The 144,179-nt window shown below is 39.9% G+C and overlaps 5 protein-coding genes across 10 annotated transcripts; 2 read left to right on the top strand and 3 right to left on the bottom strand.

Annotated features, from left to right (window-relative positions):
• Positions 1-20,483: 20,483 nt before the first annotated feature.
• On the bottom strand, positions 20,484-29,266 carry psmb7.2.S (proteasome subunit beta 7 S homeolog; the record flags this gene model as incomplete). The annotated part of the gene is made up of 6 exons (XM_018233843.2): positions 20,484-20,736; positions 21,243-21,394; positions 23,547-23,605; positions 24,357-24,472; positions 27,304-27,444; positions 29,223-29,266. Coding segments are annotated over 6 exons (627 nt in total), but the record flags the coding sequence as incomplete, so codon positions are not given.
• Positions 29,267-55,501: 26,235 nt separating this feature from the next.
• On the top strand, positions 55,502-66,455 carry egfl8.S (EGF like domain multiple 8 S homeolog). The gene is made up of 9 exons (XM_018233238.2): positions 55,502-55,601; positions 56,102-56,304; positions 58,762-58,881; positions 59,937-60,049; positions 61,447-61,542; positions 63,645-63,809; positions 64,925-64,989; positions 65,906-66,068; positions 66,276-66,455. The coding sequence occupies exons 2-9, from the start codon at positions 56,234-56,236 to the stop codon at positions 66,323-66,325; spliced, it is 843 nt and encodes a 280-aa protein (XP_018088727.2). The 5' UTR covers positions 55,502-55,601; positions 56,102-56,233; the 3' UTR covers positions 66,326-66,455.
• A 15,896-nt stretch (positions 66,456-82,351) lies between these two features.
• agpat1.S (1-acylglycerol-3-phosphate O-acyltransferase 1 S homeolog) lies at positions 82,352-116,283 on the bottom strand. 6 transcript variants are annotated; one of them, XM_041575232.1, is made up of 10 exons: positions 111,811-112,344; positions 111,396-111,605; positions 110,718-110,765; positions 92,870-92,934; positions 91,163-91,352; positions 88,833-88,966; positions 87,046-87,221; positions 86,422-86,517; positions 85,397-85,469; positions 82,352-85,222 (listed from the first exon to the last, which is right to left on the bottom strand). In XM_041575232.1, the coding sequence occupies exons 4-10, from the start codon at positions 92,919-92,921 to the stop codon at positions 85,065-85,067; spliced, it is 879 nt and encodes a 292-aa protein (XP_041431166.1). In that variant the 5' UTR covers positions 92,922-92,934; positions 110,718-110,765; positions 111,396-111,605; positions 111,811-112,344; the 3' UTR covers positions 82,352-85,064. The 6 variants fall into 6 exon arrangements, with proteins under 6 accessions (XP_041431166.1, XP_018088723.1, XP_018088721.1 ...); XM_018233234.2 differs by lacking the exons at positions 111,396-111,605; positions 111,811-112,344 and adding an exon at positions 116,260-116,283; XM_018233232.2 differs by lacking the exons at positions 111,396-111,605; positions 111,811-112,344 and adding an exon at positions 115,564-115,664.
• On the top strand, positions 115,865-129,333 carry rnf5.S (ring finger protein 5 S homeolog). Its single transcript, XM_018233237.2, has 6 exons — positions 115,865-116,118; positions 119,951-119,969; positions 121,770-121,882; positions 123,650-123,710; positions 127,244-127,361; positions 128,650-129,333. The coding sequence occupies exons 1-6, from the start codon at positions 115,937-115,939 to the stop codon at positions 128,742-128,744; spliced, it is 588 nt and encodes a 195-aa protein (XP_018088726.1). The 5' UTR covers positions 115,865-115,936; the 3' UTR covers positions 128,745-129,333.
• Positions 129,334-137,027: 7,694 nt separating this feature from the next.
• On the bottom strand, positions 137,028-138,965 carry LOC121397630. Its single transcript, XM_041574684.1, has 2 exons — positions 138,487-138,965; positions 137,028-138,344 (listed from the first exon to the last, which is right to left on the bottom strand). Exon 2 carries the CDS (start codon positions 137,946-137,948, stop codon positions 137,028-137,030), a length of 921 nt encoding a protein of 306 aa, XP_041430618.1. The 5' UTR covers positions 137,949-138,344; positions 138,487-138,965.
• Positions 138,966-144,179: the final 5,214 nt, after the last annotated feature.

Here is a 144,179-nt window from a genome sequence, read left to right as displayed (position 1 = left end):
ATAACATATTCCAGAATCCTTCACAGTTTATCCTGCAAAGTGGTTGAGTTCAAAAAGGTTACATGTGCAGTATTACAGTGCTCTGCTGTTTGGGTTTTGAGGTTTCTTTTTACTTTTTAACCACCTTGTTTCATTGGAACCATATTTCTGTTCAACAAAGAAAGATTAGTTAGATAGAGCTCGGAATTGCTATTTCTGCAGGTGAAAAGGAAACCTGAGATTGTAACCTTTCTCTAACGAATACGTAATGGAAAATTGAAGTAGACCCTGTGAGCAAATGTTTCACTAGGTTTCACCAGTGTGGTACAACAGAAATAGTTATATTGTACATAAACTGGTTGTATATACTGGTTGTCACTACTCCATTTCCTAAATTGCCTAAATTGCAGAGTATCACTTACTAATAGTGAGTGATTGTACAAATGTATTTGCAATGAAAGCTGTATATTGCAATTAATGTAATAGAAAGTGACTGTATCATATAATAAACATGTTAAAACAATATTTTATTCAATATTTCAATTATTTGCCATGTAAAATGTGTAATTTAGAAATAAAAACTGCACCATAAAAATCATGACAGAATCCCTTTAAATGTTTAATTTTCATTGGACTGCAATGGACTGATCTTTTCCTTTTATTATGTAAGTTGACAGACTTTTGTGCAAGACATTGTTTTGTCAATTCTCATCGTACTGTTTACTTTAAAATACCAATAAACATCATTGGAAAAGAAAGAAAATATTAATTGCACGATTAGGGACAAAATGTATGTACACAGCTGCATTAATTTTGGCAAATGTGTTACAATTGCAGTGTGCGCGGTGCAGTGTATCACCCACTTGCGACCACTTGCCATTCTGGGAAAGAAAATGCTGCATTAGGCGGGAAATTGCATCAGTTGCGACCGCATACATGTTCTTATGTATATTCGGTCAAAATCACTTATATTAAAGTAAAATATATATTGAGGCTATAACAATGTTTTAAAGGAAAACTATACCCCCCAAACAATGTAGGTCTCTATAAAAATATATTACATAAAACAGCTCATATGTAAACCCCTGCTTCATGTAAATAAACCATTTTCATAATAATATACTTTTTAGTAGTATTTGCTATTGGGTAATCCTAAATAAAAAAATTGCCATTTTAAGAATTAAGGGCCTCCCCCTGGGATCTTACAGTTCACACAAACAAACCAAACAAACCATACATGTTAGGTCACATGAGCCAATTAATGGACAATTAATGGACAAAACCCGGTGGGCCCCCGGCTCTTGTGGGCCCCGCTGGCCCAGATCCTTACCCAGTTCCCACATCCAAATGCTTTTTCCTGCTGCGACCTCCCTTTTTTGGGTGGTCACGGCAAATACATAGTGCGTGTGTGCACACACAAGGTGCGGCACCGGCTGAAGGCGGAGAGGGGCCCTGGGACAGCAGCCCCAACCCTGGATAGACCACTTATATATATATTATCTGTTGGTTATGTATTCATTCTGGGGGTATTAACAAAGCCCAAAATGTTTTCACTTTAATTTCCCTTACGCCCACAGATCTATGTGTGCAAGTAATCTAAAGGTGCCGACAGACAGAGTTGGCAGCTTATTGGCCCATGTATGGGGCCCCGCGTCGGCCTTCCCTGATCAGGCAGGACTAAAATTCCCGTTGGATTGCAGACTGCATCTGTTCATTGATGCGATCTGACCACCTGTACTCCTGCATTAGGATCCAATCATTGGGCCCTAGGGCCCACGATCTGATCAGTCCAATATCACCCACCTCAAGTTGGGCATATCGGGGAGAAATCCTCTCGTTTGGCAAAATCGCCAAACGAGCAGATCTCTCTGTGTATGGCCACCTTAAGGCTAATATGAGATGAGTCTGTTTCTCTGAAATGCAGGCTGAGAAATAGGCAATGAGATCTGAACCCTTCTACTCTTTGTGTGTAATGAAAGGCATTGCGCCAGCCTCTATACATACACACAAAGCAGATTTCAGCACAAAAATGCATACAATTGTGTTTCTGAACCAAAATCCAATCAACAGAACATGACTGAATTAATTAGGTACCAACACAAATTGTGCAAAGCACAGAGTTTTTATATGAATACAGGAACAAAGGACGTGTAATATTGTGAGATATTTTAACTACACATCTGGGACCCTTCTGCTATTCTTTAACTACTTGGATTGCTCTGACAGTTGAAGGTCCCCCTCCTTTTTAATTCCTCTATAGAATGCCAGCACTCCTATTCATAAACAAATTCTGCTGCTGGGATCACACATCTTAAGGTGGCCATACACGAGAGATCCGCTCGTTTGGCGATATCGCCAAACGAGCGGATCTCTCCCCGATATGCCCACCTTGAGGTGGGCAATATCGGGCTTATCTGATCGTGGGCCCCAGGGCCCAATGATCGGATCCTAACGAATAGTAATGGGCGGTCGGATCGCGGAACTGCATCAACTAATGGATGCGGCCGCGATCCGACGGGATTTTTGGCCATATCTCGATCGGTAAAGCCCGTCGGAGGGCCCCACGCACGGGCCAATAAGCTGCCGACACGGTCTGTCGGCAGCTTTTATCGGCCCATGTATGGCCATCTTTACCCTCTGCTTGTCCTCCTCTCCTGCACTCCCAACACTGGCTTCTGCTTCCACTCAGAATCAAACTAAATTCACTGTCAAATACTGTAGTTTTTTTTTAGAAAATGAGCTCTAAAGTCCAGGACCTTCTTTACATCTGTACAGTCTGTATGTTTTTACAAATATGACATGATATACACTCTTTCATATATTGTATAAATATGGCTCAATGTGAGCTCTATGTTCTAATACTCCATGGCCATATGGTTTGAGTAAAATTGATGTTTGCCCCTATGGTCATAGGTTCTATTAATTTAATTGAACTAATAGAACTCCAAATAAATTAGCTTTGCTTGGATAAATTAGAATGTTTTGAGACAGATTGGAAGGTTGTCCAATAATTCTATTTCCATATATAAAGAAAATACAAATTCCTTAAAATGAATTAAAAGACATAAAAAGAGAGACATTTAATAAATGAAGTATTATAAAAGCAAACAAAAAGAGCAAGAATATACCATGTCCACATGCTAAGGGGCAGATTTACAAAGCTCGAGTGAAGGATTCGAATTAAAAATACTTCGAATTTCGAAGTGTTTTTTTGGCTACTTCGACCATCGAATGGGCTACTTCGACCTTCAACTACTACTTCGACTTCGAATCGAACGATTCGAACTAAAAATCGTTCGACTATTCGACCATTCGATAGTCGAAGTACTGTCTCTTTAAGAAAAACTTCGACCCCCTACTTCGGCAGCTAAAAGCTACCGTAGTCAATGTTAGCCTATGGGGAAGGTCCCCATAGGCTTGCCTGTGATTTTTTTGATCGAAGGATATTCGTTCGATCGTTGGATTAAAATCCTTCGAATCATTCGATTCGAAGGATTTAATCGTTCGATCGCAGGATTTGCGCTAAATCGTTCGACTTCGATATTCGAAGTCGAACGATTTTAGTTCCTAGTCGAATTCCTAGTTAATTAACCCTCAATATTCGACCCTTAGTAAATCTGCCCCTAAGTGTGCTCTTACTATGGTGCCAAATGTCAATTCTGCTATTATCCTGCGGGTTTGAAGAGAGAATGATCTAGATATATCCACTGGTTTTGGCAATCCTATGGATAAAGTAGTAATTAACACTTATTATCGTTTCTCTCTCTCAGAAAATCTCTCAAAACTCTCTATATATAGGCCTATTATTTTGTCTCATGTGTAGCACTTTCATTCTACCCTGTGCTCTTCCAGAATTCCTTTCAAAAGCATTAATATTATAAAAAATATAAAGCCTCAAAACATATTACTCTAAAATTGCTCATAGCAGTCTCCTAAGCACTCTTGCAATCTACATAATTTTTTTTCTCTAGTTTTCAAGATATCAGATTTAAGGTGCTCATGTATTAATGTTGTAACAACAGCACCACCTGCTGGCAATTTTGGCATAAGGACTAAAACAATTAAGTCTGAGAAACGAAACTATGATGTTGAATGTATTGTTCTGCTTAGAACTGACCAGAGAACATCACATGACTATTCTTACTTTCACTGTGCAAACAGAAAGCAGTTTTGTGGTTGAAATCCCCTTTAATCCTGTATCGGTACAGAATGTTTTACAAAAGACCTTATTAGTACAAAAGACATGGTCTATTCATTAGTAAGCATCGGAGAGGTGTATATGGCTTTTCACAATTATTAACAATTGAAAATACAAAAACCCCACTTCGAAATCTCGATTTAAAGGAGAAGGAAAGCTACCGAAGCAGTTTATTGCCAATATATTAGCCACAATGGAGCAAGATATAACACTATATTTATTCTGCACAATGCTTTACCATACCTGAGTAAACAGCCCTCTCTGTTTGTTTAGGATAGCAGCTGCCATATTAGCGTGTTGTGACATCACTTCCTGCCTGAGTCTCTCCCTGCTCACTCATAGCTCTGGGCTCAGATTACAGCAGGGAGGGGAGAGGGGAGTAAACTGAGCATGCTCAAGCCCTAGCCCTGGAGGTTTATGCTGAAACAGGAAGACTGATACAGAAGCCCATGTGTACACAATAGAAGGAAAGAAACGCAGTGTTTCTTTTGACAGAGGAGCATTACTTTGAAGGTTTACTGCTGCATTTATATAGACCTTTCTGATAAAGCTTACTTAATTTTAGCCTTTCCTTCTCCTTTATTTTATATAAGGCAGGACATCCCCACCTGGGGATATCAGATCACCTGTGTAAGGAAATAAATTACATTGTTAGTGCTTATATCGCCACAGTTAACCATACGATCACCCCTATATCCCTGATTTTACATCCCTGACTGTATATCCTTGCCTGTTTGTATTTGAATGTCTTTACCTTTCATCTGGTAAAAAAGACGCATGCAAAGAAAACTAAAAATACATGGGGGCATACAAGTGTTAGGACTTCAATTCAACTACACTTGATATATCTGTGTTAATTCCACATTTGCAATTAAACTCTGTTTTTTTATACTAATGAATAGTGATGGGCGAATTTGCGCCGTTTAGATTCGCCGAAAAATTTGCGAATTTTGGGCGAAATTCGCAAAATGGCGAAAAATTTGCGAAACAGCGCCGGCATCTCGTTTTTTACGCCGAATTTTCGCGGGAGTTTCGTTAATTTATTCGCTGGCGGCGAATCGCGCAAATTCGCTGTGAATTCGCGCCTGGCGAATAAATTCGCCCATCACTACTAATGAAATTAATCCTATCTCCTATGGCGCCACCATAAGGTTGACTAGGGAGAGCAGAGAGAGATATAGTATGCTTTGTACCATGTGGTAATTCAGCATATGCTTTTAGTAAGCTATTTTTTTTTTCATTCTAAATGTGTAAAGTAAACGCCAGTTGTGATCAGTTGAAGAATACCATTGTTTACATGAAATAAAGGTTGATGAAGATGAACTGTGCCCTTAAAATAGTTATAATCCATCATGTTATTAAGTGCAAACATCATTCTTTCATTCAAAGGTGCCACATTTGTGCACATTCCTTACCCATTAGATGTTTAGGATAAGACATTATTGTCAGTTCAGCTGCACTCAAAATATATATGTTAATATATAGACAGGGTCTTTTATTTTACTTGTCTTATCATGCAGAATGCATAGGCCCTGGTATGTCTGAGTATGGAAAATGTATGTAAGCCTCTGTGCTGCTCTCAAAGGTGAATGGGAACCACTGGGTGACTGATCTACCTGTCCTGCTATGTAGATATCTGAATAATATGCACCAGGAATGAGGCCCTAGGCGTGTTGAAGCATAGTTTGAATAAACTTGTAGCAGGTTATGCATTTATCACATTTATCATGTACATTTGGTGAGAACTGAGGCCAGATTTGGGATTCATCGCTATAACAGCGCACTCCGGGACCTCTTTGAAGAATCGCACGCTTCCAGATTAATGTAATAGAAATAGGAAACTGACTAATAAAATAATTGGAAATTCAGAAGATCCATGGAAATGAATAATGAGTATGAAATTCAGCACACAGTTTAATTTAAATCAAAGACATTATTAATAAACATTTACTGGTACTATATGGGGACAAAATCTTGAAACAATTACTTGAACCTGGTATCCAAGTAGTAGCAAGGAAGGCCCCTGGGAATGAAGTTAGCAGCCAGCATGCTTAATAAAGAAGATCTTAAATGTGGTTACATAGACTTGGAATGTTTAGATGTGGATCCACAAGGTGTGTCACATGTAAGGCAGTCCAAGTATCAAGTACATTTGTATGTAGTGTGACGCAGGAGAGATATTAGGAGTTACATAAATTGTAACACAAAATCTATGACATACTGCTTGAAATGTTATAAACAGTATGTTGGGTGCACCATTAGAAATCTAAAAAATAGAATAAGGGAACATCTCAATATTATTAAGTCTGTTAGTGAAAGTAGCCCAGTGTCGAGACATTTCAAGGAATGTAATGATGGAGACGTGAAAGGGGTATTATTACAAGGCATAGATAGAGTGTCCTTAGGCCCAGAGAGGAGGGGATCTACAATCAAAATTATTAAGAGCAGAAGTGAAATAGATTTACAAGTCACATACTAGACAACCCGAAGGACTAAATTCAGTGTTTGACATTAGTTGTTACTTTTAGATTGCATACACAGTTCTGTTTGAATCGCTACATTGTTTAACTGCTTGTAAGTAACTTTTGTTTTGTTACAGTATCAAATTAGTTACCAGAAGGGAATTATGGCATTTGATTGAATTGTGAACAATGTGTATATATTTATGAGGCATGATATAAAATATATTTTTAACTCATCAATTGATATGAAATCGAATCGCTATTTAAACTGAATGCTTATAATGGATCTGATTAACTTGATTGTTTTTAACCAATTCATTTTGAAAATGCTTTTTAGATAATGAATTTGAATAGTTAATACATTAATTAGCAGGGTGGGTTTAAATAACGTGTGTGCTAATGAGAATTGAGGTCTCTGAGGAAGTGCGTAGCCATGAAACGCATCAGACCTCAGACGTTATCGATTGTAAATCGGATGTTAAATAAAGATTGCTATTTATTACCCATAATATGGAAGCGTACGATTCTTCAAAGAGGTCCCGGAGTGGGCTGCTATAACGATTGATGTGCTGATTATGTTTTTCGGGGCAGCAGCATCCAGGTCATAAAGTTGATGGGGTAAGAGTCATATTATACTGATTGAAATATACTGTACGTCCTGTGTGGGGAGTTGGGGTGGATTATACCAACTCTAGAATCCAAGTGTGGGGTCCAGAGCGGGAGGCACCCGGACCAAAGGGCAAATTTACTCCAAAATTGCGCCAGCGACGGCTTCGCTGACATTGCAACACTTCGCCAGGCTTAGATTCGCCAGGACAACGATAATTCACTAAAATACGAAGGTGCCACCAGGGCACCGAACGCTGGCGAAGTTGCGATAGCGTTACTGCGGCAAGCAAAGCGAAGTTGCGCTAGCATTGCCTAATTTGCATACGGCCGCAGAGCTTTACGGATCAAGTTGGAACTATTTAACACAACAAAATCTGCAGAACAGAAGAAGGAAAATCATAAATAAATGAGAGCAGTGTAATGAGCCTGTCCCAGCAGCCTAGGTCAGTTTGGAAGAGTTATTTTTTGGATTTAACATTGCTGTCGGCTGTCCGATAATTCCAGGAACAGTCCACCCCCCCCCCCCCTCCTTTGTCCCAGGGAATTAAGTGCATTTGCAAATGTCCAAGGTTTTAAAATGTGTTTAACCTTTCCTATACCCAGAAAGCAGTTCTACACATCTGCTCAGACTATGTACATCTACACAGTAAAAAATATAAATGAAAAGGATGATGCTGAGGATAAAGAGAGTGATCTCCCATTTAACAGAATGATTCACAGACACTAAGGCAGCAAAATATTTAGAAAATGTGTTTAACCCATGGCAGCTGCACATTGGATTTGACATTAGTACAATCAGATTTTAAAATATTTTTTTAAAAGGTATTAAGATTATTTCAAAACTCAGCTGTGCTGTGTTGTTTATAGCAGTTATCATAAAATCTACTGAGCTACAATGAAAAAAGGTCAGGGATAGGAATACATGTACATCAGAGCTGTTTGGCATTGCATTTCCATTAGAGGAGGGTTCTGGGTAGTGATGGGTGAATAAATTCAGTGTGGCCTTCCACTTGTTACTGAACTGCGGCTTCCAACCATAGGTTGTAGTTCAGATTTGCTGGGGTGAGTTTGGGCACTCCAGGTTTAGAAGGCTTATCGGCGATGGCAGGAATCTGTAGCAATACAGTGAGAGGGCATTATACCTTTCTGAAGATAGTAGGGAATCCTAAAGATTTCATTTGGTGTCAATTGGTTCAGTTACTTAATCCAATGGCCTTGTCCTGTGTGAGATTTCTCCAGATTCCTTGGACCTATTAATGATATCATGTACTGTAAATGATGAAATTTCCAAATTCTTTGCAATTATATATATATATTGAGGAATGTTATTCTTCAATCATTACAATATTTGCCCCCCATGCAGTGCTTCTCGGTGTAGTGTTCCCCTTCCCACAGCGCCGATTCTAATGAAGACGCCACCTGAGGTGGCTCCTTCAATGCTGCCCCTCCCTTCGCAGGAAAACTAGTGCGGAGAGCGCAACTGCACTCTCTCGCACTAGTAAAAGTGACAGGAGCGGCTTTATGCCGCCCCTGGAAACTTATCTGGCGCTGCCGCATGAGGCGAGCGCCTCAGCTCACCTCATTGGCGGAGCGCACCTGCCTTCCCACCTTTACTTCTGCAGTCATAGCTTCAGGGTCTTTCCTAACCCTACACCGGTGAATTGTCCTTATTTGTTTCATCCTTACTCTTCTAAAATCCTTTCCCATCTGCCTGCAGGCTCCTGTAAATTCTGGGGAAGTCAAACTAGGGATGCACCGAATCCAGGATTCGGTTTGGGATTCGGCCAGGATTCGGCCTTTTTCAGCAGGATTCGGATTCAGCCTAATCCTTCTGCCTGGCTGAACCGCATCCTAATTTGTATATGCAAATTAGGGGTGGGGAGGGAAATCGCGTGACTTTTTGTCACAAAACAAGGAAGTCAAATTTTTTACCCTTTCCCCTTAAGGATTCGGTTCGGTATTTGGCCGAATCTTTCACAAAGGATTCTGGGGTTCGGCCGAATCCAAAATAGTGGATTCGGTGCATCCCTAAGTAACATCCCTAAACAGAATAAACGAGTGCAATTTGCAACCATAACTATAGTTTAGAACTTACTGCCTGGTCAGTGTTAGGTGTAAAGCACAGAGCTTTGTCTGATGCACATTAAAGGATACACTGTCACGAGCTGCATTGGAGCTTTTAGGGATACTGACTCATGGGGAAAAAAATGTTCAAAATGAATCAGTTAATAGTGCTGCTCTAGCAGAATTCTGCACTGAAATCCATTTCTCAAAAGAGCAAACTGATTTTTTTTTATCTATGTGTCCATAGCCTAAGAACAGCACTCCATAGTAAAATCCAGGTCTCACTGTGACACATTGAGTTCCATTGAGTCCATCCTAAAGTGCTGGCTCTTTCTGAAAGCACATGACCTGGCAAAATGACCTGAGATGGTGCCTACACACCAATATCACAGCTAAACAAAAATACACTTGCTGGGTCAGAAATTACATTTTATATTGTACAGTGAATTTGCAGTGTAAACAGTGTAATTTAGAAATAAAAACTACATCATAAAGATCATGACAGAATCCCTTTAATGTATAGCATCTAGCATAGTGCATCTATTAGTTAATGAGGCTCATTGAATCCCCTTATTGTTAAATATGAGTCCTCCAAACTCCTTAATGACTTCAGATGCTTTTTCTGCAAAATCCGTGTGGACATAAATCAAGACAGAAATAAACATATTTAGAAAATAGGGATGCATCGAATCCACTATTTTGGATTCGGCCGAATCCCCGAATCCATCTTGGAAGATTCAGCCGAATACTGAACCGACTCTGAATCCTAATTTATATATGCAAATTAGGGGCGGGAAAGGAAAAAGTGGAAAAAAATTGGTTTCCTTCCTTGTTTTGTAACAAAAAGTCATCTGAGTCATGTGAAATCCCGCCCTCCCCACAATTTACATATGCAAATTCGGATTCGGTTCGGCCAGGCACAAGGATTCGGCTGAACCCTGCTGAAATAGGCCGAATCCCGAACCGAATCCTGGATTCGGTGCATCCCTATTAGAAAATGATAAACACATCTTCATAGGTTGAAACATGACTGCTACCAGTTTATTGCCCCAGGCACACAAGCCAGTGATTCTGCTTTATCTTATTTACCAGAAATCTGCAGCCTATGATGGAATTAATGTAGTTGGCTTCGTTAGGTTTGAATTCAAAGAATGGCTTTATAATAAACTATCCAATATGTCTCAGCTTGTGATGTTGCTGCTTGAGTTTTCTTTCTTATTATCTTACCCAGTGATCCCCAACCCGTAGCTCGTGAGCAACATGTTTCTCTCCTACGCTTTGGATGTTGCTCCCAGTGGCCTCAAGGCAGATGCTTATTTTTGAATTCCTGGTTTTTGGGCAAGTTTTGGTTGCATAGAAAACAGATTTATGGCCAAACATAGCCTACTGTAGGCTCCCAGTCCACATAGGGGTTACCAAATAGCCAATCACAGCCCTTTGTGTCATCTACAGGAACTTTTTCATGCTTGTGTTGCTCCCCAACTCTTTTTGCATTTGAATGTGGCTCACGGGTAAAAAAGGCTGGGGATCCCTGATCTTACCCCACAGCAAAGCAGTAGCTACCTGTATATCCCACTAACCATAGTCAAAGAATGAACATAGTGACACCAGCTGAAGAACGTTGAATGCAGTATGACGCCCATTTTTCACAGCCACAATTTCATAACTGCATTTAACCAGTAAATGATGCCCAGTGTAGGATGTGCCCTATGCAGCTTCTCAGTCTATTGTGCAGCTGGTATGCTATGGTATGCTCAGATGATGGATCTGAGGAACCAAACTAAGGTCAAGGAAACCGAGGTCATGTCAGGCAGCGCAAAATCAGTTCAGGCAGCAAAGAGTCGTAAACAGGAGACAAGCCAGGGTCAGGTCAGGCAACAGAGAATTGAGAGTCAGAACAGGCAGAAGTCAAACCAGGTAATCAAACAGGAACAATAGGGAGCAGGATCTGCAGGAGCAAAGATCACTTAGCAATCTGTCAAGGTCGCTGGCGTCTTTAAATAGGCAAGGAGCATGCGCTGAATTGATGCAGGCGACGAACCAACACACGCCTGTCACGGCATTGGTGCCAAATTGATGCAGGCGAAGAAAAAATATACAACTGCGAAAGTCTTGACACCGATACGTCATGACACCTGAGTCCGCCGCTAGTCACGGGCCTAGGGTGGCAGAATTTTAGGGAGCGGCATGAAGCCCAACCACACTCACATTGGTTCAGAAGCTCTGGGGAATTGCAGGAGATACAATAGTTTTTCAAAGTTCCTGTGCACCAATCCCCGGTACTCTGAACCTGATGCTGAAAATGTGTGCATTTACACAAAGGGACAGGGGTGATGAACGGCAGTGGTCCTAGGGACTTCTGCTATGTAAATCCAGCCCTGTCACCGCTGACATCGAACCAGACATTCACAGGACATCGGATTGTCGCAGGAGAGAATGATCTGACAGGTAAGTGTCTTTACATCTATATTACCCAGGTGCCTCTTTCCTATATCTCCCCACCTTGTACAATATTTCTCCTCATTTCAATGTCAGCTCTGTAGGTTCCCAAACACTTACTTTCTCCTGCCCCCGGTTGTACCTAACAGGATCAACTGGGCACTTATCCTACAACATTATCCTTCTTGATGGGGCCACAGTCACCCTTGCTAACCAACCTAGCTGCCTCTTACATCTGAAAATCAGCTAGTTAAGGTCTGCCCTATCTAGAGCTGGTCTGATCAACCCAGGCTTGGGGAACCACCTGCTTCAAGGGTTTTTTATGTCCACTTGGTGTTAAGGCCAACAATGTAATAAAGGTTATGGGACACAGAACCTCCCCTGCTCTAGAAATGTTCCAGAAGATTCATGAACATGGCAAACCTAAAGAGTTGCTGCCATCTACTGACCAAATTAAACACAACACTTTACTACTAAGTACAAACTATTTCAGAAAATGATGCTCAATGCCAAAGCATGTTTAAAAATATAGGAAGGCCAGTATTTTTTATTTTCACATATGGTGGCGACAATATCCTCAGTGGAAGAATTAGATAATGTCTATGCTAGACTGTGAAAGTTCTGTGACAACAAGGTCATGACATTATCTATTGTTATTAACATCTGAGCAAAACCTGTGCACAGGCCCACGGCTTAATGGATACATCTGCAATAGTGATATAATGCATGGTCTGGCATTCATAAAGAAAATATACCCTACTTAGAAATGAATGTTTGGTTTCCAAATATTTCCCTTAAAGAAACGGTAACAAAAAAAAATGAAAGTGTTTTAAAGGAGTGACAATCTTATGTACTGTTGCCCTGTTACTGTTACTGGTACACCTAGTGTGTTTACTTCATATGCACAACTATAGTTTATATAAACAAGCTGCTGTGTAGCCATGGGGGCAGCCATTCAAGCACAGGATACACAGTTCTCAAGAATCCAATTGTATACTAAAGAGCTTATCTATTATCTGCTGTGTATCCTGTGCCTTTTCTCCTATTTCAACTTTGATTGGCTGCCCAATGGCTACACAGCAGCTTGTGTCAATAATCTATTCTGAAGCAAACACTCTGGTTTTACCAGTGCAGCACAACAGCAAATGACATTTTCATTACTTTAAAACACTTTAATTTTTTGGAGTTACTGTTCCTTTAACTAACCAGTAAAGAATCATTCTGTAGGTCATTGCTGTGATTCCTAACAATTTGTAACAATTGGAAGTTTTGTCAATTCAGGATGCTTCAGACAAGGCACACAAAAAGGCAGAGCTTTCTCTCTCTCTATATATCTTTGTCTGTGTGTAAGTAAGAGCATGTGTGATAATGTGTGCATGTGTATGATTTATGTATGTATGATGTGTGTGCGTTTGTATGATATATGTGTAATATAAGTATACACTGAATCAATGTTTGGTGCACACACTAAGGTAGGTAAGCAGATGAAATAAAGAGTTGTTCTGTAGGCTAGATTTTCACTTTAACATGTTAAAGCCTAAAAATGAATATGGCTGAAAATGCCATATTTATATACTGAACTTGTTGCACCAGCCAAAAGTTTCAGCTTGTCAATAGCAGCAATGATCCAGGACTTCAAACTTGTCACAGGGGGTCACCATCTTGGAAAGTGTCTGCGACTCTCACATGCTCAGTGGGCTCAGCAGAAAATGAGGTTGGTCTGTAATATAAGCTGATGCTACAGGGCTGATTATTAAATTCTGATGCTAGTTGCACTGGTTTCTGTGCTGCCATGTAGTAATTATCTGCATTAATTACTAATCAGCCTTATATTGTGACATTTCTATTCTATGTGTACTGTATATTGTGAGTGGGCCCCTAAGCTCAGTAAGTGACAGCAGCACAGAGCATGTGCAGTGAATCAGCAGAAAAGAAGATGAGGAGCTACTGGGGCATCTTTGGAGACACAGATCTTTACTGCTAAAGGGCTGTGGTTGCCTTGGTCTGGTGCAGAAGCACAAAACACAATATACAACAGTTCTAGCTACTTCTTTCGTTAGGCTTTAGTTCTCGGCTTTAGTTCTCCTTTAATATGAGAATTTCCAGCTTCAGATACATAAAGCAAGTGGTGCCAGATTAAAAAAAACTGTATATCATATTTATTAAAATTGCATTTGTAAAGATCCATGACATTTATTAAAATTCATTCATTTAAGGCCCATGAGGCTTCAAACTGCATTCTAATGGTATAAAGGCACTTTGAATTGTTGTAAGTGAATACTGCAGACAAAATACACTTTTTATGATATACACCATGCAGAATTATCAGTATGCATATGCTTACTTTGTAGAAATTCATGTTACATGGTATTAAAAGGGATGAATAACCCCCTCCCCCCAGAAAATTCCCAAAAAGTGGTTGAAATTACCCCAAACCCACATTAAATCCACGAATCCTCCTGGCTAACTGGATGTCCTGCACATAAATTGTCATACGCTGGGCATGTAAACTGCAGAGGTAAGAGTCTTCAAATAAGAGTACAGGAATGCTTCTGAAGCCTGAGAAATACGTATTTGAGAAATAGAAGGAACAAAATAGGGTGAGAATGAAATGAGGGTGGAAGATATTTGAAAGAAATAGAATACAAATAAAACAATTAAAATGCAGAGGGTCTGAATGGAAGAAACAGTGTAAAGTTATCAAGCAAACAAAGACTAACAGCAAACCGTATAAGATAAAAAAAAACAAGGCATGGTACAGGTATGGAATCGGCTATCTGGAAACCAGTTATCCAGAAGGTTCCAAATTACAGGAAGGGCATCTCTGATAGATATTGTAATCAAATAATTCAATTTTTTTTAAAATGATTTCCTTTTTCTTGTAGTATGTTATAATAGAACAGTTCCTTGTACTTGATCCCAACTAAGATATAATTAAACCTTAATGATGGCAAAACATTCCTATCATGTTTAATGAATGTATACATTTTTAATACTTAAGGTATAGAGATCAAAATTAAGGAAATTCCCTGTATTCAGAAAACCAAGCAGTACCAGTTAAGTACTTGGCAAATTTATGTAGCCAACTTGCCATATACAGAAATTATACATCATCATAAAGCACTGCGTATCTTGTCGGCGATATATAAATAAATGATTTTGATCATAATCGGGAAAGTATTAAAGGCACAGTTTACCCCATTTTTCAACATAGTGCATTTTTAGTGCCCTTATTGTAACAGGAGAATGTGAGAGATCACCCCACATCTTTATGGAGCTAGAAAAAAAATATCACATTTTCTTTGCTTCAGGAATAACTATTACTATCTCCAAAGCTACTTTTTCTTGTGAGACGATAGTGACTCTTGTCATACAGGTCCCAACAAGAAGCCTTAACCAATGATTTCAATCACTCATGCCCAGCATCCTTATAAATGACCTTAACTAGCAGCAGCATCTATCTCAATTTATTTGGTACCCCTTATTTACTCAAGACATCTTTATTTTGACTTTTACCATTTGGCTATGAGATAGAGATTTCACTCTGCTAACCTGAAATGAACTCATATTGCATTATGTGAACATAAATTTAGAAATAAATCAGTGAAAGAGAGTGGGAGGCAATGGAACGTGCTTCTGCAGGCAGTTCTTAAGCCTTCAATTCCCTTACTTCCAGTAAGCTGCAGATGCAGACTCTGAAAGGCCAGTTTTCCATAAAAACACAACAACAACAAAACCTATAATATTGCACAAGCTTTAACCACTTCCCATCCACCACTACTACATCTTTCACAGTTATTGTGATGCTAGTTTTGCCACTGAAGGTTTAGTCCCAGTAGAGACGCATAGGGACTGGATAGGCTGGGGAGGGAGAAAGTTCAAACTAGCCTATCCAATCCCTGCAGGCACCCTAAATCTTGACCTCCATCAATAAAAACGGGTTGGCTGGGCGGCTAATATAAATAAGTGCTAGGCTCCCTGGTCTCAACTCTTGCTTCTGCCGCCTTTCACTTCGGGAGAAGCCCTCGGCTAATTGGATGCCACCAAGTCTTAATAAGAGAGGAGCCAAGCAAAGGGTTTTGGACGAGCAAAGGGGCATGGTCGTTATCAAGGTTTTTTGGACGGAAGGCACAGTTCTAGAATAGACAAATCATAGTCAGACAGGCCGGGTCAGTGCGGGCAGAGTTCAAGCGAGGTCAGACAGGCAAGGATCAATACTGGTAGAATAGTCAGGCAGGCAGGAATCAGGATTAACAGAGTTCAGAATAGTCAGGCAGGCAAGGGTCAATATTGGCAGAGTTCAGAGTAATCAGACAGACAGGGGTCAAAACCAGTAAATAACACACCCAAGATACTTGCAAATAGAAATTAACAATGGGCAATGAGTTTATGTCAGAAGCCCCTTTAAATATTTGAGTTTCGCACCACTTGGCGTGAAGATGTCACGCGGGTGGCACGTAAACCCGGAATTACGCGTGCACCATAGTGAACCCGGCACAGAGGTGAGAGGACTAGGGCTGCGGGCGTCCCCGCCGGGTCCTAGTCCCCACTAAACCACCAGGGTAATCCCTTATGGTAGGCAGCGATCTCAGGTCATTTTGCCTGGTCATGTGCTTTTCAGAAAGAGCCTATGGAACAGCTTTCAGCAATTGTTTCTCCTACTCACTGTAACTGAAGGAGTCAAAAGAGACATAGATTCTTACTATTGAGTGCTGTTCTTATATCTACCAGGGAGCTGTTATCTGGTTAACTTCCCATTGTTCTGCTGATGGGCTGTTGGTGGGGGGTGGGGGTGATATCACTCCAACTTGCAGTGCAGCAGTAAAGAGTAACTGAAGTTTATCAGAGCACAAGTCACATGACTGGGGGCAGCTGGGAAACTGACAATATGTCTAGCCCCATGTCAGATTTCAAAATTAAATATAAAAAAATCTGTTTGCTCTTTTGAAAAACTACTAGACAGCAGTAGAAATCTACCCTTTAAGAGTAGAAGTATGAAGAACCTTAACAATATTAACTTCATTCAAATTATCAAGGCAAACTTGTTTAGCAGAAATCCACCTCAAATAATTCCCCAGGTTTAGAATGCTTAAAAATAAATATATAGGAAGGCCGTTATTTTTTCCCAGAAGAGGCGGCAACCCTAGCTATGATTTGGAGCTAACAAATGTATTATGAAAAGGAGACAAACAACACACACTGCTAGCGAAAATGAAGAGAAAGTTTATATGCGAATAACTTCAATTAAATCTTCCACTGGTCAACTAATCTATAATCCAGACCAATAAGGACAATTATTTTATGACTTTTACCATAAACTTTGTAATCTGAACCTACACCTACCCACACACACAGGGCCAGAACCAGCCCTTCTTACTAAATTTCTTACTGAAGCAAATCTACAAAAAATTTCAGAATCTGATCTCCAGGCTCTTAATCCATCTATAACCTTAGAAGAAATAACAGCCACACTCAAAACAATGCTTAATGGTAAAACCCCATGGCCTCATGGGCTCACTTACAAATACTATAAAACTTATTTGCATATACATTCACCCTACCTTACTGATATTTTCAATGATTTCCTTCAGGGTACACCCAGTAACGTTACTAGAGGGGGGTGGGCCCTGGCGCGGGACGCGCAGCCGGGCCCCCCGCCCCCCTCCGTACACCCTGAACCAGGCCAGAACTGCCCGGAATTCATGCCGCGCGAGCTGCCGGGGGGCTCTGAGGGGATGCAGGCCCTGGCCCAATTGCACCCCCTGCTCCCCCGGTAGTTATGCCACTGGGTACACCTACTTCTTACTTGTCTCTAATTCCAAAAGGAAATACACAACACTATGCACCAATTATAGGCCTATTACCTTATTAAAATTCCAATTGGAAACTCCACGAAGATTTGGGCTAACCATCTGTCCCTCTTGCGTCCACAGTTAATTCATAGAGACCAAGTGGGTTTTATCCATGGTCTGCAATCTGGGGACAACACCAGTAATTGACTTTTTAGAAATTGCTCATAGACATAATCAACCTATGGTTCTCCTAAGCCTGGATGCTGAAAAAGTGTTGGAAGTTGGTCCTATCTATTCACTCTTCCACAACACTTAAATTTATCCAGCTCCGGGGGTTTATCGGCCTAGGGCGCCCAGTTGGCTTGGCCCGGCACTGCTGAGTAAAAATACTGCTTGTATTTGCATTTTTTGCCTAAAATAGTTTTTTTCTGTCCCTACACACATCTGATGTGGAACAGATTGGTTTTTTTCTGCTAGTTTAGTGTATTTTCCTGGCAGATCAAACACACACTGAACCATAAGCCCAAAGAATAAGAGCAGAAAGGGGAATTTAAAGAGCTCATATTATAAATAAAAATATATATTTGAGCTAATTTTCCCCATTTAAAAATAAGCATATCTGCAATAGGAATCATTAATTATGTTACCAGTTTGTAACAGCGTTCAAAAACTCTGCTAGTCCCACCAATCTGGCACTGAGTACATTGCACTGTAGGACAAGAACCAATCAGCAGCTAGGTTAACCTGATAGGGTCTTTGCTTGTGCTATTGCAGGGTGTCCTCCTCCTACTGTGCTTCTGTCAGGGACCACTAGGACACATCTATCCCTTATTTGAAATGCTGGCATGGATCTATGGGAACCCTTCATCAAAAATAGTGATTATTAGCCCAGAGTGTATTTATTAATCACAGTAGTCTGAGTAGAGTTTAGAATCTAAGGTCTATATCACAGATTTTAAGATTATTTTCATCAAACTCCAGTAAACCTGCCGGTAAGTTTTTGTGGTTTGTGAGGAAGCCGGAGTGCCAGATACAGGGACAATTTACGAACTCGTTGCTGAGGCTCGACCCCCAATGCTGCAAGGCACAAAGACTAAACACTGAGCCAATGTAGACTGGAACTACTGCTTGTTACTTTTTTAAATACAATTAATAATAACATTAATTTAGGAAAAACCCTTGTACTGGTTATATTTAATTGAAGGAAAAAATGACAACATGTAACATTTAGAAATGACAATAAGGAAAAATATGCAAGTCTGGGGAAAGTTTTTCTTTATTGCTCCAAGCAGGTTTGGCATGAAAATTTTAATTTGTCTGCAAGAATCGAGTTCATGTATGTATTCAAGAGTTCTTGAATAAACAGTGATTCGTTTCAATCTAAAAAATCTGAATTCAATCCATAAAGAACAAACTGAGGAAGAGTTGAAGTAGTCCTAATGAGCGCATGAAGACTTTGTATGTGATTGTTTTATTAAACGTCTATTTTAACTAAAATTTGTGCTTCTGTGTATTTTCCCAGTTAAAAGTTGGTTATTGTATATTTGTTACTGAACTCATATCCTCATTTTATTTCAGGATGGATTCCAGACCATTTTGTTTGTTAAAATGTTGGTAATCATATGTCTATAATTTGTGTGAAGTGAACAGATACTGTATAAATTTCCCATGCTAAGCAGCTGTTTAGTATTCAGATTAAAACATTTTTTTACCCAACTCCATAGAATCCACTGCAGTCTACAGCATGTGTATTTTACGTGTTCAATGATTTCTATGATCAATTTGAAATGTATTTCTGTAGCATGCATTAGCCTTTTATCTTTTATAAATCATTTCAACTTTACAGGTGGTGTCAATGTTTTATCCACACCCCCAGTAAATATAACCACTTATCTTAGACCCCCAGGCAGGTTCTCCTATTCACTAAAAAGTGCTCTAGCTGAGGTACAATACATTGAGCACCATGCTGACGACTCTCCCTGTGATCCTTGTCCTGAATAACCTCCTGCTAGGGTTGCCACCTTTTAAAAAAAAATTCTACCGGCCAGTGGTGGGGGCGGGAACATAATGGGTGGGCTGGGATGTAAAAGGGGCGTGTCTTGACATGGAAGGGGTGGAGCTACACCATGCGATGGCCAGAAGGCAGATTGAGGAGACATCCTGGCAGAGTAAAGTTACGTTTCGAGCGGATTGGGGCTTTCGTTAAAGGAGAAGTAAACCCCTTATTACTTATCCCTCTGTGCAGATTCACAGCATTAGAGATCACGGGCGCCATCTTCTTCATCTTCAGTCTTCATCAGGTTTTCTTCTGGCGCTTCAGCAATTTTCGTGACTTTCAGTGCAGTTAACAAAAACCTGGAGCTGCTCCAACTGCGCATGCCCAATACGGAACTTGCTTCCCGCTGAAGACCGAAGAGAAGAAGATGGCTGCCGTGAACTCTGATGCTACAAAAAATTCAGCCATAGAATTTAACGCGTTTTGCAAATGTTTCAGCAGCAGAATTTTTCTACGAATTGAAATGGGACAGATTCGCTCATCACTACTTTTAAGCTGATCAATAGTGGAAAATTCTAAATTAAATAGCGTGTTATGCTCACCCTGGTTCCACCCCGGGACTCACGCTCTTGGGTTTGCAGAAGCTTCAAAAGGATTTGTGGGTAATATAAGGGAAAGGCACTCACCAGATAAAATGAGCGGCTCGGGTGCGTTGCCCCCAACCGTAGCTGAAAGTGAGGTGCAAGTAGAAGAGAAGTCGGCAAGCACTCCGCTCATAAATTAAAAATGATGAACTTTATATCAACATGTTAAAAACATCTAGCATCCTGGTGCTTTTGGCATCCTATGACGACGTATCGTGGATATGAAATGCGTCGGATGCTTGATGTTTTTAACAACCTGAAATAAAGTTCACCGTTTTTTATTTACGAGTGGACACGGAGTGCTTGCCGACTTTCTCTTCTACTTTTAAGCTGACCCAAGGTCTAAGTTATGTAATTATATTCACTGGAGGGTGCTTAACACATTGATACCCCCATTCAGTTCAAATTAACTTGACCTATACCATGATTCAATTATTTCTAGCATGTTTCATCAGTTTCCATTATGTGAACAGATTCTTCTACCAACTCCAGTCGTGTGATGGTTTCTCCCAGTACAGGGGTTGTCCCACGAGCATAACGATAAGAAGCCAATCTGAACAACAAGGGAAGTGGTCATTAAATGCGTGAATATGTACATATTGTATAAATAACACCAGATCAAATAATACATAGCTAGACACTTAAGTTTATATAACACTAACATATGTACTAAAAATGATGCACCTAAGCACAAATAGCTATAACATATACAGCGGGCATGTGCCTACATCAACAGATAAGCATCCATCAGTATTTATATATTTATAATTTGTATATTAAGTATGTACTACAGGGACACCAAACTTGTCTGCTTATATGGCTGTTTTATATACAAAAAAAACAAAAAAAAAAATATATATATATATATATATATATATATATATATATATATATATATATATATAAAAAATGTCTCCCTTTAAGTTGGCCCAAAATGATTGTTTAGAAAAGCTAAAAAATTTCCAAATTCAAACCGAAACAGAACTAATTATTCTAGTCAATGATACAAGTGTAGTATTTTTGCCTTGCATAACCAGGTACCCAGATGTGGGCACTTACCTCTTTCCCCGGGTTTCAGTGATTGTGTGGCCTCTTAGGACACGGGCCTCTTCTTTGGTAATTATACATAGATCCACTCCACTCCCCGAACCCAGGTCACACATAATTCCTGCAGTGATAGCCTCAGTGACAAGACGCTTCCCATCTTCCAGCTGTAAAGTCAGACCACGAGAATAAGAGATGGCACATATAAATCATATTTTTTACAAGTGATTTAGAGCTTTAGAGGGATATGGTGAAAGGGGACTGAATAGGGATCAAAGAGGAAATAATGGAGAGTAGGAAATTGCAGAGAGATGACTTGTAATGTTACGTCAAGTAGTGACTACAAGATGTACCTATATGTATTTTTAGGTCCCATCCTGGTCCCAGTAAATGCATGGGAAGGAGTTCCAATGTCAGTCTGAGCTATAGGGGCAGATTCACTAAAGGACGAAGTGGCTAATGCTAGCGATCGATTCACCAGCATTACCATCCGTAGGCGTCAATTCCCTAGCGAAAGAGACCGTCGCTAGTGTTCATTCGCACTCTATGACTTTTCGCTCTGGCAAAAGGTCGTTACTCCACAAATTCAGTAAAGAGTTGATTTTACTCAACCATACCTCTTTCGCCAGATTTGACTTTGCAACCACAAACCAAGCGAAGTGCTTAAAATAAGCTAGATCGTCCTCAATGCATTAAAGTTCAAAAAACACTGGCGACTTTTCCTTTTTTTAAGCGGGATTGCCTGCAAAAGTCCTAACTTGAACTTTTTTTTGGGTAACCGGTTTTCTCCACACATTTTATAAAATATGGAACATTCATTTTACAGTGGGCTCATGTATTATATTAACTCACTTGTCTTTGGACATTTGTAAGAAAAAGTGGTAACTTCAAGCATTTGCAAAAACATTTATAATAAGGGGACCCCATGGCCTGAATAGGGGCAACAGGGTCTTGACGGGGCCTTAGGAGGGCAGCTATCCCCGCCCCTCCCCCTTTTTTCTGTTACAGGTGTGCTGATTGGCTGGTGGGTCCCGGGCGAAGGGGCAGAGGAAGGAACAGCGATAATACTTACCATTCGGCGCCGGGACGTGGAGGAAGAAGGACGCAGCATCCCACCCTCCCTCCCTGTAATTTGTGTGTTAGTCGCAGTTGCGGAGGGTACCTTTGCAAGGACCCCCAGGGGAAGTTAAAAGGGGGTATTTTCATAGTGACTGGAAGTAGCCTGGTAGGCCTGGGTCCTCATAGTATGGTATGCAGCCCGGTTTAGGGTTAGGAGAATGGAACAGGAACCTACTGTATGTTGGCAGTTTGGGTATAGACACCCCATTCCCTCTTCCCCGGGTGGGGGAATAATATGTTAAAGGTTAAAAAGTTTGTTATACAAACGGTTGTTAAAAGGTTTAAATGTTATACATGACTATTATTTTATTATTGTGTTAAAATAAACAACTGCGGCCATCTCTTTCCAAACCAGTGGTGTGTATGTATTATTTGGGGTAGGTGAATGGTGGTGTGGGGGGAGGTAGAGGGATAGGTGCGGAATCGACGCTGCACCCATCAAGACCACCATACAACTTTAAATTTCCCACCCTATGCAAATTGGCTTAAGCGCAAGATCACTAGTGAATTTTCGCTAGACATAACCGAACGCTAGCGCATATTGGCTATGAAATGCTCGCACTGCCTAAGTAATGATAGCGAAAAGTCACCAGCATTCAGTGCCCAGGAGGAAACTTCACATACTCATGAATTAGCATAGTCGTAGCGCATTTGACGAAGTGGTGCGAGGTGTGCGAAGCTGACGCTGGCGAAAAATTCTCCTATTAGTGAATCTACCCCATAGTGTTTGGTATTTATTTTCATTATAGTATTTTACACATGAGGAATATCATGTATGCATACAAGACATTTTAATGTAAATATTGTTGTTCAGTTTGCCATCTCAGGAAGCAATATAATGAAGCAATAGTTGTCCCACTATAATTGTTTCAGATCTGTAGTGAAGTGGTAAAGCCCAAAGTGTTTGAGGGGAATACAGTGCACAGTCTTTTAATATAAAGAAATAAGTTCATTGGGCTTGCCTTGCCCTTTAAAATACTGAAATGGGTGAAATTTCTTGTCTTTGTCTATATGAATTTTGTGGTCACAGCCTTGTATCCCCACCTACTGGTTTAAAATTGTTTAGTGTTGAGCCCAACTTTCCCTTTTAACTACTGTTACTGTCACACGTAGAAACCAATCATGAATTACTACACCAGGGCCAACTTTGTAACTTGAATGAGGTCAAGGCTTTTACAGTGCAAAATAATAATACAGTACCTCCATATTAGGTTTGAAACGGTCCTCTAAAACAGCTATAGCTGCATCAGATCCGGATCCTTAAAATATTACAAAAAGAATATTAAAAAAGTGACTGAACAGTGTAAGGCAGACAAGCTGTTCCATTATTTTGCGCAAACCAAGATACAGCAGATTTATTTTTTCTTTACGTTTTTCATTTATGATGCTGGCTACTTCAAGCCCATTGAATGAATTAAAACATTTATTAAATTAGCCATTGCTGTCTCATACAGCCACAGGCATGCACAAAGCTGAGCAGCACCAGCCTATATGGTAGTAATGTTTTTCTGTGGACAATGTTATTATGAGGGAAATGAACTTGTACGGCTGTCGTTGACTCTCATTGGCTGGGACTAGTATCCACATGTTGACATCGATGCTATAGGAAAGATATGGATAAATGTGAATTTTACCTCCTGCTTTTCACTAATTGTGAGTAGAATGGGCATAATGCAGCAGATTTAAATGAAAAGAAAAAATAATTAAAAAAGAGGCTTATATACAGTATAAAAGTGTGATCAAGACAATAAATAATGTAAAGCTTCTCTTTTCCATAATTTCATATGGGAAGGCTCCAAATCACCTTATTTCTAAAGTGTTCAAGCCAGAATAACATTGTGTATTAAGAGGTAATCAGACAAATTATAATGCAAGTTTTAAAATTACACAGTGTTATTATGCGTTGGAGGTGTTTTGTATCATATTACTATATTTACATGATATAAATCTACAGATATCAATTGTATTTCTGCATTTTATAAAATGAACCCTATAGTGTTATATTCTCACCAAGTGCAGTGAATGGAACTGTATCAGTTGATCCATGCGGGAATATACTGTAGAGATGGGGACCTTTGATATCCACTCCCCCTACTATAATAGATGCCCCGATGTGACCATGGTATCTGAGTGTACAGAGAAAAAAGAGTCAAAGCAACACATTTAGCAGGTAGTATTTATTGGTCTACCATGTGAAGACACGCATCTGAGGGCCCATTTACAAAGGGCAACCACAGGAGGCTACTACATAATTATCTATGTTATATTAAAGGGGATAGAACTGTGCAGTACATGTCAAGAACATGGAGCACTATCAGACAGCTTGTTCCTATGCCTGTTACATGTGCTCAATGACATTCATGGTGGCCCACGTGCTAGGAGCCCAAAGAGTTGTGCCTCACAGTAAACAATGCAAAGTAAAGGTCGCCATAAACATAAGAAAGATCGTTCGTTTCTGGAGCTGAATCAACAGATATACCGGTAGAAACAATAGAATTCTACCTATATCTAACGATTCAGCACTTACAATGGCCGATGTTTTGGGTGCCTTCAAAGGCACCCAAACAAAATTTTCCGTCCAGTCTGATCTATGAGCCGACCAATATTCAACTCTTCTGCCGATATCAGTCAGCTCTTTTCCCACCATACACGCACCGAATATCATACGAAAATTTGTTTCGTGCGATATTATCCTCTATGGCCACCTTAAGTTTGGGCAAAGTGCAAAACACTGGAAGCTTTCTAGCCATTCTTTGTACTTTGCCCCATTTTATTGGTATGACATAGCTCACTGGCTGAGTCTGACTGTTGCCCCTTTATTGGAGGAAATGATTTACTAACATAGATGCTAAATTGCACTAGTGAAGTTACCAGTAGCAACTAATCAGCCACTAGTTTTGATCTAAGAGTAGTGATGCACCGAATCCACTATTTTGGATTTGGCCGAACCCCCAAATCCTTCTAGAAAGAATCCTAATTTGCATATTTAAATTAGGGGTGGGAAAGAGAAAACACTTTTTACTTCCTTGTTTTGTGACAAAAAGTCATGCAATTTCCCTCTCCGCCCCTAATTTGCATATGCAAATTAAGATTCGGATTCTGTTCAGCCGGGCAGAAGGATTCGGCCGAATCCGAATCCTGCTGAAAAACTCAGAATCCTGGCCGAATCCAGAACCTAATCCTGGATTCGGTGCATCCCTAGCTACAAGCTATAAAAGCAAGTGAAGATCTGATTAGTTACTATGGGTTACTGCACCTACGTCAGTAATGAGCCCTAGAATCTGTGTCAGCTTATATTTCTCTCATAGTGATGGGCAAATAAATTCGCCAGGCACAAATTCACTCTGAATGTCCACGTTTCACTGCAAGAAAATTTTGCGAAACTGCTGCGAAAATTCACCAGTGAAAAATCCTACGCGTCAAAAAAAAATTGGTTGCACGTCAAAATTGACACACGCATGAACATTGTCGTGTGTCAAAATTATTCTGATGGCCATTGACTTTAATGTACAGTATTTGTACAAAAAAATCGCATGTTTAAAAATTGAGGCTTGCGTCAGAAGTATTTTGACGCCCATTGACTTCAATGCATTTCACAAATTTTTCTGCCGTTTCTGCCGAATTTTTCGGCGAAGCACAGATTTGTCCATCACTATTCTCTCAGCCTACAGCCTAAACAAATGGAGTGAGTATATAAATATATACTTTTTACTTTGATATTATTTAATTCAGCAATTTAGTCAAACAATAAATGGATTAATAATTACAGGCATTGGGAAGTTACTGTCTGCTTTCCAACTCACAAGGGCTTATTTATCACATGGGGCTAAATAGACAAAAAAAAAGTTCTTCCCATGCAAAGGGGCTGCACACTTTCTAATTGCTTCATACAGTTGCTGAGGCCAGGGAAAGTGCCTGAAATTATGTTCTAAATTCTTCAAGATTTTTCTGTTACACCTTTTAGACTCATTTCAATTACTTTCCATGTTTTATATTTTACTGTTTTTCCAGAACTGAAGTTTAAAGTGTAATGTTCCTGTGTCCAGTGAACTTTCTAAAAAGCTGCTGTGTTGCAAAAAAATCAAACAATTCAGTAGCCACAAAAATATAAGACAGACTGAAAATTGTCCTTCAGTGACATTTTGTACATTGCATTATTAAAGAAATTGACACCAGAAATTAAACCTTTTTTTACATCTATCATAATATTGTCTTTACATGATATTTATAATTTTGCCATAAAAGTATTTGCAGATTCTTTTACATTAACCATCTGATCCCCCATGTTTCTCTATGGGGGGGGGCTGCCATATTTTAGCTACATCAGTTTGTTAGCATTAGAAACTCTAACTGACATGTTGAGATTGGACAGTCAGGTTGGCAAAACAGTCAGGTTTAGGAACTTACAAAAGCAGCTTTATCAGTGAAAAACGATTTTTAGTGTCAGTATAACTTTAAAAGTTACATTTAGGGGCACATTTACTAATGGTCGAATATCGAAGTCGAAGGATTTACCGCAATTAGTTTGATCGAGCGATTAAATCCTTCGAATCACACGATTCGAAGGATTTTAATCCATCGATCAAACGATTTTCCTTGATCAGAAATTGCCTAGAAAGCCTATGGGGACCTTCCCCATAGGCTAACATTGGTGCTCGCTAGGTTTTAGGTAGCGAAGTAGGTGGTCGAAGTTTTTTTTAAAGAGACAAGATTTCGACTATCGAATGGTCGAATAGTCGAACGATTTTTATTTCGAATCGAGTTTGATTCGAAGTCGAAGTCGTAGTCGAAGGTCGAAGTAGCCAATTCGATGGTCGAAGTAGCCAACAAAATACTTTGAAATTCGAAGTATTTTTTATTCTAATCCTTCACTCGAGCTAAGTAAATGTGCCCCTTAATGTGAAGTCCTCCTTTGCTTTCTGCTATAGCTTTTACTGTTCCCTTTTATTATATTTACCTGTACAGCATCTGTTTCAGCATTCTATTAGCAGTGCAGACTCGCGGCTGTCTTCCAGTGCTCATTGCATGAATATGGAGGTTTGAGGACAGGAGCTGAGTCACATTTTCTGCATCAGCAGCCACTCCTGCTCCACAGCAGCTGAGTATATATACAAAGGGATTGTTGGTGTATGTATGTACATTTTTATAATTCTATGCTGTGCCACTGAGAGGTAATCATTGGATGGTTTCGTTTAATTAACACAAAAATACTACTGATAAATTGTCCATCATTTCCATTTAACATATTTTGTCTAAGGCAGTATTCCCCAACCAGTAGCTCGTGAGCAACATGTTGCTCACCAACCCCTTGGCTGTTGCTCCCAGTGGCCCAGTGGCATTGGCTGTTGCTCACAGTTTCCAATGCATGTTGACAATCCACATGGGGGTATCAAATGGCCAATCACAGCACTTATTTGGCACCCCAAGAACATTTTTCATGCTTGTGTTGCTCCCCAACTCCTTTTACTTCTGAATGTTGCTCATGGGTTCAAAAGGTTGGGGATCCCTGCTCTAAAGCTGGCCATAGATGCAAAGATCTGATCGTACGAATCGAGGATTCGGAACGTGTGTGGAGAGTCCTGACATTTTTCGTCAGGCGGAGATCGGCCGTTTGGTCGATCGGACAGGTTAGAAAATTTCTGTCGGCTGCCGATAATATCTCTGCGTTTATTGCCGATCGTACGATTTTCAGTGGGAGACTGTCACTAGCTTTGGTTGGACATAGATATCGTACGATTGCTGTCAGGGGCAGAACATTGCTGATCTGTTCTTTAACTAATCTGACTGGTAAGACTTTGATCTGAATGGTTAGTGGCGGGTCGGGAGATGGGAAAGTCCGATCGTACGATGATTCGTACGATCGGATCTTTGCATCTATGGCCAACTTAAAGGCTGAGATTAGGGTTGCAATCTTATTACTGGTGTAATTGTGTTACTAGAGAGTTTACTCTCAATAAAAGTAGAGTGATATCAGGACACAAATAGGTAGTCTATTGACTTTTGTAAGAGGGCTAATTGTCCACCACCATCTGCCCAATTTTCGTCAGTTTTGAAAATCTTGTGGCATGTGCATGAGCCTCAGTTCGTTTCCAAAAGGTCTCCACAGGCTCTTATTATAATCCAGTTTCACCCATGGGTGAATAAAATAGATAAAAATCTACTAATTTGGCAGCCTCACCAAATAAGCATATACTCTGGTGTATGACTAGCTTTAGATGCAGATGCTCTGCATTTCTTAAGCTCCCCATTGACGCAAAGATTTTTCTTGCCGAACGACCGATTTTACCGAAGTCCGACCAATCCGTAGAAATTATCATGCAGCTGTGGGATTCAAACGATTGTACAGTTTACGATTTTTCGGCAGACATCTGTCAGGAAATTGATCGGCCAGGTTAAACCTTTGTTTTCCTGGCAAATTGGTCTTTTTAGTTGATGGACAATTCGTACGATCGTTCCGAGATAATCGCGGTCTCACGATGACGATCGGATCTTATAAAAATCTCAACATCTATGGCCAGCTTAATTCACAAATATATAAAGCAGGGCTCACTATAAGAAGGATTGGTTATAGAAAGATAGATGTGTAGAGATTGGTTCATAAAGACAAAGAATAAAAGAAGATGAATATGGATAATGAACTACATAGTAATTGCAAAATGTGGATGTGTTATAGATTTATTGAGACTAATATGTGTATGAGAAATACCAAATAAATGAATAGGATGATAATCAGCTAAATCGACAAGCAGGATAATGTTAGTTAGATTGATCGATTCATGGCCAAGTACTGTAATAGTGGGATAGCGAGATGACAGTAAATGTATCATATTAGAGAAGAAAATGATAGCAGATTTTAAAAGCTGGATGAATACTCACTATATATTGTCAGTAATGTAATGAATCTTGGCAACCAGGACATACAGTACGGTATATCATGTATGAGCTATTATCATGTGTGCCTGATTGCTGTAAGGGCCCAGCCTTTTGAAAGTCACTAAATAAATCTTAATATGTAATTTTTAGGGATGCACCGAATCCACTATTTTGGATTTGGCCAAACCCCCGAATCCTTTGAGAAAAGATTCGGCCGAATACCGAACCGAATCAGAATTCTAATTTGCATATGCAATTTTTACTTCCTTTTTTTGTGACAAAAAGTCATGCAATTTTCCTCCTCGTCCCTAATTTGCATCTGCAAATTAGGATTCAGATTCAGTTCGGCTGGGCAGAAGGATTCCGAATCCTGCTGAAAAAGACCGAATCCTGGCCGAATCATGAACCGAATCCTGGATTAATCCCTTGATAGGTGCTGGCATATAATAAATCTACCTGTAGCTGACAATTCTGCAGTAACAGTTGCTGATGTTCGGGTGCTTTGAAGTTTTCTGTCCGGCCTGATTGATGAGCTGTCTCCCAGTCGGTACAAGTATGGTGGGAGATGAGCCGACCGATATCGGCAGAAGACTTGGGTATCAGCTCATCAATCAGGCCGGCCAGAAAATCAGCAACTGTTTTACTGCTGAATTGTCAGCTACAGGTAGATTTCTATTGTTTCTGCTTGTATATCTGACAATTCAGTTCTAACACATTTGTATTAAAACTAACCATCTTTCTTGCGACCAATGGTCACAGGAAAGATGGTAATTATTAGGTCTATGGTCACCTTAAGGCTGAATGGCAGCCCTATACATGGAAAAAATGGGTAACCTGCTTTAAGTGATTACTAGTGATCACTGCCAGTGAGGACTCGAATGACTTATTTGCAGTGTAAACAGTGTAATTTATAAGTTAAAACTACATAGATATCATGAGCAGAGTAGAGCATGGTGATCCAAACTACAGAAAGACCCCTTAACCAGAAAGCCTGAGACCCCAAGCATTCTAGATAACATATCCTACATCTGTATTTCTATTTGTCTTATACTGTTGGCAGTAATGTAAATATTCGTTTAGTTAGTGAAGTCTAAAACTGACCAAAGACGTGCAGATTTTATTCTTTGTACAATGAACAATTGTTCATTTCAATGTAACAATTAACCATTCAGATTAAATACGTTGGACAAATAGCGAATCAGACAATGTAATGGCCATAATAATAAACTATACAAAAATCATATTCATAGGTCAGCCCAACGCATTTCGACCATAAGGGTCTTCCTCAGGGGCACAAAAAATCAAAAATTAAAAAAGGCCTGCTTTTTTGATTTTTTAATTTTTGATTTTTGTGCCCCTGAGGAAGACCCTTATGGTCGAAATGGGTTGGGCTCACCTAATATGATTTTAGTATAGTTTATTATTATTGCCTTTTTGTGATAAATTTAATTTCTTCAATTGGGTGTGCTATCTATTACTTTCATTTTCTTGTAGTCTGTTTTGGAGACCCTGATGGGGAGCCTCCAATGGATTAGCACCCCATATCTTACTTATGAGGTTGGGCGACTTCTCTCCTATTTTGTAAATGTAATGGCCATTAACTGACAGACAGCAAATGTACAAAAGTTACGTCCGAGAAACCGTAGTGACAGTCACCCATGAATGTATACGTGCAAAGATTACCTGTCATATTGACTAAATGACCAATCGCCATGGTACAAGTATATGGCCAACTTTATTGATGAAAACTGCACCTGAGCCTAGAGGCAGATTTCTGCTGCTGTCTGTATTCTGTGAGTACTTTCTGATTCTTAGATTCGCAAACAGGGACTGATCAGATGTTAACATAGCATTGCAAGATAACTGTATTCCTCCATTCTGGGACAAAGCTAGTTCTGTCATGACATGGAAAACCGAGCACCGAGTATTTTATAAACTTATTATCTACTGATAAATGACATGAAATTGCAGCAGTTGTTGTACTTTAGAGCAAAGTACCCTTGGCAGCAGTTTATAGTAATCAGCAACAAAGAAAAAATAAAAATTTCTAACCATTACAGTAAGCCTTTGATTATATGTTTTAATGTTTGTATGTTCTCCCCTCGTCTGCATGGGTTTGTTTCAGGTACCTCAGTTTTCGTCCAAACATACAGGCTGGTTAACTGGTTCCTTATACAATTGACCCTACTGTGTGTGAATGGGATACGAATTTAAAAGAGAACTAAAATCCCCCCACGATAAGCCCCCACTGGCCCAATTCCGTTGGTCCCACTCCCTGCCTGCCCCTGCGCAGTTTTACCCCAGAATTCTGTCCCCCCTTGAAATAGTGACCGCACATGTAGAGTGAGCGCAGCAGAGCTCACAGGCGCCATCTTCTTCTCTTAGGTAATCGTGTCTTCTTCTTCCCCTTCAGCAATTTCCGTCTCTTTCGGCATTTGCGCAGTTGTTGCGAACCGGAACATTGCTCCAACTGCGCATGCGCCATTACGCCGCCCACTTCATGAAGATTACTGAAGAGAAGAAGATGTTGTCCGTGAGCTCCTCTGCGCTCACTCTGCTTGTGCAGTCGCTATTTATAGAGGGGACAGAATTCTGGGGTAAGACTGCACAGGGGGAGGCAGGGAGAGGGGCCAACAGAGGTAGGCCAGTGGGGACTTAACATCGAGGGGGGTTTAGTTCTCCTTTAAGATTATAAAGACACTGCGGCAAGGACTGATGTGAATGATATATAATCTGGGTAAAGCTCTTCGTAAATGTGTCGGGTCTATAAATAAATATATAAATAAACAAACCATGTTTTACATGTGTTCTGCTTCCACTTCTCTGCACCCCTTTTTCCTAATATTGTTGGAGTTCTGTATGTGGTGTGATTTATTGAGTAGACAGATCTCATATTTTCTGCTCCCCAGTACCCACAGTTCCTTTCTAATACTTGATGTTCACAACATGTCTTTTATGGTTGACTTGCATTGAAGTCAGTTTGTATTGGCTCTCTTTATACTTCCTGGTTGGCAGCCATTTTTCTGGCTTTGCTGGTATTTATTCAGTGAAGTTTCCTGGTACACTCTTTTATGTGCTGTATAATTAAGCACAATTAGTTCAATAGACCTGCTCTACCCACATAGAACACCCCTACTTAGTATCTTAATAGTACATTCAGACCAGTTGAAATATTAAGATGTGCATGTATTTTGGCACACAAACAAATACACATACATACAGGTCAACATTATAATAAGATTTTCTTTTTTTCTGTACCTTATATATAATTCCAGCAATAGTGGTTCCAGTTTTTCTGGCTTTTGGTGGTTGAAGGCCAAGTTTTGGTCCCTGTTCCTCCAGGAAGGTGTTCCTAAGAGCAGCACAAATTGGCCAAGTATAAAGATCCAAAGTTCTATAGCAGCAAATATGCCTTCGTCTACCACTTAAAGGGGAACTTCAAATCAAATTTTGATAAAGAGGGCCACATAACACAGAAACGCCTAATATACCCATTAAAGTTACTTGTTTCTTTATAAAGTATGAATAAATGCAATTTTCTATGCTGAAATCCAGCTGTGTAACAGTTCTTCTCTTTCTGCATCATTTGAAATCCTGGCAGGGAAGGAAGGACTAAGCACTGATGTTACAAATTTTAACAAATTCTCCACAGCTTACAGACATGCAGGAACTACATAACCCACAATGCATTGCACTCTGATGTTCCCTTCCTTATTGAAATCACATGTGCAGGGAATTGTGGGGTTTGGAGGAGGACAGATCGCTGCTGATACAAAGTAACAGTAGTCAGCCAGTTCAGCAAAGTAGTCAGACAGATCAGCAGGAGAGCAGGGGGCTAGGCTTAGGGAACTGTTCCAAACCATTCAAAATCATGAAAAGTCTGTGCATTTTTTATTTGAAGTTGCTTGAAATTATGTTTACTTTTCAAAAAGCTTAAGTTATGTTTGTGTGGAGTTCCCATTTAATGATCTTTTTTTCTTAATGCTTAGCAGCATAGTATTTCCCCTCCTCGTCTGTCATTGATTTTGTTGCAAGTCTGTCCATTTCCTAGGTCATCAGACCATTCAACTCATTTTAAAGTATTACTTAGTATAGTCAAATTTACATATCAGTGTGATTATATATTCATAGAGATTAAAAAGCATGCCTGTGTTGATAACTATATGTCAGTGCAGGCCCAGACCATTGTTGGCGGGATGTTAGGACCCCAGTGTTAAAACTAGAAAAAAAGTTGCAGTCAAGCACATACTGTAATTTTGGCTTCTACAATTGGCTATTTTAACAGGTGCGTGCATGAAAAACCTACTGGAGGTGTGTTTTTTATCAGTGAATTCCTGCAGGGTTTTAATATCTTGTCATTAAAATGGCTGCATAAGCCTACACAGACTCAAAAATATTTATACAGGTATGGGACCAGATGTTTTATTATTACAGAGAAAAAGGAAATAATTTTTTTTAAATTTGGTTTAATTTATATTCTGGATAATGGGTTTCGGGATAATAGATTCCATACCTGTACTAGCAAGTAGTTAAAGAACTTTGTTGTATACAGTACAAATAGTAAGCATGCTAGGGGTCTTTCAGAGTGTCATTACTAGGGGAGCAACCTGCTGAAGCACTAGACTATAGGCACACAGATCTAGGCGCTACCCTGCTTTTAGGAATAAGCTTTCTCAGTAACGATCATTAAAAGAGGCCCTATAATCCTATTAATAACACTGTACATAGATTGGAAAGTACTTTATAGGTAGGTAAACAAATATAGTTTAGTGGTTATTGCTCAATGCTCATACAGTACAAAGAAAAAGATAAAATACAAAATATTTGTTATAATTGAAATGACAACGGTAGCAGGTGCCACCTATGCAGATATTTGTGCCAGTCTATTGCCTGTACCATGAATTCCTGCAGAAAAGATTTTTTTCTAATAAATTCTGTATTGTACAGGTATGCAAGTATACCCCTAATTCAGCAATATTCATTCGTATTACACATTAATACAATATAAATGTTCTGGTTAACAAGGTAGGTAGAAAGTAGTTGCTCTGTTGCTCATCTCACTAAAATTAGTGTTTTTGACTTTTGGAAATATGTCTCTTACCTGGGGCAGTTCTCAAAGCTAAAGCCTCCACATGGGGGCTCATATACAGAAAGTGTTGGCAGCATGATGAGTCCGTTGGGGTGAGGCGGTTTCAAGAACGCAATATGCTTATCTGGGGTTCCTTTAATGCAGACTTGCTGCACCCTGTTCCCTTCAGAAGTGTGTGATCCTCTTTTGCCTATACCTATATTAAGTATCTTCTGTTTCTTCCTTTATTATCCACTTTTTGTGGCTTCTCTCATTTCTTTTCCTCTCTTCTTCTGACTCCTCTCCTTCTTTTCTACCTGTCTTTTCTCACTCCTCTCTTTTTTCTTTCTCTTTTACTTTTGCCATAAAGCTTTTGTTGCTTTCACTTTCGTCTTCTTTATATGCACCGTGTGGCACATAAACACACACACCCAGACTCACACTCATTATTTTGCAGAGAAACTATCGTATCACAGGCGTTACCTAAGGAAAGGAATGGCAACTAACCCTTTCATTGTAGCAAATCAGAGAATGATTGCTAACATTTACCCATAATGGCAGATATAATGTATTTAGCTATAAGGAGAAGATTATACCTGTCTTAAAATGTTAAGCAAAACTAATAATTTTCCTAACTAGTCAATTTCTATTCCAGTACATAAAAGAAAGTCAATATATATATATATATATATATATATATATATATATATATATATATATATATATATATATATATATACATATATATATATATATAAAACACTGTATAATTCAACAACTCCTACAGCCTAGGGGATTTCCAGATTAAACAAATGACTTTCGATTTGATCTCCTGTCTGCAGATAGAGAGGAACTGGAAGCAGGGTAGGGTTTGCTGTGTGTGTGTAAATAAGGAGACATTTTTATAATCGTATTCAGAATGATTGAAGGGTGTAGCATGATAATAAAATATATTAAGCAAAAAACACATCGACCATGATCTCTACATGAGTCAGAGAAAGATGAAAATGGCACTTGTATAACATTAGAAGGGGAAAATTGTTTTACAGACCCTCAACTAGGCAATAAGAACAGTCCCTAGATCATCATTGTACTAAGATTATGAATATCAATAACATTGTATTTTCTCATGTGCTAAAAGGGGACCCAACACTTTCTTTAACATATACATGCCATAACCCCACACAAAGGGGCAAATGTACTTACCTTCGAAGTTGCGCCAGCGTTGGCTTCGCCGCACTTCGCCAGGCGTAGATTCGCCAGGGCCGCGCAAATTCACGAAGGTCCAAAGGTGCGCACAAGTTCCCGATCGATGTAACGTTCACAAAAATCCGCAGCTTAGTGAATTAGCGTAGTTACGTCCCTTCGCCAGAGCGCAACTTCACCTGGCGTAAGGGTGCGAAATAGCGCTAGAGTAGGTCCACTTCGCTAGCGAATTTACGCCAACACCCATTAGTAAATTGGCGAAGTGGCAAAATGACGTCATGCTGGCGAATTTTTGCCACTTCGCCCTTTAGTAAATTTGCCCCAAAGGCTTTTAGGATCTAATTGTATTTGCACAGTTTTCATTTTGCATAATGGACAAGAAAGGAACCCTCTGTGATTCTACCATTCATTGTCTACTAAAATCTTTTTCTGCTTTAAAATTAAATCTCCTTTCTTTTAATCTCAATACATGCTTGAGTGGAGGCCTGAGGCCATTTGCAGACAGCTGAATGCAGGGTGAAAAACAAGGGCTTTCGCATTCTTTTGCACTTTGCACACTGCATTTGACTTTGCAAATAAGAGCATTAATATTCTTGAGTTTGGTAACATTATAACCTTCCTTTCCAGAATGCAAATGGAATGTTGGTTTTCCCTGACCCATGCAACCAAAAATTGTGCAGCTTAATTTTTACTGCCATTCTTATTTTTTATTCCTTTTTATTTCAGGCCCTCAACTATTCTTCTATATATACCTTCTATTTAGATCCCGAAGCTGCCCCATAGCTGCTAGGGTAATGTGCAGCCCAAATCCTCTGCCGATTGCATATATAGATTAGAAACCCTATAGGAGGGCCAGGATTACAGTTTTTAGAATCATATCCAATAAATCAGCAGAGATTCTGTCCCACAGCACAACACACCCATTGAAATGCATTATAAATTGGTGGGACCACAAATAAAAAATGTAAAATGCGGGGAAACTTAAAGTCGAGGTTTCGCTGTATATACAATGGAGACTATAATTCCTCTGCACAAATAATTTCTCCTTTGCACGGTCAATGTATAGTTTAGGAACATGAACCCTGCATTTTGCTGTTTGCACCAGTGTGAAGTACATATAATTAAATGTATGTGTATGTGAAAAATAGCAATTATTATGCACCTAGAATTATGCCACCTACAAGTAATACTAGTAATCATGTTATCCTCAATATAAAAATAATAATAATAATTTATTAGTACAAAAATATCCATGCTATAATAACTCATGCAGAGGTGTCAGCAGTAAGGGATAGCCGGTAGTTCTGGGGTGGAGAGTTGCAAATATTTCCCCCAGGCCAGTAAGAAACTTACTTCAAGTAGAGAATGTACCATTTACAACCACCCTCTGTTCCTGATCCTGTAGCCAGTTTCCTATCCAAGTGCACACTTCTTCATTAAACCCAACGGCCCTTAGTTTAAGGGGCACTGTCTCAAATGCTTTGGCAAAATCCAAATCACATCTACTGCTCCCCCTCAGTCTAGAAAATGTCTCTGACCTATCCTTCAAAAAGCCATGTTGATTACTGTTCATAATGCCATTCACCAGGACAAAATTTTGAATGTGATCCCTTAACAAGCCTTCAAATTATTTGCCCACCACAGATGTCAAACTTACTGGCCTATAATTGCCAGGCTTAAATCGTAATTCAATTTTTAAATATAGGAATCAGATTTCCTCCAATCCATAGGTACCATACCAGATGAAAGAGAATCTGATAAATTCAGAGATAGAGGCCGGTCTAAAACTGAACTAAACCCTCATATTACCCGAGAGTGTATTCCATCTGGCCCTGGCATCTTGTTTATATCAATCAGCTACATTAAAGGGCATGTAAAGGCAAAAAAATAAAATCCAGTTTTTACTTTCTTTAATGAAAAAGAAACCTATCTCCAATATACTTTAATAATAGAATGACGCCCTCCTCCCATGAATCAATGCCCCTTTTGATACAGCTCAATACCTTATTTGCCCTTGATGCTGCTGACTGGCATTGCTTGCTACAGCCAAATTTATCATCTACAAGGACTCCAAGGTCTTTTTCCATAATGGATTTGCCTAGTGCAGTCCCATTAAGGGTATAAGTGGCTTGGATATTTTTACATCCCAGGTGCATGACTTTACACTTATCAACATTGAATCTCATCTGCCACTTAGCTGCCCAGATTGCCAGTTTGTCAAGATTGTGTTGCAAGGATTCCACATCCTGGATGGAATTAACTGGGCTGGATAGTTTTGTGTCATCTGCAAATACTGATACATTATTTACAATACCCTCCCCATAGTCATTAGTGAAATCGGTGAAATTCTCCCTTCATTTACTGATAGGGTTGATAGGAATTGTCAGACGGTCCCTGCTTTGCAGGGAAACAATCATACTTATGAACAGCAGGGGGAGACCCCGCCTTACTTCCCAGCCATGCAGAACTCAAGCAACTTTGTTTGTTTCCCTGTAGAGCAGTCGGCGACTGTGTAGAGATTTGTATTGGATTTTATTTTTGCCTTTACATCCCCTTTACTGTTTTCAACTCCAGCTGCATGGAGCCAGATTTAAACAGATAAACTGGGATTTTATTTGGAGGATTATTTTGCTGCAGCCACTGGTTCTGCTGAGTTGGAGAAAGTTTGTATTAAACAATACAAAAACTATAAAATCCACATTAGATTACACGACAACACAGGAGCCAGTGCAGTCTGTATATTCTGATTATTAATCAGTCTTGCTGTATTGGCTTCTGGCAGATATTATTGGACTTGTGCTGTTTTGATAATTTATGATGATCCCTAAGGGCAGAGACATATGCTCAGATTTGGGGCGATTAGTCGACTAATCTCCCCGAACTGCCTCCCGTCGGCTAGAATGTAAATCGCCGGAGGGATGGCAATCAGTGCACTTTGTTTTCCGAAGTCATCTGAAGTTAGGGAAACTCCCATCCCGCCAGTGAGAGGAGATTTGACGATGGGCGACTAATCGCAGCTGCGTATGTCTCTACAAGTAGAGAGACAATGCAAATTGAGAAAGGTTCAAGACTATTTGTGCATAACAGTTGGCACAACCTAGATTTCTGTCATTTAGGTATTAGCAAGGATCAAAAAGGATTCCCCTAAATTCTTCCTGACTCCGCAATCAGAATAATGTAGCCAAAAAAGCATGTGAAATCTGCTGAAAATCTAGAGATGTGTACCAGAAAGTTGCAATGAAAGGTAAACAGTTTCATTGACACTTCTATTTACAGAAACCATTAATATTTAACTGCAGCACAGATCCTACAACCTTGAATATTCAAATCAAATCAAATTTGGATCGAAATCGAAGTCTTCCCCTGAAAAAAACTTGAATGTCAGGAAGACTATTAACATCATCAAATTGTTCAATAGACCTCTGCCATTGACTTCTACATGAACTTGGCAGGTTTTAGATCTGTTTCCAAGGTCGAGGTGTAATAAATCTCACATTCGAATTTGAGTTGACAGTTTTAAACTAGAAATTTTAAATTTTGACCAAAAAAATTCAAATCTTAGTAAATCTGCCCCATCTAATGAAGCAAATTGTAACAGTTCAGAATCTGCACCTGGATCACTGAGCAGTCAGACACGAACATAAACTATAAACTTCAATTTTGGAAGAACGGTAAAAAATTATAGATGTAAAACAATTTGTTTTTGGGGAACAATCTGAAAACAACTTATCTGATCTATTTACCATTTTTTATTTAGTCCAGCTGCTTATTCGATTTGCCCAGGAAAAAAACAAGTGGGGGAATGTACTAATGACTGGATAGTATGGAGTCATCAAATCATCAGATAAATAATATTTATATATATATATACAGGGGCGATCCTGGCCCCTCCGCCACCTGAGGCAGCAGCTCTTAAAGTACTAGGAGCAGCATTTTTGCTGCCCCTGGTACCTAGTGGGGCGCTGCCTCCTGAGGCGACAGCCTCAACTCGCCTCATTGGCGAAGCACCCCTGTATATATAGTGAATAAAGTACCCCCTCTTGTAAAATATAAGGATATTATAAGTTACTGAGGAGTTTCATGACCATATAACTGATGACATCAGAACTCACCATTTATAAGGATATAATTTACAGGATATTCATAGCTTTTGTGTATTATATATATAAAGTTGCTTGTGATCATAAAAAAACCTTCTGCAGAACCTGGTGTTCCAGTGACTCTGTTGCTCATTAAGATGGCCACAGACGCAGCTTAATGGACTTTCCCATCTCCCGACCTGCCACTAACCATTCAGATCAAAGTCTTACCATTCCGACCAAATTAAGTAGTAAAAGAACAGATCAGCCAAAGTTCTGCCCCTGACGGCAATCGTACGATAGACAAAGCTAGTGACAGTCTCCCACTGAAAATCGTACGATCGGCAATACATGCAGAGATATTATCGGCAGCCGACAGAAATTTTCTAACCTGTCCGATCGACCAAACTACCGATCTCCGCCGGACGAAAAATGTCGGGACTCTCCACACACGTTCCGAAAATCGTACGAATCCTCGGTTTGCATGATGAGATCTTTGCGTCTATGGCCAGCTTTAAACTCCCATAAATTTGAAATTCAACCAATCGAAAATTTATTTAAAAAAGAAAAAAAATTTAAACTCATTGAATGCAATCGACCAGAACACTCGAATTGAATTTGGTTCTAATTTTAATATACTCGATTCGATTTTTTTCTCTGAAAAAAATACTTGAATGTCAGGAAGGCTGCAAACAACTCAAAATTGATCCCTGAACCTCTCCCATTGACTTAAACAGCAATTTGGCAGGTTTTAGGTGCCGAATAGTCGAATTTGAGTTCTTAAAAAGCCAGAGTATGATAAATCTCGAAAATCGGATTCAAATTTTTGAAAAAATCTTGAATCAAATTTAAATAACTCCCCAGTTGAATTTGACAGTTTTGACCAATAAAAAAATGTTGAATTAGAATTTACATATTTACTGCCTAAATATCAAAAATCAGATTTTAACTCTACTACAGCTACTTTCATACAACGTTGGATGTAACTGCTCACTTGGGCAAGCAGAAATCTTGTCCATTGACTTCTGCTGAGCCAATTTCTGACAGTCACACAAAGGGCTACAATCTCTTCAAAAATTAAAAATCCGTTGCAAAAACCTTTTATTGCAATTGATTTTTTTTTATGTTTTTACATTACTACATGGACTTCACCCTGTCTTCTAGAAGTGTAGCAGCACTTCACTTTAAAGTTGTGAGGATTAACAACTGGTGATATTTAATTAACTGTTTTTTAATCATTCATTGTATACTTGTGAGTATAAAACAGTTTTTGAATGGCAAAGTAGTAATAATTGTGAAATCAGGCATTTGTGACTATCAGTTTTATTTTACCCATGTTGGGTTCAGTGCATTTTATGGTCAGCAGATGGAGCAGTAGTAATAGAGTAGAAGAGGAACGTTCTTGCTTGGTACAAAAAAACAAAGCGCAAAAATACTCAGTGACAATAGCATCCGATACACTGTCAATAAGATGAGAGATGATGTGGCAGAACCTTTTAAAATGTTTACCAACTGAAGTCACAAATAAAACTTCCACACTTGATGCTTCCTTGTTACTCTCACCATTTATTAGGCTAGGGCCACTCAGATGACCCAGCCCAGCATGGATGTAGCCAATGATACCAACTGTGACTTGGAACATACTTTGCCTGGAGATGCTGTTATTTACAGGACACTCAATGTATGTTTTACCTATTCACATAAATAATCTGCTCCAAATGCGTTACATTCACAATTCACACCTCCATCAATGGCCTCAAAATGTGAACAAATTCTGTGTGCAGTTATTAAATCACACTCATGTTGCACTGCACATTGTTATTATTTAGGTGACTGTTTTTAAGATTTACCTTTATGTTAACTTTTAGATATAGAATGACTTATTCCTACCAACTTAATTTTAATTATAGTTTGTCAATGATTTGCCTTTCTCTTCTGTCTCATTCCAATTTTGAAATTGCCCCATTAGCCAAAACATATTGATTTGGGCAGCTGCAAGGCTGATTACTGATCGACATAAATTAAGTTTGCACCGGTTTGTATAGTCTGTTTCATAAGGCAGGATTGCACAGACATTAGCAGCACAGGGTCTAATTTTTAAGGTCAGATCTTCTATAGGAAAATGCATACTTTTTGTCAGGTTCCCCAGGGCCCTATACGAGCATAGCCCCTGCCAGACCAAATCCCTTGGGTGGTTGATCCTATCAACTGAGCAGAATGAAGCCATGTCTGATCATGCCAACAAAGCTATAAGGCCTTGCCAATATACACCCAAACACACCCTGGTCTGCTGTCCAAACCCCACCCATTCTCAGCTCAGACCCATCCTTTGTGTTGTTCATGCTTTAGGACTATTGCCTCATTTTGCTCCCCCCATTGCACCAGGGCACCTTGCTGGAAACCCATCTACTCTCCACTGATGTTGACCTTGAATGAGGCTGTCTAACATTGTTACAATATCAGCAGAGCTCAGTTACAGATAAAAAAACAACTTAACAAATGGTAAAATCCCGTTCAAGTTATTAGAAAGATAATTACTACACAAACCTTGCTATACCTATTTTCTGACCATTAGCAAGCTTGGGACCTGAGGTTTTCTTGGACATTGTACTTGATGGGAACTAAGATAATGCAGTTATCATGTTGGCGGCAACACTATCTCATTTTCTTTTTAATTTGGAATTAATTTTTTATTTATTTATTTTTTAAATTTTTTCAACAGAAGTATGATCATTCAAATGTTTCAAGACCCCTGTCTTTGCAAAATTAAAAATAAATTAAGATAGTGTTGCCGCCAACACCATTACTGCATTATCTGAGTTCCATTCAAATACAATGTACTGACGTATTGTTACGGAGAAATAGAAAAACATTATCTTAAATGGACTGCAGAGAAAATGGCATTCCCATATTGCCTAGTTCACTGGATAATGTGTTTACTGATAATAGATCCCACAACTGTATTCCTATATGAATGCTTCTGTTTCCAGTGAGACTTTTTAAAGCATTGGTGTATAATTCTTTCCCTTGCCAAAAACACCTTGCAGAGTATGGCAAATAAAGTTTTCTTTTGCCAGTGTTGCTGTGCGCTTGACCTGCTGTATTGTCCAGTCATGTCCGTTTTTGGGATTGCTAATAAAGGTTTCCTTAGGATGGCCTCTACATTTCTTTGTCTGGCTTCCTTCTGATTTTCCTGTCTCACGCATTGGGGCAGTGATGTCACCTTTCCTTGGGAAGTTTAGGGTTATCCCACTGATTACATCATTTGTTCTTTAATTATGTCTGGATTGTAAATAAATGCACCTTCCTGCCAAGAGGAGCAGGCTCATTCACCTCCCTACTACAGTGACATGGCAGCTTGGCTTCCAGCTCTATCCACAATTACTTGCTCAGTGTCGGACTGGCCCACCGGGAAAACTTCCGGTGGGCCCAGGTGTCAGTGGCCCCTCATGCTGCTAAACATTTGGCCTATTTCATGGCCATTACCTATTTCTATGAGAACAAAGAGGCTAAATAGATGGAAAAAGAGATTATAGTATGTAAAGAAAAGAGAAGAGGAGAATAGATGTTGACTGAGAAGAGGAAGAAAAATAGTACTGAGTGTGGGCCCCTGTTCTAAGGTTTTTTGGTGGGCCCCTGGTGTCCCAGTCCGACACTAGTTGCTAGTGATGGGTGAATTTGCGCCGTTTCGACTCACCGGAAAATTCACGAATTTCCCACGAAATTCGCAAAACGGCGAAAAATTTGCAAAACGGTGTCGGCGTATCGTCAAAAAAACGGGCGCCGGCGATTTTTTTTGCGTGAATTTTCACGAGCGTTTCGCTAATTTATTCGCTGGTGGCGAATCACGCAAATTCACCGCGAATTCGCGCCTGGCGAATAAATTCGCCCATCACTACTAGTTGCTCTACACAGTGTTCCCATCGGCAATTGAGATCAAAATAGGACTAACAGACGGGGGTAATATTAGAAGTGGCTTTAGCAGAGGGGCAATGAATATTAGTCACTCTTTGCCCTTTGTATGATTACTGGTAATGTACTTTGGCTACTGGTCTGGTAAAGTGATGGATGAATACATTCAACAGGCATGGATTTGCTGCGAATTTCCATGTTTCGCCGTCCGTGTTTTCACGAAACAACTTCGAAAATTTGTCGGCAGTAAATCCGCTGTGAAAATTGTTAAGACGCCTGTTGACTTTAATGCATTTGGACAAAATAGTCGCGTGTATAAAAATTTTCGCGCTTCAAAATTATTTTGACGACCATTGACTTCAATGGGTTTCGTGAATTTTCGACAGATTAAATTCTACATCATCCAACACCAATTTGTTAACCGCTCCTCTGAATACCAAAAAGAAGATACAATAGAGTTTTAAAATGCCCGTTTCTGGTGGTCACTTCTATGACATCCAATGCCAGAGATACAAAAACTAAACCCGATACAAAAATACCCATTATGATGGCTGAAAGATGAAATAAAATGCCTGAATCCTCAGGAGGAGATTTCTGGCACCAATAGGCAACTGCAGTAAAGTCAAAACCACCTCGGTATGTTTTTAAACTGTTGAAGGTTAGAAGTTGGGAGACAAACACCTAAGTGCCTCCCCTTCCCATCCCTCTCAAATATAGTTCTGCTGACTTTATACAGTACTGGTGCAACATGTAAAAAGGATTGCACATGTTTTTTGCATTTTGCACCATACTTCCATGTTTGTTAATATGTATGACTGTGTAGTTGTCTTTTTCTTGTGACTTATGCCTACCAATGTTTTTTTGTGCATTTTGTTCACAATCTATTGACCTTCTCTTTTTTGTTCCAGACTTTCACAGCTGCCTTTCTCTGTCTACATGGGTGTTACTGCCCCTACGTCTGTCTTACTGTATCATTCAGGGTGCCACACTTTCCCTCTGTGTCCCACAAATGACCTGAATACAGTGGGAGAGGCAAGCCGCTCTCAGAATAATGCGTGATTATCACTGCAGACATGGGACACGCCATACTTTCATTGTGTAACAGACAAAGAGGGAGTTTAATCCAGAGAGGCTGACCTTTCCATTAAATAGATTGGCAGAGTGGAAAGGAGAAATAGGGGGACGAGGGTGAGGGTGAAAATTAGAAAATAAGATAAATACAGAAGTAGAAAAAAGGCCAGCAAAAGTCTATGAAGTTAATAAAAAAAGACTTGTGCAAGGAAGGCAGAGGAACAAGGAGAGGGTAACTGGAGTTGGAAACAGAGGAAATGAACAGGGTGGAAATAGGAGGGGTATAAATATGGAACAAGGCTGTCTAGTTAGTAAGATAATCTCAGTTTTAGAAAGACATAACAGCAATGAATACACAGGGAGCCATCATAGGTACTGTATAGAGACATAAAACAGAGTGAGATAATGAGAAAGAGACTGGATTTAAATGAGCTAAAATTTGAGATGAGTAAATCCTGTTAATCATTTTGGAGATATAAGGAACATGCATGTGTGTAGGTATATTTATATGTACATATATACTGCATATACAGCTACTTGTATATATAGTGCTGTTCATTTTTACAATACAATTATAGTACAGATGGGATGTAGCAAACATTGCAATTAATATATATAAAAAAATACACAGAAACAGGAGAAAGAAATTCTTGGCCCCATATAGAAGATGCTGTAGATCGGACCTCTATAGATATGCCATATTCTGCCCGCCCTATGCTTCCTGTGTGTGCCATACTCTACCTGCTCTATGCTCCCTGTGTGTTCCATACTCTGCCTGCCCTATGCTCCCTGTGTGTTCCATACTCTGCCTGCCCTATGCTCCCTGTGTGTTCCATACTCTGCCTGCCCTATGCTCCCTGTGTGTTCCATACTCTGCCTTCTATTGAAATCTGAAGACAGAGGAAACCCTTTTCTATGTCTTTATTTCTACATATGTGGGAAAAAACACACACATATGCTAGACTGAATTTCATCCAATCCTACTAGTGTGTACAAAGAAATGTGTGCACCCATGGGAGTCCTCACACCAGTGTTGGACTGGGATGCCAGAGGCCCATCAGAAAACCAAACTATTCCTCCTCTTTCCTTTGTTCTCCAAGTCTCTCTCCAAGTTTCTTTCTATTCAATAATCCATTCAATAATCTATTCAATAATCTATAATTCTATCTATCCCATACAGAAGTATGTAATGAACAGCAGTGGGGAACGCCGTTTCAGGGGGGTAGATGTGACTTCCGGTCGCCAAACAAAAGTGCCGGTCTGGTGCGGCATTAGACAATACATCTCATTGCGGTACAAACAAAGGGGTGGCAACCAGGAAAAATCTTCCAGAGTGGAACCAAATATAAAGTAAAAGTTTGTCTTTATTCATCCAGATTAAAACAATGTATACAAGCGGGCAGGACGCGTTTCGTGACCAATATGTCACTTCATTAGAAGCCTAAGCACCTCCCTTCAAAGAGCACATTTATAACCACCACCAATAAAGGAATAGACGCACCAATTAAAACGTCACGGTAAATGCGTGTAAGCCAAATCTTACCATACACATAATAACATGAAAAGAATTGAAGGGTATGTCGCGCAACATGATTAATAAGTAAGAAAGTCAAAATAATATTATAATAACATAGAAAACTCCAAAATTGCAAAAGTACTCAGTAAAGAAAAAGTAACTAATATAATACAGAGTGTAACAATGTTAAGGTTGCAATTAATTTAAGTAGCAATTCATAGATATTGAAAAAAGGTTGAAATATTGTATATATCAATTTAAGTATCAATTCAGGAAAGGCAAGCACTGACAGTTAAAATATGTAAAGAAAAAGAACAAAAACACTTGCTATTATAGCAAGAAAAATAATAAAAATAATAATAATAATTAAACAAATATTAAATATTAAATATTGGATATTGAATACTTGTGAAATACTAAAAGCAGCATATTACATGTTATTAATTATTAAATATGAAAGACCTGATGGAACAATAACTGAAGAAATAATAATGATATGTAAACAACAATCCTAACAAATTATCATAAACGGTCTTAAACATGATAGATGCTTCACTCAGTGACGTATTGGTCACATAACGCGTCAAGATACTCTCCCTGCCCACTTGTATACATTGTTTTAATCTGGATGAATAAAGACAAACTTTTACTTTATATTTGGTTCCACTCTGGAAGATTTTTCCTGGTCACCACCCCTTTGTTTGTACCGCAATGAGAAGTATGTAATGACCATGAAATAAGCCAATTGTTTAGAAGCAGGAGGGCCTACTGACACTTGGGCCCACCGGGAGTTTTCCTGGTATCCTGGTGGGCCAGTCCGACACTGCATCATACAATCATCACAGGGATGCATACAAAGCAGTCACAGTGCAAGACGTTAATAAGCCCATGGCAGATTATTTTCAATGTCCCTCCCCAATGCTACAACAAGATAATCTTTTACAAATACTAATAGAAATTGTGAATCAGTCCCACTGGGTCCTCTACAGTCCTGGGCCCCAAGCAATTGCAAAGTCTACTTTCCTGTTGTTATATCGCTGATACAAAGTATGACATTTTATGTTTTATATGATCCAACATTCACTTTTATATAATAGCAACCCACACCTAAGTGTTACTGTTCCTTGTTACTGTTCCCCCATAAATCATCTCCTCTGAAACATCTGCTTACTTTAACATTTGCAATGAACATCCCTGATCATGTGAAAAGATGAGAATGTGAAATGTCTGCTCCAGGCCAAAGTGCTGGGGGCACATTTTGGGCTCAATGCCACAGAGGGTACACAACACATTCCCTTGTTTCCTCTACCCCCCTCTCTCATGGGATTCCAGACTGAGGGGGCAGTTCTGGCAATGACCTGCCCCCTCCCCTCTCCTGTTATGCCCATGGCATGGATTAAAAAGCACTTGCCTGACTCAGGGGAAAAGAACATCAGAACAATGAATGTTATACTGTGCAAATCAGTCATCTCTCCCAGCATAAAGCATTGGGAATGTTAGAGGTTATTAGGGGCCATATGAGAAATAGTATGAAAAAGGCTGTAAGGGGAAGGCCAGTAAGTGTAATAGAGAAGGGAGAGACAGAGAGCTGTGTGTGGGAATGATGTCTATTATGGAAAATCATAGCTTGCACCAGCGGCACAGAGATAAAAATGGTCAAGCACAACATGGGAACAAGTAAAGACTAAATCATCAATGAACAGCTCTCTGTATGGAAGTCAGCTATAATAAAGTTGTAAAACGTGTGTTATTCCTTAAACAGAAGGTATCAATGTACCAGCCTAATTATGTAACTCAATATGCAGTATCTGAGAATATGGTACAAACAGGCATATTTTTAAGCAACCATATCATTCCATGTTGTAAGGTGACCAGCAGAATTCAGATGCAAACTGGATGCAATTGCACTGAAAATGCACTGAAAATGCACTGAAAATTCACTGAAAAGCTTGGATAGAATCATTTGATGCATTTGGTGTGCTTGTGATGCGTGTGCCCAATTTTTTTGCTGCAACTGCAGCGAATTGCATCAGACTGATGCAGGCCACTGTGGGAACTTTGGAGCTACCACCTGATTCAGAGATGGCTCCAGGGTCCCCACAGCAGCCTGCATCAATAGACATAACTGCATTCAGTTCAGAACAGGAGGCAGAAAGAAGGCAGCGGCACCAAGGGGAACCACACAGAAGTGCAACAAGGACATTTTGCTGCAAGTATTAATGACTGGGATTTTGAATGCAACTGTGGGCAACGGCAATGCATTAAGTAAATGACCCCCACTGAACAGAAAAAACACAGTAATAGTTGTTATAAAGTATTGGGCATGGTATGATAATAAAGTGATGATTTTATTTTAAAAGTAAGATAGGAGTCTGTCACTTGTAAGCCATGTTTATCTCTTTAAAAATTACCAATAAATTATCAATTACCAATAATAAAAATGTCTTTTGTGATTGTGCTTTTCCACACAATGTACCTACAAGAATCCTGCAAGTAGTACTAAAAGCAGGTCATTCTACCTGAAGTAGCTGAGGGTTGGTATTGCCCCTTATGCATAAGGTCCCATTTTGGTGTAAACCAGCTGGTGCTTTGGAGAATATGTGCAATCCGGTGCCAGAAAAATAAAAATAAAAGCTCTGTGAACCACAAACTGCCTGCCATCAAATATCCAGTTTGGCTAGAAAACAGAAAGTGTAGTTATCACACTCTTCCATAGACATAGGAACATAGGGGGAACAAGGCCTGCGTAAAAACTGAAGTGAGGTTAGGCAGGGCCCCCCTCCCGAGTAGGTGGTGGAGATGCAGTTTTGGGCCCCTCAGCCTCCCCCCTCCCACAGAAGGTAGAACAATATTAAAGGGACTTTCGGATGGAAAAAAGGGGGCGGGCTGGGGGGCAGAACCAGCGGGCAGGTAAACCAGGAAAGGGCTTTTTAAGGAAAGGTAAGTTGTTAGCAGGCAGATAACTTTGTTTTTTATGTCTCCCATCCTCCCATTCCAGGTGAAGAGGAAGAAGTATGCAGTGTGCTCCAGGGTTCTTGCAACCGATCGCCATGAAGGAGTCAGGAAGGAATTTTTCATCAGGCTGCTAATTGGCTGAGAGCACCTGAGTTTTTTGCCTTCCTCTGGGGTACCATTATCTGTGTTGGTTAATAAGAACCCCCATGACACAGCTGCGGCTCCAAGTCCCTGCTTTTTTCCTCAAAGACATGGAAGATGGATAGTTTTCAGTGAAGTGCAGGCCTACCCTTGGGAAGTCATGTGTCCGGAGCAGACTTTGACTGCACGGTCTTGTCTGAGTCATGCGAGAGGCTGGGTTAGCGCCATTAATGCATATGATGGGGAGCAGGAGGATGGGCTACAGGTTGGTCAACAGAGGGCGCTTTGCCCCATGATCCCAAATTTTTTGTTACAGTATTCGCAGCTGGCCCATGTTTATTGAGATTATAGGAGCCGCAGCTGGGGGTCAGGGTGTACCTAATCCTTTATATAACATTGTTAAATAAAATGTGACCTCTGCAGATTTTGCCACCATAGAAGTCTCTGTGTTTTATTAAGATGATGGGAAACTCAACCAAAGGGGGTAGGGGGAACCTTTGCCTAGGACAAATTCCTGTTTTAACTGAAATGCATATAGTCATACCAAATACTGATAAACATGTATTCCATTATCATAGTTCACAATATGCATACCATAGGAAAAGCTGCTGCCTGACCAAGTGCTTTCACTTTTTTTTTTTGTATCCGGCAGACCTTGTGAAGTCTTGAATTGCAGGAAAAGGATGTGGAGTATTTTCAGATTGCAAGTGTTTGGAGAGAGATTGGAGGGGGCTCACAGTGGGAAATCGTAGATAACCAAGTGTTATTGCCTCTGTATGGATATCTAAGGAGTTGTGTTAAATGAGATTTGAGTTTAGCAGAAAGATCTCAGGATAAATCTAAGTGAAGACTGTGGGCTTGGTTCACTAAAGGACACGCACTAAGGTATTTTTCATTCATTTTAGATTCATTTGCATTCATTGAGTTATTTTCAGCCAAGATTTTATAGAAGGAATTGGTAAAGTATATATTTGGGCAACAATGCTTTTTTATTACTCTAGATATGATCTGCCAATCTGATGCTCATTTTAATCACATGACTTAAATGCTCATTGCGTTCACATAGCTTTTTTGTTGGTGAATTATTCACTAATCTGACCAAAGAAGTAAAGCTCCCCATAGACGCAACGATTCTTCTTGCCGAACGACCGATTTTAGGGAAGCCCGACCAATCCTTCGAAATTATCGTGCGGTTAGTGGGATTCGAACGATCGTACATCTTACGATTTTCCGGCCGACATCTGTCGGGAATTTGATCGGCCAGGTCAAAAAATCTTTGTCGGTCCCAGTGCAATCTATCTATGTTTGCAGGGACAAGCAGGCAGCTCCCCTTTGTTTTCCTGGTAAATTGGTCTTTTTAGTTGATGGTAAATTCGTACGATCGTACGATCATTCTGAGAAGATCGCCTGGCGACTAATCGCCTCTTCTTTGCGGCGGCCAATCTCTCCAAATGCCTTACCTCTGTCTTGCACCGGCTAAAATGAAAAAACGCCTGCGGCATGGAACACACGTCGCTTCATATTCCGAAGTTGCCTCGCGAGGAAACTTCGGGCGACTTCGGAATATGAAGTGATGCGTGTGCTATGCCGCAGGCGATTATACCAACTTGATTCGAGGTTTTTTTTAAAATAAATCAAATTCAATATTCGAGATCTCTCATACTCTGGCCCTTCGAATTCAACTATTCGTAAAACCTGCTGAATTACTACCGTATATACTCGAGTATAAGCCGACCCGAGTATAAGCCGAGGTACCTAATTTTACCTACGAAAACTGGGAAAACTTATTGACTCTAGTATAAGCCTAGACACAACTACAGCCCTGTCTCCCAGCAGCGCACATTCTGCCAAAGCGACCCCCCCAGCGATCAACCGGACTTCTTTGCAAAGTTGATGGTGACAGAGATTTGCCAAACGGATTACTGTGTGCATTGTCCCACTGTCCCACTACCATGTGCAGAGGGTGCTGTTTGATATTGCCATCACTGTTAATCTTTCGTATAACCAACAGAGGGCGCTGTGTGATATTGCAGTCACTGTTATTCTTTCATATAACCAACAGATGGCGCTGTGATATTGCAGTCACTGTTATTCTTTCATACAACCAACAGATGGCGCTGTGTGATATTGCAGTCACTGTTATTCTTTCATATAACCAACAGATGGCGCTGTGTGATATTGCAGTCACTGTTATTCTTTCATACAACCAACAGATGGCGCTGTGTGATATTGCAGTCACTGTTATTCTTTCATACAACCAACAGATGGCGGTGTGTGATATTGCAGTCACTGTTATTCTTTCATACAACCAACAGATGGCGCTGTGTGATATTGCAGTCACTGTTAATCTTTCACATAACCAACAGAGGGCATTGTGGGATATTGCAGTCTCTCCCCAAGTGTACTGTTGGTATAGGAATGATTAAAAGTGACTGCAATCTCAGCTACTCGGGTCGGGTACCACTTACCCGAGTATAAGCCGAGGTAGACTTTTTCAGCACATTTTGGATGCTGAAAAACTCGGCTTATACACGGTATATAAGTCTGGGAGAGGTCCAGGGATCAATTTGGTGGTGTTTGTAGCCTTCGATTCGAGTTTTGGAGTCGGTAAAATTAGTCCGAGTTTTACATATTCGATTTTATCAATAAATAGTCGAATATGTGAATTTTGAGCTAAAAAAACTCACATGAATTTGAACCCTTGATAAATGTGCCTCCAGGTGTAAAGCCTGGTAGAGAAAATGTTTTGGAGTGAGGCTGCTTTGCTACATCAGGGCCTGGGCAGCCCAACCATTATAAAACCCACTAGGAATTCCATGTTATTAAAAAAGACAGTCGGATGCCTGGATTATTCGCACACAGTCTCTGCACAGCATTTACACTGTGATATTATTCAAATTGTATCGAATGTCTCATAGATAATTTCATAATGTTCAAGGTCACAAGACAGTTTGTTAAGTCAGTATGTTACATTACATTTCTCTTCCGTGTAACTGGTTCTGGTAAGGTTTTAACTTTTGTTGGTTTATCTGATTTTTGTCTCAGTTCCTTTGTCAGTTCCTCAGTCTATCTATAGATATTGGTAGTAACAGTGGGGCTCATTTATTAAAGCAGCGCAGCGCATAAGTGGACGCAAAAGGTTGTCTGCGCCATCACAAGCGTGATCGCTAATATATTTGCGTGATATTGCGCATAACACAGAGCTTTTGCGATGGTTTTGTTTATGCGCATTGCGCAAAAGATTGGGCATTTATGTCGCAAACGATGCCGTGGTTGTTAGGGGCGTGGCTGTGGGCGTGGCTACAATGCGCTTGCACTGCGGCCGTCGCAGATTTGCGTCTGTATATGTGCAAAACTGCACCCGGGCGACAGCACCACAATTTTTACGCCTGCCTCTTCGTGGCGTAATAGTAACGCTCTTCAAAATGCGCATTCCTGCCCAGCTGCGCTAGTATATTCAAGATGAACAACCCTTGTAAAGTGCATATTAACCACGCCTTCCACCCAACATGTTTATATTGACCAAGGTTCCTTTAAGGGTATCAGGTAGGCTAAACACCTTTGCAACCAAACAAATATTAGCACAGAAACAAATGCAGATGCGTCTAAGTGAACGCAATATGCGCAATATGTGACGCAACTAATTAAAGCAGCGCATTCATACATGAGCACAACTAATCCTTACCTTTGCGGTATCTTCCTGTGCGCACAATTTATTATAAGCACTGCGACAGCTGATACGCAGTTTCACACGTCGCACCTGTCTTGTGTCTACATTAGCGCACAAATCGCACTGTTAAGGTATCGTGCGCTACATTATTAAATACTCGCATGCGCTGGGCAAATGTCTGGCCACTGCGCTCTTTTTAGCGCTGCGCTGCGTTAATAAATGAGCCCCAATCTGTTTTAACCTCTGTCTCTCTCCATGATAATCCCAATTTAAGATTGAGAAATGTCTCAGAGCAGTTTTTTTTTCCACAGGGATTTAACATTTGTCACTTTAATTTCTTCAAGTGTAAAGACGCCAGAGAAAATTGAGAATAGTGCAAGGGTTAGGGTCACTTTGGTTGTATGTATGTATGTTTTTGTTTGTATAGCGCTCCTTGAGGGCAAAGCACTGTACAGCAGAACTATAAATTAGTAGTAACAAACAAGGGGTCACTGCATTAATAAGTAACAAATTATTAGAAATAAAATTCACATAAATATAAAATATAATTACAATACAGAGTAAGTGCTCAGTGTCAAGGAGACAAAAAGGCTGGAGGACCCTACCCCATAGGGCTTACAGTCTAAATGGGAGGGTAACTTAAAGGGATCCTGTCATCGGAAAACATGTTTTTTTCGAAACGCACCAATTATTAGTGCTACTCCAGCAGACTTCGGTACTGAAATCCATTTCTCAAAAGAGCAAACAGATTTTTTTATATTCAATTTTGAAATCTGACATGGGGCTAGACATTTTGTCAATTTCTCAGCTGCCCCTGACCATGTGACTTGTGCCTGCACTTTAATAGATAAATGCTTTCTGGCAGGCTGCTGTTTTTCCTTCTCAATGTAACTGAAGGAGTCTCAGTGGGACATGGGTTCTTAGATCTGCCAGGCAGCTGTTATCTTGTGTTAGGGAGCTGTTATCTGGTTACCTTCCCATTGTTCTTTTGTTTGGCTGCTTGGGGGGAAAGGGAGGGGGGTGATATCACTCCAACTTGCAGTACAGCAGTAAAGAGTGACTGAAGTTTATCAGAGCACAAGTCACATGACTTGGGGCAGCTGGGAAATTGACAATATGTCTAGCCCCATGTCAGATTTCAAAATTGAATATAAAAAAAATCTGTTTGCTCTTTTGATAAATGGATTTCAGTGCAGAATTCTGCTGGATCAGCACTATTAACTGATTCATTTTTCAAAAAAAAATTTTTCCCCATGACAGTATCCCTTTAAAGTCACAATTCGGAGGGGTATTAAAGTGCTGTAGGTTACAGTGTCATATAAGTGCCAGTTCCCAGGTCAAGTCTTATCCAGGTGCTTCCAGAGGTAGTCTTTGAGTTTAGTTCTAAAAACAATGAGGAAGCATTCTATCAGGAGAGATTCAGGAATGACATTCCAAATATAAGGAGCAGCACGACAGAAGGGTTTGACGGGGGAAACAGAAAAATTGGTTTTAATCGGTAATTGAACTTTAGAATTTTGGAATAAGCAATAGAAATACTGTGTCTGCAAGAGAAAGGCAGACTTTGCAGAGAACAAATACATTTTGCATCTGAACTATTAATAAGAGTGTATGGCTTTATTTCATATTATTATACCACCTGCCTGCTTATTGCTACATGGCTCACAAGCTACCCGTACATGTCAATCATATACACTGCAAATGCTTGATGGAGGGAGTGCTCTTGACTCTTTCTGCCAGCGTACCTCAGCCAGTACACATACAACTTAATATCCCTGATGTCTCCTGTCATTGATATGAAAGGAAAACAACTATCACTGCTCTTGACAGTCAGTTTTCAACACTAAAGTGCTCAAATGTGCATTTTTGGGAAGAAACCTACTTGTCACAAGGGATGACAGGAGCTTCCTTTCATATCAATGACAGGAGGTGGGGTATCAAAGCATATATTGTATTATACGGCTCGGTAAAGCGAAAAACTGAAATAGAGTAAGTAAGCGTGACACTGTAACTCAGGGGAATTTGTGTGTTGGAACCAGGAGTTAGTGTATCTTCTAATGCAGCCCCCGATCACTGCACCATTGCTTATAACCATTGAGGTTAATTCTCTTGAGCAAACAAGGCTACTTCTGACATAACCAATGTAAATGTAATTGCTATTGAAAGAAGTATCTATCTGTTCCTTTCTATTGCCTGCACTGCTGGTTCTGAGTTCTAAAACAAGAGCCATCTTATTAACTGACTTCTGCTCAATTGTGTTAAGACTTTAGGACCAGGAGTGAGTGCAAAGAACAGGAGGATTAAACAAATACTGCTTTTATTAGCAATTACATTTGCATACATAATATGTTTATTTTAGTTTCACATGTGACAACATGAGTTTCACACACCTATTATGGCATTAGCATTGTCTATGCTTGTAATACAATTAGAGCTTTGTCATATCAGGAATATACATTGTCTGGTGCCCATAAGTGCCATAGGGCTGGTGACTGTGTTTGGACATAGTTTTCTTGTTCAGCTGCTCTTGTAGCTGAACTTGTCCTTTGAGCTGGATTCTGTCTGTGACTTGGATGCTAGGGGTGACTGTGTGCTGGCAGAGGGGTGTCTCTGGGAAAGGAAAAGGGTGTCACAAAGAAAGGCATGATTGTCCCACAAAGTGTCCGATTGTGCTGAAGGGTGTGTTCTCCCCTCCCTTTCAGTTATTGCCTCTGTGTTCTGTGCATGAGACTCTGTCTATGAGGGGATAAACTCATCTGATTCGGTAAGTGAATTTATGGGTCTGCATACAACATAGAGGTCTCTCTTAAGTCTTTCTGCACAGGACAGTCTATTTTGAGTTACTGCGTTTATCTGTACAGGGAAGACTGTGTGTCTCAGTGAGAAAGTCTTTGAAATATCTTATCAGGCATAATGTATGTAAACCAGTGGAGTTTAAGTAGATTTGGAGCAAGTTGATTATTCCACATGTGCAAATGGCTCAACTTTGCACCAGAATTATTCCATTGCCCCCCTGTGTGTAATACCGATGTGCGGGCACATCTGATTGGAAAAACAATGCCTGGATGCAATATATTACCATAGGAACTGGAAGAAATAAAATATTGCATTCACAGGACCTGCGAGTGCAATAATTATTGTCTGTATAATATATAGCTTCTCATTACAATATTCCTGTGTGTTTATACGTTTGTGCGCAGTTAGTGTATACCAAGTGCAAATATCAGATATACTGCATTCACAGGTGTATGTTTCTTTCTGCAGAAAGAGCACCCCTTCTTTGAAGAAGCAACCCCTCTAGCCAAGTTGTTTCACAGAATATCTGCCTTTATGTTTATGTTGGTTCATTAAAAGGCATTTCATCCGATCCAACAATATTCCACTGGGACACTGACAATGTTTCCTTGGGCACTGATTTTCTTCATAGTGGGAGTGGCAACACAAGCACAAGCATCCAGAGATAACAAGTAAACTCATTTAACCTGGATTATGCTATAGGACTATTTGAAAACATATGTCAAATGGGGTTGATGGAGAATGGAGGGAGAATTCATCACAGATTATATAGCAATTTATAGTGATTTTTTTTATGATTTTGAAGTGTTTAACGCTAAGTTTTTGAGGGTCCTTATAAACTGTTAATACAGAGAAAAACTATTTTCGGTCACAAGGTGCCAATTCACTCTTTCAGTTATTTACAAATGTCTTACAGTGGATACATTCTGTTTTTAATCATTTTAATAATATTTTCAGTACATATAGAAAAAGAATTGTATTCTAAATTGATAGTTTATAAATAGGGTACATACTTGATGTGACAGATTGTATCATCTGGGTACACTTGTAAAACTCATCCCAAGAGCCTACCCTTAAAGGAGTCAGTGGCAATTCGTAGAAGAAAATGCGATTTATTAGCAGGGCATTTTGTATTCACATTCAGACAGGCTCACACAGATTTTATACACATTAATTTTTCAAGCAGACTCATCACAGCCATGTCAAGCATTCCACTAGTGAAAAATACAACCCCAGTTGCCATAAACACATCCCTTTCCAGGACCTTGCACCATTTTCCAGTCCTCGCAGCCCAGTGTACGCTCTATGGGGCAAATTCACTAAGATGTGAAGTTGCAACTTCGCCGCACTTCGCCAGGCGTAGTTTCGCCAGCGCTCCGCAAATTCACTAAAATCCGAAGTTGCGCTCAGGGGTAGCGCAAGGTTGCGAAGTTGCACTAGCGTTGATTCGCTATGTAAAGCGAAGTTACGCTAGAGAAGGCTAATTTGCATATGGCGCCAAATTCAAATTTCAATGGAGGAATACGTATCAGCACTACAAATGCCTAGAAAACCTTCAAATCATCAAATAAAATGTTTATTTTGCCCTACACATGTGCCCACTGTATAGGTAAGTTGCCACGAGTCAGGAAATGTAGGGGGATGGAGGGGAGCCCCAAAAATGTTTTCGATCTTTTTCAGCCTATCACCCATAATGTAGAAAACACGCCAGCGTTTTTTGGGACTTAGAAAAAATTTTGACTTTTTTTGAAACAATCCCTATCTACTCTATTGGGCTTCGCCAGGTCTGAGGTGGCGAAGGAAGTCTAGCGTAAAAGGTAGCGTTCAGTACACTGCGCAAGTTAGTGAATTCGCTAGCGAAAATTCGCCAGGCGTAAGGGTGCGAAGTAACACTAGCGAAACTACGCCAGCGTTCGTTAGTGAATTTGCGCAGTAACGAAAATGCCAAACGCTAGCGAATTAACGCTAGCATTCGGCGCTTAGTGAATTTGCCCCTATGCTTCTCCTCCCTATTCCGGATAGGAATTCTTCTGGTCCCTGCTTCAGGATGTTCCCACTGGCCCTAAACTGTCACTTCTGCCCTATATTGTCTTAGCCATGGCCCCTAGGCCACTACCTCCTCATTGGGGGCTGGGCTACCTATGCTAGCAGGGGCGATTCTTGCTATAATGCCGCCTGAGGCGGCCTTCTTTCGCCGCCCCCTTCCCTCCTCCCGGCACTAACCTTTATAGCGCCGGAGAGGGCAGGGGCGGTCCGCGACGATTCATGCAGAGAGCGCAATAGCGCTCTCTGCGCTAGAAGAGCCGAATTTCCGGTTTGAAAACCGGAAATTCGGCTCTTAGTTACCAGGAGCGGCATTTTTGCCGCCCCTGGCAACCAGGGGGCGCTGCCGCCTGAGGCGAGTGTCTCAACTCGCCTCATTGGTGGAGCGCCCCTGTATGCTAGCTATCACCCTATCTAGCTGAAGTACCTAATACTTCTTATTAGAGACCTTCACTCTAAATGATCCTGTCCAGCCAATGTCCGGGAGAAGAAGAACCACACCCTGGGTGTGTCCTCCCTGTGCACTCTATTTCCCTCTAGTGGCTGGGGTGTAAACTACAACTAAACTTGCATTGTTTTAACACTATTGTAACCTAGTGGTCATTCTGACACATTATAATCATTCCCATTACTTTTGTTCTAACTACAGATATATAACATAAACAAATAGACTTCACATCACTCTCTCAACAATTTTTCAGTGTTCCCCCTTACACACTGAGCAAAGGTAGTTGATAGAACTTATCTTCATTCTATAGCACAAATGTCAACTGCATAGAAATATAAGCCCAGATCAGATCACCGGAACAAAGGAAAGGCATCACAGGCGTGTACATGGGTGTGAATATAGATCTGAATGTTATGAGTAAATACAAAAGCCATAAACATGAACAATCATAAAATTCCGGTGGAATCTGGAAAATAGCAAACCGTGGTTTTATATTATTCTGCAAGGAATATAAATATTTTGGAGGTTTTTCTGAACAACATACTGTATTCCACCACAGTTTATTTAGTAGTCAGTTCAATTAGGATATTTCTTATCTACATGATTGATATTCTATATTTATCTTCCTCGTTCTCAGGGGAGTTTGCTCCAGGCAAGTGGAAAAAATCCCAGTTTTGCACAATGAGACATTTATTCAACCAAAGTATCAGCCATTTCTGACCACTTGCCAAGGATACCGAGCCTGCAGTAAATACAGGTGAGAGAGAAACGATCAACGATTAGCCAAAATAGGCCAGATTCAATTCCGTGAGAAAACATTATTGTATGGTTCATCATGTGAAAACATATGATTCAGTTTGAATGGGCCAAACGGGAAAAGGTTATTTATGGTTTTTGAAAATGTGATTCAATTGGGGGAGAAACTTCTCTCCTAATTCAGGTCCAGTTTTTCCAAAATACTTTAGTTTACATGTGATAAGCAGTGATTTTCATTGAATTACATCTGGCTCTATAAATGAATCTGGAATTGAAATAGGAGAGACGTTTTTCCTCATCAAATTTAAGCTGGCCCAATATGTAAAAATGCAGAAACCTTCTCCCAATTTTTAATTCCTTATCATTTATTTACATCAATAAATAACTTACACAGACAGCGAACAGGGGTCTTACAATAATTTAACAAACACGCATTACAGAGTAAAGGATGAGCGGGTCCTAATCACAAGAGCTTACAATCTAAAGGGCTATGATACATTTGAAACATAAGGAAGAAGAAAGCAAAGTACTATCACTATCCAAAAATGTATGAGGGTAGTAGTTTTTATCACTGTTATCATAACATCTCTATCTGAATTTGTGAACAGCACCTAAATTCAGGGTTGGACTGAGGGGCCCAGGGCCCACTGGGGCAGCGGTTTTGGGGCCCCCAAACCACCCACCGGGGCTGATATTCTTGGGGTCCCCTGCCCCAGTGGTGAAGAAACTCAGGCCCCCTGAGGGCCCTGAAGGGAGTTCAGGGAGCAGCGCTAATAGTGGGTCTGACCCAACCTAAATTGGTCACAGGCACCAAAACCTGGGGTAAAATAAACATGAGCACTGTCCTACAGTAAACATGGGAGGTCTGTAAAAAACATGTAATCAAATTCCATGATTTACTATAGTCAGGTCAGGTAGTGCAGGGAAATTAGCTGAACATGAAGGTGCTGTAGACTGTTCACTTTAGTGATCATTTTTGTAATCCCTATTTATATATTATACTTTTACAAATAAATGCCTACATAACTTTTTATTCTCTCTATGTTCCCTGCTTAGGACAATATACACAGTATCTGTTAGGCAAGTGAAGAAGGAACTTCTGAGGGTTAGAACAGTATGTTGCCTCGGCTGGAGGAAGAAAGAACCAACTTCAGAGGATTGTGAGGAAGGTGAGAAATCAAGACAAACTCTTCATTTTGTGACACACTATACTCAAAAACAATTTTGTCCAAATACAATCTTTATTAAAAAAAAAAATTGGCGATTCCCCCTATTCTGTCAACTGAATTATAACGATTAGAGGACATACATCCTACTCTGTCTGTCATATATTTCTAATTTATTAATAACACAGGTGCCAGATTTAAATATGACTTTAAAATGCTTGTAGATGAGCCCCCTACTAGTGTATAATTGCAAAGGGCACAGAAGGGTAGAAGCATCTCCTGAAAATGGATTCTGATTTTGTGCTCATTATAAAACACTTGCCTTTCTTCAGTTGACAATCATTTTGGTAAATAGTCTGTATATTTCTATAAATCATTACAAAGTCTATCCGTCTTGTCTGTCCTTTTACTGTACTTTAAAAATGTATAGTGCTGCATATACAAGTAATAGAATTATACATAAATAAAGGACAGGACAAAGCTAAAAATTAGCCTTGAACATGACACATAGGGGCAAATTCACTAAGCGCCGTAGCGCCTAACGCTAGCGTCAATTCGCTAGCGTTGGGCATATACGTTACTTCGCAAATTCACTAACGAACGCTGGCGTAACTTTGCTAGTGTTACTTAGCACCCTTACGCCTGTTGGACGTAACTACGCAAATTCACTAACACGCGCAAAGTACTGAACGCTACCTTTTACGCTTGACTTCCTTCGCCACCTCAGACCAGGCGAAGCGCAATAGAGTAGATAGGGATTGCTTTTAAAAAAGTTCAAATTTTTGCTAAGTCCCAAAAAACGCTGGCCTTTTTTCTAGATTATGAGTGATAGGCTGAAAAAGATCAAAAAAATTTTTGGGGCTCCCCTCCTTCCCCCCTACATTTCCTAACTCATGGCAACTTAACTATACAGTGGGCACATGTGTAGGGCAAAATAAAAATTTTATTTTCTGTTTTGAAGGTTTCCCAGGCATTTGTAGTGCTGCTACATATTCCTCCATTGAAATTTGAATTTGGCGCCGTATGCAAATTAACCATCGCTAGCATAACTTCGCTTCGCTTAGCGAATCAACGCTAGCGCAACTTCGCAACCTTACGCTACCCCTGAGTGCAACTTTGGATTTTAGTAAATTTGCGGAGCGCTAGCGAAACTACGCCTGGCGAAGTGCGGCAAAGTTACGCCTGCCGCAACTACGAATCTTAGTGGATTTGCCCCATAGATGTAAAGCAGACAAAGACAGAATACAGAGGGAAAGAGCTAAAATAAAGAGGTGGCATAAGTGGAAATATCTGTGGCTCAGAAATATTGTATATTTGGCAGCTTTATTAACGTTAACATTCTTTCTATATTTTTCCATTCTTCTTCTTCCTTTTTTTTTTTTGCAATATTTTGTATAAAGCTTTGTGCCACAAGCCATGCCAAAATGGAGGGACCTGCGTCAAGCCTAACATGTGCCGATGCCCTGCAGGGTGGGGAGGGCGCTACTGCCATGTAGGTAAGTCTTGCAAGAACCGAGGCACAAAATCAAATTGATAAAATACTTGGTTGCATTGGTTTCTTAACAACCAGCCTACATTAGCAGAATAACTGTTACTGCTTTATAGGTATTGCACATACAAAATAAACACTGTTAAAATGCTGTGCATCAAATACATATTTGGTGGAACGTTTTAGTACGTGGGGGGTTCCAAGCACAAACTAAATGATGCATTATTTATGAGGACTTGTAACCTCAAGAATCCAAATAATTGTATTAAAATTATATTTATATATTTTATTATTATTCATACAGACAACTTTGTATAGTATGTCTGTAGGTAATGCTGACCACTGAGAGTACCCCAAATTCAGGGCCCAGTCTAACATCCATTACATGCAAACATGCTGACTTAGGTGTTAGAAAGATAAGGGATCAGAGCAAAAAAAGGTCATAATCAGAGTATTTGCACCATAAATACAACATTAACTGCAATAGAGGCAAGTAGATGCTCCCTGTCTTGCACATCACTCAGACATGAAGGCGGTAAGACTTTCTTGCGTCTCTTGATGTTGCATTCTGCTTCTTGTGCTAAATTTTTAATCCAGCTCTAGAAGCAGAGTGCAGCATTTTCTGAGGTTCAAGTAAATGTCCCCTACAGATTGTTGATGGTACTCCTTCTGCGGTGAGGCCCACCAGGTCTGGGCCCAAAAGAAAACTCATTGGTACCTGTTGGTCAGTAGAATTCTGGCTGTCACCACTTGAGCACACACAATCACACAACTTGTACGGTTGGTCTTATGCATATTCATTACTTGCTCATATGTTCGGAAAATCATTTGCTGTTACTACACTGTCTACTCTCCGGTGTAATTTAGAGTAAAATATGCATATTCCAGATTTGGTTATGTAACCTGGTATTGTTTCAGTGCTGCACGCTGTACATAACCTTACATAACTACAAAGGTGTTGTGCGAGTTGGTGCTGCAGCCATTTTATTGGTAATCTATGTATCTGATAAATGAATCAGTGGCTCCCTAGCTGTGAAATAAAAAAGAATCCATTCCAATACTTCATTTAGTACACTAAGGGGCAGATTTACTAAGCTCGAATGAATGGTTCGAATGTCAAAAAGTTAGAATTTCGAAGTAAATTTTTGGGTACTTCGACCATCGAATAGGCTATATTCGACCATTCAACTTCGATTCGAACGAAGTAAAAATTGTTCGACTATTCGACCATTCGATAATTGAAGTACTGTCTCTTTAAAAAAAAACTTTGACTTCATACTTCTCCAAATTAAAGCTACCGAAGTGCAATGTTAGCCTATGGGGACCTTCCACAGCACTTTTCTAATTTTTTTTTGGGTGAATAGAAATCCTTTCGATCGATCGCTAAAAATCGTTCGATCGAACGATTTTTATTCGACCGCAGGGTTGCCAAATATTTTGAAAAAACTTCGAATTCGATATTCTAAGTTTTTTAATTCGATGGTCGAATTTCGAGGTTTTTTGTACTTTGAAATTCAACCCTTAGTAAATCTGCCCCTAAGGAGGGAATGTAATAACATTTGCAAAGTTAAAGGGATACTGTCATGGGAAAAAAAATGAATCAGTTAATAGGGCTGCTCCAGCAGAATTCTGCACTGAAATCCATTTCTCAAAAGAGCAAACTGATTTTTTTATATTCAATTTTGAAATCTGACATGGAGCTAGACATATATAGCACTATTAACTGATGCATTTTCCGATGACAGGATCCCTTTAATACAAATTAGCAAAAATAAACTTTGCATTTCACAATGTAATATTCTTCCTTGCATTGTGAATTTTATATTGCACACTTTGAAGCAGTGCTTTTTTTTGGAGCAAACATAACTTTTCCAGTAAGAAGTTTCATTACATACATTATTGCAAACTATACATTATGCAATATTTCTTCCATTGTCGGTGTGATCACTATAAAGGTTTGCAAAAGCCATATTAAACTTGCACAGAGAAAAACCTGTTTTCACAGAGGCATACATTTTCGCACTGCGACTCTTTTTAGCGTTACCAACTTTTATTATATTACCCGATATGCATTCAGTAAATCCCTCCCTGTCCTTTATACCCTTACAGATATAGATGAATGCAGACGCCCCTCTCAGCCTTGCCCTCAGCTGTGCATTAACACTCGGGGTAGTTTCCTCTGTGAATGCCAACCAGGATTTACTCTTGGAGAAGATGGAAAGTCCTGCACTAGAAATAAGGCGCCTTCTCAACTTCCTGCTCAACAAGCGGAAGGTAAAAGTATATTATTAATAAAAATATGTAATAAAGTAATTCGATTAATGAGTGATTGCGAGTGAATTCAAGTGTGAGTATGAATGAATAAGTATAAGTAGTTATAAAGAAGACTCAACAGTCTGATTTCAGGCTACACAGCATAGCACTTAAAAAGCTACAGAGAACTTATTGAAAGTTATTACATCCACAATGTTTTGGGGTAAAAATGACATGGTGGAAGCAGGCTGATATACTAGAAGAACAGTTAGGGGCCGATTCACTAAATTCGAGTGAAGGATTCGAAGTAAAAAAGTATTTTTTTGGCTACTTCGACCATCGAATGGGCTACTTCGACCTTCGACTACGACTTCGAATCGAAGGATTCGAACTAAAAATCGTTCGACTATTCGACCATTCGATAGTTGAAGTACTGTCTCTTTAGAAAAAACTTCGACCCCCTAGTTCGGCAGCTAAAAGCTACCGAAGTCAATGTTAGCCTATGGGGAAGGTCCCCATAAGCTTTCCTACGATATTCCTTCGATCGTTGGATTAAAATCCTTCGAATCGTTCGATTCGAAGGATTTAATCGTTCGATCGAAGGAATAATCCTTCGATCGTACGATCGCATTATTTGCGCTAAATCCTTCGACTTCGATATTCGAAGTCGAAGGATTTCAATTCCTAGTCGAATATCGAGGGTTAATTAACCCTCGATATTCGACCCTTAATGAATCAGCCCCTTAGAATGAAGCCAGTCTTTACTTCTATAAGTCAGCCAGGAAAGAGTTTGACCACAGAACAATATTTAGGGATTTAAGTAATTTGGAATAACATCTTTTAATTACACCACTGTACTTACAGAAGCACACATAGATATATTGTCGAATTTCTATTGTAATCAAAGTGCCCCCGTTGGGAAATACCATAAATATGTGGCCTATTTTCATAAACATTCATTTAAGTATAAGTTTGATGTACTTCAATCAAAAAATAGTCTGTAGGTGTAAGAAGATGCCATATTGCTCTACATAGGTTTATAGTTGAGTACTGAGTATACTAGAGATCTATAGGATGTACATATCAGATGTTCCAAGTAGGTTTGAGTATTCTCTACTTTTTTATATAATTTGCAGATGCTTCACACAGGCTTTCCAATGAAATCCAAGACCTACGCAACCTTGTTGAATCCCTAGAACAGGTAAGATTACACTATATTGTATAAAAGAACTGCATTCTTTCCACTAAGTTGCCCTACATTCAGTCTATAAGCCATCCCACTGCCTGTTAATGCACACTAGAAAAGAAATGGGTGAAGGGCCCAAAAACCTTAGCTTGAAACCCCCATAAGTGTATTGTGTTCACTACAATAGGGGTATTAAAAAAGCACTAATTCACTGATGTATTATTTAAAGCAATCAAAAAAAGCATCACATGAATTCTATCACGTTAAATATATATAAACAGTATTCTCAAAGATATATGCACATTGGGTCAATGCATATATAGATTAAAGTTGCTGATTTACAAAATATAAACAATTCAGAATGTTTCCCATGCAATCATTTCTTTTCCACATTGCAGTGTTAAAACTCACCATATGCACTGAGCTCTAATGAACACTTTTATTACATTTATAAGTGTTTGGGAACTACGAAAAATGACAGTTTACTTGAACCCTTTAGAATTCCCCGATTTAAAGTTTACTAAACCCACAACCTACAATAATATTAAAAAACAAGGTACACAGTATCTGGTGTCTCAAATAAAAGGGTTTTAATTAGGTATTTATTTTTGGGGAACCAAGAGCTCTAATAGCCACTCTATTCTGATTGGGTATTTATGTTGCTTTATTGATCTATCCCATCCACACAGTATATATAAGTTATGTATTATCGTTCAATCTTTGTCTTTCACTGTATTTCTAGTGGTGAAAATTGACTTTATGAAAGGCATGTACAGTAGTTTCGCTGTCATTGTTCTCTTCAATGTTTCCTTATGATTCTTGTTATCTTGCAGAGGGCGAATATTAGTAGTAATTAGTCACCAGTATTTACTTATTTACTATTTACTAAAGTTATTTACTTTTACACTAATTTCAATCTTTTGTGCCTCAGCGACTAGACAGCACCCTCTCAGCCGTGCAACGTCTATTTCCAATGAAACTGTCAGAAATCCGCTCAGACCAAGTACATGAATTTTGGGAGAGGATCCAAAGTTTGGACCGAATGGACTCTTTCAGTGATCAGCTCATGTTCATGGAGGAAAAAATGGGAGAGTGTAAGTGATCTTTCAGATATCTGAACCTTTATAGACATCTCTTTATGTCTGCTCGCTATTTCTAACATACATCTGACATTTCAATTATTGTATCCTTGGTCCAGTCTTTCTTTAGATATTTTAGCCGCTAATTTCCTTTGTCTGTCAGCTCTAGTCAGTCAAGTCAAGTAAGACCTTTTTCTGATCATTTTTTATTACTTTCTCCAGGTTCGTGTCGTAGCAATGAGATTGAAATGGCGGTCAACTTGAAGCGTTAAGCCTTAAATCATGTTCTTTTTATTTATACCCCCTGACAGCCCCTATTTATGACCCCTGTACTCACTATTTATGGCCCTTGTTTCTCTTTTATAACATAATGCACACAAATAAATATTATTTCTACAAAAATTGTTATCTGCCCTTCTTCTGTACAAATATGAAAAATGTTTAGAATTATGTATTTATATATATATATATATATATATATATATATATATATATATATATATATATAAAACCATTCCAGTTGTTATAGCTTCATCTCTGTTCAATAACGAATTTAGTGACTCCATCTCCGTATATGCACAATAATCTTTGTTACGTGATGTTAATGAGATTATAGAGACAAGCATAAAGATGAGTCCCTTTATCAGTGTATTCAATGAAAATCAGATAAATGGCTGTATCATAGTAATGATTTAATAAACACAGTAGGTTGCCAGATTTGATACGTAGGTAAATTAAAGAAAGAACAAATGATATCAAATATGAAGAAAGAACAAATGATATCAAATATGAAGAAAGAACAAATGATATCAAATATGAAGAAAGAACAAATGATATCAAATATGAAAAAAGGAGACATTTAAAACAAAGAAATGTCTCTTAATTATAAGCAGTGCTGTATTTTCTATATAGACACCCAAAGGGGAGGTGGCTCTGCTGCCTATTAAGAAAACTCCATTCCTTCCTGCTTTTCCTATTTCCTATATGGAATCTCTGCTGAATTATATTTCTTTCATTTCTGCATTTGTTTTCCAGTATTATTACTTTTTTTGGTTGAATTCATAATTCTAATGCTATTTACTATATTCTTGTTGTTTGTTTGACCATCCTAAGCATTGTAAATAACCTCAGCCCATTAATTATTTTTATTGTGTACGTTTTTTGTATTCAGCATCCCCATGCCATATAAGATAAAGTCAATTTATCTTCCACCAGTTACTACCCTACTATTCTTGTATTGCTTGAATATTGTTCTGCCCAGGAGTATTAGGTATTGGCGCTTATGTGGAGTGGAACAATTTCAGTTCAAGTCAGTTTCGCACATACTAGCAAAGCACATTTTGAATATATTGCCCCATTTCACTTTAGGGGGATTTCTTTAAAGCATCTTTTAGTTTACCGAGGAGAATTGTGGTTTCTAAATATGTGCATAACGAATAAAAAGAAGAATACATAGACAAATAAAATGTAATTCATTAAATTGATTAAAATAAAGTAAACGGACACCATATATTTATAGGGCTAAAAAATATGGGGCTTTTAGAAATCCCCAAATGTAAATAGTCCATATAAATGATCATGGCTGACACCTTGGCCCTACAAAAATTGCTCATTGCCTTTCGTTTTTATGTAGCAAAAGCTACAAACATAAAGATAACCAACAAAACTAATATAAAACTGTAAAATTAGTCTTTATAGCAAATTTAACTTAAAACTGGTAGCTTAGAGAATTTTCTTTAGGATAGAAATACAAAGCATGATAAATATGAATGCCATAGATCTTATGAATAGTTTGACACCAAATATGCATATAGCCACATAAGTGACATGTGTAGACTGCAAAATGTAAAAACTCATGGCAGATACAGCAAAACATACTGGGGCTCATTTATCAACACTGGGCAAATTTGCCCATGGGCAACCAATCAGTAATTAGATTTGTAATCACCATGGGCAAGTAGAACAATGAATGCAGCAATTTGATTGGATTGCCATGGGTTACTTCCCATGGGCAAATTTGCCCAGTGTTTATAAATGACTGCCACTTTGTTTAATGTGGCATTAATGTCCCTAACAGTTAAGTAATTACCTTAAATTGTATTTTATTAATTACACTTTAAAATAATACAAAGTACAGAGAATATACATTTTCATGTTTTTAATTTGACTTTGACTTACTGTATATGTGGCTTGAAAAAAGACAAATGTCCATCAAGTTCAAGTGTCCACGATTAAAGAGCACATATGCAGTATACACATACAAGTATGGGACCTATTATCCAGAATGCTCGGGACCTGTGCTTTTCTGGATAACGGATCTTTCCATAATTTGGATCTTTGTACCATAAGTCTACTAGAAAATCATGTAAAAAACAAACCCAATAGGCTGGTTTTGCTTTCAATAAGGATGAATTATATCTTAGTTTGGATTAAGTACAAGGTACTGTTTTATTATTACAGCGAAAAAGGAAATCACTTTTTAAAATTTGGATTATTTGGATAAAATAGAGTCTATGGGAGGCAGCCTTTCCGTAATTAAGAGCTTTTTGGATAACGGGTTCCGGATAACGGATCCCATACCTGTACCAACCTACCTATACACTCACATATAGAAACTACAAATGCCGATGTCTATAAAAATTAACTGTTGAGTTTAAGATAACAGTAGCCTATGAAATTGTGCTTGTCCAAGAAATTATCCAAACCCCTCTTAAAGGCATTAACAGAATCAGCCATCACAACAACATCTGGCAGGGAATTCCACAACCTCACTGTCCTCAATGTGAAGAACCACCTACAAGGTTGGACTGGTGCACGGGGGGCCCCACCAGGTTCCACAATTCTGGGGCTCCCCTGCTCGCATGCGCGAATGCCGGCTTTAACACGGATCTTGGCAGATTAGGGGAGAGGGCCTGGGCCCATCTGTTTTTTTCTCAGTGTCCCGTCTGTCCAGTCTGACCCTGACCACCTACGTGGCTTCAAATGAAAGTTCTGGTTCTGTTGTCTTTAGTCTAAAGGGGTGGCCTCTGTTTCTTTGTTGTTGTCTATGGGGAAAAAAGATTCCTAGCTATCTGTCTATAATTAGGGATGTAGCGAACGTCGGAAAAAAAGTTCGCGAACATATTCGCGAACTTGCGCAAAAATGCGAGCGGTTCGCGAACGGTTCGCGAACCCCATAGACTTCAATGGGAAGGCGAACTTTAACATCTAGAAAAGACATTTCTGGCCAGAAAAATGATTTTAAAGTTGTTTAAAAGGTGCAACGACCTGGACAGTGGCATGCCAGAGGGGGATCAAGGGCAAAAATGTATCTGAAAAATCTGCCTGTGTGTGCTTGGAAGAGATAGTGTAGGGGGAGAGCTGTTAGTGATTTCAGGGACAGATGATAGTAAGTTTGCTGGCTAGTAATCTGCTTGATACTGCTCTGTATTGGAGGGACAGAAGTCTGCAGGGATTTGAGGGACATTTTAGCTTAGGTAGCTTTGCTGGCTAGTAATCTACTGTTCTCTTTAAACAACTGCCATACGTTGACCTTGTAGGCATTGTTTGCCCAGTTTTTTTGGACGCAGCCACTGAAGCACAGTTGCCAGAAAAAATATGCCATATAAATGCTGAAAATAGTCATTTTTCGCCATACGTTGACCTTGTAGACATTGTTTGCCCAGTTTTTTTGGACGCAGCCACTGAAGCACAGTTGCCAGAAAAAATATGCCATATAAATGCTGAAAATAGTAATTTTTCGCCATACGTTGACCTTGTAGACATTGTTTGCCCAGTTTTTTTGGTTGCAGCCACTGAAGCACAGTTGCCAGAAAAAATATGCCACATAAATGCTGAAAATAGTCATTTTTTGCCATATACGTTGAGTCAACGTATGGCAAAAAATGACTATTTTCAGCATTTATATGGCATATTTTTTCTGGCCTCTGTGCTTCAGTGGCTGTGGCCAAAAAAACTGGGCAAACAATGCCTACAAGGTCAACGTCGTTGACCTTGTAGGCATTGTTTGCCCAGTTTTTTTGGCCACAGCCACTGAAGCACAGAGGCCAGAAAAAATATGCCATATAAATGCTGAAAATAGTCATTTTTTTGGTCGCAGCCACTGAAGCACAGTTGCCAGAAAAATTATGCCATATAAATGCTGAAAATATAAATTTTTTTGGTTGCAGCCACTGAAGCACAGAGGCCAGAAAAATTATGCCATATAAATGCAGAAAATATGCATTTTTTTGGTCGCAGCCACTGAAGCACAGTTGACAGAAAAATTATGCCATATAAATGCTGAAAATATAAATTTTTTTGGTTGCAGCCACTGAAGCACAGAGGCCAGAAAAATTATGCCATATAAATGCAGAAAATATGCATTTTTTTGGTCGCAGCCACTGAAGCACAGTTGCCAGAAAAATTATGCCATATAAATGCTGAAAATAGTAATTTTTTTGGTTGCAGCCACTGAAGCACAGAGGCCAGAAAAATTATGCCATATAAATGCAGAAAATATGCATTTTTTTGGTCGCAGCCACTGAAGCACAGTTGACAGAAAAATTATGCCATATAAATGCTGAAAATATAAATTTTTTTGGTTGCAGCCACTGAAGCACAGAGGCCAGAAAAATTATGTCATATAAATGCAGAAAATAGGCATTTTTTTGGTCGCAGCCACTGAAGCACAGAGGCCAGAAAAAATTAAACCAGTAGGGTTTGCACCCTAGTTTGTAACGGTGGCGGAGGGAGGAGGAGGACGCTAAAGGACAGCTGTGTGTGGAGTCATGAGGCTTGAAGAGAAGGACAGCTGCATAGAAGTCAGAACAAGTCTTCCGGCGTGCAGTAACCCTCCGAGATCCACCCCTCATTCATTTTAATAAAGGTCAGGTAATCGACACTTTTGTGACCTAGGCGAGTTCTCTTCTCAGTTACAATCCCTCCTGCTGCACTGAAGGTCCTTTCTGAGAGCACACTTGAGGCTGGGCAAGACAAGAGGTTCATGGCAAATTGTGACAGCTCTGGCCACAGATCAAGCCTGCGCACCCAGTAGTCCAGGGGTTCATCGCTCCTCAGAGTGTCGATATCTGCAGTTAATGCCAGGTAGTCCGCTACCTGCCGGTCGAGGCGTTCTTTGAGGGTGGATCCAGAAGGGTTGTGGCGCTGCCTTGGACAGAAAAACATTTGCATGTCTGACGTTACAGACTGGCCAAAGGGCTTTGTCCTTGCAGGTGTGCTCGTGGCAGGATTACTGGCACCTCTGCCCCTGGAATGTTGATGAGTTCCTGAAGTGACATCACCCTTAAAAGCATTGTACAACATGTTTTGCAGGCTGGTTTGTAAATGCCGCATCTTTTCGGACTTGTGGTATGTTGGTAACATTTCTGACACTTTATGCTTGTACCGAGGGTCTAGTAGCGTTGCGACCCAGTACAGGTCCTTCTCCTTAAGCCTCTTGATACGGGGGTCCTTCAACAGGCATGACAGCATGAAAGACCCCATTCTCACAAGGTTGGATGCAGAGCTATCCATCTCCGCTTCCTCATTATCAAGGACTGCATCATCCACGGTCTCCTCCCCCCAGCCACGTACAAGACCAGGGGTCCCCAAAAGGTCACCACTAGCCCCCTGGGAAGCCTGCTCCTGTTGGTCCTCCTCCTCCTCCTCCACAAAGCCACCTTCCTCCTCTGACTCCACTTCTGGCACCTCTCCCTGCGTTGCAGCATGTGCCTGGGTTCGTTCTGGTGATTCCGACCAGAAATCGTGCGCTTCCAGCTCCTCGTCACGCTGGTCTACAGCCTCATCTGTCACTCGTCGCACGGCACGCTCCAGGAATAAAGCGAAGGGTATTAGGTCGCTGATGGTGCCTTCGGTGCGACTGACCATATTTGTCACCTCTTCAAAAGGTCGCATGAGCCTGCAGGCATCGCGCATAAGCACCCAGTAACGGGGGAAAAAAATCCCCAGCTGTGCAGATCCAGTCCTACCACCCAGTTCAAAAAGGTACTCGTTGACGGCCCTTTGTTGTTGCAGCAGACGTTCCAACATAAGGAGCGTTGAATTCCAGCGAGTCTGGCTGTCAGAAATCAAACGCCTGACTGGCATGTTGTAGCGCTGCTGAATGTCAGCAAGGCGTGCCATGGCTGTGTAGGAACGTCTGAAATGGGCCGACACCTTTCTGGACTGGGTGAGAACGTCCTGGAATCCTGGGTACTTGGAGACAAAACGTTGGACTATTAAATTTAACACATGTGCCATGCAGGGCACATGTGTTAAATTGCCTAGTCTCAACGCTGCCAACAGATTGCTTCCATTGTCACACACCACTTTTCCGATCTGCAGTTGGTGTGGGGTCAGCCACCGATCGGCCTGTGACTGCAGAGATGACAGGAGTACAGATCCGGTATGGTTTTTGCTTTCCAGGCACGTCATCCCCAAGACAGCGTGACAACTCATTGCAAATTACAATGCTTTTGTCAGAGGCACACACATTAAAAAAATCCCACACTGCTGACTTTTTGGAAGTGTGCGATCTGGCGGTAACAGTAGAAGTTGGCGGAGTTGGCGGTATTGGCGGCAATGGCGGGTGCGTTGGCCGGCTGAACACAGGTGCCGATACATGTTGTTGCCCTACTGATCCCTGCGGGCTGTCCTCCCTGCTTCTTCTAAGTCTTATTCTCCTACTGCCTCTCTGACTCTCCGTCTCTCCATCTGAACTACCCTCCTCTTGCTCTCTTCTACTAGGCACCCACAAAACATCAATCTCCTCATCATCATTCTCCTCAGATGCATCAATTTCTTCTGACACATCACAGAAGGAAGCAGCAGCGGGGACCTCCTCCTCATCACTCATTATGTCCATCTCTATCGTGTTCTCTGCCAGAATTAAATCTGGTGTAAGGTCCTCATCTCCTTCATCTTCTTCTGGCAATAATGGTTGCGCATTACTCAGTTCAAGAAACTCATGGGAAAATAACTCCTCTGACCCCAGTGAAGAAGGGGCACCGGTGGTGGAGGAAGTGTTACGTGGGGTGGCCATAGCAGTGGAGGATGAGGAGGATGTTGTGGTAAAGTTAGAAACGGTAGAGGATGGGGTGTGCTGTGTAAGCCAGTCAACTACCTCTTCAGCATTTTGGGAGTTCAGGGTCATTGGCTTTTTAAAACTGGGCAATTTGCTAGGGCCACAGGATTGCATAGCAGCACGGCCCCTAGCACAGCCTCTGCGTGGCGGCCTGCCTTTGCCTGGCATTATTTTTAAAAAAACAACAACAACAACAAAAACTCAGTTGGTTTTTCTGGAAACGATAATACACACAGCTAGATGGCGGGTTGAAGAAAACACTGTGCAAATAATGCCTACAAAGTCAACGTATACACTACTACAGCGGTGGATACGGATTACGTAAAATATATGAATGCTGCTTGAAAAAAAGTAACTCAAGTGGTTTTTCTAGAGACGATAATATTATCAATATTTAGACAAAATGTGAACAAGCTCACACAGCTCGATGGCGGGTTGAAGAAAACACTGTGCAAATAATGCCTACAAGGTCAACGTATACACTACTACAGCGGTGGATACGGATTACGTAAAATATATGAATGCTGCTTGAAAAAAAGTAACTCAAGTGGTTTTTCTAGAGACGATAATATTATCAATATTTAGACAAAATGTGAACAAGGTCACACAGCTCGATGGCGGGTTGAAGAAAACAGTGTGCAAATAATGCCTACAAGGTCAACGTATACACTACTACAGCGGTGGATACGGATTACGTAAAATATATTATGGCTGCTTGAAAAAAGTGACTCCGGTGTTTTTTCTGGAGACGGTAATATTATGGATATTTAGACAGAATGTGAACAAGGTCACACAGCTCGATGGCGGGTTGAAGAAAACAGTGTGCAAATAATGCCTACAAGGCCAACGTATACACTACTACAGCGGTGGATACGGATTACGTAAAATATATGAATGCTGCTTGAAAAAAAGTAACTCAAGTGGTTTTTCTAGAGACGATAATATTATCAATATTTAGACAAAATGTGAACAAGCTCACACAGCTCGATGGCGGGTTGAAGAAAACAGTGTGCAAATAATGCCTACAAGGTCAACGTATACACTACTACAGCGGTGGATACGGATTACGTAAAATATATGAATGCTGCTTGAAAAAAAGTAACTCAAGTGGTTTTTCTAGAGACGATAATATTATCAATATTTAGACAAAATGTGAACAAGCTCACACAGCTCGATGGCGGGTTGAAGAAAACAGTGTGCAAATAATGCCTACAAGGTCAACGTATACACTACTACAGCGGTGGATACGGATTACGTAAAATATATGAATGCTGCTTGAAAAAAAGTAACTCAAGTGGTTTTTCTAGAGACGATAATATTATCAATATTTAGACAAAATGTGAACAAGCTCACACAGCTCGATGGCGGGTTGAAGAAAACAGTGTGCAAATAATGCCTACAAGGTCAACGTATACACTACTACAGCGGTGGATACGGATTACGTAAAATATATGAATGCTGCTTGAAAAAAAGTAACTCAAGTGGTTTTTCTAGAGACGATAATATTATCAATATTTAGACAAAATGTGAACAAGCTCACACAGCTCGATGGCGGGTTGAAGAAAACACTGTGCAAATAATGCCTACAAGGTCAACGTATACACTACTACAGCGGTGGATACGGATTACGTAAAATATATGAATGCTGCTTGAAAAAAAGTAACTCAAGTGGTTTTTCTAGAGACGATAATATTATCAATATTTAGACAAAATGTGAACAAGCTCACACAGCTCGATGGCGGGTTGAAGAAAACACTGTGCAAATAATGCCTACAAGGTCAACGTATACACTACTACAGCGGTGGATACGGATTACGTAAAATATATGAATGCTGCTTGAAAAAAAGTAACTCAAGTGGTTTTTCTAGAGACGATAATATTATCAATATTTAGACAAAATGTGAACAAGGTCACACAGCTCGATGGCGGGTTGAAGAAAACAGTGTGCAAATAATGCCTACAAGGTCAACGTATACACTACTACAGCGGTGGATACGGATTACGTAAAATATATTATGGCTGCTTGAAAAAAGTGACTCCGGTGTTTTTTCTGGAGACGGTAATATTATGGATATTTAGACAGAATGTGAACAAGGTCACACAGCTCGATGGCGGGTTGAAGAAAACAGTGTGCAAATAATGCCTACAAGGCCAACGTATACACTACTACAGCGGTGGATACGGATTACGTAAAATATATGAATGCTGCTTGAAAAAAGTGACTCCGGTGTTTTTTCTGGAGACGGTAATATTATGGATATTTAGACAGAATGGGAACAAGGTCACACAGCTCGATGGCGGGTTGAAGAAAACAGTGTGCAAATAATGCCTACAAGGCCAACGTATACACTACTACAGCGGTGGATACGGATTACGTAAAATATATTATGGCTGCTTGAAAAAAGTGACTCCGGTGTTTTTTCTGGAGACGGTAATATTATGGATATTTAGACAGAATGTGAACAAGGTCACACAGCTCGATGGCGGGTTGAAGAAAACAGTGTGCAAATAATGCCTACAAGGCCAACGTATACACTACTACAGCGGTGGATACGGATTACGTAAAATATATGAATGCTGCTTGAAAAAAGTGACTCCGGTGTTTTTTCTGGAGACGGTAATATTATGGATATTTAGACAGAATGGGAACAAGGTCACACAGCTCGATGGCGGGTTGAAGAAAACAGTGTGCAAATAATGCCTACAAGGCCAACGTATACACTACTACAGCGGTGGATACGGATTACGTAAAATATATTATGGCTGCTTGAAAAAAGTGACTCCGGTGTTTTTTCTGGAGACGGTAATATTATGGATATTTAGACAGAATGTGAACAAGGTCACACAGCTCGATGGCGTGTTGAAGAAAACAGTGTGCAAATAATGCCTACAAGGCCAACGTATACACTACTACAGCGGTGGATACGGATTACGTAAAATATATTATGGCTGCTTGAAAAAAGTGACTCCGAGGTTTTTTCTGGAGACGGTAATATTATGGATATTTAGACAGAATGTGAACAAGGTCACACAGCTCGATGGCGGGTTGAAGAAAACACTGTGCAAATAATGCCTACAGGGCAAATAATGCCTAAAAGGTCAACTTATACACTACTACAGCGGTAGTAAAATAAAAAAAAGTAAAATAAAAAAAAAATGAATATTAAAAAAAACAAATTAAAGTTGGTGCTGCTGAACTACTAGGAGCAGCAGATTAGCACACCAGTCCCACTCCCCAACACTGCTAGACTAATAGCACTGGGCTCTTATAGTAGTAGTAGTAGTAGTAGTAGTAAAACAACAAAAAAATAAATAAAAGCAGTCCTTACAAGGACTACTGTTATTGCAGCAGTCAGCAGATGAGATCAGAAGCAGGACAGCTGCCCACTGCAGCTACATACAGAGCACTGCAGTAGAAGGTAGATTACTAGCCAGCAAAGCTACCTAAGCTTAAATGTCCCTCAAACCCCTGCAGACTTCTGTCCCTCCAATAACAGAGCAGTATCAAAACGATTACTAGCCAGCAAACTTTCAACTGTCCCTGAAATCACTAACAGGCAGCAGCTCTCTCCCTACACTATCTCTTCAGCACACACAGGCAGAGTGAAAAAACGCTGCAGGGCTTCGGTTTTTATAGGGAAGGGGAGTGGTCCAGGGGAGAGCTTCCTGATTGGCTGCCATGTACCTGCTGGTCTGGGGTGAGAGGGCAAAAAAAAGCGCCAACAATGGCGAACCCAAAATGGCGAACGTCGCGCGACGTTCGCGAACTTCCGGCGAGCGCGAACACCCGATGTTCGCGCGAACAAGTTCGCCGGCGAACAGTTCGCGACATCTCTATCTATAATACCCTCTAATGTGCTTGTAAAGAGTAATCAAGTCCCCTCACAAAAACCCTCATAGTTTAAATCCTCCATGCCCTTAACCAGTTTAGTTGCACTCCAGGTCCATATCCTTTTTAAGAACTGGAGTCCAAAACTGCACTGCATACTGCAGGTGAGGCCTTACCAGGGACCTATAAAGAGGCAAAATTAATTATGTTTTCATCCCTTGAGTTTATGCCCTTTTTTGATGATGGTACTTTATTTACTTTAGTAGCCATTGAGTGACACTGCCTAGAATTTCCATGTGTTATCAACAAATATCCCCAAATCCTTTTCAATTTAGTATACCCCCAAAACACTACCACGGGGAGGCATATTTATCAAATTTCAAATTTGGGAATTTTCTCAATTCAATTAAACAAATTGAATTTGTATTCTACTTGTCATTTTCAAAGAATCTACAAGCTCTCAATAAAATAAAAAAAAAATGCAAATGGACCTAATTACTAATTTTCATGGTTGGAATAAAATAACGTGCAACCAAAAAAAGCAAATACATCTGTGCAACATTTTTCTCAAATATTAGCTTAAATGCTAGTTTATTTAAAAAAAAACACAGCAGAATATGTCAGCGAGAATCCTATTGTTCAATTCATTTCCAATGAGGCTAAAATACTCAAACTGGAAATTAAAGTTGCAGTTGAATTCAGTTGAACCTCACCAGCTTTTATTTGCTGAGTTTTAGGGGCAGATTTACATATGGTCGAATTTAAATCCTTCGACTTCGAATATCGAAGTCGAAGGATTTACCGCAAATAGTTCGATCGAATGAAAAATCGTTCGATTCGAAGGATTTTAATCCATCGATCGACCGATTTTCCTTCGACCAAAAAAACATAGGAAAGCCTATGGGGACCTTCCCCATAGGCTAACATTGCACCTCGGTAGGTTTTAGGTGGTGAAGTAGGGGGTCGAAGTTTTTTTTAAAGAGACAGTACTTCGACTATCGAATGGTCGAATATTCGAACGTTTTTTAGTTCGAATCGTTCGATTCGAAGTCGAAGGTCGAAGTAGCCAAAAAAAACATTCGAAATTCGACGTTTTTTTTAGTAAATGGGCCCCTTAGTGTTTTCTTTTAATACTGACTATTCAAGGTTCCAAAAAATATTCGAGTATATTTGTGCTCACATTTCTTCCTCGCATGATGGAAAACATCAACATTTAATTTTGATAAATCCAACTGACTTCTGCACCTGAGCAAACTTTGTGCCTTTTAATATATATATGGTCCAGGTATGGGATCCGTTATCCGGAAACCCTTTAACCAGAAAGTTCTGAATCTCCAATAGGCTCGATTTTATCCAAATAATCCAAATTTTTTAAAAACGATTTCCTGTTTCGTTGTAGTAATAAAACAGTTCCTTGTACTTGATCCCAACTAAGATATACTGTAAATCATGCTTATTGGGGGCAAAACCAGCCTGCTGGGTTTATTTAATATTTAAATGATTCTTTAGTAGACTTGAGGTATGACAATCCAAATTAAGGAAACATTTGTTATCTGGAAACCCTGAGCATTCCTGATAACAGGTCCCATACCTGTACTGTATTTGGGGTATAATATTGTTTCAAAATAAACTGTGTCTTATTCCCTCCCACGGACATCAAACTAATAGGTCTGTCGTTTTTTAAGGCTTGTTTTATTTCTAGAAGAAACACTGTCCTTACACTGTGCTAGATATGCCATAAAATGAATTAACATAACCACCATCACAGACTGTAGCGAAGCTTTAGAAAAACATTCTTGCATACACTGACACTAAAGATTTGTGTGTTTTTTTATACAAACAGTTTTCCATTTTTATACACACACAATTTCTTAGTAAGAAACTTCCTCATGTGCCAGTCGCAGATAAGATTTAGTTATGGGCTGGGCTGTTCTAATTTCCTGTGGGATGGGAGGTAACAATGCAAGGATCTTACCCAAACGGTAGACACCCAACCCACACTTTATAACATTCAACATTAATTGTAGGAAAAAATGCCGATAGCTGTAAATTATATTTCGCCAGAAACCTCACATATTTCTTTAAACTGTATGCAGGTGCAAGGTTAGGGGCATCTGTATTAGAGTGTAGTTATTCATTGTGTCTTTACTAGCTGTGCTTGACTCAGTAATGTCTGAAGTAAAGAAGAAAAGCTTCAGCTATGGCTTTGTTTCCAAATAGCAGTGCAACTGACTGTAGCAACGATTAAAGGAACAGTTCAGTGTAAAAATAAAAACTGGGTAAATAGATAGACTATGCAAAATCAACATGTTTCTGATACAGTTGGTTAGCAAAAAAAATTATTTATTAAGTCTGGATGTGTAACAACAGAACACAACTTCCTTCTTTTCATCTCTCTAACTCTGAATTAGTCAGCGAGGGGCCACATGGGACATAACTGTTCAGCGAGTTTGCAATTGATCCATAGAATGCAGCTCAGATTCAAAAGCAAACCTTTATGACCCATGTGCCCCACGCCCCCTCAAATCATTGATTGGTTACAGCCTGGTAACCAATCAGTGGAAACCAAGAGAGCTGAAAAGCAGGAAGTAGTGTTCTGACTATTTTGTTAGACATCCAGTCACTCCAGCCTTTATACATTACATTTTTGCCTAACTAACTATATTAGAAACATTTTTTATTTTGCACAGCCTATCTATTTACCTAGTTTTCATTTTTACACTGAACTGTTCCTTTACGAGGCAGATTTATTATGTGGTGTAAAAAATGGCAGAATAATTTGCACATCGCCAGGCATTGCCGTGTAAAAAACGAAGTAAAATGGCGTAATTTTTTTAAGCACTTTTAATTTGAGCAAGTTCTCCCGAAACTTACAATTGTGTTTAGAATAATAGCAGTCCAAAGTCACTAACCTGATCAATCACTGTTTTTGGCAGAAATTATACATATACATGGCAAATAGTTTACTAGTAGGTGTAGTAGAGTAATAGAAAACCAACAGCATTCTGCATAACAGGTCCCATACGTACGTACGTACGTACGTACGTACGTGCGTGCGTTATATATATATATATATATATATATATATATATATATATATATATATATATATATATAAATGCTGTTGCACACTGGGGTATTTTTAGTATTCCCATATTCCTTGTGAAGTTATAAACAAATACTGCCACCTAAAGGTGAAACACAAGTTTCACCTTTAGGGTAAGTCCACACTGGGCGTTTTTGGGAGATTTGGTCGCCTGGCGACTAATAGCTTCGTCTTTGCGGCGAGGAAACTTCGGGCGACTTCAGAAATCGAATCGCGTGTGATTTTTTTTTTATTTTAGCCGGCGCAGAGTCAGGGATGGCGTTTGGGGAGATTGGTCGCCGCAAAGACGAGGCGATTAGTCGTCAGGCGACCAAATCTCCCAAAACGCCCAGTGTGGACTAAACCTTAGGTGGCAGTATTTGTTTATAACTGGTCTGGGGGGAGTGTACCTAAGAGATTATAAATTTGTTATGTCATTTTGTGTCTTGTTATCTTGATAAAGACCCCAGTGAGGGTCAAAACGTCGATACTAATAAACATTTTTTTTTTTTAATTTTAAAAAGACCCCAGTGTGCAACAGCATTTTTCTACATATTTATACATCATTCCAGTTAGCACTGGTCCATTATCTCTTTCAAGTGTGTGCAGCAGACCCACTATTAGTGCACGACTATTTGTATAAGCAGTTACTAGTGGATCTCGATAGAGAGCAATGTAAAAAAAACAATGCTAAATAATAAAACTGCACTTAGAACAAATCGATACTGTAAATGAATACTGTTTATTATAACAGGCCCCAGAATAATGTCACTAGTCACTTATTACTCAGTCAAAATCTGTAAATTCTCTCCGATGCAAAAATATTTTCAGCCAGCCAAAGACAGTATGAATCACGGCAGTGGCAGATGCAATATTATGGGCCTCGTGTCATACCAGGGAGTTCAAATCAGAATTTTGCCAGTGGGATGGGCATTCCAGGGATTCCAATCAGAAAATATTTTTTGATCAGAAAGACAAAGAAAGGGGTTTGTGTTTGTGGGCCAATGATGAGAGTCTCAAAGGAGAAAGATTAGTCATGACTTCTAAAAGAGCCATAGAAAATGATTGTAAGCCTTTGTAGTAATACTTCCATGGACTTCAGAAATTAGTTCTCAAATGACAGTCTAAACCAGGGATCAGTGGTGTAACTAAATATCACTGGGCCCCACAGCAAATATTTTTATAGGCCCCAAAAACATACCTCCCAACATTTTGGAAGTAAAAAGAGGGACAAAAATGTTTTTTCAGCGCGTAGCACAGCAATTTTTTTGACCACACCCCTTTCTGTGGCCACACCCCCTAATTACCATGTTTGTTTTACAAAATTTGTCAGGTTATGAAAGTTTGAAAATATTTCTCCTTATCTAAACTGTGTTTTTGTGTCTCAAAATTGTTACAAAGTATCTTATTTGCACCTGTTAGCTGTTCTGGGCTCTCTGCTAAAAGCCAATTGAGTGAGAAACTTTGTTTCTTTTTCTGGCTGTTCAGTGCATAGAAAAGAGGGACTTTCCAGTACAAATGAGGGACTGCGGGTTGAGCTGTCAAAAGAGGGATGTCCCTCCGAAAAAGGGACAGTTGGGAGGTATGCCAAAAATGTCTAGAGATTGACTTGTTTTACCAAGTTTTATTGAATTTGTATATGAATTAGAGTCTCGTGGGGCCCCTATACCTTCTGGGCCCCCCTGCAGCCGCAGGGTCTGCTTCCTCTATAGTTACGCCCCTGCCAGGGATGTTCTTATATTTATCAATATAATTTGTTTTTTTTAGTAAACTTGTGTAACACTTAAATATTTTTAGGCGCTTTCATGCCCCTCCATTTCATCGAATGTACATGTACACAGAAAGTCTGTTATAGCTAATGTACATGCCTAAATGTCCAGCAATTCATTAATCTGTTCATGAGGTTAGTAACGTGTTAAATCCATTTTTAAACTAACTGGTATAACAAAGAATTTTAAAAAAAAAATTCCTTCAGTCAACAGTGCCCTCTTCTGGCAGGCGTAGAGTATATATATATAATATTTCAGCAGTGGCTAAAAGTACATACTTAAGATTCCTAGAAAGTAAGTCTGATTTGTAAAATGTATACAAAAAAATATAATAAAATGCTTAATTTATTTGAGCCATTACAGCATTAAGGGAAATATCTTTTCAGAGAGTAGTTGTAATTTATTATGACCAAATAAGTCTAATATTGTGCTGTACTAATTACTACTGCAACTGATCATTAACATAATGAGTAATGCTACAGTTATGTGGGTGACTATCATAGCACTGCATTTAGTTGGGTACGGTCCCCAAAATGATATCCAAGACATCGGTAATGTTGCCTGTTTATTAGCAGGAGATACATGTATCTGTACAGCTCTCTCTTCAACTGGTGCTATATTGTAACTCTCAGTAACAGTGTTGGTATCAGTAAAGTAAGAGGGAATATTGGGTAGTGCATAATTAACATAAAAATCACTAAACCCCCCCCCCCAAATGTATAAGAAATTAAATCTTGTGGATCATATTCAGCAATGAACAGAAATATTAAAGGAGTAGGAAAGCCCTAATCATTGTGGGTGCCAAATGAATAATCACTGAGATGTGCCTAATACATTGGGCCAGTGCTCCTGTTATCAGAAAACTACACCAGCCCTGGGTATTTCTAGATGAGCACCACATAGCAATTGTCTTTTGCATCTTCTTTCTTTGGGCTGGTGCACATGCATAGTAAGGTGAAAAGCCAAACTAAGAAAAAAAAAGCTGTTTATTTTAATCTACTGTGCAAGTGTCTGCCCCAGCAGCAGAAAAAAGAAGAAGAGGATCACTCCATGGTGGTCATACAGTAATACCACAGACCAGCGCCATTTTATATTTATAAGAGCACTGACCAGGGGTATCAGGTAAGTTGTTAAAATCAACGGGGGGCTGCTGGCACCCACCAGTGATTTTAACTTTACTTTACATTATAGTAACAAGGATACACAAGAATGAAGAGTCCCAATGGAGATCCCAGAAGGGGGAACTGATATTTACTGGAAGAATCTATTCTTTGCATTGTGAAAGATAATGACGGAACAAGTTTTCAAAGAATTTGGTCAGGAAGAGCGGTTAAACTCTTCAGGTGACAGCTGTGTAAATAGGGTTTAAAGGGGGATAAAGGAGGGGTGGTGGACCATAAATTAGCATGGCAGTGCATTGGCTTAAGCATTACATTCATACTGCCAATTAAGATTGGACTCTCTCTTAAATGATAAATAACACCATTCTCACCTTGCAGGATAAAAAGACAGCCAAATAAATGGAAGCATGCATACAATACAGAGAGCACCTTAAACTTATAGAAGCTATTTTCACGGCATCTGAACAACTTCAGTTGAGTTAATGGTTTAAAAAAAGTCAACACACAAATGACCCAGAAAAGTTTGTACAATGCTAATTTCACATTTACAGGACAAGATATTATGCCCCCTCCCACCCCACGTCATACCCACATGACCCTCTTTCCCCCCTATCAAGAGCTACAGATACATTGGCACATTTATTCTTCCACACCCTGTACTATCAGGGAGAAAGGAAGAGGCAAAAAGGACAAAAAGGAGTGGAGTGTAATAAAATGTATTATAGGCCACAAGACAGGGATTAGGGGTGAGGGTGAAAACTGCGGGTCGGTGGCAGTGGATTGTTAGGAGCTTGAGGGCATAGGAAGGAATGGCGTCTTCACAGGGTCCGGGAGAAGAAGCCACTTTGGGCAGAGCAGTTTCATGCTTTTTGCCCAGAACATTCCCATTATCATTTCAAGTTCATATCTTATAAGGAGACAAAAGGGTGTTGAGTTCAGTTATTAAGGGTAATTAAGACTTTAAAATGCCCTGAATAACTGCCCCACTTTCCATTCTAGTCACTTGTCTAAAGAAAGAGAACTGGAGCAAGAGATAAGCAGGAGAGGAGGCTGACAATATGTCAATTATGAAGAGAGATGGAGAGTATAATTAGACAGTGTTTAACGAACACATCTTCACACTTCAATCTACAGCTACACACTTCAATCCAGCCCCTATTAATTGTTGACAACGGCATTCTGTGTTGCTTCAGAGAATAATGTTTTCATATGGAATGTCTCTTAAACATGATGGCCAACTTCTATCTTTTGCTGCACTCCCTTGACCTCACTTCTGTCTACGGTCCCCTTACTTAGGTGTCCCTATTACAAGTTGATGTTTAACATCCAGTTACTCCATAACATTTTTAAACGCCATTAGTATTAATAATTGACATTAATAAACTTACCAGCTAAGGATGCTTGTGACTGACTTTTAACATACGTTTTAGGACTAAAGGTTTTACACCAGAATTTGATTTCTTCCACCTCTGTGGGAATTTTAGTTTGTACTTAATGGAATGTTTCCTATTATATTATTTTCTCCTCTTGGCTGTATGAGTTCTTTTCTCACTATGGGTATATGGAATGATCTTGATTCCAATTCTAGTCTCTTTACAAAGTAATAAAAGTGAACACATTTCACATTTGTCATGTCTCAGCTCACTGGCAACCCCTATCTCTAATTCAGCCCAATTCATTTCTGAGGGTTTTTTTTTTACTGCTCTCTTGTGGTGTAATGAACTTTAGTGCAATTCTCGCCTTATTCTTCAGCAATCCCTTCCTTTTCTGCTCAAATAAAACATGAAATGCCTCCCTGGTTTTGAAAAGGATTTGTTATTTATCTTCTGTTCAGGGTACCCATTGTTTGGTCTCCTTAACACTATTATGGGCTGCTTATAAGACCCCTCTATATTTTCTCCTTTTCTGCTCACTCTTTCCTTCATTAAGGAATTTTCCTCTCCCTTCATATCTCTTCTCCTGTGTAATTTTTCATTTTGTAGGATGAATAATCTTTGGAGTGTGCTTTTTGTCCTCTTTCTTTAAACAACCCATTGTTTTATTAAGTTGTATATAGTCAGTCTCCTTCCAGATGGAGTCCCCTCCTTTCCTCTTGCTAAGGGGATCCCCAGCCCATGATGGAAAGAAGTGAAGGTAGGGAGGGGTCAATGCATCCCCCCAGGTCCTTTGCCTGGACGCTCAGATGATATTTGAGTGAAAGCCTCAAGCATCATCCCTCGTACATGGTCAGCAAGTTCAGGAACATCATCAGACGACAGGCCCTTTGTGTGAACTCCTGGAAGAATGCGAACTGTGCACTTTCCTGACAAAGACAAAAAACAGGTGGAAGATAAATATAGAGGACAAAGTGAAGAGAAGAACATTGGAGGAAAAATTATAATAAACAATAATAAAGGGCATGAGAGTCCCAAGTCCTAAAGTAAAACACACACACATCTGCAGCACATTATGGGAGCAAGGAGTGTATGTCTCTCACCTGTAGTGAACTTTTTTTCTTTCTTGCAGTAAAAATCCTTATAGGAAGACATGACAACAGGTATAACTGGGACCTGGAGGGAAATAAAGCACAATAAAATTTAATATTAACTGCCTGGCAACTTCAAGCATGTTAGCCCATGTATGGGGTCCTGCCAAATATCTGGCTGAAAATCAGGATCAGCCGAATTTGGCCCTGTGCATGAATGGACAAACTGAGGAAAACCTTGGCAACAAAGTGTATCTTAAAAGTATGGCAATCTTAGGACAAAAAAGGAGTGTGAGGAAGTGTGGGAGTGGTGTATAAATGGGAGTTTAGAATTGTTAAATTAGTATAAGAATAATAAGAAGGTTTTATGCTGGGAGAAAAACTTCTATGTAGGTAACTGACATTCTACACAAGCTCATAGTGTTTATTTACTACTATTCATTATTCTAAAAACAAAATGGAGTCTGGATCCTGATTTAATAATGAAGTTGCAAAGTTGCTAGGAATAGAATATTATACTATTATAAAATACTTAAAGTTACACCACCCGTTTTTTTTTTTAATGCTAAACCTCCCTCACATTCAAGCAGCATATGTTTTTAGGTTTAAAAAAAACATATCACTTTCTGCTATTCTAACTTCTTTAACTCAGTGTCACAAAGTTCTTACATCTAGAAGCACGTCTTTATTATAACTTTCCCTTTAAAAAATGATCAACAGGACAGACCTTAAGAGGCAGATTTTCGCACAGAAAAACACATCCAGTTTCTATTCCTGCCTATGGGATTTTTAGAAGTGTATTTATTAATGGGTGGAAGTTAGAGTTCACCATTTGATAAATACATTTCTGAAAAGCCCATAGGATTGAATAGGAAGTTAGTGAATTTTTCTCACATTTTTCTCACATTTTAATAAATCTGCCCCTAACTGTGCCCAAACACAGGCCAATTAAAGCTGCCGACAGACAGTGTCGGCGGCTTTTTGGCCCGTGTGGCCACCTAAACATATACCCATTTAGCTAATCCAGTTCCAGCTACCTGAGCTTTTACAGCCAGATGAAATGCTCCCCGTTTGAATGGCAATAAAGAGCCACTGTAATTTCTAGTGCCTTCTGGAAAAACCCAGACACGAACCTGCAAAAAAATAAAGAAATAAATACAATGGAACCTCAATTTTACATCCCCTGATTTTCGGTTTTTACATCATTGTTTTGTGGTCCCACCTATATATTATACACAATACATTTCCCTGATTTTACGTTTTCCTGGGTTTTACACCATTTTTTTCTGGTCCCCTGAAAAACGTAAAATGGGGTTCTACTGTAGATAAAAAAAGGAATAAGAATAAACATAAAAGGGGAAATTCCAAAGCAAATATAATATATATCTGTTGTGCAGTCATAACACCACCTGTTAATTTGCCATCAACCTCCAAATGTATTATATCTGCCCCATGAACTAAATTTCTGCTTTCAAGCTGATGTCCCACTCCTGACCAGATGGTAGTCTCCATCTTATTTACCAGGCCCTTAATTTCTCATTGTTTTAGAATTATAACTGCCTCTAACTAGTATATTTTGCTTGGCTCTTCTATTGCTCACATTCTGTTCTTATCCACATGCCTTTCCCATATCTCCCCTGTCCCAGTCACACTGTACGTACATCCTCTTTCAGCATAGTGTCTGCTGCCTCTGTCATAACACTTATAGCATCATCTGTCTTCTTGCGATTTATAAAGATGACACCTGCCAGCCAGCAGGCCAGTCCAGCTGTGCCCGCATACATCAGTTCACGTTTAGCGATTGGCACACAACGACTAGGAAGGATCTCCATCATCCCTTAAGAGGAGAAAGACAGAAACACAATCTGAACTACAAATACTTCTACTTTGGAATTTTTTGCATAATGTTTTAATCACGGACTTTAATCGCATGTACATTCATTGTACAAACGATGACATTTCTGCCATCCAGACTGCTACTGGACACTTCAGCTATCTTCCTCTCTTGGTGTTTTGTGCTATATGTCAAGGAGCAATTTACACATCAACAGAAGACTATAAATAGGAATGCTGAAAATATTTAAAAGAAAACTTTTTAGTGGAATCCTGCACATTAATTATGGCCTCTTTAAAGGGATACTGTCATGGGAAAAAAAACAGATTTTTTTTTTTTTAAATTTGAAATCTGACATGGGGCTAAACATATTGTCAGTTTCCCAGCTGACCCCAGTCATGTGACTTGTGCTCTGATAAACTTCTGTCAATATTTACTGCTGCACTGCAAGTTGGAGTGATATCACCCCCTCCCCCCAGCAGCCTAACAACAGAACAATGGAAAGGTAACCAGATAGCAGCTCCCTAACACAAGATAACAGCTGCCTGGTAGATCTAAGAACATCATTTAATAGTAAAATCCAGGTCCCACTGCGACACATTCAGTTACATTGAGTAAGAGAAAAAACAGCCTGCCAGAAAGCCGTTTCATCCTAAAGTGCTAGTGCTCTGAAAGCACATGACCAGGCAAAATTTGCTGAGATGGCTGCCTACACACCAATATTACAACTAAAAATAAAAAACACTTGTTGGTTCGGGAATGAAATTTTATATGGTAGAGTGAATTATTTGCAGTGTAAACAGTGTGATTCTGAGAAAAAAACAACATCATAAAAATCATGACAGAATCTCTTTAACATTACTGTCTCTTACGGCACTCCAAAAAGAGCCGTTGTTTACCCACTCCTTTGAATAACTAAAGGAGTAGTGCAGACATGTAGACATAATTTTTCAACATGACCAAAATAAAGTATATGCTTTTCTTTTTATTTCTAGCATTTTTAAAAAATTATAGAGCCCTTACATATCATTGTATTGTTTTTACACTAAGACATTTGAATAGAGATATGTGCTATGTTAAGACTTAGTAACTGGAGTTTAAACTGACAATTGGCTGCTTGGATCTGACTTCCCTAAAGATCTGGCAGTGATTTGAATGGGAGCTTGGTAGATGAATAGAAGATGTCTGTGGTTCAGCAAGGGACCAACGAGATTCAATTACTTAATTATTTCCAAACATTCCAAACTTTGCTCTCATTTTCCAGTTTTAATAAGTATATGACCCTTGATATACGCCTTAGTAGACATCTCTTGATCCAGTTTATTTATTTATTTCTCCCCCATGTTCCTGGAATCTTAGAAGAAACAGGCATCTTCTTTTTTTATACCTTTTGGAGACTCCTGTAGGACCCCCCTGTATCGATGAGTATTTGTATTTGATTTGTATATACCTTTCTACTGTACAGAACTTTGAAATATGCAAATACTTATAAATGCATGTATATATATATATATATATATATATATATATATATATATATATATATATATTATATATATATATATATATATATAAATTATTTTCCATTTTCTGTGTTTCTCATTTTCCTCTTACCAAGTAGGTCCAATGAGCTTTGGTGATTTGACACAACCACGTAAGGTTCCTTTATGTTGAAATTTTCCCATCCCCGAACCTCAATCTTAATCCCATACAAATACTTGATGTGCAGAAGCATGAACTGGAGCACTCTAGAGGGGTATAAATGAAGAACAACTGAGGAAGATATGCAAAGAAGAAGGAAGCACTGAAGACAGACTGCGATAAACCAATATCTTACATATGCAGGTGAGACGTTGGGAAGTCCCTTTGTTATATACTAAGCCAATGCACAGCATTCTGTTTGAAAGCAAACCTTTCTTAGATGCATCCATCAAAAGACAACCAATAGAAGTCGGGAGAAATCATAATGTTCATGAAATTGACTAATGGCTAAATAGTTATTATTAGTATCTGTTATTGTAACAGTACTGAAACATCTACTCAGCACTTTACAGAGATAGTATATCATTCACATCTGTCTCTAACCCAGTGGAGATTAAAGTCTCAGGTCCCTATCACATTCACACACAAAGGCAATTAAAAAGTATGCTCAACTTTGCCAATTATATCACATTGAGACCTGTTAGAATTATGTAAACTAATGTGCTTTGACCTTGACAATAATGCTGCTTTTTTACTGCAAGAATAAAGGTTATGTAAATGTTGTCTCCCTTTCTCCTCTAGCATTTCTTATTCCCTATTAGGAATATTCTCCCTTCAAAGAGCATTTAAGGTATGAGAGAGATTTCACCATTGATGTATTAACTGTACAAAGTTTGTGTTTAAAGTTTTTTTATAGCTTGTGCACTGTCATATCTAAATTTCGGAATTCTGAAGATATCTTGACTTGTCCTTAATCTTTCACAAGTGCAAGAAACGGGGCACAATAAATTTGTCATCTAAAATAAAGGTTCAGTTACTATTGGAAAGATTTACCAAGGGTCGAATTAAAAATTTGAATTTCGAATTTACGAGGTTTTTTTATGGCCAAAACTGTCAAATTCTAATTCGATTTTTCATACTCTGGCCCTTTAAGAACTAGAATTTGACTATTCGCCACCTGAAACCTGCCGAATTGTTGTTTTAGTCAATGGGAGACGTCCTGGGATCTACTTGGAGTTGTCTGCAGCCTTCTTGACATTCAAGTTTTTTTTGGAGAAAAAACTCGAATCGAGTTTCTATAACTTGAATCTAATTCGATTCGAGTTTTCGGCTCAATCCTATTAACCCGAGTTTAGAAAATTTGATTTATTTTTTTTATAAATAAATTTAGATTTTAAAAAACTCCCATGAATTTGAAATTTGACCCTTGATTAATCTGCCCCTATGTGTGTAAAGTAGAAAATGTCCTATAAATCCTATAATTTTATATAAGATGTTCATAATTGCCAATAGCCTGCATATAATAATTGAGCTTTATAGTTCACGATGATATAACATAGTGATGAATTAAAGCATGTGAGCGAACAAGAAAACAAAGCACCAAAATGAGAAAGAATGAGAAGGGAGCTAGCAGATACCCTTGGGTGGCATGGAATAGTTAAAGGCTATGGTCACACCTGGCTGTTTCTAGGCCTGTGTGCAAGAAATCATGGCGGTCTTCTCTGCATTGGCCTGTGGTAGACACAAGGAGTGGATAATGGTGCAACAATGCCAACTCATGTGTGTCCGCAGGATAATATATGTTAAATTTTATTTGTGAATATAGATTGCAGTGTACATTTTTACATAACAAGCTCCTGCCTCTCTCTAATTGGGGCTGACATCTCAGCACTTCGTGAACCTGCTTTAGCATAGGGGTTCCCAAATCTTAAGGTTGCCCAAAGAGCTTGGAGGCCAATTAGGGATAAAATTGGGATCAATATTTTTCTTGTAAGTGAATAGCTAAAGCACTGATGCAGCAGTGTCAGTGTGTGTGTGTGTGTGCAACTGCTTCAGTCACAACAGTGCAGTAACCTTGCTCAAAAACTATTTGAGGTTTCACATAAAAAAAGTTTAAAGCATACACTGGCCACAGTACTCAATTGTCCATGGAGATGACAGCTGGATATCAGTCCATGATACAAAATGCACATGTAGAGGTTTAGTTTTCGGGTGATCAACTTTGGTACAATTGCACCAAGGATGGATCAGCCATATTCATTGTTCCTGGAGAAATTATATACAGATAACTCTTTAAGACCAGAGGTGCATACTGTACCTTTAAGAAGAAACAGAGTAGGAAAGGGATGCAGAACTAGTGTATATAAAGAAACACGCTACCAATCCCAAAACAAAAAAATGTAACAAGGGGGCATTTGTATTTGGAAGTAGATTAAAGACTTTAAAAAAATACTCAGACTCACTTCATGTTTTCCACATTGCGGCCTCTCACTGCACATATAGGGATTGCTAGTATGGCTAGTGTCAGTATCCAGCCATTGTAAAATGCCACTTTACAAAAGTATTTGAAGGAGACATTCCATTCATAGAGTAGAGGAAAAGCCACAAGACAAACCACGAGAAGCCACTGAGCCACAGAAAGTTCCATTGCACCTAGAAGAAGAGAAACAACAGTATAATAGTTAATGGAGGGTAAAGAAAAGAGGTACAAGCAGAACAAATAAACCTGGCTGGCGAGAGAGAGAGAGAGAGAGAGAGAGAGAGAGAGAGAGAGAGAGAGAGAGAGAGAGAGAGAGAGAGAGAGACCTTTTGGGTGCCCATATGTAAAGTGATATGCCAGTTAGTTAGGAGAGGGGCAGAGTTCAGTAGGATGTCTCTATGTAGGAGAGCTTGTAGACACTTATTTCTGTCACCTTTGTACTGAGTTCTATTTTCTCTCTTCTCTTCTATATACACAGTTTAGCATTCTCTATTACACAAACTTCCCCTCGTGCTCTCCCAAATCAACATCACATATTTAAGTTATTAGTCTTTAAGTGATTCCAAAGTGCAACTGCAATAGAGTAGATAGGACTTGCTTCAAAAAAACATTGTCGTATTTTACTTTTTTAAGGGTGATAGTCATAATTTTTTTTTGGGGTACCCTCCTTCCCCCTTACATTTTCTAACATAAGGAACCTAAACTATACAGTGGCAACAGAACAACTTTATTTTATTTTAGAAAGGATTCCCAGGCTTGTGTAGTGTAATGTACTTTTTGCAGCATATCCGTCCATTGTATTTGAACTTGGCGCCGTATGCAAATTAGCCATCACTAGCGTAACTTCACTTTTCTTGACAAATTAACGATAGTGAGGCAAAGTGTGGCGAAGGCGTCGCTAGCACATTTTCGGCGCTTAGAGAATTTGCCCCCTAGTTTCTCTCACCCATCTTTTATCATCAACTTCACAATAATATTTATTTGGCTTGGACTGTTTCTTTTCTTAGAAATACCAAGACGTTACACCTTCTTAACTGAAGATAAGATACCATTACATTGGCACAAATGTTAAAATATCCTTTTTACTTGGCTTGATGCTGCCACTGAACAATCACCACGCCCTCATTTAGCAAATGTTACCACTATTTGTGTTACTTATTTAACCATTATTCTGTACCTACTTCCCAGTAATCTCAGACACACTCTGATTTGTGCAGTAGCACTGACCAGAGGGCTTCATTTACTAACATAGGTGCTAAAGTCTACAAGTAGAGTTGCCAATACCAGCCAATTAGCTTTGCACAGTCTACTGCAATGTAGGAAATTAAACAAAAGATTGATCAGTTGCCAAAAGTTGCCGCACTGGTGTAGTCTGCTCCTATATTCATAAATCAAATCAGCCCCACGTGAACTGCCTGCCTCTGGCAAGGAAAACTGTCCTGGCCTGTGTCCTATACTTCTTTTGTTCTACACACCTTTAGTCACTCCTGAAAAAATATTTTATTCCTTTATTAATTTCATCATATGAGCCCAACCTCCTTGGATGCTGCTATCATGACATATGAATTTAAATATCCAACTGAATTTGATATTGACCATAAATCATTACCTAAGATATAATTTGTGTAACAATATGTTTATAAAGCTATTATCACCCCCAAAACAGTCAAATGGCAAAGAAATCACTTACCTGTCACAGCGCTAGCCAAAGGAGAGGCAGCTTTGACGACATTTGAGGACATCCCAGCGTGAGACCTGTGAGCAACATCGATTTGTCTTGTATTTAGTGTGGGTATTATGTGTATTATTATCAAGTATTTTTAGAGTGCCAACATATTGCTAAACAGTTAACTGACCATATTTATTTACTGTACGATTTTCCAGTTATATCAGTAGTCACATGCTTAAGCTATCACATGATGTAAAGAAATCAACCAAAATCATATTCTATCAAAACAAAAGACTATTTCCTCCTATTTCTAATAAAAGGGAGCTCTGAAATGACAAAATAGCTTTTGTTTGTGACATCTTGACAAATAAAGTAATTTCATCACCAGTCATTATAAAATGAATCTGCACTGGCTATGTCTTAATATTGGGTAATTAACAGATCCTTATATATTTTGATACCAAGAAGAAAAAATTATATTACAGAAGCCAAGGGCTGGCTCCGCCTGTAAACTTGTTATGAAATCAGTTTCTTTTGTATATTTCAAATATGTTGTCAATAGTCATGAAAGTTCTTACAATTATGTTACACAACCATTAAAGGGGTGGTTCACCTTTGAGATAACTTTTGGCATGATGTAGAGAGTGATAGTCTGAGACAATTTGCAATTGGTTTTGATTTTTTATTATTTGTGCTTTTTTAGTTATTAGCTTTTTATTCAACAGCTCTTTAATTTGCATTTTAATCAACCTGGTTGCTAGGGTGCAAATTCACCTAGTAACCATGAGACTGGCATATGAATAGGAGAGGAGCGAAAAAGAAAGATCAGGAATATCAAGTAGCAATACATTTGTAGCCTTACAGAGCATTTGCTTTTTAGAAGGGAGTCAGTGATGACCATATGAAAGCTGTAAAGAGTCAGAAGAAAAAGGCAAATAACTATAAAAAAAAAAATTATGAAAACCAATTGAAAAGTTGCTTAGCGTTGGCCATTCTATAACATACTAAAAGTTACCTTATTGAACCAACCCTTAAAACAACTATATGTTTTCAGATAGATCACCAGACTTTTTCCAGTGACTTTCTATTTTCTATGTGTGACCATTTTTCTAATATTGAAGTGTCATCTTCTGAAGCAGCCCTGGAAGGGGGGGTCGCCGACCCTGCAAACTGTTCTAAATTTCTTATCTTTGTCCCTGCAGTTTATAGTCTGCATTAGAATTACTGAGCTGTCAGACTCAAACACCAGAGACACAAACATTCAACTTTAAACTTAGATTTTGGAAAAACAGTAAAAAATAAATAATGGAAAGTAATTTATTTCTGGGGAACAATCTAAAAACAACTACATTGAAAAAAGTGTTTGGAAAGTGAACTACCCCTTTAGTGTCAGGCCACACTGGGTGTTTTGGGGAGATTTACTAATCACCTCGTTTTTTGTGGCGACCAATCTCCCCAAACGCCTTCCCTCACTCTGTGCCAGCTAAAATTAAAAAACGCCGGCGCTAATCACACGCAACGTTTTCCGAAGTTGCTTCACAAGGAAAGTTCGGGCGACTTCGGAAAACGAATTGCCGCGTGTGATTAGCGCTGGCGGTTTTTTCATTTTAGCCGGCACAGAGTGAGGGAAGGCGTTTGGGGAGATTGGTCGCCACAAAAACGAGGTGATTAGTCGCCAGGCGACCAAATCTCCCCAAAACGCCTAGTGTGGCCTGACCCTTAAGGGCACATTTACTTAGCTCGAGTGAAGGAATAGAAGAAAAAATACTTTGAATTTCGAATGTTTTTTTTGGCTACTTCGACCATCGAATTGGCTACTTCAACTCAACGATTCGAATTAAAAATAGTTCGACTATTCGACCATTCGATAGTCGAAGTACTGTCTCTAAAAAAAACTTCGACCAACTACTTCGCCACCTAAAACCTACCGAACCAAAGGTCCCCATAGGCTTTCTAACAAATTTCTGATCGAAGGAAAATCGTTCGATCGATGGATTAAAATCCTTCAAATTGTTTGATTCAAAGGATTTAATCGTTCGATGGAACGATTTTTTCTTCAATCGATCGATTGAAGGAAATGCGGTAAATCATTCAACTTCGATATTCGAAGTCGAAGGATTTTACTTCGAGGGTCGAATATCGAGGGTTAATTAACCCTCGATATTCGACCATTAGTAAATGTGCCCCTTAAAGTGCAGTTGAAATGATGATTTTTTTAAGACAATTGAATATTTCAAATAACCTTATTTGGGCAGTTGCTTGGAATTACATTATCTTTTATTATGCAAACACATTTTGAATTGCTATTGAAAGCAGTATTTGTTCATGTAACACTGAAACAATGTTGCAGCAGTCAAGACTCCAGTTCCCACAATGCCTTGCACGTTCATTTTCAATGGAGTCTCGGCTGGAGGGAAGATGAACACTGCAACATTGTGCAAAAAGCACAAACAGTCAGAACCAACAGTGCAGAAACTGGAAAAACAAAGACACAAACTGTTTTCCTGTTTAGCAATTACATCTACAAAAAACTTTAACATCATTGCAATAAATGGATAAAGGAAAGTTGATTAGAATTTAGTTTGATCTTCACTATGCAAACTTTTATATTTGGGTTTACATCCACTTTAAAGCTTCATCAGCATTTTTGTTTACAATTACCATACAATTTTCCAAAACATGTTTAATATATATCAGGAATACAAATGATGGCAATAGCATCTAAATTGCTTCTTTGAACACCAATGGGAAATCAAAGGCTGAAAACCTGCTGTTGCTAAGTGCAAGATTTAGATTTGGGGCTACATATCCGTAAGGTTTAAAACACTGCATTTAACAGGTACACTGCTCACTCCATATATCGTATATTTTGTATCAGCTACCAACAAAATGAATTTCCTGTACAAAACATCCATGAATCCAAAATAAGCAGGTGCTTATTTTTGAAGTTTTGGTGGCATAAAAAAAGTTATACTGCAAAACAGCCTCTTGTAGGCTGCCAGTCCACAAAGGGGCTACCAAATGGCCAATGACAGCCCTTTTTGGCACCCTGCCCCTGGATCTATTTTCATGCTTGTGTTCCTCCCACCTCTTTTTAAATTTTTTTTTTTTATAACTTGTTTTTATTTGAAGATTCTTACATAATTATTATGCAGTCATGACAATAAAGTAGATTTCTGTTGTGTGCCATTAACATTATGCAATTACTTTCTTATGTCATTATGATAACAATACAAACTTTCAGCTCAAATGACAAGTGGGACCCTATCAAGAATTCTGTGGGTAGGAGGCTAACAACATGTTAGTTAGATGACTCCCAAGGAGTGTGTGACCTGGTTGTCTTTGGTCCTGTAGTTGGTCTCTGAGGTACTGGGACGATTTCATGACCAAGGGTTGCTCTGTCAATAGTGCTGTATCATACCATGTTGTATATCTAAATGTGTGTACTGTGAGATGTCTTATTTGTTGTGGCAGAGATTCTATGTATGTTGACCATGCCTTAAAGAATTTGTTGGTATTTTGCTCCTTTTTAGTTGTGGCTTCCAGCCAGTCCATATGAAATAGATAATGCAATTTCTGTTTTACTATCGTTATGTTGGGTGGGTCTTTGTTTAGACAATGTTGCAGTATTGTTTTCTGGGCAGCTGCTGCCAGTCTTCCAATCAGGTTCTTATCTGTTTTTGTTAACTGTGTAAAGGTCGAGTCATCGCTAAACATTGCCCATTCTAATTGTAACTGGAGAGGTTTTCCGACCATCTGAGCACCATCTTCTGCTATGTCTGTCCAGAAATTTTGTAGGGATGGGCAAGAACATAGGTTATGTATTAGATCTGCTTTTGGGGATTGTCATCTGAGGCAACTATCAGAGGGCAGATTTCCCATTTTGTATCTCTATCAGAGTTAAATATGAGTTATGGAGTATTTGTAAAGGCATTTCCAGATATCTACTGACTGGAAGTAGCTTCATTACATTCGTGTGATGTTTGAAAATTTCAAGAAGTGTCTTGTTTGGAATTACTGTAGTCCATGCAAAACCCGGCCTTTGTTCGTGGTCTATGTCAATCAATGTCCTAATTGTTTGATATATTTGCGAAGTTGTTTGTTTCGTGTGTTTGTTTTTCCAGATTTGATTAAATAGGTTAGCTTTATCATTATCAGGAATTTTTTTAATTACATTTGTTGCGAAATGGAGAATTTGGAGAGTTAAAAATACATGTTGTGTCATAAATGGGAATTTTTCCGTCAATTCTTCCCGAGGGTATACTGTATAGTTGTTGTCTATTATGTCATAAGTTTTGTAACCAGTTTTCCCTCCATTGCGAAAGAATGGGATTTTGTTTGCCTATTGGGAAGTCATCATTACCCAACCATGATAGATATGGAGATATAGTTGGTGATAGTTTTTGTTTCTTCCTAACTACGTGCCATGCTTTATATGTGTCTAGAAATATAGGATTGTTACGGAGCGGTGGTGGGATGTTGTTTATTGGTGTGTGTAATATGTAGTTAATAGAGTAGTTCTCAGCTGTGTATTGATCTAGAGATATTGTTGTGTAGATATCTCTGTTGAGAATCCAGTCCCCAGCGTATCGAAGAAGCGCTGCCTCATTATATTCTTTAATGTTAGGGAGATTGGTGCCGCCTAGGTTTTTAGGTTGCTGTAGTTTAAATAGGCTAATCCTCAGGCGCTTTTTATTCCAAATGAAAGCTCTAAATGCTTGGTTTAGTTTTTTAAGATCTGCTGATTTTATGTAATATGGCAACATCTTTAGTGGGTATAATAATTTGGGGAAGAAAATCATTTTAATAAAATGTATTTTGCCCAGGAATGTCAAATTAGTGTGTTTCCATTGATGCACCTCCTATTGAATACTATCTATTATTTTTCGTATATTTAAGGCATACGTATCTTTATGGTGTGCTGGTAGTCTAATCCATAGATATTTAATACTGAGGTTGGTTTTTTTGAAGGGGAAATGTGAGAGCCAGTCTGTAGGATCTGAATGATGTAACTTTAGCGCCTCTGATTTGAAATCCTGCTATTTTTTCTTTTTTCTAGGTTGCCGAAGGGCTCGGACTGTTTGGCGACATTTAAGAAAGCCAACCTGATTTTCGGTGAGTATTGAAGGTAGTATTTGTTGAAGTCCATCTGCCATTATTTTGTTTAGTATTTTTAAGTCCTGATTTAGAAGTGAAATTGGTCTATACGATTTCGGATCTGTTGGATCTCTGCCCTCTTTAGGGATCAATATAATTCTGGCTACATAAAGTGTTTAGAAGTGGTGTTATATCTGCTATCAATAGTTTATAAAATTCTGCAGTAAGCCCGTCTGGTCCTGGTGTTTTTCCATTTTTTAAGTGTATCTTATATTTCTTTTTCCATTATAGGTGCGTTAAGGATTTCACGGTCTTGAACTGATAGTTTTGTAAGGTCAGCTTCCTGTAGGAATTTCAGACCATTGTTTGGATCATCCGTCAGGGCTTCATAAAGTTTTTTAAAATGTTCAGTTATGATATGCCTAATTTGTTTTGGATCTTGTGTCCAGCCTTCAGCAGTTTTAAGTTTTTGTATATAAGTGGCTTGAGTTTGTTTTTTTGCTATGTACGCTTATAGTTTGCCAGATTTGTTACCGTACCTATAAAATTGGTTTGCTGTATGACTTAAGTGTGTTGTAAGCCTTTCCAGTCAATAAAGTATCAAAAAGTGTTTTAGACTCTTTGTATTTATTTTTGTCCTCTTCAGTGTTTGTTTTTTTGAAATTTTTGTAATGTTCTGTCAATTGATTTTGTAAAAGGTTGTATTTTTCACTATATGATTTCTTTTGTTTTATTAAATAGGAAATTATCTGCCCTCTTAGTACCGGCTTTGCTTTGGATTATCCCAATGATCAATATTATGGTCTATATAGTTTGCCCAGCTTGTTTTGAGAAACAGTTGAAACGTTTTGTGCTTGATTCGTAACTTGTTGGAGTATTTCTGTAATGTTTTCTTTAATGCCGGCTAACTTTTGATCCAGCAAGGGGCCAAGTATTTGTGTGAGGTCTTGTACTTGGATTTGTAATGGTGTAGTTTGGGAGTTGGATTCGGCATCAGAATCCATTGGGTCCGTGTCTTGTGTTGTTTTCTTGTCTTTGGGCTTCTGTTTTATTTGTCTCTGGTTTCTCGTGTTAGATTGTCCCAGATATTTATCCATTTCTGGTATGAATTGAATATGGGTTGGTGGTTCACTTAGTTTGCCGAATTGGTTGCTTTTTTTTTTCCTCAGGTTTTGTTGCCAGAAGTCTTGTGTTCAATGTTTGTTTTCCTATATTAGGGCAGTAGTGGAAATATTCAGCTTTAAAGTTTTTACATTATATCTTTATAGATGATGCAGTTTCCCTTTTTTGTTTGGTAAGTTTGGCTTGAAGCTGCTTGTTTTTGTATTGCTGCTTGTCCTAGATATGGTGTAAGCTGTGGCGGTTTCAGATTGATGTGGCAATTATGTTATGTTGGTTGCAGCTTGTGTCAGCTTTTGTAATTGTTCTTCTACTTTTAAGTTCTGTTTTAGTTGTACAATCACTTTGCAGTTGTCTTGCAGTTGTTCTGTTTAGCTTGATGTAAATTCAATTTTGTGTCTTCATAAACTTTTGTCAGTCTTTTATTCAGCTAGGGCGTACGAGTTGTTGGTGCTTAAATGACCATTTTTAAGCATGCTTATTGCCTTGGTTTCATTTCACAGGCGTGGGTCCAGGCCACAAGGTTTAATCCAATTAATCATGGCTATTGTACCCGTGCTTTAGGGTGGCTAGGCCCCGCTGTATTTTGTAAGGCACCGTATCTCTCTCTTTGTCTCTCGCCCTCCCGTGACCGTTTTCACTCACCAATCTTTTTCCCCTGGGGCTCGGTCCGGGTCCGCGGGTTATATATGACTCTAAGTGAGTCGGCCTCAGTATTAACACGTTCCGCTCTGTGGTAATTTGGAGTGCCACGTGGTTCTTTGGACTTATGTTACCCGTCGCTCTGTGTGCGTCTAAGGTAGCCTTTGTCCACCTGGGGTCTTTTATTCAGATGGGTTATATTGCTCTTATGAGAACAGGTATTAGCACCGATTCGGGATCTGTTTATTTACCGGGAGTCTGTGGGTTGTGTGGTGCCGGGCAAGGAGCGCGCGCTGAGGTGCGCAGTTAAAATATCCTGTCGGCTCTGCGGCCTTACTATATTTGTAAGGGAGGGCCGAGATGCGGTGCTAAAGGCTGCGCAGTGTCCCTTTTCCCAGTGATCAGTAGCGGGTGTATCACCTTACGGCTCTGTTCGCCAGCCGAATCCTGCCTTGGGTAAATTGGCGTGGTCCCGATTCGTGATCTGTTTATTTCCCGTAAGGCTGCGGGTTGTGTTGTGCCAGGCAGTGAGCGCACGTTGAGGAGCGCAGTTAGAATTTCCTGTCGGCTCTGCGGCCTTACTATATTTGTAAGGCAGGGCCGAGATGTGGCACTGATGGCTGCGCAGTGTCCCTTTTCCCAGTGATCAGTAGCGGGTGTATCACTTTACCGTTTTGTTGGCCTGCCGAATCCTGCCATGGGTAAGTGTAATGGAAAATGGAGAACTTACCCCACAAGACATCCAAGATGGCGACCTCCTGCTCCACCATGCGGTTCTTCCTGGTCCTGATATGACTGCGTCAGAAACGTGTCGCCCTAGGATTGGTCGCCGGCGACGGAATGGACGCCGGCGTCAGAATGTGCGTCGGCGCCAGGACGCCGGCGTCATGACGTCACCGCGTCAAGTTTTGGCGCCAACTTTGGACTATTTATTCCTGACTGCCCTTTTCACCCTTGCCCAATTATAGGTCTATCTTGCATAGTTCCTGGGTGTGATTTACTGCTTTCTGATTATCTGTGTACCGACTTCTTGCCTGTTTTACGACTCTGATCCTTGCCGCCTGTATTTGACCATTTGCCTGTTTACGACCATTCTCTTGATAAATCCTTTTGTACCGCGAACTTGGTGTTATTGCCTCGGTCCACACTACAACAGAGCCTTCGGGCCCTGACAGTATAATTGGGCCATGGACCCTTCTGAGGAGCCTCAAGTTCCAACTGATGTCGGCAGAGCTGTTCGTGGATTGGCTTCCCGTATGCACTCCTATGAAGCCCAGCAAACCCACTTCGGCCAGGCGAGAGAAATTGTCTGCCTTATCTCCTGTGGCTCCAGTTCCTATGCCAGTTCCTGCAACTCCGCTCCAGGTTTCCAAGCCTCGCATCCCTGCACCTCCTCTCTACAGCGGTGATCCGGAATCATGCCGTGGTTTCATCAACCAGTGTGAGATCCAATTCACCCTGCTTCCAGGTCAGTTTGTCTCGGAGCGAGCAAAGGTGGGCTATTATTACTCGCCTGCAAGGGAAAGCTCTGGAGTGGGCTTCTCCTCTTTGGGAGAAGGAAGATCCGGTGATCGACGATGCCAGGGCCTTCATCCGGGACCTTCGCACTGTGTTCGATGCTCCTGGTCGAGCTACTTCTGCCTCGGCTCGATTATTCCAGCTGCAGCAAGGGACTCGTTCAGTTCCTGAATATGCCATTGAGTTCCGAACTCTCATGGCAGAAACTTCTTGGAATAATGATGGATACCATGCTGCCTTTTACAACGGTCTGGCGATGTGCATCAAGAACGATGGGAGGACCTTGTTGCGTTGGCTGTGAAGGTTGACACCCAACAGAGGGAGTTCCAAGTCGAACTTGACAGGGATCGTGCTAGGAAGTTTTCCAGGTTCCAGGTTCCAACCCACCCTGGCTCCACGCTTCCAAAGACCACTACTCCCCAGTCCGGCTTCTAATCTTCTTCCTCCTCCTCCTGTGGCACCTGCTACTTCTTCTTCGCCATCTGAAGAACCTATGCAGATCGGACGGGCACGCCTTTCCGAACAGGAGAAACTCCGGAGAAGGGCTGCTGGGTTATGCCTCTACTGTGGGGGAAAAGCCCACTTCGCCCAGGAATGCCCAGTGAAGCCGGGAAACTCCAAAACCTAGGTAAGCTTGGGGAGACTTACCTGGGTGGAATTTGTTCTCCTCCCCATTCCTCTGCTCAACGTTTTCTTCTTCCTGTTCAAATCCAGTTCGGCTCCAAGAAGATTTCTTCTCAGGCCTTCCTCGATTCTGGTGCTGCAGGCAACTTCATGGATCGTGCCTTTGCTGATAATCATGTCATTCCGCTTCAACCCTTGGCAACCCCTCTTCGTGTCCTGGCGATTGATGATCGTCCTCTTTCTTCTGCCATCATCTCGCAGTCTACTCAGGAACTTTCCTTCAAGGTGGGCACTATGCATTTGGAAAGACTGTCTTTTCTTCTTATTGATTGCCCTTCAACTCCTGTGGTCCTGGGACTGCCTTGGCTGTGTGTCCACAATCCTGTCATTGACTGGTCCTTCTCACAAATTTCCCGTTGGAGTCCATTTTGTGTACACAACTGTTTACCTGCTGCTCCTGTTATCAAAGTTTCTTCAGTGTCTTCAAGTTCTTCTCTCCCTCCTGTGTACCAAGCCTTTTCCGATGTCTTTGATAAGAAGTCCGCTGAGACTCTTCCACCTCATCGTCCCTATGATTGTCCTATCGAACTTTTACCTGGCTCAATGCCCCCCCCGAGGCCGCACCTATCCGCTTTCTCCCTCCGAAACTTCTGCTATGAAGTCCTATATCCAGGAGAATCTTCAAAGAGGTTTTATTCGTCCTTCTACCTCCCCTGCTGGAGCAGGGTTCTTCTTTGTTGAAAAGAAAGACGGTAGTTTGCGGCCCTGCATTGACTACAGGGGGTTAAATAAAATCACCGTAAAGAACAGATACCCCCTTCCTCTCATCTCTGAACTTTTCGATCAGCTCAAGGGAGCTAGTTTCTTTACTAAGTTGGATCTACGTGGGGCCTACAATCTCATCCAGATCCGTGAGGGAGATGAATGGAAGACCGCTTTCAATACTCGTGATGGCCATTACGAGTATCTCGTCATGCCAATCGGCCTTTGCAATGCTCCTGCGGTCTTCCAAGAACTAGTCAATGACATTTTTCGTGATCTCTTGGGACAGTGTGTGGTCGTGTACTTAGACGACATTCTTATTTTTTCCAAAAACCTTTTCGATCATCGTTGTCAAGTGCGTGAAGTTCTTTCCAGGTTGAGGAAAAACAATCTCTTCGCCAAGTTGGAAAAATGCACCTTCGAAGTTTCTTCCATTCCTTTTCTTGGCTACATCATTTCTCCTCAAGGTTTTAAGATGGATCCCGCCAAAGTTTCTGCAATTTTGGATTGGCCTCTTCCTACCAGCGTTAAGGCAGTCCAGAGATTTATCGGCTTCGCCAACTATTATAGACAATTTATCAAAAACTTTTCTTTCAAGATCCATCCAATTCTTGCCTTGATCCGTAAAGGGAGTAAACCTCAACTCTGGCCCCCTCTAGCCCTCGAAGCCTTCAAGACCCTCAAGGAAGCCTTTTCTTCTGCTCCTATTCTTCGACACCCTGAACCCTTACAACCCTTCTTCATTGAAGTCGATGCCTCCGATGTAGGAGCTGGAGCAGTTCTGTCTCAAAGATCTTCTTCTGACGGAAAACTCCATCCGTGTGCTTTTTTCTCCAAAAAATTTTCTTCCCCTGAGCAGAACTACGATGTGGGCAATTGGGAGCTACTTGCCGTTAAGTTGGCCTTGGAAGAATGGAGACATTTGCTTGAAGGTTCTTCTATCCCGGTGACAATCTTTACCGACCACAAGAACCTTGAATTTATTCAATCCCTCAAGCGCCTCAATCCCCGGCAAGCCAGGTGGGCACTTTTCTTTTTTCGTTTTAATTTTATTATCACCTTTCGTCCTGGCTCCAGAAACAGGAAGGCTGACGCTCTGTCCAGAAGCTTTGCTCCTGAAGATTCCTGTCCCGAAGATCCTGTACCCATTGTGCCCTCTACCAAGATTATTGCCGCATTGTTTCCCTCCTGTGCCTCTCAGTTACTTTCTGCTCAGTCTTCGGCCCCTGTAGAGCCCCCTCTTGGTGTTGCCTTTGTCCCTCCGGAATTTCGTCATGACATTTTATCCCAAGCTCACAGTTCCAAACAGGCTGGTCACCCAGGGATTAAAAAGACAACCGAGCTCTTGTCTCGATTGGTCTGGTGGCCGACCCTAAGGAAGGATGTCAAAGACTTTGTTTTGTCCTGTTCCATCTGCGCTGTTTCCAAGTCCGGACACTCGCCCCCCAAGGGTTTACTCTTGCCACTTCCCATTCCATCTCGACCTTGGACTCACTTGGCGATGGATTTCATTGTCGATCTCCCTGTTTCGTCTGGTCACACTGTCATCTGGGTGGTGATCGACAGATTCAGCAAAATGGCTCACTTCACGCCTCTTCGGAAATTGCCCTCTGCTCCTGAACTCTCTGAACTCTTCATCAAACATATATTTCGTCTCCATGGTTTTCCTACCGAGATTGTGTCCGACCGGGGTTCCCAGTTTATTTCCAAGTTCTGGAGGTCTCTTTGCAAAGCCCTTAACATTTCTCTTCAATTTTCTTCTGCCTACCACCCACAGTCTAATGGAGCCGCTGAACGGGTTAATCAGGCCCTGGAACAGTTTCTTCGTTGTCATGTGTCCCTGTGCCAGGATGATTGGTCGGATCTTCTTCCCTGGGCTGAATTTGCCCACAACAAGGCTCTGCATTCTTCTTCCCAGAAGCATGCCACTGCGGCAAACTTAGAGAAGAGCTCCCTGGTGCAGAAAAAGTTTGCTGACAAAAGAAGGATTTCTTCCCCTCCATACATTCCTGGTGATAAAGTTTTTCTTTCCACACGCAACATTCGTCTCAAGATTCCTACACCCAAGCTTGGTCCTAAATTCATCGGCCCCTTCCCTATCATCGAAATCATCAACCCTGTGGCTGTTCGTCTTCAACTTCCTCCTGAACTGCGGATACCCAATGTTTTTCATGTTTCCCTGCTTAAACCTGCTATGTCTTGCCCTTCTTCTTCTTCTCCAGCTCCTGTTTTGGTTGACGATCATATGGAATTTGAAGTCAAAAGAATCTTGGACTCCCGTATTTCCCGGGGCATTCTTCAATATCTGATCGAGTGGAAGGGGTTCGGTCCTGAGGAGTGTTCTTGGGTGAGAAGTTCCGACGTATATGCACCTGTCCTGGTTCGTAAGTTCCACAGACTCTTTCCTTCCTCCCCTAGCCTAGGTGGTCCTGAGGCCCCCCCTAAGGAGGGGGGTACTGTAATGAAAATGGAGAACTTACCCCACAGGACATCCAAGATGGCGACCTCCTGCTCCACCATGCGGTTCTTCCTGGTCCTGATATGACTGCGTCAGAAACGTGTCGCCCTAGGATTGGTCGCCGGCGTCAGAATGTGCGTCGGCGTCAGGACGCCAACGTGAGGACGCCGGCGTCGGCGTCATGACGTCACTGCGTCAAATTTTGGTGCCAACTTTGGACTATTTATTCCTGACTGCCCTTTTCACCCTTGCCCAATTATAGGTCTATCTTGCATAGTTCCTGGGTGTGATTTACTGCTTTCTGATTATCTGTGTACCGACTTCTTGCCTGTTTTACGACTCTGATCCTTGCCGCCTGTATTTGACCATTTGCCTGTTTACGACCATTCTCTTGATAAATCCTTTTGTACCGCGAACTTGGTGTTATTGCCTCCTCCTTGGTCCACACTACAACAGAGCCTTCGGGCCCTGACAGTAAGTTGGCGTGGTGTTAATGGCGTTTAAGTCCGGGTGGGTCACGCACCTGGTTCCGGGGTAGCAAAGTTGGGGGTGAGCCGACCGTTGGTGCTGTGGTCTTTGCCCTCCAGGTATCCTCTGCCTTTTGTGAGTGTCTCCACTCAGTTTCCAACAGTTTTATGTGGCTCTAATGGCACTTTCTCGGAGCTGTAGGCGATGAGCTTGTTAAAATGCGGCCATCTTATGGGACCGCCCCCCGGAACTATCCTCTTTTTACATTTTAATGTGGCTCAAGGGGAAAAGGGTTGGGGACCCCCATTGTATAGCAATGACTCTCATACTGTTTTTAAAGAAACTCGTGCTGGAAAGAATGAGAAGAACCTCTGGACCTTCAGCAAGGGGAGTGAACAAACCACTTGTCACACAAGAGTAATGGGGCTACTCCAGAAGAAGGGAAGCCAAGAACACTGTTTAAAATGCCAGGGCCCTTCAAGTAGCTATCCGGGTGGGCCCCAGACGCCCAAGCCCGACCATGTTCTTTGTGCTCACCTCTTGCTGCAACAGCACAGTATCTTATTCAGTATTGGCACTTACAGGCCAATGTCTGACTACTGTGAATGGCAGCACTTACTACATTTATGTTATATCTGTAATTTAACTAGGGATGCACCAAATCCAAATTTGCATATGCAAATTAGGAGTGGGAAGGGGAAAACATTCTTTACTTCCTTGTTTTGTGACAAAAAGTCACGCAATTTCCCTCCCTCCTCCGAATCCTGTTGAAAAAGCCCGAATCCTGGCTGAATCCTGAACCAAATCCTGGATTCGGTGCATCCCTAAATTTAACCACCAACTTAAACTCTAGGAGGCAGGCATATCCCTTGCAGTAGTTGTAAATATATTGCTCATGGTGTATTTACATTTATTCCACTGTCTATTCCCATTGCACTATTAATGCATTGTAAAATGTGCAATATAGCATAAACAAGTAGCTATAAAAATAGACATATAATCTGCACCCAGGCATCTCAGATAAAACACAATTACCAAAATAACAGTTTGGGTTAAAAGTTACATTACCTCAACAGAAGTCATAGACAGAACAACTGTAATATAATGTTTTGTCTAAGAGATACAAAAGAATATCTTTTCATACACCCACTTATCTCGAGTTGACAGATTATTGCCCTAACACTTATAATCATCTAATACCACTCAAAGTTATAATGTTATCTTAAGATGAAAAAAGCCAAGTCCATCAAGTTCAGCCCTCCAGTATATCCACCAGCCTTACTGAGCCATATTAGGGAAAAAAATAATAAAAAGGAAATTTAACCCACAAATTCTTCTCGTTTAATAAGGCACTGGGCACAATTCAATTTAGATTATATATCATATTATATATATATATATATATATATATATATATATATATATATATATATATATATAGATATATATATATATAGATATATATATATATAGATATATACTCCACAATAGGACGGCACTTCTGGGCAAAAGTTTATTACTATAAACTGCTGAGCAAAACCTCAGAGTTAAGGGAGTTACTCCCGAAACACGTTAGGTTTTGCTCAGCAGTTTATTGTAATAAACTTTTGCCCAGAAGTGCCGTCCTATTGTGGAGTTTGTCGTTCGGAACAGTGGGGACGTTGTGGACTGAGCACCTATATATATATATATGAGTGCACAAATATATAACCTTAAATATATCAACACTGCTGCTGCCTACTCCTCCAAAAGTGCTGCTGCACATTAAAGCAGGCTACACTTGCTTATTGCTGCTGGATCCAAGCTGCAAAAGGTGTTTAAATTTAAAGTTCCTTTCTAAATAGTGTTTAACATTTTGAATGCCGTTTTGCACTTGAGCTTCAACACATAAATGAGCCTGAATATCTCTTACCAAGCTACTGTTGATTAATTCCAATTCTTATCTTTCCATTCACATGCAGTATCTTTGTACCCTTATCTGAAAAGGTTGTATTATTACCTAATGCGCTTGTAAATATAAGGCGAAGAAAAGGAAATAGTGGAAACTGCAACCTTTGGCAATTATACGGTCTGGGCCCGACAGTATTGCCAAGGGAAAGATGAAACTGACTGCTATACTCTTTTAATATATCTGCAGGCTGGCACAACTACATATGTGGCACTAAAGCAAAAAACTTGATAAAATCAATGTAGAATACTAATAATAACTGCACATCGCTTCCCTCAGATTAAGCTGTAAGCCCTAAGGAGCAGTGATTTATTTTCCCAAGCGTGCATTTGTGCTTTGAGCAAAGTACTGATAGGATTTTTTGTAATATATTGCTATTAACCAATAACAAGTATAAATGTAGCTGCCACACCTGACTACTACAGATACAGTTTGACTTCCCAAGTAAAACAGTGATGGGCAAATTGGCCTAGGATATTCCAATATCAGGGTAGCTGCAATCTGGTTGCCAATTCACTCATTTACTGTATATACAAAACCATTTGTTCTGTGTAATAAAATTACATGTTCTACAGCAGGGTAATGTCTACGGTGATTAAACCTAATGCAATGCCACTAAAAGTAGATCCCACACTTGAAAAGTTTGGGCACCCCTGTTAAACTAGGCAAATATTTTTTGTAAAGTTTTTCACTCTCTAGCATTCACACCGCAGCATTTACTTGTCAAGAAGTGGTTTTGGATGGATACTATAGCACCTTGGGAATTCTTATCCTAGCATACTCTCTGGCAACTTCTCAACTACAGGCAAGAGTGAGTTTTAAACATAACAGTCAATCACTATTGCAACAGATGTGGCATGTCCTTGCAACTCTTGCTGTGGACAAAATATGAAATATAAGTTGATCTTTAAAGGGGTCCTATCTACAACAGTTTTTGCATAGTGACAGAAAATAAAATTCTAAGTAAGTTTCCAAAATGCATTCTTTATATTTTGTCAGTGGTTTGTTTTAAAGTTATTTGTAAATGTAATTGCTATTGAAAGCAGTATCTGGTCTGGCTGTTTATAATCTCTGTATTCTTGGGTGACTTTTGAAGCAATGTTGCAAATCGACTGATTACAGCTGATTAAAACTTGCCATAGACGTATAGATTTCATCCTTGTTTCAGACGAACAATCGGACGTACCAATATTTCGTCCTGCCATTAACTATTTTGATTAAATAAAGTAGTAAAAGAACCAATCAGACTATGTTCTGGCTGTGACAGCAATCATATGAAAGTTATGTCTGACAAACTCTAGTGACAGTCACCCATTGATTATCGTCAGATAGACAATACATGCAGAGAAATTATCATTAACAGACAGAAATCTTTAACCTGGTACAAAAAATGCTGGGATGATCCATACATGGCCCGAAATCATACAAAACTTTGATTCGTACGACTATATCTTTGCATCTATGGCCAGATTTAGAGACCTAGAAGAGACTTGACTCCTGTTACAATGTAAGAGTCAGACAAAGAGAATGCAAGGTAAAAACACATACTGCTTTCAATAGCAATTACAGTTACAAATAACTAATTACTATAACTGCTTTATTAGGTAAGTTGCTTAGAATTACATTTCTTTCCTTTCCAAAAAACTATAATTAATAAATAAATTATTCATTCATTTTAAAAATCAGACATGGTTATCACAATATTGGTTTAAGGTCAATGTTTCAGAGGACAAAAAAAAACCAAAAAAAAACTGACCAACTGCTGCAGTCTGTAAGGCCTGTCCAAAGGGCCAACGCGCTGGAATATAGCCCCCAGCTCAAAGGGCACATGTATCAAATTCCAAAAATATATTCCAAAGCATTCTATGAAAGTTAAAAAATTAGTTTTTATTTAACATCAAATATTAAAAAGTAGGCATACAGACCAATTGACATTCCGCCTTACGCGTTTCGTACCCACCGGTACTTATTCATAGGCAATGCCTACTTTTTAACATTTGATGTTAAATAAAAACTAGTTTTTTAACTTTCATAGAATGCTTTGGAATATATTTTTGGAATTTAATGTTTCAGAGGAGTTTACAAAAATTAACTGTAAATGCATCACTCCAGGTGGGCCAGTAGGTCTTTGTCTGAGATGAAGTTTGCGGTCTATAAATTACCAAGCTCTATCTAACATCAAAGAGCTATTGTACAATCCCATTAATTTCATTTACTGTGTAATTAGATGTTTCACTGGCACTGCAAGCATAAACCGGTTCTGTAAAATTGTGTCTCCAGGCATCTGAAAAAGTGTGCGCCCTTGCACACACTATACACATACGGTATAACATAGCTAAATTTAGATACTAAGTCAAGGAAGGATGAGTACTTTCTGTTTAACAGGTTAAGCTGCCCTTTTTTTTTTATTTATTGGGTCTTCCAAGTTTAGGTGAATTTTATAAAGAGCACAAGAACTCTTGATTCCCTGGCCCAGCACTGACGAGTGCACGCCTATCCAGCTTTACATGGGCTTGTGCTGATAATGTGGAGTTTAAGAGATCTCATTAAGCCACAACTGAATGAATATGTCATAATAATGTGGACTTTGGGAGCATCTCCAATATGAATGAAAAGTCCAGCACAGGAGGTGCTTGCCCTGATAACCAGCAGTGAAACCAGGGCTAAACAAGCATGTTCTGATAACCTACAGTTACATATATCTCCCTAATACAAAGAATTGTAGAACAATGGAATAAACAGCTTTCAAACTGCAAATTTTCTTTTATTTTAGCAGTGTAGAATACACATGTTTCGGGTAAAGACCCTTTACCACACTTGATAAAGGGTCTTTACCCGAAACATGTAGTCTGTGTTCTACACTGCTAAAATAAAAGAAAAATTGCAGTTTTAAAGTACTGCCTTAAAGCTATTTATTCAATTGTTCTACAATTCTTCGGATTAATTTAGGGGTTGCAAAGACTCCTGGAATGTTTACAGATATATGAACGGTTTAGCGGTTACGTTAGAGCCAGAACCCTGTTTTCTCATATCTCCATAATACACACATAAAGGACAGCTTGAGTCCGAACTGAGTCCAATGTGGGCCTATGAAGAACAACATCAACAAAATCAATCAGGGAATAATGAATGTTTACATAAACAACACACAACTGTGTAGCAATTGTAGCAGCTGGCTGTATACTAGTATATAGGCGATTATATATATATATACATAAAACTCCATGACTCACCTGCACAGTCAGTCAGTCTCCTGTCTTTCTGTAATATTTTAGCAGAGCCTAGGATGAAAGAAGAGAGAGAATTGGAAAGATGGAAGCAACTCCTGGCACATTGTATCCAGCACACGCCTCCTACAGAAGAATGGATGTGTGTGATTCTCTTGGCAGGGAATGAAAACCCTGTCACTGTGTGACAGACACACACACACACTCTCCTCCTTCTGCACCTGGCTTCCCCTTCCTCTCCGTCCGCTCATTTCCTCATTCCCCCTCCTCTAGTGCACACAGTCCCCTCCTCTTTCACACTCTCACTTATTTGCCTTTGCCTCCATTTCAATTTCCCACCATATGCCAGATTTCTTTCCTTTACTGACTGTTATTTTACCATTTTAATTTTCCCTTAATCTCCTCACTTTCCTTAAGATGGCCACAGACGCAAAGATCCGATCGTACAAATCAACATATGATCGGACTTTCTCATCTCCCGACCTGCCACTAACCGTTCAGATCAAAGTCTTACCATTCAGATCAATTAAGTAGTTAAAAGAACAGATCAGCCGATGTTCTGCCCCTGACAGCAATGGTAAGATAGTTATGTCTGACAAAAGCTGGTGACAGTCTCCCTCTGAAAATCGTACGATCGGCAATACACGCAGAGATATTATCGGCAGCCAACAGAAATTTTCTAACCTGTCCGATCGACCAAACGACCAATCTCCGCCGGACGAAAAATGTCGGGACCTTCCACACACGGTCCGAAAATCGTACGAATCCTCAATTTGTACGATCGGATCTTTGCCAGCTTTAGAGAGGATTCAAACATATTTTGCCTCTCCTCATCATTGTTCCATGTACATTCCAGTTAAAACTTGGTCCTCTTCATCCAGGCATACTAGATGACTTCACAACAGAACAGATAAATTATATCTTTTGTTTCCTGCATACCAAAGCTCTGAATTCCCCTAGATTCACTCCATCCGTTTTTTACTTAACTATGTATAATCTCTCATCCCTGTAGATTTCTGCCCTCCTCCTCTCCATCACATTCACTTCCTCTGTGGCGCTGATGTAACAACTAAACCCAAATCTAGATAATAATAATTACCACAGTGCCAAATGATTGGAGAAGGGATCTGCCAGTCAGACTTCACCCCCCCCCCTTCAGCCTAAATCCGATGGGATTCAGGTTCAACAGCAGATTTTGCAATAAGTAGAGAAGCCAGCTAGAAGAGGGATAGGAGGGTCAGACTGTAGAACAGCTAAAAGGGTGGCAAAAGTTTAAAGCAGGTTAAATGAAAAATACAAACAACAAAATATAAACGGAAATCAACAAGAAGAGGAAATTGAGGACAGCACTGATGAATGAGGAGAGCTTCAATAGATGAAAATAAGCACGATACAAGGAAAGACCTAGTATGGAATTTAGATAAAAACAAAGATGAAATAGGAAGAAATTCAGTGTGATGGATAAGGGAAAGTAGAGAAATAGAATAGGGGAGGGGTGTGGAGACAAATAAAAGAGAAAGGGGAGGGAAGAACAGGGCAAGGGATAACGTTTCAGAGAAGGGCTACAGGACCGGGTGGCAGTAAGGGGAGGGAAGGGGGGCACAAAAGCAAAAAAGGAAGAATGCAGTTTGTTGAAGGGGGAGGGATAGAGGAAGCTGTAAGATGCTCACTTCAATCTGCAGATAGAGGGAGAAAAATATGAAGGGAGGAGCAACAGCAATGCATGATGGGCTTTGTAGTTTTATATCCAGAACATGCAATGCATTCTGGCTACTGTAGTCTATGGTTCTCATTTTTTTGGTCTAAACTAAATCTCTTCCATTATGTGCCCAATCCACAATGAACAATGAAAAACTCAATCTCTATCATGTAAAATTATTAGTAATTTTTTTTTTAGATATTTCTGACTTTGCAGTGATTTCCATTTGTTGTACACTGCTACTCACTTTGCTTTATGGGTGTTTAGACAGTAAGCCTTTTAACTTTTGGTTATGGGAAGTGACAAGGGAAAATAAGCAAAATAGTGTGGCTCATGGATTAGAATTGTCACTGGCACTGTAAAAGTGGATGTCCTCCCACATTCCAAATACATACAGGCAGGTTATATGACACCTATAATTTACATTTAGGTGTAAAGCTGAATTTATTCTACTGTCACACACAGATAAAAGTAAAACACCTATTTGGTAGAGAAAACACCTATTTGGTCCCCTTATGCATCCTTCATGCAGAAAATGCACACAAACATGCCAAAATGGCATTTTTTACCACCTGCAGAAAAAAAAGACACTGCATCTGACAGTAGCCTTAGAATGTAAGCTTCACTCAGTGACTGATGTGAGTGATAAAGAATATCTGAAAAGCTGGGTATAAAGATGCTGGCACACTATAAAGGCTAATAAAAAAAAATTATCTGATTCCAGCAGGTTGATGGTCGCATAGCCTGAACTCTGTCCAACTCCATAGAGTTTTTAACACCTTGATAAGGCCAAAGGCTATTTCCATCTCAGAGTTCATTCCTCACCCAGAATTTGCAGCAGTTGCTCGGCAGCACAACCTGATACTTTTTGCCAAGTTTATTAGCTTATCTTAATTATCGAATTATATTATTAGTAACAAAACACTTTAAGGGTAATGGCATACATACTTGAGTGCTACATTTTAATTTGTGTGCCAGAGCATGTCAAATTATCACTTGCTGAGTGATGCTTTTTCAGACAAAGACTGGCTGACAAGAGCACACACAAGCCCTTGTCGGACAATTCCAGTCTGGTAGGGGTAGTTTCAAAGCATTATGATGCAGCATTTTTGGCTGCTTAAAAACAAGCTGCTCAGAGCCTGACCCGTTTAACGTTAAACTAAAAACAATAGCATGTGTGATGCTTTTGTGCACTGCATTTACAAGCAAGCCATAACGGCGGCACAAGATATCCTATAGTCACCCAATATTTGCCTCACATTGTAATACTTGCCGCATTCTTGCGGTCGGAAACAAAGATCCCTGTGTGGGATCGAAACGTTGAGTTTTCAATAGATATAAAAAAAAAAAAAAAGATATTTTTGTTTGCATTAAGAAGAGTCCCGTGAATGTCGCTATTCCCTGCATTTATACTGTTACACTATTACTGGCACCCGGGCGTTCACACGGTATACCTCCCAACTGTCCCATTTTGAGCGGGACAGTCCTGCTTTTGACAGCTGAACCCGCTGTCACAGATTTGTACTGATAAGTCCTGGGTTTCTCTTTGATCTGCTGCACTGAACAGCCAGAAACAGATAAAAAGTTTCTAACTTAAGCTGGCTATTGACGCAAAAATCTCATCGTATGAATCGAGGATTCGTACGATTTTCGAAATGTGTGTGGAGAGTCCCGACATTTTTCGTCCGGCGGAGATCGGTCGTTTGGTCGATCAGACAGGTTAGAAAATTTCTGTCGGCTGCCGATAATATCTCTGCGTGTATTGCTGATCGTACGATTTTCAGTGGGAGACTGTCACTAGCTTTGTCTATTGTACGATTGCTGTCAGGGGCAGAACATCGGCTGATCTGTTCTTAAACTACTTTATTTGGTCGGAATGGTTAGACTTTGATCCGAATGGTTAGTGGCAGGTCGGGAGATGGGAAAGTCCGATCGTACATTGATTCGTACGATCGGATCTTTGCGTCTGTGGCCAGTTTATATTGCGTCTTGGCAGACAGCCCAGAATTGATACTTGACATACTTTGTGATGGTTTGATAAGAATTTAAGAGCTTAAAGGGCAATTCACCTTCATTTGCAAAACTGTAATAACATATAAAAACCACAGAAATGTGTTCAAACTTTCATAACCTGCCAAATTATGTAAAATGAACATGGTAATTAGGGGGTGGGGCCACAAAATTCTTTCAAAAAAACTTTCTGTTTCCGAGAGAGAGAGAGAGAGAGAGAGAGAGAGAGATTAAAACATGAAGTCTACAGAATGACAGATGGAGCTGAATATATGGCAAACGTACTACTTACATTTAAAATATATGAAGCATGATTTCTAAACTTGTTCTGAACTGGTTTAGAATAAATAATAACATATTGATTTCAATCGGTACTATTTTTAATAGGAATAAATGTTACTGCACTAAAGGGAAAACCATGGACAGCAGCTAGGGTTAGAGTCCTGCGCGGGTCCATTTTTTGGGACCCGTACCCGCAACCTGCAATCCACAACCCGGACCCGCATTCTTACCCGCTTGGACCCACAACCGGACCCGACCTGCAAGTACCTTATCCGCAACCTGGACCCGTGACCCGCTGACCACCAAGAATCAGGAAATGCTGTCATTGTAAACCGGAAGTGACATCATCAGAAGTAGACATGACCAGAAAAAAGGGGTAAATATCGCTATTGAGAAGACCTGCGTCTATACCCACACCCAGAACTTCTATCAGCAACTCTAGCTAGGGTTGCCACCTGGCCTGTATTTTACTGGCCTGGCCGGTAAAAATTATGGTTGATCCCAATGTTATTAATAGGGAAAAACGAAAAGATAAATATATAGGAAGGCCGGTATTTTTTTCCAATAAACGTGGCAACCCTACCCCCCCCCCAAAAAAGAAAAGTCGACAAATTTGTTTCCCAACTACAATCTGAACAATGCTAAATATCATCAGCAGAATCTGTAAACGCAATATATAGGGCTGGGTGAAACCAAGTAGATGCTGTATACGTTAATGGCCTGGATAGACATCATTTGCTAATGGCAGCGCTGTGTCAAATCCACTTATGAAACCATCGCATTAAACTGCACACAGTTCATCACAATACTGCACTCATTCAGTGTTTTATAAGATGTGCATCGCTGCTGGAATCATTTTACCATAACATTCTTCGCCTTCGATTACAAACAAGGATTGTTCTTTACAATCTTCAAAGAGCAATCAATAAAGCTTTTTGACCTACATTTAAAAAAAAAAAAAAAAAAAAGCCCAGTGGGAGCGGGCCATGCGTTCCACCCCCGCACGCACGAACGCAAGACGCAGCGTCCTAACGTTTTATTACAGAAATGAGGCGTGGAAAGTGCGTGACTGACGAGAGTTACAGCCAATCGATGCCACGTATTATCCTAGTAGAACCAATCAGCATTTTGGATGTTTGACAACTAACTGGATTCTCTTAGAAAGTGAATAGCCAATCAGGCTAGAGAATTGTGATGGAGGACTCATCTACCCTATGACATACAAGATCTGTTTATGTTTGCGTCCAATACGCTCTGTAACCTTTCCCGTGACGCTTCGCTAGTTGCACTGCTAGGTTCCGGTCGATCGGTTGCCATGGCGGCGGCTGCTGGCAGCCCCGGTGCGGCTTATGAGTGTAATATCTGCCTGGAAACAGCGCGGGAACCTGTTGTCAGTGTGTGTGGGCACCTGTATTGGTGAGTGAAATGTCATGTGTCTTCCCTGTATGTTTAGCTTATTGATTTCGCTTCCGTGGATGATATATGTATGCAGTGTTTTCTTATAGGAATGCACTGTAAGGGGTCCGGCAGTCAGAGCGCTTTAGGTAAAATACTTACCAACTGAGACTGTTCCACAATGGGGCTCAAAGCAATGGATGAGGGGGAGACTGAGGCCCAGTCAGAGTCTTGATTGGAATGTGTTGAATGCTCTTGAAACGATATCACGTGACATGTAGTATGTTAAAGGGGAACTACCACGAACAATAACATAAGCTTCAGGGAAATTAGACCCTTTCTGAATATAATCGATTAAAGAGAGAATCCGCACAAAAACGAATACTGTAAGGAATGTTCCAAGTTACTTTCCTTGATCCATTCATTGCACATTGACATTGGTATTTGGTAATGTAATTGCTGTCTCAGCACTACTGGAAAAAATGGGGGCATATCCGACAGGTGTTTAATTGTTCTAAATCAGATTATGAAAACAAACAGGGTTAAATGAAATGAACCGAAATAAAATAAAATGAAAACATTACTTATAATTACTTCTTTTATTATGCAAAAATGTTGGTGGACCCCTTCAAAAATAAAGCACTGTTTCTGGAATCAGGTCTGAACTGAGTCAAAATAGGCCCTGGCATTTCAGACACAGAGAGGCCCAATCAGCTCCCCACAGACAGGGGCCCAATCAGCCCACACAGACTGGGGCCCAATCAGCCCCCACAGACTGGGGCCCAATCAGCCCCCACAGACTGGGGCCCAATCAGCCCCCACAGACTGGGGCCCAATCAGCCCCCACAGACAGGGGCCCAATCAGCCCCCACAGACAGGGGCCCAATCAGCCCCCACAGACAGAGGCCCAAACAGCCCCCACAGACAGAGGCCCAAACAGCCCCCACAGACAGAGGCCCAAACAGCCCCCACAGACAGAGGCCCAAACAGCCCCCACAGACAGAGGCCCAATCAGCCCCCACAGACAGAGGCCCAATCAGCCCCCACAGACAGAGGCCCAATCAGCCCCCACAGACAGAGGCCCAAACAGCCCCCACAGACAGAGGCCCAAACAGCCCCCACAGACAGAGGCCCAAACAGCCCCCACAGACAGAGGCCCAAACAGCCCCCACAGACAGAGGCCCAAACAGCCCCCACAGACAGAGGCCCAAACAGCCCCCACAGACAGAGGCCCAAACAGCCCCCACAGACAGAGGCCCAAACAGCCCCCACAGACAGAGGCCCAAACAGCCCCCACAGACAGAGGCCCAAACAGCCCCCACAGACAGAGGCCCAAACAGCCCCCACCAGCCCACTAAATAGTGACTTTCTATGGCAATTTATAGCAGCCGGAACCCACAGATTGCCAGTCCGGGCATGTCTGGAATAACAAGCTATGATTCACAATCTCTGTCAGCAATCTTTCTTTCTTAAAGGGCACCCATTGGCCAAAAATATTATTCCCTACCAAAGGTGCAGGCTAATAGAGCCCACATCTTTGGTTGGGAAACCCCTAGCCTCGCTGCTACCCCGGGCAAAAGCCCCTAACTGCCCTTAACGCTTTACTTACACCTCCATGCAGATTCTGTCCAGTTCACGGGCGTCATCTTCTTCTCTTCGGTAATCTTCGGGATGAGACAGTCGAAGCGGCGCATGCACAGTTGGAGCAATTTTCTGTTTCGTGACAACTGCACATGCGCCGAAACTCATGAAAATTGCAGAAGCGCCGGTCTCATTCTGAAGATTACCGAAGAGAAGAAGATGATGCCTGTGAACTCCGCTAGACAGAATCTGCATGGAGGGGTAAGTAAAGAGTTAGGGGCTTTTGCCCGGGGTAGCAGCGAGACTGGGGGGGAGGAGGGAGCGGGGTCTATGTAGGGTAGGGAGGTAGGGTTTTTTTTATTAAGGGTTTTTCTCCTTTAAAGCAGGAATCAGTTAGATTGTGATTGACAGCTCTAATTCATACATCTTTAGGTGGGGCATCCTTTGCCTAGAAGATGTATTTGAGCTAACTCTTTCAGAATAACAGATGTCGGCACAACTCATTCATGTAGAGAGACAGGATTTGTGTCAGAGTTGGTTATTTTGAAAGCGCAAGCTCTCACTGATATATTGGGCCTATTTGTCAATCAAATCTGACTCCTGAATGAAGAGAACTGATTGCTGATCTGGGGTTATAAGCAGTGGTGTAACTAGAGATTGCTGGGCCCCACAGCAAATTATTTTTCAGGTCCCAAAAATGTCTAGAGGTTGACTTGTTTTAGCAATATTTATTCAAACTGTATTTGAATTATGGTTCCATATGGCCCCTTTACCCTTTGCAGCCGCTGGGTCTGCTTTCTCTATAGTTACACCCCTGGATATAAGAGTAACTTGAACATTAAAGAAACTGTACATTTTAACACATTTGACTGATTATATTTAGAAAGATAGAAAGTGTTGTCTGATACAGCATGGATCAAACTGAAACCTGCGAACTACTAAGTGTGCATTGCTGGTATTTATGTGTCTGTACCCTGTAGATACTTGAAATTAAATGTGGCAATGCGAAGATCAATTGGTGTTTGTTTTAAAAAAGTCTTCGTAATTCTAAAAAGTTGAGCTACCTTTGCACGCACAGCCATTTTTAGTCCAAATATTGCAACCAGAATCTGTAAGCACAGTTGGCAAAGTATTTTCTTTATCTAAAGAAGGTATGAATTTCACTTTACATATTATATCATTAGCACACACTTGGCTTAAGACACAAAGTATGTTCAAACTCTTATGTTTAAAGTGAATGTCAAACCAAAAAATGTTTTTTGAGTAATGAAATTAAACTTCATTCTTAGCAACTTCACGATATAATTGGGTTACACATTTGCTATGATTTTTAAAGGGAAACTCCGGCTTCCAAACCAAAATTTGATAAAGAGGCACGCATAACATAGAAACCCCTAATATATCTATCTATCACAGTTACCTGCTTCAAAAAGTATGAATAAATGCCATTTTCTATGCTGAAATCCATCTCAACAGTTCTTCTCTTTCTGCATCATTTTAAATCCTGGCAGGGAAGGAGGAACTAAACACTGATGTAACAAATTGTAACAATTACTCCACAGCTTACAGACATCATGCAGGAACTACATAACCCACAATGCATTGCACTGTGATGTTCCATTCCTTATTGAAATCACATGTGCGGGGAATTGTGGGGTTTGGAGTATGCAGGCTAAGGACAGATAGCTGATACAGTTTTTTTGTGTTGAGTTCCCCTTTAAGTTATTTGTATATGTAGTGCTATTGAAAGCAGTGTTTATCCTGTCTCTTTCTATTCTCTGCCCTGATGGCTGAGACTGTTGATAGAATGTAAGACAAGGATTAACAGACCTGTATTTACTGGGTAACGAAGACTTGCAACATAGTTTACAATGTAAGAACCAGGAGTTAAGCAGATGCTGCTTTCAATGGCAATTGTTTTTACAAATAACTTTAAAAGTACACACAATTTTTAACAAATTTATATTGAAAAGTTGCTGAAAAGCATGATTTCTTTTATTAGGCAAATGTTTATTTTGAGTTTTACTTGCCCTTTAAAATGGAACCCTTATAAATGACAGCAAGACTGAACAGATAATGTGTGTATAGTATACACATTGATTTGTTAGTGTAAACAGACATTATTTATATGTAATGTATGGAAGAGAACCATTACATGCCATTGAATGTATTTTCTATATGCACTTTGTTTATATAACTACAACAATTGTGAAACTGTATTGGGCTTTGTATACTGATTTATGGTTGTTTGGTTTTTTTTTGTGTTTTACAGCTGGCCTTGTCTGCATCAGGTATGTATTTGTTTATTAATATAGTAGAACAAGTTAAATACATCTTTATCTTTGTGGCAACAGCAGCGAGCAATTGTAACTGTTGTCTGAGATTCATTCGGAATTCAAGTGTTTCAGGAATATTACAGTGTAATTAAATAATAACATAAATAATTGCCTGCAGTATTGCATGAGGGGTATTTTATTTGTTAGTAGTAGTTTTATCAATTTGCATAATAACTGAAACATAGTAAATGAAAACTATACCCCAAAAATGAACACTTAAGCAACAGATAGTTCATATCATATTAAGTGGCATATTAAAGAATCTTACCAAACTGGTATATATATGTAAGTCAATATTGTCCTTTTACATCTCTTGCCTTGAGCCACCATTTTGTGCCTCAAAGATCACCTGACCAGAAATACTGCAGCTCTAACTGTAACAGGAAGTGTGGAAGCAAAAGACACAACTCTGTCTGTTAATTGGCTCATGTGACCTAACATGTATAGCTGGTTTGGTTTGTTTGTGTGCACTGTGAATCGTACGATCCCAGTGGGCGGCCCTTGTTTCCCCCTAGCGTTCCCAAGCCAACATGTTAGTAAACTGGGGCTGGGGGGAAGCAGGGAAGCACCTAGTAGAGAAACTATTATCAATGGCGTGATTCATAGTCCAAGTAATGCGTTCCTCTTAAAGGGGTGGTTCACCTTTAGGTGAACTTTTAGTATGTTTCTAAGAAACCTTTCTATTGGTCTTCATTATTTATTTTCTATAGTTTTTTTTTAAAATTATATTCTTCTTCTTCTGACTCTTTCCAGATGTCAAATGGGGTAACTGACCCCACCTAAAAAAACAAATGTTCTGTAAGGCTACACATATATTGTTAGTGCTACTTTTTATCACTCATCTTTCTATTCAGACCCTTTCCTATTAATATTCCAGTCACTTATTCAGATCAATGCATGGTTGCTAGGGTTATGTGGGCCCTAAGACTGGAAGGTGTTACTTTATATATTTAAAATGCCAACAACTAACAAACAACAAAACCCAAAGAGAACAAAAGTGGTGATCAAACTAAATAAAAATGAAAGAAATAGGGGTGTGCCAGAAAAAAAGTGAGACGAGAGTAGCAGATACAGTCGTGGAAGGAGCTTAAACTTTTATTTTTTAGTGATTTACATACACACAAACACACACACACTAAGGGACAGATTTATCAAGGGTTGAAATTGCAATTTTCAAGTTTTTTTATGGTCAAAAAGTCAAATTTGACAAGGGAGTTATTCAATTTCAATTAGAGTTTCTTTTATTGAATTAGATTTTTGAGATTTATCATACTCTGGCCCTTTAAGGACTCAAATTCAACGATTCGCCATCTAAAATCTGTCTAATTGCTGTTTAAGTCAATGGGAGATGTTTGCAGCCTTCCTGACATTCAAGTTTTTTTTGAGAAAAAACCTTGATTCGAGTTTAAGTTCAAATCGAATTCGATTGGAATTTTTGGGTCGATTCTATTCGTCCGAGTTTTAAAAATGTGATTTTATTAACAAATTTAGATCGGTCGAATTTCGAGTTCATGGGAGTTTTTTTTCACATGAATTCGAAATTCGACCTTTGATAAATGTGCCTCTAAAAGTCCCTTTTTATATACCGTATATTTTAATGTGTTTATGAATGATCAAAGTAATTGAAGCAAATAAAATGAATTTAGTTAAGCTAGTGATTGCTATTAGTATCCATAAACATACATGGCATTCAGTTTTTGTTTATTTGCTGCATTATAAATATTGCCCCAAAACTGACACTTATTTTGTTTCTAGTGGTTGGAGACCCGACCAGAGCGCCAGGAATGTCCTGTTTGTAAGGCTGGAGTAAGCAGAGAAAAGGTTATTCCTATATATGGCAGAGGAGACAGTAACCAGAAGGACCCAAGGTAACAAATATGTTCAAAAACTATGGACTGGGGCACCCTCAATAATTCTCAACTGTTCATTGGCAAGTGCACTTGTGTTGCTTCCTATTTTTGTCATGGCAGTTGGGTTGATATATTAGGAATTCAGTCAATCTATAGCCCTGTCAGCAGCTACTGTCACCTGCATGATGACCGACCAGAGTATTGTCTTTTCACTTGACAAAATATACAAATATTTACTATAACATTTTGCAGTTTCAAACACTGAGGGGGTTTTTTAATAAAGATTTTTTCTTTTTTCTGGTTGGAGTTTTAAAGGATAAGTAAACCTTTAAAATAAGTGAATGTAAAATGAATGAGGGGGCTATTCTAAGAATTTTTGCAATGTACATACATTATTTACTTTGTTTTAATTCCAAGATATTAGTGGATACATGTACTGTTAATATGAATGAATTTTGTTACAACAGCGCCACCTGCTGGTCATTTTCCAACCAGTCTGACCACCAAGTAGTCAAGGACGTTGTCAAGAGAAAGAAAGAGGCTGCTCTGATGTTTTTCTGCTTAGGAAAGATTTGAGAGAGGTTTCTAATTTTTATTTCCTAAGCAGAAGAACATCAGATAAGCCACTTTCTTTCTTTCTCCTGACAACTTCCTTGACTATTTGGTGGTCAGAATGGTCAGAAAATGACCAGCAGGTGGCGCTGTTGTAACAAAATTAGTTCAAATTAACATGTATCCCTTAATATCTTGGAATAGAAACAAAATAAATAATGAATGTAAATGACAAAAGTGCTTAGAATAGCACTCTTATCAATTTTACATTCACTTATTTAAAGGTTGTCTTTTAAAAGAGAAAATAAAAAAATTTTAAATTAGAAAAAAAAATCAAATTTTTCATGATTTATTAAACCCCAATGCTGCTAATGCTGCTAAAAGTCAGAATAAAAGAGTACTCCATCTCAGTCATGTAGAGGTCAATGGCAGAAGTCTCCTTTACGATTGGAAGATATAATGATCTGCGCTGATTAGCACAATAATCCAAAGAATTAGTGGTTTCAGGGTGATAATCTGAAAAATTCTGAGTTTTCGGGCATCCGATCCAAAAAAATTGTACAATTCTAAAAAAATTTTTACTATTTATCCCTCACAATATATTTTTTTTTCAAGAAAATGTATTGATAAATATGGTAAACATGTGCACAGGAGTTTGGTCTAAGTGGTTTTAAGGAAATTGTGACAAATTTTTGGGTTTTAGTAAATACCCCGTGGTACTGTTGTATATATACAATTTAACCACTAGCCAATTGGAGTTGATAAAATGATTTTGCACAGCTGCATGTGTCCCAAGAATTGTATATGTTTTAGGGATGCAGCGAATCCAGGATTCCGTTCGGGATTCTGCCTTTTTCAGCAGGATTTGGATTCGCCCGAATCCTTCTGCCCAGGCCGAACTGAATCCTAATTTGCATATGCAAACAGGGAGGGAAATCATGTGACTTTTTGTCACAAAACAAGGAAGTAAAAGTTTTCCCCTTCCCATCCCTAATTTGCATATGCAATTTAGGTTTCAGATTCAGTTCGGTATTCAGCCGAATCTGAATCTGATTCGGGGGTTCGACTGAATCCAAAATAGTGGATTTGGTGCATCCCTAATAAGTTTAGTCTGTTTCAGTGACATGTATATTTGAAATGTTTACTATACATACATGTGTATGTATAATATAATATATGTAAGCCCGTTTTTATTCTTTTCATTCCTCACTTTTTCCTTCCTGTCTCTGAAAGATTGAAGACTCCTCCCAGACCCCAGGGACAGAGGCCAGAGCCAGAGAACAGAGCAGGAGGCGTATGTTTCTTACATGATTATATATTTCCGCTATAAAACGTTTACAGGATTGTGACCTTGGCCACCATTTGGGAATTACTAGTTGGTCTCACACTCTGAAATGATATCAAAAAAATAAAGTGTTTTATTTAAAGTAATGAAAATATAATGTACTGCTGCCCTGCACTGGTAAACAAGCTACTGTGTAGCAATGGTGTAAATTGAAAAAAGGTTAAATAGTGGATAACAGATAACACCGTTATGTTCTACAGAGCTTATCTCTGTGTAACCTGAGTCTTTTCTCCTTTGAATAGCTGCCCCCATTGCTACACAGCAGCTTATTCAGGGGCGTAACTACAGAGGAAGCAGACCCTGCGGCTGCAGGGGGGCCCAGGAGGTACAGGGGGCCCCATGAGGCTCTCATTGATGAGCAATTTGAACATATATTGGTAAAACAGGACAAACACTGGATATGTTGGGGGCCCTAGAATTAATTTGCTGTGGGGCCCAGCAACATCTAGTTAAGCCACTGAGCTTATTTATATAAACAATATTCTGAAACAAACACATCCGTTTTACCAGTGCAGGGCAACACTGCATTATATTTGTATTGCTTTAAAACACTTTAATTTTTTTGACGTTACTGTTCGTTTAAGAGCTTCATAGGGCACTTGCACATGGGTCTGCTTGACTTGTAGCAGCTATCAGAATTACGTGCCACAGACATGAAAGTAAAGTGCTTGTGGTCAATCTATGTGGTTATATTAAAATGTACAGTGCAACATTCTGTTTTGTTCCGTAGCAAGTACAAGCGAGCCTGACAAGCTTGTTTTAGAGATAACAATTATGCCTCTAAGCTGATTATTACACGCCTTGTTCAGTAGTTGAGTGCAGCTTACTTATAGAGTTATTTTTAAGTACATAGGTTAAAGGGATACTGTCATGGGAAAATTTTTTTTTCAAAATGAACAAAATAGTGCTGCTCCAGCAGAATTCTGCACTGAAATCCATTTCTCAAAAGAGCAAACAGATTTTTTTATATTCAATTTTGAAATCTGACATGGGGCTAGACATTTTGTCAATTTCCCAGCTGCCCCTGGTCATGTGACTTGTGCCTGCGCTTTAGGAGAGAAATGCTTTCTGGCAGGCTGCTGTTTTTCCATCTCAATGTAACTGAAGGAGTCTCAGTGGGACATGGGTTTTTACTATTGAGTGTTGTTCTTAGATCTACCAGGCAGCTGTTATCTTGTGTTAGGGAGCTGTTATCTGGTTACCTTCCCATTGTTCTTTTGTTTGGCTGCTGGGGGGGAAAAGGGAGGGGGGTGATATCACTCCAACTTGCAGTACAGCAGTAAAGAGTGATTGAAGTTTATCAGAGCACAAGTCACATGACTTGGGGCAGCTGTGAAATTGACAAAATGTCTAGCCCCATGTCAGATTTCAAAATTGAATATAAAAAAATCTGTTTGCTCTTTTGAGAAATGGATTTCAGTGCAGAATTCTGCTGGAGCAGCACTATTAACTGATTCATTTTGAAAAAAAATGTTTTCCCCGTGACAGCATCCCTTTAACACTCCTTTGGAGTTGAAACTTTAGCTTTTCTTGTACACTTCACTTTTTTGTTATTTTTTAAAGGAGTTGTTCACCTGTAGGGTAAGTCCACACCGGGCATTTTGGGGAGATTTGGTCGCCTGGCAACTAATCGTCTCGTTTTTGCCGTGACCAATCTCCCCAAATGACTTCCCTGACTCTGCGCCAGCTAAAATGAAAAAACCCTGGCGCTAATCACACGCGGTGATTCATTTTCCAAAGTCGCCCAAAGTTGCCTCACGAACTTCGGGCGACTTTGGAAAAAGAAACACCGCATGTACTTAGCGCCGGCTTTTTTTTTTTTTTTTCTCATTTTAGCCGGCGCAGAGTCAGGGAAGGCATTTGGGGAGATTGGTCACGGCAAAAACTAGACGATTAGTTGCCAGGCGACCAAATCTCCCCAAAATGCCCTGTGTGGCCTGACCCTTAGATTGTTCCCCAGAAATAAAGACTTTTTTCAATTATTTTCCATTATTTATTTTTTACTGTTTTTCCAAAAGCTAAGTTTAAAGGGATGTACCAAATCCACAATTTTGGATTCGGCCGATCCCCCTAATCCTTCGCAAAAGATTCGGCTGAATACCGAACCCTAATTTGCATATGTAAATTAGGGGTGTGAAGCATTTTTTACTTCCTTGTTTACTGTCAAAAAGTCACGCAATTTCCCTCCCAGACCCTAATTTGCATATGCAAATTAGGATTCGGTTCGGCCGAATCCTGCTGAAAAAGGCCGAATCCGGAACCAAATCCTGGATTCAGTGCATCCCTATTAAAGTTGAATGTTTGTGTCTCTGGTGCTTGAGTCTGGCAGCTCAGTAATTCAGGTGCAGATTCTGAACTGTTACAATTTTACAACATTTAGTTGATCCATTTCTCAGCAGCATCTCTGGAGTATTAGCAACTAATGATGTGCGGGCCGACCCGATACCCGCGGGTTTACCTGCGGGTCGGGCCGACCTTAAAACGCTCTTTTCTGACCTTCCAAATGTCGACTTCCGGGTTGAGTTTTTATAGACGCACGACTCTCGCCTTGCCCCTTTTGTGACGTCATCGTCGGTCGGCGCGGATCTATAAAAGAGACCCGGAAGTCGGGCTCGGGCGGGCGGTGGGAGGTCGGGTTGCGTGCAAGTCAGGAAAAGCCCAACCCGCACATCACTATTAGCAACTATTGTATCAATTCTAACAGCTGCCTTTAATGAAACTCAGAGATTCTGCTCAGCAGGGACAGAGATGAGAAATGTATCAACCAAATGGATCCATTTAGAACAGTTTACAGGGTCAATGACCTCCCCCCCTCCCAGGGCTGCTTCAGAAAGTGAAAAAAGACACCTGACACTTCAATATTAGAAAAACGGTCACACAAAAAATAGAAAGTCATTGGAAAAAGTCATTATTTCTGGTGATCTATCTGAGAACAACTAGTTATTTGAAGCTGAACCACCCTTTAAAGGACCAGTACATTAAAAAAAAAAATTGTTTCTACATAACGAAAAAAAGACCCCAAGACACATTTAACTTTAAATTCGCAAAGTCTTTATTAAGAAATCACTTTTTGCTTGCACTCCTCTTTAGAAACGGCGATGGTGATGATCCATCGTGCGGCGCTGGATTTCTCCTCCCTGGCTATCTCCTATAGAAGGCAAGGAGGAGAAATCGAGCGCCCCTCGATGTCGCCGTTTCTGAAGAGGAGCGCAAGCAGAGAATCAGTAAGTTATTTCTTAATAAAGACTTTGCGAATTTAACGTTAATTGTGTCTTGGTGTCTATTTTTCGTTATGTAGAAACAAATTTTTTTATGTTACTTTTTATTTATTTTTTTATGGTCCTTTAACTACTTTTGTGTAGCTCTTACCTTTGCTGCTATTCATTTTACTTCATCCTCTGTGATTGATTTGTAATTTTGCTTTGTGTCTTTATTTCCTGTTTTCATGTTAAACTTTATTCAATCTCTGCCTTTTCTGCCAGGGAGTTCCAGGATTTACAGACACAGGATTCCACATGTCTTTTGGCATTGGAGCTTTCCCTTTTGGCTTTTTTACCACAGTCTTCAACACTAATGATCTTCACTCTGCTCCACGTGCAGGTAAAGTGGCCATAGACGCACCAATAATATCGTACAAAACGTATTCGGTGCGTCTATGGTGGGAGATGAGCAAACAGATATCGGCAGAAGACTTGTTAATTCAGCTGCCTGGAAAATTTTTTTAAAGGCACCCGGACATCAGCCACTGTTAGGGCTGAATCGACAGATACTTGTAGAATTCTATTGTTTCTACCCATATATCTGACAATTCAGCTCTAAAGGTGGCCATACACGGGCCGATAAAAGCTGCCGACAGACTAAGTCGGCAGCTTAATGGCCCGTGTATGGGGGCCCCCGACGGGCTTCCCCGATCGAGATCTGGCCGAAAGTCGGCCAGATCTTGATCGGATGGGATTAAAAATCCCGTCGGATCGCGGGCGCATCTGTTCGTTGATGCGGTCCCGTGATCCGACCGCCCGTTTGCGAATGCTAGGATCCGATCGTTGGGCCCTAGGGCCCACGATCGGATCTGCCCAATATTGCCCACCTCATCTATCTATGTATGGCCACCTTAACAGTTAGGGGCAGATTTATCAAGGGTCGAATTTCGAATTCATGGGAGTTTTTTAAAACTCCCATAAACTTGAAATTCGACCAATCTAAATTCATTAAATTAAAAAAAAAAAATCGAATTTTCTAAACTCGGGTGAATAGGATGGACCTGAAACTCGAAAAAACTCGAATGTCAGGAAGGCTGCAAACATCTCCAATCTGGCAGGTTTTAGGTGGCGAATAGTCGCATTCGAGTTCTTAAAGGGCCAGAGTATGATAAATCTCGAAAATCTAATTAGAATTTCTAAAAAAAAACCTTGAGTTGAATTTGACAGTTTTAGCCATAAAAAAAAATCGAATTTTCACTTCGACCCTTGAGAAATCTGCCCACAAATGTCTGTATTGAAAACAAATGATGAAAAATGATAAATGTTGCGTGTATGGCCACCTTTAGAATAACCGCTGGATTGATTGAAAATGTTTCCAGTGTCTTCTAACGTTTATCATCCCTCACACCTCCACCATTAACCCTTTAAGTGCAATATCCAATCCGGATGCAGCATTGTGTAGCCTGAAAATCTGCATGCTGCTACTTCCACGTAGTTGCTTTGGATTGTACGATCTACTGCACTTGACAAGTGCTGACCCTTTCAAAGTCAAATATATGCATTGATGTATACACTTGTACACCCAACTATCATTTCAATTGCAGATCTGTAGATTTCGGTTGTCCTTTTTTTTCCTACTCTTTGCTTTCACATTTTCATTCACTTATTGTCTCCTCTTGTGGTTTTAGATACGGGGCTTCCACAGAGCAGATTTTTCGGATTTCCAGACTCGCTCTTCCTCATCATTGCCGCCTTCTTTTTTCTCTGGTTGATCAGTGTGTGAAGACTGGATGGTGTGCTTCTGCTAGCTCATCCGCTGGAGGGTTCGGAGCGCTTCTCCCTGAAATGCTTTTGTTCCCCCTTTCTGCGTCCCCTACTTGGGATCGTTTTCACCACTAATAACACTCCAGGCCATATATGAAAGTAAATACTGCTTTACAAGTATACCCAGTTAAATAACTTTCACTAGGCACTTTAAATATGGCCGTTTAAGCTTATTATTTTGTTTTGTACATAAGAAAGGCCTAAATAGTTCCCTTCCCTTTATATATCTTGAAAAATGAATGAAAATTATGGCATTATTGTCAACCAATTACTCCATGACAAATGTCTAGACTTTACTGGGCACAGTTATAGCCACATTCTCCAAAGATTTTTTTCATGTAACCTGTTGGATATAACCCTTAACAATGGGGTGGTTTTGAGATCCACACTGAACATTTTTCAAGAGTTTTAGGAGCTAGACTTCTAAATTGTTTAAATAAATGGGCTATGTCTCTGAAAAGGACTTCATACTGATTTAGAATTGGAGACCTGAGAAATAGTTGTGCAGGATTACTCTATAGTAAACATTCTTGGATTCAGAGGGTATATTTATCAAAGAGTGATGTTAAAGATCGTCACAGTGAAATTCCACCACTCTCCATTCGTTTCTATGGGATTTATCAATGGGTGAAAGTTCATCCTTTAGTAAATACGCTTTTCAAAATGCCATAGAATTTCACGCTAGAGGACTGTGACGATCTCTAACATCACTCTTCGATAGATAGATATATATATATATATATATATATATATACATACACACACACACACACACACACACACACACACACACACACACACACACACACACACACACACACATACACACATACACATATATATATATATATATATATATATATATATATACATATATATATATATACAGTGGTGTGAAAAACTATTTGCCCCCTTCCTGATTTCTTATTCTTTTGCATGTTTGTCACACAAAAATGTTTCTGATCACAAGATGCAATTTTTAAATGAGGGTTTTTATTATTTAGGGAGAAAAGAAATCCAAACCTGTGTGAAAAAGTAATTTCCCCCTGAACCTAATAACTGGTTGGGCCACCCTTAGCAGCAATAACTGCAATCAAGCGTTTGCGATAACTTGCAACGAGTCTTTTACAGCGCTCTGGAGGAATTTTGGCCCACTCATCTTTGCAGAATTGTTGTAATTCAGCTTTATTTGAGGGTTTTCTAGCATGAACCGCCTTTTTAAGGTCATGCCACAACATCTCAATAGGATTCAGGTCAGGACTTTGACTAGGCCACTCCAAAGTCTTCATTTTGTTTTTCTTCAGCCATTCAGAGGTGGATTTGCTGGTGTGTTTTGGGTCATTGTCCTGCTGCAGCACCCAAGATCGCTTCAGCTTGAGTTGACGAACAGATGGCCGGACATTCTCCTTCAGGATTTTTTGGTAGACAGTAGAATTCATGGTTCCATCTATCACAGCAAGTCTTCCAGGTCCTGAAGCAGCAAAACAACCCCAGACCATCACACTACCACCACCATATTTTACTGTTGGTATGATGTTCTTTTTCTGAAATGCTGTGTTACTTTTACGCCAGATGTAACGGGACGCGCACCTTCCAAAAAGTTCAACTTTTGTCTCGTCGGTCCACAAGGTATTTTCCCAAAAGTCTTGGCAATCATTGAGATGTTTTTTAGCAAAATTGAGACGAGCCTTAATGTTCTTTTTGCTTAAAAGTGGTTTGCGCCTTGGAAATCTGCCATGCAGGCCGTTTTTGCCCAGTCTCTTTCTTATGGTGGAGTCGTGAACACTGACCTTAATTGAGGCAAGTGAGGCCTGCAGTTCTTTAGATGTTGTCCTGGGGTCATTTGTGGCCTCTCGGATGAGTTGTCTCTGCGCTCTTGGGGTAATTTTGGTCGGCCGGCCACTCCTGGGAAGGTTCACCACTGTTCCATGTTTTTGCCATTTGTGGATAATGGCTCTCACTGTGGTTCGCTGGAGTCCCAAAGCTTTAGAAATGGCTTTATAACCTTTGAAACTGAACTCAGGTGTGATAAACCACAGTTAAGTTATTTTTTAACAAGGGGGGCAATCACTTTTTCACACAGGCCCATGTAGATTTGGAGTTTTTTTTCTCCCTTAATAACGTAAACCTTCATTTAAAAACTGCATTTTGTGTTCAATTATGTTATCTTTGACTAATAGTTAACGGTTTTTGATGAGCAGAAACATTTAAGTGTGACAAACATGCAAAAGAATAAGAAATCAGGAAGGGGGCAAATAGTTTTTCACACCACTGTGTGTGTGTGTGTTTGAATTTTTTGAAGGCTGGGGGAGCTTAAGGTCAAAGGACTCTGGCCTATGAAAAGGCTACAATGCTTATCGCTGTACTTAAAGATGTTTTATCAGTAAATGAATGAATCTTTACTTAAATTGTGTTTTTTGCTTTAAATGGGAAAGAGGGATTTGGATTGAATTGGTCCGAAAGGTTTAGATACCGGACAGTCCAGCATTTCATTATGAATCCAAGAGGATTAATATGAAGATGATCCTTTGCTGCAATTACAGCCGTAGAAAAAGATGGAAAATCAGGCCTGGCATACAGTTGTCATTTCAATTCATCCTATAGGTGTGAGCCCTGACTGAGATTAAGGGGCAAATTCACTAAAGGGCGGAGTGACTAAAGCTTGGCGCCAGTGTTACATCATTTCGGTACTTCGCCAATTTACTAACGAGCGTTGACGTAAATTCACTAGCAAAGGAGATAGACTGTATCGCTACTTCGCACTCTAACGCCAGGCGAATTTTCGCTCTGGCTAATGGACATAACTACGCAAATTCACTAAGATGCGGATTTTAATGAACGTTACCTCTTGCGCCAGACTTGCCTTCACCACCTCAGACCAGGCGAAGTGCAATAGAGTAGATAGGAGTTCCTCAAAAAAAAAAAATCGAAGTCCCAAAAAACCCTGGCAACTTTTCAGTTTTTCAGGGTGATAGGCTGAAAAAGAGTGTACATTTTTTTGGGGGGTTCCCGGCTTCCCCCAACATTTCCTTACATATGGCACATAAACTATACACTGGGCTCATGTGTAGGGCAATATAACAACTCTATTTTCTTTTATTAAGGTTTCCCTGGGCTTGTGTAGTGTAATGGATTTGCTGCAGCATATACGTCCATTCAACTTTAACTTCCCGCCGAATGCAAATTAGCCAACGCTAGCGCAACTGCGCTTTGCTTGCCGAATTAACACTAGCAAAAATTCACCATCATTCGGCACGTTGGACGCAACCTCGCATTTTAGTGAATTAGCTTTGTCCGCACGAATTTTCTAGTGTTTCGATGTGAGCGAAGCCGTCGCTGGCGAATTTTCGGAGGTTAGTGAATTTGCGTGGAAGACCATTTCTTCCACTCGCATATCAGCAAACCAGATTTCAGTGGGTGCTGCATTTTGCATATGAACATTATGTTGCTGATACAGAGAAGAGCCTTCACCAAAGTGTTGTCATAATGCGCGAAGCATGTCGTTTCTTTCACTGGAACCAGGGCTGAAACTTAAAAAAAGGCATCCTTAGGTAGAAATCAGCCTGCTGAAATCAGACTACTAGCCGAAAGTTCTTGTCTGCTCGCGTCCGGAAGCCTTGTGTCAGCTCTGATGCGAGTATTTCGAGACGAAATATGCCAAGTTTTGATATTTATTAAACCCAGAGGCTGCTAAAAGCCTGAATAAAAAAGTACTCCATCTCAAACCAGCCAAGGTTAGGGTTGCCACTTTTTCTGGAAAAAAAATACCGGCCTTCCTATAGCTTTAAAAAAAAAAATGGCAACCCTAGCCAAGGTCATGTATAGAAATTAATGGCAGACGTCCCTTATACAATTGGAAGATATCATGATCTGCGCTGGGTGTAGAATACATTTTCATGCTATGACCCGAAAGGTTGGAGTTTTCCGGGTCAAATTCAGAAATAATCGGATGATTGGGATTTTTTTAATAATTTCGTTGAGTCTTTTCCCGCACCAGATTTTTTCCCGAGTTCATTTATTGATAAATAAGGTAAAAATGTGCACGTTTGTTCGAAGTGGTTTTAATAAAATAATGAGAATTATTTGGGTTCTAGTAAATAATTCCATAGGTGTTTGGCTGCCAGTTCAAAAACTAGAAAAACATTACAGATTGCAAAGGTTCTAAGAACAGGAGATTATGTAACAAACTAAGCCTTTTTAAAATCCTTTTATCTTCAGGAGCAGTTCTACATCCTTCATTCCTGCAGCATGGGAAAAATAACAACAACAATAATAATGAATAATCCAATATAAATGTCTTGGGGGGGGGGGGGTGTTGAAATTATGGGTAGAATATTTGCCCAAATTCCAGAACCCACCAGCACACCCTTGCCTCTCAAGCACAAGCTGGCCCGGTGCACAGTTACAAGGGATCGGCAACCCTAATTGTAGTAAGCGTAATAGAAGAACAACCGGCACTCAGAGCTCAATGCATGCGGGCAAAGCCCTGCGTGTTTATTATTATTAGTAATAAACACGCAGGGCTTTGCCCGCATGCATTGAGCTCTGAGTGCTGGTTGTTCTTCTATTAGAATATTTGCCCTCCAGATAACCCATATATTTAAGGGTTTTCTCTGTAAACGACTTCAACTTCTCTAAACGAGCTTTAAATGTGCGGCCCCTAAATTGAAACTGCCCACATTGTTCACACTCCTACAAATGGCACCAGCACTGTGTCACTGTATGTAGTACATCTTAGAGTGGTCAATGTCTCCTGCTCTATTCTGCCTTCTCTATGCTCCCACTGTGTGCCATACTCTGCCTGTGTGTGCCCTGCTCTGCCTGTGAAACATAAGCCTGGTATTTGTTCTGGGGGTTTGTTAGCATTTGAAAATTATTGTTAGGGGCCTCTATAGTGTTAAATCATGTGCTGGGGGAGCTGTTATCCACAGGAGACAGTGGTGGAATTACAGGGGGAGGAGTGGGTGCAATTGTACCAGGGCCCGTCGGCAGTTTGCGCGAGCAAAAAAACGGGAGGGGGGTGGGCATGGGCGGGACGATCTACACCCAGGCCCACCACCCTATATTACATTTTTCACATATGAGTGATACGTGACATCCCTGCAGTGAGCACCAATCATTTGGTTTTTTGGTGTGTTACCACAATTAATGTGACAAATAAGAGATATGGGGAGCACTACTTACACTGACGAAGGGAGGTGGAACCCCCCCCCCCCCCCCCGAAATGTTGTTCTGTACTTGTAGTGGTAAAACTGGCTAAAATAAAGGATTATTTGCACAGCAAGGAGTGGTGAAGTGATTGCCTTTCCAGTGAAATGTTGCACAATGAATGTGGACATGGTAGGAGATAATGGATTCAAACAAGCAGTTCAGTCACAAAGTTTCCGTCCAACGAAACCAAGTTAATCAGGATAAACAAGATGTGAAGAACTGTTCAAACGCAGTGGGTTGCTGCAAACTTCAGTGCTTTATTTCACACGACATGTTTCGAGCATAGCTCTTTTTCAAGTGTAACATGAGAGAACCCAACTACCACAATTTAAACATGGAGCTCCACCCCTCATTAACAGAAATTGCAACTGGCGATACTACCCAGTGATTCTAACCATTCACATAACCAGTGTGCAACTACACCTCACTCACAGCGGTACAAAATATAAAAACAAGTCTTTTTAAAAACTTTTTTGAAACCAATGTGCAAGTCCCCATCCATTGGTGAATGTAGAATCTGAAATATAAAACCACAAAATTTTTATAAAAACAAAATGCTGGTACTACTCATAAAGAGTCTACCCTGAGCTAGCAATAGTACTTCTTAGTACATCAAACGATGTCTCAATATCTTAATTATTAAAAGAAAACATTCTTACCCTTAAGTAGAATTTCACATTCATATATATGTAAAAGTATCCATTTTATCTATAAAAGGAGAAAGGTCAGAAAGGTAAGGCTGTATGCATTATTTAAAACACATTATTGCCATTAAAGGAAACTACTGATGTTCCAGTGTTCATTTAACCCTTCTGGATGTAGACTATTCAGTTTTTTGATCCATTTTGCTTCTTCTTGCAGAAGTAATTTAGAAACGTTACCTCCTCTCTGTGGTCTACTAATCACCCCTAACACTTGCCATTTTAATTGAGATACATTGTGTTTGGCAAAGCTAAAGTGTCTAGAGATCGAGGTGTCAGATTGAGACCCTGCTTTGAAATTGCGTATATTAGATTTATGTTCTTTTATTCGCTCTTTAACGGCACGTGATGTTTGACCTATATAAACAAGCCCACACGGGCACTTTAGCAAATAAATCGCATTTACGCTCTCACATGTGGCATAGGACTTCAGTTGTACCGCCTTGCCACTAATGGGATGGTACACAATGTCCCCTTTTATAATCGATGCACAGCATATGCAGTTTAGGCACGGAAAAGTGCCTTTTTTTGGTGGTCCCTTAAAGAGCGACGATTGTTTTTTTATAGTACGTAATTCAGCTGGGCATAGCTTATCCTTTAATGTCTGTCCCCTTGTGTAGCAGAATAAAGGAAGCTCCATGCAATGTTGTTTTAAACCTTATCTTGTTGCAATATGGGCCAAAATTTTTTAACTACTTGTTCAATTTGCATACTAGCTGATGAGAATTTACTCACAAAGGTTAACCTTTTAGTGTTTTTGTTGTTAATGGGTATGACTCTCTGATTAAGTAATTCACTTCTAGACATTCTGCCAACTTCATTGGCTACTTTTTGTAAGTTGGTTAAATTGTACCCTTTAGTTCGAAACCTTTTAATAAGCATATCAGCTGACTTCCAATACTTGGTATCGTCTGATGATATGCGTCTTGCCCTCAAAAATTGACCTTTTGGAATTGCAGAAATGCAACGGGCATTATGAAAACTTGAAGCATGAAGTAGGCTATTACGTTCTGTAGTTTTCCTAAATAATTCAGTCTCTATCTTGCCAGATTTTAGGGTAAGTTTAACATCAAGAAAATTAAGTGTTTGGGTTGAGACCTCAGTGGTAAATTTGACCGATGGATGTTTGGTATTAGCTTTGTTAACCATTCCATGAAATACAGAAATATCGCCCTTCCATATTACCAATATATCGTCCACAAAACGAAGATACAAAACTATGTATTTCTTAAATTCTTCGTTCAGAAAGAAATCTTTCTCTAACTTATGGACGAATAAATTGGCAAATGAGGGGGCGACCGCCGCCCCCATTGACGTTCCTTGACATTGCCAGTAGAACACATCTTCAAATCGAAAATAATTGCGTTTTAATATCAATGTTAAGCAATCAACAAGGAAGAAAACCATATTGTGAGAAAGATGAGTTTCTAAAAGACATTCTTCCATATGAACAATTCCCTCATCTTGAGGTATAGATGTGTATAGACTAACAATGTCAATGCTGCATAAAGTACACTGGGCATCTAATGTCTCCATTGTAGATAGTGTTTGTAATAGCTCATTTGTATCTTTTAAACAACATGGAATGTTTAAAGCCAGCGGCTGCAAAAAGGAATCCACATACTTTGATAACGGTTCCAAAATGGAGCCGATCCCTGAGACGATAGGTCGTCCTGGGGGATTTATCAAAGTTTTGTGTACCTTTGGTAGAAGGTAAAGAACTGGTACCCTGGGCTGGTCGACCAAAAGGAAATTTTTTGTATTAAGATCTATAAGCCCATTGCTATATGCATCATTCACCAGTGATTGGATCTCCCTATGTATATCCCAGACTGGATCTTTTCCAATAGGCTTATAGTGTTCAATGATAGACAATTGACGAAATGCTTCCTCTAAGTACATTTTTTTATCCATCAATACTATACCACCGCCTTTATCAGCGCTTTTGATCACTATTGCATCATTAGATTGTAAATTAGATAATGCCTGTCTCTCACCATATGACAGGTTAAACTTAGGTTTAGTGATATATGGTTTTTCAAAAATTTTTTTAACCTCGGCTGTGACCACTTTTTCAAACGCTGATAAAGAGCTATTTTGTACTGGTGGGATAAATGTACTTTGATTTTTGAAACCTTTAGCAACTGTGGTACATTTTACATCGTTATCAAACCACAATTTAAGCTTAAATTTACGTAAAAGTTTGTGAAAGTCAATTTCCCAGTTCAATTGGTCCAAATTATAAGTGGGAACAAAACCCAAACCCCTATTTAAAACGGACCTTTCTTCTGGGGTTAGAACATGGGAAGAAATGTTAATAACAAGGTCGGTTACCTCTTCGCTTTGTTCCGTTGGGGATATGCCTCCCGTGGTATTGGAAAACGTGGATTTTTCTTTTGGGTACGTTGATCTAAAAAAGGAGCAGGAATGGTTTGTTGTGATGCTCGATAGAAGTGTTGACTATATTGCTCTGGCTGTGCTATAGCTGTATCACCGCTCCTATTAAATTCAGAGCCTGAAGAGAAGCCTCCCATAGAATCTGTGGACGAGTCACGCGGGCTCCTTCTCCCATTGTAATGGCTGCGATATTGCCAGCATTGTTGGCGGCGGAATCGCCCGCGGTTCTCCCCCATCGTACGCTGTATGCTTCGATCTTCCTGCCAGGTATATACTTTATTATGCACATAGTCCAGCGCGTCTCTTTCATACTTACGCGCCTTCCGCGCTGACACCGCCTCTCGGTGTTTCCTGAGCAGCTCTCCCTGCTCACTGAAGACAGCATCGGCCTGTGCAGATCCCTTAGCAGCTATAACTTGCTCTTTTAGAGCGGACACCTCCAGGCCAACAGACGAAGCTTTCTCCTGGAGTCTCTCAATGGTAAGTACCATTAAGTCGATGCTGCATTTGTTGCAGATCTCCTGCCATCGCTGGATTAAAACAGGGTCCTCAGTGCAGAGGTTGGGTTGTATGGATAATCTTAGTCCACGTGGTATACGTTTAGACTTCACATACTGGGCTAATGCTGTGATATGCATATGAATGTTCAATTCCTTTTTCTGTTTAAATAACAGTTGCTTGCAGCAATCATCTAAGGGGGGAACCCCACTAGAGGGAAAATCATCTCCACCAACCCCTTCTAGTATTTTTGCAATATCTTGTTCACTATAAGCGAAAGTAGATGAGCTGCAGGTAAAGGGAGTAGATCCGGTAGCCATACCTGTTAATCTACAAACTTGAATCCTTTTGGACATAATTTCAAGCAGGAGATAATGGATTCAAACAAGCAGTTCAGTCACAAAGTTTCCGTCCAACGAAACCAAGTTAATCAGGATAAACAAGATGTGAAGAACTGTTCAAACGCAGTGGGTTGCTGCAAACTTCAGTGCTTTATTTCACACGACATGTTTCGAGCATAGCTCTTTTTCAAGTGTAACATGAGAGAACCCAACTACCACAATTTAAACATGGAGCTCCACCCCTCATTAACAGAAATTGCAACTGGCGATACTACCCAGTGATTCTAACCATTCACATAACCAGTGTGCAACTACACCTCACTCACAGCGGTACAAAATATAAAAACAAGTCTTTTTAAAAACTTTTTTGAAACCAATGTGCAAGTCCCCATCCATTGGTGAATGTAGAATCTGAAATATAAAACCACAACATTTTTATAAAAACAAAATGCTGGTACTACTCATAAAGAGTCTACCCTGAGCTAGCAATAGTACTTCTTAGTACATCAAACGATGTCTCAATATCTTAATTATTAAAAGAAAACATTCTTACCCTTAAGTAGAATTTCACATTCATATATATGTAAAAGTATCCATTTTATCTATAAAAGGAGAAAGGTCAGAAAGGTAAGGCTGTATGCATTATTTAAAACACATTATTGCCATTAAAGGAAACTACTGATGTTCCAGTGTTCATTTAACCCTTCTGGATGTAGACTATTCAGTTTTTTGATCCATTTTGCTTCTTCTTGCAGAAGTAATTTAGAAACGTTACCTCCTCTCTGTGGTCTACTAATCACCCCTAACACTTGCCATTTTAATTGAGATACATTGTGTTTGGCAAAGCTAAAGTGTCTAGAGATCGAGGTGTCAGATTGAGACCCTGCTTTGAAATTGCGTATATTAGATTTATGTTCTTTTATTCGCTCTTTAACGGCACGTGATGTTTGACCTATATAAACAAGCCCACACGGGCACTTTAGCAAATAAATCGCATTTACGCTCTCACATGTGGCATAGGACTTCAGTTGTACCGCCTTGCCACTAATGGGATGGTACACAATGTCCCCTTTTATAATCGATGCACAGCATATGCAGTTTAGGCACGGAAAAGTGCCTTTTTTTGGTGGTCCCTTAAAGAGCGACGATTGTTTTTTTATAGTAGAAGTCTAGAAGTGAATTACTTAATCAGAGAGTCATACCCATTAACAACAAAAACACTAAAAGGTTAACCTTTGTGAGTAAATTCTCATCAGCTAGTATGCAAATTGAACAAGTAGTTAAAAAATTTTGGCCCATATTGCAACAAGATAAGGTTTTAAAACAACATTGCATGGAGCTTCCTTTATTCTGCTACACAAGGGGACAGACATTAAAGGATAAGCTATGCCCAGCTGAATTACGTACTATAAAAAAACAATCGTCGCTCTTTAAGGGACCACCAAAAAAAGGCACTTTTCCGTGCCTAAACTGCATATGCTGTGCATCGATTATAAAAGGGGACATTGTGTACCATCCCATTAGTGGCAAGGCGATACAACTGAAGTCCTATGCCACATGTGAGAGCGTAAATGCGATTTATTTGCTAAAGTGCCCGTGTGGGCTTGTTTATATAGGTCAAACATCACGTGCCGTTAAAGAGCGAATAAAAGAACATAAATCTAATATACGCAATTTCAAAGCAGGGTCTCAATCTGACACCTCGATCTCTAGACACTTTAGCTTTGCCAAACACAATGTATCTCAATTAAAATGGCAAGTGTTAGGGGTGATTAGTAGACCACAGAGAGGAGGTAACGTTTCTAAATTACTTCTGCAAGAAGAAGCAAAATGGATCAAAAAACTGAATAGTCTACATCCAGAAGGGTTAAATGAACACTGGAACATCCGTAGTTTCCTTTAATGGCAATAATGTGTTTTAAATAATGCATACAGCCTTACCTTTCTGACCTTTCTCCTTTTATAGATAAAATGGATACTTTTACATATATATGAATGTGAAATTCTACTTAAGGGTAAGAATGTTTTCTTTTAATAATTAAGATATTGAGACATCGTTTGATGTACTAAGAAGTACTATTGCTAGCTCAGGGTAGACTCTTTATGAGTAGTACCAGCATTTTGTTTTTATAAAAATTTTGTGGTTTTATATTTCAGATTCTACATTCACCAATGGATGGGGACTTGCACATTGGTTTCAAAAAAGTTTTTAAAAAGACTTGTTTTTATATTTTGTACCGCTGTGAGTGAGGTGTAGTTGCACACTGGTTATGTGAATGGTTAGAATCACTGGGTAGTATCGCCAGTTGCAATTTCTGTTAATGAGGGGTGGAGCTCCATGTTTAAATTGTGGTAGTTGGGTTCTCTCATGTTACACTTGAAAAAGAGCTATTCTCGAAACATGTCGTGTGAAATAAAGCACTGAAGTTTGCAGCAACCCACTGCGTTTGAACAGTTCTTCACATCTTGTTTATCCTGAATGTGGACATGGTCTTGTGGTAACATGGGTGTGGTTTAAAATAGGGATGCACCGAATCCAGGATTCGGTTTGGTATTCGGCCTTTTTCAGCAGGCCGAATTTTCAACTGCCCCGATTTCACAATTGTGTGGTCAATTTCTGAGTAGATAATTGCGTACGGAGGGGGCCCGACTGCACGTTCCGCACCAGGGCCCACCCCCCTCTAGTTACGTTACTGGGCTTACTATGCCACGTTGTAACAATGTGGTGACCAATGGAATAGGGAGGATGGGGGACTCTGCCCATTGCCCAGTTAGTAATAATAATATAATAATACGTCTGTTTAATATCCAGGTGTCCCATATTCCAATGTATAGCTGGTTATCCAACTGGTAATGTAGTTCTTTTCTGTGTATTTACTTTAATTTTACAAATCAAAAGTGTTTGTGTATTTCATGTGTGGCCCCAGACCATTTTTCTTTTTCCAATGTGACCCAGAGAAGCCAAAAGGTTGGACATCCCTGCGTTATACCACCTTGTACTTGAAGTTTGTCGGAATGTGCAACCCCAATACTTGTAATATTGTGTATTCTGGCTTCTCTGTGGGGAGTATTTTTGGGTTACTTAAACCTCATAGAGCATTTTGCTGTAATTTCAATTATTGGAGTGCCCTCCCTTGATTTGTAGTCTTGTTCACCAACCACCAGATGGCAGCCGTAAGCTTATCTGGACTGTAGTAATTCATACGTATTAATGGAGGAGGGGCAGGAGTGCGTCTGACGTGGGATAGTGTGAATGTGCACGCTTCTTGTGTGTGTCTGTGTATATGAGCGTGTAGTGTGCCTACTTCACAGACATAAGCCTCCAAGTATCTAAAGCAATGTGCATACATTCTATTCAACGAATAACAAGGTACATACAACAAACCACTGATATGTGCATTATTTCTTTATTATCCTTTCTTTATATAGCACCAATGTATTTTATCTAATGTTTTACAAATATCGTTTGGCATTCCCATCAGTCCCAGCCCCAGTGAAGCTGACATTATAAGGGCCATAAACCAACCACACAACTTGCTCACCAGTCATTTTTATCAGAAACCAGTTAATATCCCTTAATGGTTTTGGAGTGTGCACTAGTGATGTGCAGGTCATGAAAAACTCAAACCGCACCGGACTTTAACCTGCAAAATAGGGTTGCCACCTGGCCGGTTTTGACCCGTACAGGCCGGTAATTTGAAGGGCTGGCCGGGGCAAAACTGCCTGCCCAGGTTTTCCAAATCAGGACAGGATTCTCTATGATTGATACGGTGATTGGTCAATAGCCAATCACCTCATCAGCCCTGCCCTGATGTCACCGTCCGCCCTCTCCGCATCATAGCCCCATCCCTGCCCAGTCTCCACCAGGCTAAAAGGTGGCATCTCTACTGCAAAACCTTAACCAGCACCCAACTCTAACCCACAAAACCTAACCAGCACCCAACTCTAACCAACAAAACCTAACCAGCACCCAACTCTAACCCACAAAACCTAACCAGCACCCAACTCTAACCCACAAAACCTAACTAGCACCCAACTCTAACCCACCAAATGTTGCCATAGTAGGACCAGCACTCAACTCGTACCCACATCTTCTCTCTCTGCACCTGATACTTCAGTTCAACACTCGCACCAGCCTGGAGCAGTTTATGGTGGGGAGGGTGGCCACTCTTTTTCCCAGAAATTCGCTGTACTTGGCCATTATGGAGAGAAATTGCAAATTATTAAATGGAAATGGCAACTTGTATTCAGCATTGTGTTGTTAGTGATGGTGGCTAGAGATTGGCGAATAAATTTGCCAGGCACAAATTCGTGGGGAATTTCCATGTTTCGCCACCGGAGAATAAATTCTGGAAATTCTAGCGCAAATTCACCCGCAAAGTCAAAAAAATTTGGACGCACATCGGAAAAGTCGCTCTCGTCAAAGCCACCGCGTGTCAACACGGTGTTAAAATTGACGCGAGCGTCGACATTGATGCGGTGTCAAAATTTGAGTTTTGCTAATTTTTCGGCGAAACAGGAGAAATTCGTCCTTCATTAATGGTGACAAACACGATTAACTAAACCTAAAAGAGCTGGGGTCTTGGATTTGATTCTTACTGACTGGTCCTGTCACGTTAATTAGCTTCTAATGAAACTGACCTTAGTGGGTGTGTCTGGGTGAAAATTAGATTGTATGCTCCACTGGGAAATAGACTAAAGAGAATGAGTAACCCTCTGAGTGGCAGTCAGTGAAATCATAATTTGCCTGGCAACTCATTTGCCTTTAGACAACAGGAATGTAGAATCTATGGTGCTGTAACCTGAATGGCAGAGCTATAGATTCAGCTGTTATTTATACAAACACACATACAATGTTATACATTCTGCACTGGTGTAAACACTGTGCTATAAAAAGAAATAATAATAATTGATGGATATACAATGAAATTGTGTTTGATTTATAAAGGATGGAGGGACAAATACCAGGCAAAAAATTGGTAAAATTAGTTAGAAGCAGATACAGTTGGTGGAAATTCAGCACTGTGTTGTCACAAACTGGACATTATTTAGGATACTTTATTCTCAGGAAACAATAACAAATGCATGTTCCTAATTTTCAGGGCACCAGTTATGTTTACCCTCGGTATAAGGGATTTTTTGTTCATGAAATTGCCACTATTTTTAGTATTGACCAGAAAGCATTTGCCCGTGTCTGCTCACATTGCCGTGTGTGTTTTGTGTTCTGTTCATGCATCGACCACATCTTTGCTTAATTTGACAATTTAGGGGGTACAGATATGGTTAATTATTGTAAAGAATTCTAGCTCATAGGGTAGGACTCCACGAACGATTTTGTTGCGATCCGACACACCGCGACAAAACGCATGCGACAAAAATAAGGTAAGAGATAGAATTGTCGCATGGTGTCGCAGCGTTGATCCAAAGCTATTCGACTGTCGGATGCAGACGCAGCGTCTGCATCTGACAGTCGTGTCGCGTCGGATCCATGCTGCGTCACCATGCGACAATTCTATCTCTTAGGGGCACATTTACTTAGGGTCGAATATCGAGGGTTAATTAACCCTCGATATTCGACTGTCGAAGTTAAATCCTTCGACTTCGAATATCGAAGTCGAAGGATTTAGCGCTATTCGTTCGTTCGAACAATCGTAGGAAAAATTGTTCGATCAAACGATTAAATCCTCTGGGTCGAAGGATTTTAATCCATCGATCGAACGATTTTCCTTCGAAGGGAAATTTGTTAGAAAGCCTATGGGAACCTAACATTGAGGTTCGGTAGGTTTTAGGTGGCGAAGTAGGGGGTCAAAGTTTTTTTAAAGAGACAGTACTATCCAATGGTCGAATAGTCGAACGATTTTTAGTTCGAATCGTTCGATTCATAGTCGAAGGTCGAAGTAGCCAAAAAAATTCAAAGTATTTTTTATTCTATTCCTTCACTCGAGCTAAGTAAATGTGCCCCTTAGTGTAGAGAAATTTCATACTAATGTGCAACGAAATACTAATGCCGTGATAAAAATAAAAAGGATTAAGACAGGGGATATAATGTGATTCTAGGCATCATCTATGCAGTCAATATATCACTTGCAAAGCTAAGCCTTTAGGCCTTGCTGACATTCTACTTTCTGTTTGGTCTGGAACTTCAGGTTTCTCAAAAGTAAGACAGAGGTGACAAGGAATAGTAAACGCTCAGCCACAGCCACTAGCCCTGAAATAAATTGGATTCATTCAGGGACAGGTTATATT

This window comes from Xenopus laevis, chromosome 8S, assembly GCF_017654675.1.
Source record: "Xenopus laevis strain J_2021 chromosome 8S, Xenopus_laevis_v10.1, whole genome shotgun sequence".
Classification (NCBI taxonomy): domain Eukaryota; kingdom Metazoa; phylum Chordata; class Amphibia; order Anura; family Pipidae; genus Xenopus; species Xenopus laevis.
This window is presented reverse-complemented; position numbering and strand designations above follow the sequence as displayed.

Excerpts from the sequence above, each read along its gene's own strand:
- egfl8.S (XM_018233238.2), top strand. The coding sequence starts at position 56,234 with ATGTTTCCTTGGGCACTGATTTTCTTCATAGTGGGAGTGGCAACACAA. Across the intron at positions 64,990-65,905 it reads TTGTTGAATCCCTAGAACAG|CGACTAGACAGCACCCTCTC; the intron begins GTAAGATTACAC and ends TTTGTGCCTCAG. Across the intron at positions 66,069-66,275 it reads GGAGGAAAAAATGGGAGAGT|GTTCGTGTCGTAGCAATGAG; the intron begins GTAAGTGATCTT and ends TACTTTCTCCAG.
- agpat1.S (XM_018233234.2), bottom strand. The coding sequence starts at position 92,921 with ATGTCCTCAAATGTCGTCAAAGCTGCCTCTCCTTTGGCTAGCGCTGTG. Across the intron at positions 88,967-91,162 it reads CGCAATGTGGAAAACATGAA|AGTGCTCCAGTTCATGCTTC; the intron begins GTGAGTCTGAGT and ends ATACCCCTCTAG. Across the intron at positions 85,470-86,421 it reads ATCTGGCTGTAAAAGCTCAG|GTCCCAGTTATACCTGTTGT; the intron begins GTAGCTGGAACT and ends ATTTCCCTCCAG.
- rnf5.S (XM_018233237.2), top strand. The coding sequence starts at position 115,937 with ATGTTTGCGTCCAATACGCTCTGTAACCTTTCCCGTGACGCTTCGCTA. Across the intron at positions 121,883-123,649 it reads AGTAACCAGAAGGACCCAAG|ATTGAAGACTCCTCCCAGAC; the intron begins GTAACAAATATG and ends TGTCTCTGAAAG. Across the intron at positions 127,362-128,649 it reads TCACTCTGCTCCACGTGCAG|ATACGGGGCTTCCACAGAGC; the intron begins GTAAAGTGGCCA and ends TTGTGGTTTTAG.
- LOC121397630 (XM_041574684.1), bottom strand. The coding sequence starts at position 137,948 with ATGTCCAAAAGGATTCAAGTTTGTAGATTAACAGGTATGGCTACCGGA.